The sequence below is a fragment of the Haemaphysalis longicornis genome, unplaced genomic scaffold (genome assembly GCF_048455015.1).
Source record: "Haemaphysalis longicornis isolate Haplotype H1 unplaced genomic scaffold, Haemaphysalis longicornis Haplotype H1 scaffold_19, whole genome shotgun sequence".
NCBI classification, from domain to species: Eukaryota; Metazoa; Arthropoda; class Arachnida; order Ixodida; family Ixodidae; genus Haemaphysalis; species Haemaphysalis longicornis.
The window spans coordinates 6,666,568-6,810,746 of NW_027526288.1; the positions used below are offsets into that span (position 1 = coordinate 6,666,568).

At 48.4% G+C, this 144,179-nt stretch overlaps 4 protein-coding genes across 4 annotated transcripts; 1 reads left to right on the top strand and 3 right to left on the bottom strand.

Moving 5' to 3' along the window:
- Window positions 1-250: 250 nt before the first annotated feature.
- LOC144166754 (uncharacterized) lies at window positions 251-22,966 on the top strand. Its single transcript, XM_077696244.1, has 9 exons — window positions 251-1,532; window positions 1,682-1,822; window positions 3,534-3,634; window positions 6,111-6,201; window positions 7,764-7,922; window positions 15,573-15,732; window positions 17,707-17,912; window positions 20,426-20,679; window positions 21,960-22,966. Exons 6-9 carry the CDS (start codon window positions 15,585-15,587, stop codon window positions 22,366-22,368), a joined length of 1,017 nt encoding a protein of 338 aa, XP_077552370.1. The 5' UTR covers window positions 251-1,532; window positions 1,682-1,822; window positions 3,534-3,634; window positions 6,111-6,201; window positions 7,764-7,922; window positions 15,573-15,584; the 3' UTR covers window positions 22,369-22,966.
- LOC144166816 (YEATS domain-containing protein 4-like) lies at window positions 5,319-8,716 on the bottom strand. The gene is made up of 2 exons (XM_077696306.1): window positions 8,256-8,716; window positions 5,319-5,345 (listed from the first exon to the last, which is right to left on the bottom strand). Exons 1-2 carry the CDS (start codon window positions 8,598-8,600, stop codon window positions 5,319-5,321), a joined length of 372 nt encoding a protein of 123 aa, XP_077552432.1. The 5' UTR covers window positions 8,601-8,716.
- Window positions 22,967-27,810: 4,844 nt separating the features above from the next.
- LOC144166817 (uncharacterized) lies at window positions 27,811-36,435 on the bottom strand. The gene is made up of 4 exons (XM_077696307.1): window positions 36,345-36,435; window positions 31,493-31,988; window positions 30,652-30,977; window positions 27,811-28,479 (listed from the first exon to the last, which is right to left on the bottom strand). Exons 1-4 carry the CDS (start codon window positions 36,433-36,435, stop codon window positions 27,899-27,901), a joined length of 1,494 nt encoding a protein of 497 aa, XP_077552433.1. The 3' UTR covers window positions 27,811-27,898.
- Window positions 36,436-43,922: 7,487 nt separating this feature from the next.
- LOC144166755 (uncharacterized) lies at window positions 43,923-106,389 on the bottom strand. The gene is made up of 8 exons (XM_077696245.1): window positions 106,244-106,389; window positions 105,796-105,902; window positions 96,873-97,020; window positions 89,303-89,482; window positions 81,989-82,108; window positions 76,651-76,855; window positions 72,051-72,159; window positions 43,923-44,154 (listed from the first exon to the last, which is right to left on the bottom strand). Exons 1-8 carry the CDS (start codon window positions 106,307-106,309, stop codon window positions 44,001-44,003), a joined length of 1,089 nt encoding a protein of 362 aa, XP_077552371.1. The 5' UTR covers window positions 106,310-106,389; the 3' UTR covers window positions 43,923-44,000.
- Window positions 106,390-144,179: the final 37,790 nt, after the last annotated feature.

Genomic DNA, 144,179 nt, shown 5'->3' on the forward strand with positions numbered 1-144,179 from the left:
CCATGTCTTGTTAACCATACCGACAAGCTCATAGGGTATATTTGCCACATACGTATTCTTAGTTCGAGGAATACTCTAGTACGTTCGGGAATAAAGTTTTAGGAGAACGATCCTACTATAAAAAATACTGCATTCCATCTGAGATGTGTTGGTCAGAAGATTTTACGTTCGTGCGTAATCATCGTACCAACATGCATCGTTTTGCGTGGCTATTTTCCAAAACCAAGCTTGAATAAAATATCTAATCGTAAAGATCTTTCTGATGGATAAGTCGCCGTTCGGCCAGTTCAAAAATAACCTGTTTGGGGACTACACCGTTCACATCTGTCAGCTCAGAATGCCAAGCCTCTCACTTTTTCACTAAAGAGCGCTACAAAAGATCACCCTTGGAGCGAACAGTTTTCTGACGCTGTCAGCAAAGTTAAAAGCGCAGCATGCTTTCTTCAAATTCATATGGCGGCTGTTGCGTCTTGTTGCGACCGCAGTCTGCTGGTAGCGGGGCCGGTCGCCGTCGTTCCGTCGAGCCAGGACTAGGGGAGAGCTTAGAGCAAACTCAACGGGTTTATTTACATTTTTACAGTGAGTTGTCGAGATGAAGACAGAAGACAGATCCTGGCGGGCCGCAGCACGCCCTTTTTGTTGACCCCCGATCCCTAGTTCCCTAGGTTGGGGATCCCCATACAAAACAATGCGGACCAATGGTGATGTGTAAGTTCCTCGCTGTGAAGCACCGCCCTCGGGTAGGGACACGCCTTTCAGGTATGTCGGCAGATGCACGGCACACACACACACACCCTTGCCACTCGTCAGGAGCATCTAGTCGGTGTTGCTGTAGTAGAGGTGAAGAACGGAAGACGCGCGAGCGCCTCGTATCTTTTTGGTGTCCGCCGCGCGCTGGGTTCCCACGGTGGGGTTCTCACACGTACTTCCCACGGAGCTAACAAGGTTCGTGGAATCACTCCGGGAAGGGTTAATGGCTTGACCATTGCCACTGCCTTCTTCGCTGTGCTGCCGCCGCCACTGGGTCCCATTGTCCGGTCGTCGCCGTCCGGGCTTTCACGCGCACACGCGTTCAGTTGCTTAGGCCGGGGGACGAGCGGCGGCTCCTTAATCCCTTTTGGGCAACAACACTCAACGCCGCTCAAAAGCCGCTGTCAATCAGTGGCCGCCGCAGCGTCGTGTCGGCCTCCTTTCGTTTCCCTCGACAAGCGGTGGGGTGGTCGACCGGCGGGCGACTGACCCGCGCAAACATCGCGCCAGGGAGTCATAACACGGCCTTAACATTGACTACAATATGAACAGGTGGTGAGCATCTGGTGCAAAATTTTCCCATAAAGCCTTCCCTCCTTGTTGAAATCATTCTGTCCCCCCAGAAGAAGCACCTGACGGGATATGGCGCTCGCTGGGTGCTGGTCCTTTCATCCCTCGGCAAGAAGCGGCTTCACGTTCCCGGATTAGACGGCGAACAGTTGGCTTTGCTTCTTCCACCTTCCTCCCCTGTCATAAGCGCCTGCCCTGGGACGCCAAACGAGGTAGTGTCATCTGCAACTCTCTCACAATTAATAAAAGCGTATTGTGCTTGCGCAACTTCTACTCTCTGTCACGCTAGTATTCGCAGCCTTTTCTTATACTTTATGTTATTATGTTTTATTTCTATTATTTTATAAATTTATACTTGCAGACGGCTGGTGCAGTATTGTACTCCCTGTGGTCCTCCGGCAACGGCAGCGTGTGCTGGAGACATGTGGACGACCCGAGCAAGCTGTTTGAGCCGTACCCCTACGACTTCGCACACAGAACCCTCCGAGTGGTATCCCTCGGCGTGAGTTCAGCTCCAGCCCATCTTGTAGTCTGCAGTAATCTACTAATTGTTAGAGGACGAGAACAACTACTCACCTCCCATTCCCTCCCAAATGATGCGCAAGAACACTTACTAAGAGTTCGGAGTGGCACCACCCTACTTGAGGGAATTGTGCGGTTTTCACTACACAGTGGTCTCTATAAGGTTGTCTGATACGTGAACGACGATCCATTCTTCAGTGTGCCCTTTTGAAGAAGGCTGTGTCTAGCGTTCCGTCCAGACGGAGCGGCAACTGTCACTGAAGTTCCGTCCAGAGGAAACACAACTCGCGTTGAGAGCAGTCTTTCTTGATTTTTACCTAACCGGCCGAACCGCTACCGCTCACCGACTAGCCAGAATCACTGATAATTATTAATCATTATTAATAAGTACAGATGATACAGATCCGGACGGATCTCAAAGCCGCCACCCGACGCCCGCTTCACAATATTTCAGCGAGAGCAGTCGGTCTTGATTTTAACCTAACCGGCCAAACCGCTTCTGCTCACTGACTAGCCAGAATCACTGTTAATTATTAATCACCGGTAATAATTACAGGAGATCGGGCGTAACTGGTGATGGCTACGTCGGCCTTGGCTCCAGTGAGCGGGAGCGATTCGGCCGCTTGAGTAAAAAACCAAGACCGACTGGTCTTATCGCGTGAATTGCAAAGCGGGCGTGAAGTATACTATTACAAAACGCTAACCACGACAGCAAAAAAAAAAAAAGAAGTTCCAAGAATAGAACCAGGGACTACAGCGTCCGTAGACAGCGGCGGAACCGCTACACCAAATCCCAGGACGAGAAATGGCGGCTAATCGGCTGGTTTCGATTTGGCGTTCAGTCTGGACGGAACTTTAGCAGTTTTTAGCGTTCCGTCTAGACGGAACGCTAGACACTTTTTTTGAAGAACTCTAACTGTTGTCCAACAAGTTTGTGCACATTCACCGTAGTGCCTTCCAGTGTGTTTTTATTTCCTTTCAAACTCAATCGTCTACGTGAGCGCCGGTTCCTTCTTCAGTGCGTCCTCTGGAAGATCTGCAACTGTTGCCCCGTTTGTGCACATTCACTGTACTGTCCTTCAATATGTTTTTTTTTATCTCAAGAACACTACACAAGAACTGAATACTATCACCTTTCAATAATCTGTAAGCCCTCTCCCCACCCCCACCCCTTATTCCCTTTTCCCCGCCAGGGCTTCTTGCCTCTTTCTCATTAAAGCCTATCAATCAATTAATATTAAAGTGCCATGCTCTTAGCTGTTTGCAAAAATGTGCAAAATACGCAAAGCACTAAGATCTACAGGACCTCCGTGTTATGTATGTAGAAAGAATGCTGCAAGATCTGGAGGTTACTATTCGGTTTTCCCATTTCCCATTTCCCATTTCCTTCGGTTTTCCCATTGCCGGGACCACGCGCTGCCCGTATTTCGTTCTATGAGTTCAATAGTGCAGCAAATTTAAGTTCGCTCAATTTGAATAAACGCCTTTTATCGGTTGCATCAGCTCAAACGGCCGCAGGTGCTGACGATCGCGTTATTAATGGGACTGCCCCTTTCTCTAATGAAGCGCGGGAACATTGGAAGCTCACGTGACTCTAACATCACCAGCTACCACTGAAAAAAACAAAAATCATGTCAGTATCTCTGTATTTCTTGCCTTAATCCTTACTTTGTCATACTGTCCTGCTGTAGGCGACTCCCGTTCGAAAGAAGCCAGCCACAAAAACGGAATGGAGATGGAGCGGCTTCGTTTTCGACGTCCTCAACTACATTGCCGACTCCCTCAACTTCAGGTAATCCTTTTTAACACGAAAGTGTTTTATTCCGGGATCCACCAAGATCTGATTGACGTCATATCCGTCACGGAAATGTCATCGCCCGAAACACGCTGCTGCGCCAGTATTCGAGCACGGTGCTCCGTCGCCACAACGGGAAATGGCAGGCGCTTTACCGACTCCGCTACGAGCTGAAGCGCAGACAGCCATATGAAAGCGCCATACATCTTTCTTATAACCACCTCCATTTCGATGGTGCTGCCGCCTAGGAGAGGTGACGCGAAGTAGTGCATCACCCTGCTAATGAGCGCTTACAGTTGGCGCCAACTGAGCTCGTTGCAACGCAACCGTCAGCCGAACACTCCACGGAGCAGGGACGCAGTGGTCGCACATTTCCGAAAGCGACACGCCAGCAGGCTGTCGCTCACCAAGCACACCCACAAGACAGCCCCGCAAATCATGCTATTTCACTGCAGCGTATCGTGAGTTCACCAAACGATCCCCTGGCAAGCAGTTCGGTTTCGTTCGCATGGTTTGAGAGCGCGTGTGGTTTCTTTCGGGTTTACGCAATGCTCCGGCGCGTGCAATCCAGTGGCTAAAGTTGATGCGCCTAACGATGCCATACCGACGAAATATAAATACCGACGCAGAAGTTCACATCGACGCAGAATAAACATTCCACTGATCCTTTGAACGCATATCTCGCTTTCGTGTTTTACCGATTCCTATGAAAGAGGGATCAACCATTTTTTTTCAGGGGCACCGTAAGCCTCATGTAAATTGCTATTTGCACATACTACTCATAATTATGCAGCCCCCCCTCCCCTTTACACTATGCTAAACTAACTTCCTGTGACTGAGTGAGTGAATCCACAGTCAACTGTACTTACTAACCAAATATAGGGAAACTTGTGATTTGCTTATTGTGGCCGCCCACATCGCTTCCAATGGCCGAATCCTGGCCGAACGGGGTGTCTGAAAATATCATTTGAATTCGGCATTGAGAGTATCGATCATTCCTTGCAGCGCGCATCTTTCGGGTGCTATTAGTTCTTGTAATTTGGTCGCCGAACCGAAACGTACGCTTACATAACTTACTGATTTCCTGTAGGTCTGCCGTCGATGCGGTGACATGTCACGCTTGATAACTTTTGGATTTAAGCCGCCTGACTGATCTGTGCCATTTCAATTCTGGGTGTCGTGCTTGTCCCCTCTAGGCATTTTCAAGGCCGGTCGGCGCCCTCGTGCCTGCGCAAGGGTGGCTGTTTCTGCCTATCGCCGCAGCTTTCTGGGGGCGCTCCGCGCTAACCTTTCGCCAGCGGCTTCCCTGCCGTTGCGATGGCTTGCGCGGGACGCGAACCATAGTTCCGAATATCCGCAATATTTACAGGCTCGAACCGCTCTTACACCGTCGTACGGGAAACTCGAACTGCATTTGGGCATCTTTTAGAACCTGTATTCCAGGACTGTTACCCTTTCATTCGGGAAAACGCGACTAGTTATTTTGCATCATCTGACATAGTCCCTCAAAAGAACATGCTTGCTGCAAGCGGCGGTGGAGCGAGACTTGTCATTAACTACGAGACTTTCCCGGGAATTGTTTATGTCCCACTTCGCGCATACTTCCGCATCGGAAGGAATTCCGCGAAACGCCACGCCAGCAGTCGTCCCTGACCGCGACTTGCAAAAAAGGCACACAAGATTACACCATGTCTGCGCTGTGCGGACGCTGCACCAGAAGCACCAATCACACACGCAGTCACTTTGAAAACGTCGGCAGGCGCAGAAACAACAAATGTGTCGAAGAACTAACTGCGGCCCAAATGCGGTGCGTAGGCAACAGACTACTTCTGCGTCTTTACGCGACCCGTTTTCGTTCAGACTTGTGCGAAACAAAAAAGCTACATTGTCCCAACATGTGCCTGTACTACCTCCATCGCTTCATAAAACAGGGAGAAGCGAATAACAGGAGCGACGCGCAAAATAAGCAATCAATAGGAGTAATGCGTTCGCAGTGCAACGTGCTTTGTAGTGTTGGGGCACCTCGATGCGAGCTTACGTGCACCCTACGAAGGGTTGGCGCGCGACGCCCTTACTGTATAGAAGGAGCTGTTTCGTAATCGTGGCGGGTGCTGAGGCCGTAAAGGCGGCGAGCGCGAGCCCGCAGCCCGCAAGCGCGTCCAGAACGGCCGTTGCATGGGTTAGGGCTCCGTCGTCACAATGAACGACAAAACCAGACTAGGAGAGTGTAGTTTTCTCTTTTATTTCTTCTCGCTGGCTCCCATTATACTGTTTTAATTGTTTTGCTTCTCCAGCCTATACCAAGAAGCTGGTAATCCATCCTATTCACTGCACAATCGCTAGCACAATTGCGTCGTCCATATACGTAATCGCAGTTATTGGCACCTGCCTAACGGAACACCTGATGGCGCGTGCATGGAAACTAATGTTTTTAACCACCAGACAGTATCACTGACCCCACACTCCCTCGCAGGTACCAGAGCAGAGAGCCACAGCATCACTATTACTTCGCGGAGCTGTTCAATGGCACACCTGTCGGCGTCATAGGCGACGTCGCCAGAGAGGTAAGGGATTGCAAAGGAAAGTTTGACAACCACCTGAATGCAGCCGCACTGCTACAAAGGAAGCTATACAGCTTCCTTAGAAACTTCGCATTTCATTTCTTCAAGTTTTCTTCAAATGCGAAGTTCCTGAGGAAGCTGTATGGCTTTCCTTTGTAGCCCTGCGGCGGCATCCAGGTGGATGTCAAACTTTCCTTTGCAGAAATTTTCTCCACCTTGGGGATTTCTCCTAAATCTGGTCGAGCTAAGGGACGCGTACATTCACTGTACGTGAGCCAGTATCTTTGAGGCACCAATAACGTAAGTGGGTCTGAGACAGTAATGACTACTCGCCGCATCCCGATCATTCGAAATGTAAAGCCGTCGAGCAGTTTTTTTTAGCTGTCGGAATTCTTTGCTCTGGCTGTGCTTTTCCCGTGGACACAAAAATGAGGACATTTGTGGACGCCATCTCCGATACATGTTGAAGAACCCCACATCACGTTACCTAAAGCGCATCACTACTACTCAAATCAAGTTTTCAAACATTTCGGAGCTCATTAATACATAAAAACAAATTACCGGCAATACATCAGCATTTAGCTCATCCTTTTTTCCTAACGTTGTAACACTAAGGAACGCGTTACCCGACGACATCTCCACATGCACTGATAATAAAAGTTTTAAAGATAAACTAGAAACAAATATGTCCACTCAAGGTTAACCTTCAAGTTCTATACTGCTGTAACACATATTTTGTGCGAGATGTATTGTTCAACTTAATCATTGTGTGCTGCTTCGACCTATTGTTAACTCTGTAAAATTATGTAACACTTGTTTTCCGATGTTCCTACCTTAGCCAATGTTTCGAAATCTGGTGTTCTGATGCTGTTATTTTTTTGCATGTTTTTTGTGTTTTAACAATATTTAGGTTCATTTGTATCTCTGCAAACACTGTTTCATGGCCCCCCTCCTTATGTAATGCCTTCGGGCTTTTAAGGGTATAATGAATGAAATGAAATAAAATGAAATTGTATGTTATCACAGCGATCACCATACTGCAGTTGTGTGAGCATGCTAATACTCCATGTTGAGTGCCCAGCAAAACAATGGCCACACGCCACATAAGCAGATACTGAAGCTCCCATGTCGACTAAACAATACGTTGTCCAATGAACAGGTTGGTACAGACACATTCTGTCCAAACAGCGCCAAGACAGTGGATGTAGAAACGCTTTGCCGAAAACTTTTGCCGGCAAAAAGAATCAAAGAATGGCAGCATTTGGAGAAAGGTAACCAAATACATGCTGCTGCGGCACAAAGTACAAGACTACCCGCAGGAAGATTGAAATCCGGAAGAGCAGTTTCCCGCAAGAGGCTTGGAAGGAACGTTTCCCCTCCGGGAATGCTTACTCCATTCGACGAAAGACTGTTGCTAGTTTGGCCATAGTTTGAGTGAAGCGCAGGTTTTCCAATGTTATCCAATTTCAACGAGCCTCAGTTGCGATGATGTTTAAATCTTAGTATTCCTACAGTTTGTTCATTGCCAAAGCCTGTCCAACTAATTCCGGGCACGTGGCATGCAGGCGGCCGACGTGGCGGCTGGCGACCTTTCGTGGACGGCAGCCCGTGGTGCACTCGTGGACTTCACCTCGTTCATTCTCGACGATGCTGTGACGTTTGTCTACTGGCGAGGGATCAGCGAGCCGGGGCTGTGGACCGTGCTTAGGCCTTTCCCCTTGTCTGTACGTTTTGCCTGACACATTGTGGGCTTTGTTTCATCGGGCACGTACACTTTGCGTGTATTCGCTGTAATCATTGCGCAAACAAGCATGCCCGCACAAGGCTTGTGAATTGACACATGTGGGCTACAACAAAGTGCACGGCGAAACTTGTTTCTTCCAACGTGCGGCCGACCGGATGCCTCTTGTGTTTTGTCAGTAATACAAATACAACAAGCCTGTTCTGCCAGGCGCCGGGTAAAATACACTTGTGGTTATTTTACGGCTTATTGAATATTGTTACGATAGAAGCAGAAGAAACGAAACTTGGAGAGGAGACGACGAAAACGAACTGACCGGCCTTTCTGTTGTGTCCACAAAGTATATTTTGATGACGATTTCAAATTCACCCCAGCCTGTTTCCGTCACTTCGTATGGAGGCTTCGTCACCACCCGGTTCTGGATTGGGTAGCTTTCGTGCAGCTTGAAGTGCACCTTCTTGACATAGGTCGACATGTCCTCATTCTTGTACGGCTTCACGTAGACGGTCCACTGGTGAGTATGTCCATCTTCCTCGCGCTTCTTGCCGAAATAACGGGCAACGTTGCCGTACACGATGGGCTTCACAATTATTAGCCCCTTCACTCTCCCGCTGGGTTCTTGGACGACTTCTGGTAGTAAGCCCGGCATGACGACGGCCATCACACGCCAGCCGGCTGACCACAAAGAGACCTGGCGCCGTTGCTCAGTCCCAGGGTGAAGATAACGAGAGGGTCACAGGCAGACTGCAATTGCTTACAAATCCATGTTCGGCGCCATTTTACCATCAAGGGTGAGCACCTGGCCCTACCCGAGGGAACCGCGCAAGTTTTTGGGGGCTCCGGATGAGGACGTAGAAGATTGGCTGAAACATTATGAAAGGGTGAGCAAGTACAACCACTGGGACCCGGCGTCACAGCTCGCCAACGTGCCCTTCTCTCTCGATAAAACCGCCCTTGTGTGGAGCGAAAACAACGAGGAAAAGTTGACTACGTGGGATAACTTTGTTACCGAGATTAAGAGGTCTTTCGGGGATTCAGGCGCTAAAAAGAAAAAGGCTGAGCAAACTCTCGCGCAACAAGCCCAGGTTCCTGGAGAAACCTGCACAACCTACATCGAAGAAGTGCTCCAGCTGTGCCGCCTGGTTAACCGTAGCATGTCCGATGAGGACCAGGTGGGTCACCTGCTCAAAGGAATTGCTCAGGACGCGTACAACTTTTTAATAACGAAGGAAGATCTTGTGACTGCACAGGACGTGATTCGCCACTGCAGGGCGTTTGAGGCACTGAAGATGCGGCGAATTGCTCCCAAGTTCGGTCGTCTAGCAAACGTCACCACCGTAGCGACTGTGGACTTCAATTCGAACCCTTCCGAAGATATCGCGTCACTGGTTCGCAGAGTTATCAGAGAAGAGCTTGGCCAGCAAAGCGTCTGCCGCGACTCGCCCTGCCATCATTGTCCCGCTCCAGTCCGCCCCGTCTACCATCAGTGTGCATTGCAAGAGTCACCAGAAGAGCCTCCGATGCCCTGGTGTGAGGACAGTTCGAGGTGTCGGCCAACCACTTTTCGGAATGAACGCTCTGGAGCCCGGGCTAATCGGTCCCCGTTTCGGAGGTTTGCTTCGTCCAATAGTGACCCTCCGCGCCGACCTCCTGATGATCACAGGCGACCCTACCAAGGATATGTTGCGCCCCGACCGCCTCCTGTTTGTTATAACTGCGACCTCCCCGGTCATATATCCCGATTTTGTCCCTATCGCCTACGGCAGCCTCAAGGACACTTCTCGAGACCACCTACGGTAATGCGCAACAACCCGCCTTACGACACGACTATACCGACTTCCACTTTCTACCGGTCCAGCCACTCAAGCAACATGCGCCACGACTCGCCCGCGTCCGACCGCAGCTTCTCTCCTCCACGTACGCACCAAGCCCGATCACCCTCGCCGCGGGGGAGGCGAGGATCGCCGACGCTGGGAAAATAGCTTCTGCGACCCACGGGGGTGAGGTCGCGAGACGGTCGCTTTCACCAATTCCCCCACCTGTGATAATGCCAAAAAACAAAGTGATCGTTAGTGTGAATGGTGTAGAAACGTTAGTTTTAGTGGACACTGGTGCCGCAGTTTCGGTTATGAGTCTTTCTTTCAAGAATCGTCTTGGACATAAAGTTATGTTTGCGTGTGATCGCAACGTTCATTTCCGCGGTGTCGGGGGCGAGCATCTGCGCGCTATCGGCGTTTGTTCCGCGACAGTTACGCATGGTGAAGAGGCATTCCGGACGGAGTTTATTGTGCTGACGCAAGCTACCCATGATGTTATTTTGGGTATAGATTTCCTACGCGACAGCGGAGCTACGCTCGACTGTGGTACTGGAGAGATTTCTTTCCGGAGTGAAATTCTGCCCACACCAATTCACGATCCCAGCGAGACCAGCGCCGGTGTGCTTTCAGTTGCTGAAGACACCCTGTTACCAGCTATGGCAGCTTCGTTTATTCCGGTGAACTCTGCTCGTTTTCGTTCGAAAAGCTGCACTATTTTAATTGAAGGCGATGCGAACAACATGGTCAAGAAAAATATTTTGGTGCCCCGAGCTCTGGTCGAGGCCACAGACGGACGTAGTCATGTGTGGACGGTAAATGCATCCAGTGAGCCAGTAGTCCTTCCTTGTGGATTCAAGATAGCCAGCTTCGACGAACAAGTCAACGTCGCCATTCAAGCGGTGAATCACAACCCCGACCATGCCACGACAGAAAAACCTGACTATACCGCCGCCTTTAAGCGCATGATCAACAACTCCCTTTCGTCCGTCGAACAGTGCGAACTACTGAAAACGCTTGCTCCTTATGCCTCCACTTTCGACTTTGCCCAGGGCGATCATTCCTTTTCCGTTCCTGCCTCCCGGCTACAGCATCGAATCAACACCGGCGATGCGACCCCTATACGCCAGAAGCCATATCGAGTGTCGCCTTCCGAACGAAAAATAGTCAATGACCAGGCGCAAGAGATGCTAAGCAAAGGGGTGATCCGCGAGTCCTCAAGCCCCTGGGCCACACCCGTGATCTTGGTCAAGAAAACAGATAACTCATGGCGATTTTGTGTCGACTATCGTCGTCTCAATGCTGTCACCAAAAAGGACGCATATCCCCTGCCGCGCATCGATGACGCTATCGACTGCCTTCATTCCGCTTCATATTTCTCCTCTCTCGATCTCAGGTCAGGATATTGGCAAATTCCGGTGCACCCATCCGACAAAGAAAAAACAGCCTTCGTGACACCAGATGGCCTATTCGAATTCAACGTCATGCCTTTTGGGCTTTGCAATGCGCCTGCGACGTTTGAAAGGTTTATGGACGCCATTTTGCGCGGCCTTAAATGGGAGATATGTATGTGCTATTTGGACGACATCATAATCTATGGCACGACGTTTAGCGAGCATAACCAACGCCTTGGAATTGTTCTCGACAGGATTCAAAAAGCCGGGTTGGTTTTGAATTCAAAGAAGTGTCATTTCGCAGAACGTCAAGCAATCGTGTTCGGGTTTCTCGTCGACAAGGACGGTATTCGGCCCGACTTGCAAAAGATCTCAGCAGTTCGAGGCTTCGTCAAGAGTCATCGGTTGTTTCCAGGGGGTGTCGATACCCAGCACCTCCACCAATTGACACGGTCGTAGGGAATGAGATGGGCTTTATTAAATGGGGCGACCAGTGCGCAGGGAACTCGTAGGCGGGGAGCGGTGAGCACAGAGCGAGTAGCGCGCTGCACCAACGTCTTCCTCCTCTTTACCACTCGCGGCCGATCAGTTCGTTTTCGTCGTCTCCTCTCCAAGTTTCGTTTCTTCCGCTTCTATCGTAACATTTTCCCCCGGGGCAGACGAAGCTCGCCGAGCGAGTTAAGGGGTGCGAGAGTGACAGCGTTTCAGGCGAGCTACATGCACGACCTGTGTCCTGCTCGAGCGGCGACCATTAGACGTGACTTTGGCGACGACATAGTTGACATCGTTGAAGCGGCAGAGCACCACGAACGGTCCGGAGTAAGTGGAGAGGAATTTTTGGTGCAGTCCTTTCTTGCGCACCGGAGTCCATAACCAAACTTTTTCACCCGGAGTGAAAGCGACGGGAGGATGTCGGTCATCGTAGCGAGCCTTGGTACGAGCTTGCGAGCTCAGAGTACGAATACGGGAGAGCCGGCGCGCCTCTTCAGCACGGCACGAAGTTTGGGCGAGAGAAAGGTGGTGATGTGGTGAGAAGGGCAAGATTCTGTCGAGAAATGTACGTGGAGCACGGACATACAGTAGGAAAAACGGAGCATAGCCAGTAATTTCGTGTTTGGCGGTATTGTAGGCGTACGGAACGAATGGTAGCACAGTGTCCCAATTCTTGTGGTCGGACGTAACATACATTGATAGCATATTGGTCAGCGTGCGGTTTGTGTGCTCCGTCAGACCATTAGTTTGCGGATGGTATGCAGTGCTATGGCGAGAGACAGAGCCACAAAGTCTCAATAGTTCTTCTAAAACGTCTGCCGTAAACTGTCGCCCGCGGTCACTGATGATAACGCGCGGAGCGCCATGACGAAGGATAACGGAATGCAGAAGGAAGGCTGAGACGTCCTCAGCTGTAGCTGCAACGAGAGAGGCCGTCTCGACGTACCGGGTCAAGTAATCGACGCACACGATAATCCACCGGTGACCTGTCGAGGACTTCGGTAGAGGTCCAACAAGATCTATTCCGACTTGTTCAAATGGTGACGTAGGTGGAGTCACGGGATGCAGAGGTCCCGGCGAAGGGCTCCCGGGGCGTTTATGACGCTGGCATTGCAGGCAGCCGGCAACGTATTGCTTCGCAAATCGCCGCATTCCTGGCCAGTAAAAATTCTGTTTGAGCCGATGTAGTGTGCGCACAAAGCCAAGGTGACCCGCTGTGGGGTCGTCGTGCGTAGCATGCAAAATGGCGGCGCGAAGGCTAGCTGGAACAACCAAAAGGAAGCGGGCGCCATCCACCGAATAGTTCCTCTTGAACAACAAGCCGTCGCGCACGACAAACGGGCACGATGGCTGCGCTCGCTGCGCTGCATCAAACATGGTTTTTAAAGAACTATCCTTCAGTTGTTCTTCCTTCAAGTTGGAGGCGGTGGGAATTGCAGTCGACAGAGATGCCAGACAGTCATCAAAGTGATCGTCGTCACACGGAGGCGCCGGGGCAGGAAGGCGTGACAAGCAGTCCGCGTCAGTGTGTCGGCGTCTGCTCTTGTACGACACAGAGAAATCGTACTCTTGTAAGCGCAATGCCCAGCGAGCGAGCCGACCAGATGGGTCCCGCAGGCCAACGAGCCAGCATAGTGAGTGGTGGTCCGTGATGATGGAGAAGTGACGCCCACACAGGTATGGACGAAACTTTTGAACGGCGAAGATCACAGCTAGACACTCAAGTTCAGTAACGGTGTAGTTACGTTCGGCTTTCGTTAACGTTCGGCTGGCATAAGCGATGACGTGCTGCGCGCCGCTATTGAGCTGGACGAGTACGGCACCAACGCCGACTCCACTAGCGTCGGTGTGAAGTTCGGTAGGAGCAGCTGGGTTGAAGTGGCGAAGAACTGGGCTCGAAGTAAGTAAAAACTTTAGTTGCTGAAAGGCGGCTTCACATTCTGGCGTCCACACAAAAGGGGTGTCTTTCTGTAGCAGGCAATTCAGGGGGTGAGAAAGTTGGGCGAAATCCTTAATAAAACGTCGAAAATAGGAACAAAGGCCCAAAAAACTTCTGAGGTCTTTTAACGAACGTGGTACCGAGTAGCGCGCTGCACCAACGTCTTCCTCCTCTTTACCACTCGCGGCCGGTCAGTTCGTTTTCGTCGTCTCCTCTCCAAGTTTCATTTCTTCCGCTTCTATTGTAACAATATTGACTGATTGTGAGGTGTAAAGCACCGACGCTACACTTGGGCTATGAGGCATGCCGTACTGGGGGGCTCCGGATTAATCTTGACCACCTGGGGACGCCTAAAAAGCCCGGAAATTTCGGCACGCGAGTGTTTTCTCTTTTCGCCTGATTAAAAAAGCGGCCGCCGTGGCCGGGATCGCATCCTCATCCCTCGTTCGTTAGTTTTCCTTAAAAAAGTGTGTCCTTAGTAACCTCAAGCGCAGTTTACGAACATGCAAAACCAACTAGCCCAATTTTTTACCTTACGTATCGTTAATAGACTGATGATCATTTTTTTCTTATATGTCAATACAGTAAAAGCTTGTTAATTCGAACTCAGTTAATTAGAAACTACAGTTAATTCGAACTGACACCCTGGTCCCGACACAGCCCTGTATATTTCAAATGGGAAAACTCCCGATAATTCGAACGCGTCGGCATCCAGAACGGTTAATTCGAACTGGGACCGTGTGGTTGCCGTCGCTCCACGCATTAGAAGTCGGTCCAGATTTATTACAATGTGCTGCAAATCCACCCTGTCTCGACCCTGCCATGTAAATAACAATGTTTTCTCGGGCATAAACGGCGTCATTTTTCCGACATTACGGCTCGCTGGTCTTGTTAACGCATGTCGGTGCCTGTTTCTGGCGTACAACTGACTCATAAATTATTTTATTCGCTGTTCGAGAACCATGAACATTATTTACGAAATCACCTGCCACAAACGTGTAAAAAGGGCCAATTCGAGAGGACGAGTCCAGAATTGGCATGTTTGTGTACTGCCCGCGCAGTGTTGAGCGATGTTCATTGATTCTAGCTCCCGCGTGCTAATTCAACCTCCGCTTTATTAGAATAATTTTGTGGTCCCCTTCTAGTTCGATATAACGAGCTTTTACTGCATATACTTTGGTTTTGATAATTCCCTGTTCGGACTTTGGTAAGCCTGTTTTAAATAATTAGCTTTGTCCATCGCGTTTCTTTCTCGTAAATTGTGCACGTTGTGAGGTAATGGTTGAACTTTTGTGCTCGTAGTCCTCATCTGTAGGTAATGTTATCAGTAATCTTGAATTTTTAAGTAGAATGGAAGCCTACTATCACCTGGTACCGCTTATGTTGTGTAATATTTAGAAGGAAAATGTGGCGGTATAATTTTTACGTTTTTACCCACAGATAAGCAGCGGTTTCTCTACCGTATTTTTTGCACATTCCCTTCCATATATCTTTACTTCGCTCCTTTAGTTATGGTGGGGCAGGAATGGTTCGTTTCTAGCGTTATCAATTTGTTAGTTGAAGTTTTTTTTCCTCATTATTCTTCTTGGTGCACTCACCGTTTGTTGAGAGACTGCTTCCAAAGGTGCGGCAACAAATCGTGACACTAAACGCACTTCGCCTTATCTGCACGCCCCGTCGTGTGCAGTTCACGACTACGGGACGCACATGAAAATGCTGTCAGGTTTATGAAATGCATTGCATTTTTACCCATCCTTCAGCAGATCTCCTCACCTCTAAAGTATCCTATGCCTCTAGCTGCTTGTGGAAGGACGAACGTAGCACCTCACGAGCGGCGCGTTATACAGACAAAAGCCGGAAGCCGCAGCGCGTATCCCTTGTTCCAATATTTCCCAGACCACGAACTGCGCGAATGTCGTTAACACTGCGCTTTTGTATGTTGGGCTCATTTACCAAGGCTTTCGCATTAAATAGTCACGTTTTCTGCTGCCCAGGTGTGGTGCCTGATGCTGGCTGCAATGTTGTTGGTGACAACTTTGCTCTTCTCCTTCAACGTAGCCCGTGCCTCGTTGCTTGGTTCACCCGACTCGTCATCAAGCAGCCAGAGTATGCTATCAGCAGGAACACTTGCGCTTCAGTCGCTTCACAGGCAAGGTAAGGGGGATAGTATTGTTACGAGGCGGCGTGAAAAAAGACATAAAGCATGAGATGGCCGAATGATGTATTCGCAGTACTATTTACATGTCGTCCTTGACAGAGGCCACGCTGGCTTCGCCCCGCACACAACTACTTCTACCTCGTGTGCATGGGGATGTGCGCTACTGACCTATGCGCCTTCTTCTAGTGACAATATTGTTCGCCTAATCACCTTAAACTCGAGCAGTTTAAAACTCTAACAAATAACCACATGCTTTCACATTCATTCCACACGAAAAGCCGATGTTTTCCCGTGCCGACACCGTCTCACAGAAAAAAAGGCTCCCTAAACGAAGACAGTTTAACGACAAAACATAGGTGTTACTTCAAAGGTAGGAGTAACGTAAACCGAAAGCAGGGTACGTATTACAACAATTTTTTTGCGCGAGATAAGTTGATGCAGCCATGATTAGGAAGGGAGGATAAACGCAAATAATTCTCAGGGGCTCGCCGTTGACTCGTGTTTTTCTTGTCAACCGTGTAGACATTGGTATCGCACAGCAGATCCATTTTTCAAGTTGCATGTTCAAGTTTCGCGTTTATTTTCCAAAAACCGGTTACATTTTGGGGTGGAACACATCGTCAGCGCCCATGGCACCTCTGCTAGTAGCACGCCCATGGAATACCCGCATCACATCATAACAATTCAGCAATAGCATAATTTATTCAGACCAACAAATGAAGATCTCGTCAGAAGCGAAATATACTCATATATATACATATACCTACGAGCGTATATCGTCTTCAATGTACACATATACACAATATTACATATTTTCATGCGTTTGCTGAAATTAAGCACATTTAAACAAAATAGAAATTGGCAAATGAAGCACTGCAGCTGAATGTACTAGATATTTTGTCCAGGATCAAGCATTCGATAATAAAGAAATACGAAAAACAGCTTTTGCAGGCGGTGCGAATTGGTACCTACAGATCAAGCTAGTGTTAAATTTCTTAGATAGTGGACATATTTTAGTAGAAAGAGTGTGTTGAACCAGAACAAATATGTTGGTCCTGTTAGCGTTAGATATATATATTCTTCATACTAGCAAGCGATTGTGTTTGTACTTTAGTTTCGAAATGCTAACACGAAGATCTTGCAACTTCCCTCTTTCAGTGTCGACACAGTGCCAAAAAGTTGATTGATCGATTGATTGACTGATTGGTCGATTGATTGATGGATTGATTGATTAATTTATTTAATGATTTATCGATCGATCGATCGATCGATTGATTGATTGATCAGTTGATCGATTGATTGATTGATTGACTCAATCACTCCATCATTGAGTGATTGATTGATTGAGTGATTTATTGATTGATTGACTCAATCACTCAATCATTGAGTGATTGATTGATTGAGTGATTTATTGATTCATTGAGTGATTGATTGATTTATTGATTGATTGATTGTAGGGTTTAACGCGCCGACGCAACGCAGGCGATGAGGCGCGCCGTAGTGGAGGGCTCCGGAATAATTTTGACCACCTGGGAATCTTTCACGGGCGCCGAAATCTCGTACAGACGGGCGTTTTTGCTTTTCGCCTCCATCAGAAAAGCGACCGCCGCGGCCGGGTATCGAACCCGTGTCCTCGTGCTCAGAAGCGTAACACCTTAGCCACTGAACCACCGTGGCGGGTACAGTGTCTAAAAGTGCCGCAGACGCTAGTGTGGAACGCAAATAGAAAAAAAAAAAAACACGTTATTACCGCGTGCGTGTTCGACATTCAACTTTCTCAGCGTTCAACATAAATTTTTCCCTCTACCACAGAAAATTTCTGTTTTAGTATTGACGGAAGGGAAGCAAGATCCCTACAAACAAAACGGTGTCAATTGTATAATCGATAATAATTGGCGCCTTATGCCGCATTTTCGCGCAACGGTAAATGTGTTGTGCGGCATTTGACATTTTTTCGGTCTCGCTTCCAGACTGTCCTCCAGAGAGCGGGCCACGGCCGCTGCTGGGTTGCTGGTACGTGGTGTGTCTCGTGATGAGCACAGTGTACTGCGGCCGCCTCACTGCTTTCAGTTTGGCAACACTGGAGGAACCGGTGTACTCCCTGGATGTGCTGGTGCAACGCCGACCCAGCACCATTGTTCTTGTCAAGAATGGCTCTTTGCCCTTCGAAGTGCTTGTGAGTATCGCCAGCTGGGAAACATTCAAAGTGTGCCCACTACGATCGTAATTTTGCGCTTTTCTCCCGCGAAGAACGCCAGAAAACAACTGTTCACAGATACTGTGCGAGCTTCATAACGACTGGAGTTTGGCAGTACCATGCTAGCTTACATTTCTGTTCGTCATAGCACGAGAACAATTGCGGAGGAAAAGAGCCAACTCCAATTTTTGTGGGGTTACTGATCTTATTCAATCTAACACAATTAGGTCTCTTTGCCAGGTACTTCTGGCTGGTTGCGTGAGCCAAACGCTGTAGCGACGACTTCGCGGATGCCCGTTAATACAGACCATGGGGGCAGCCCTTGCATTCTGCTTTTACACGAGGCATCAAAAAGGCAGTCGGTGTTCAACCACCCTTACACAACAGTTTCTCGGGAGATGTGACCCTCCTCGTCCATCCCTTCTGATTAGTATAGCTGTACTTATACTTAACAGCTATAGTTAATAAGGCGTATACGTGGAGCTCAAACTAGCAGGGCCTTTTTGGTGTACTGGTAGCGGCATCTCAATGACGACATCCATCGCTGCAAGACGGACAAAATCCGAGGGACAAAACCCGAGCAGCCTTCAAACACAGCATAAGGAATAATTTGTAAGGGCCCATGAAGGCAAAATACAAGTTTGGTTTATTAAAACCGAGTGCGTTTACCAGATAACAACAATACCAGATTTATCGCAAACCTCGAACAAATTATAAAAACAGCCGTATGAAGCCGTGGCGACACCCCGTCCACTTTCCGGCAATTTCGCAGTGACGTCACAGAACCTTTGTGCGATTTGCAGGCTGTGCAATTGGCCGGCGACCTAAGCCTCCGCCAAGAAACGTGACTGGGCGGTTGTAGTGGGACGTTTAGTTTTCTTTCGTCGTATTACTTCAATGCTAACCTGCTGTTAACAGAATGTTAGCTCTGGTTTTAGTAGTGTTCATATTACCTTAGTGTAGAGCTAAATTTCAGGTTTAACATTTCTTGCGTTTTCTCCGTAAAAAAATGGCTTCCGTGGCAGGAATGGAGCTCAGTGAGCTACCAAAGGCTAGGTCCCTATGAATGGAAAAGTGCCATTATACTATCACGGATAACTGAAGCGTGTCTGCGCCCCGGTAAATGGGTGATCAGGCGCTTAACATTTTTTTCCGTCTCGCCTTCAGAATATCCTCCAGCTCTTTGTTCAGTTGTTTCAAATTAAGGCCCAAGGGGGGACAAAGTAACCATTACAATGCAACTGTCTCAAGTTAAACCGACAGGTCCTATACATACGCACCCACCAGCATGTGGCAAACAATACAAAGCTTCGGAAGGTTTTAAAGACGATACTGTTCCTTGGGCTACTTAAACGCACAAATTTTGGACTGTCTGTATTTATGTCTGTCTGTCTGTCTGTCTGTCTGTCCCTCGATTCAGCCCGACCGAAGTGAAACAGAAACTGCGCAATCGTCTTATATACCCACAGCCAAATCTGAACGTCTAAGTCCGGTGTTACTGTTCATACTTGTCAACATTGTTGAACACGACCAAACATAAGCAAATATAAGGCAGAAAACCAATACATGTGTGATAATTGCAGTGTTTCTTTTTTTTAAAAAATCACGACTTCTTGGTTTTAGCGATAGCAAATGAAATACTACAATAACTGCGGAAAACAGTCGCGTGCTGTTGCCCGCGCTACCTGGCGGAATTTAAACAATCAAACGGCCACAGCAACGAAAGGATCCACTAGATAGGTTCCACGTTCCACTTGGAACACCCGTTGAGTAGGGCAACGTGGTTCCATAAATGTTGTAGCAGGGCGCCTCCATTCACGCGCGTCTCTGCCATAAGGCAGCGCTGGCATCGCAGCAGCCGACTTGTAGCACTGCAACGCGGTAAATATAAATTGACTTGAGGCAAACTCTAGCGTTTTCTCTTGGGATGAACGAGACGGAAGAGGAACAGCGTGAGAGGTGAGCGGGAAAGTGAAGAGAGGCATTTACTTGCCAGGGGCACCAGTCGACTATCGTCTTTCGACGACATTTGCAACGAAAGAACCAGATACGCGGCCATTTTTTTAGAATTCTAAGGTGCATCAAGCACAAGCACCGTGTTCCTTTCATACTGCTTCATGGGGCAGCGTTCTACTGCGCGTAACATGCACGAACGCTTTTGGTGGCCGAAAATGGGAGCACCATTCGCTCTCATGATTCCAGCTACGAGGTTTTGCGGGCATGCTCTCACAGTACTAGCTGTATTGTCGCTGCTCTGTTTTGTAGAGATGATGTTTCGTCACTGCGGTGTTCTGTCGCGCCCTGTATCCCTCTGCGCTGCTTTGTGGCTCGCGTGCTGTCTGTTCGGTCGCTGTGGTGTTTTATCCGTGGCACTGTCCTTGCGTGTAGTGTTTTGTAGGTGCGATTTTGACGCGCGGTTTACTGTGCGTTCAATTGTCGTTGACAAAGTTGCAAAGAAAATTTGCATTATTCTCATCTTCCTCCCCTTGCAGAAACGTCCTGCGTACGATTTTCTCTGGCGCCGTCGTCTCGTGCGCGTGGTGCGAGCCAGCACGTCCGTGGACGACCTCTTAGCCAAAGTACAGCGTCGGAAGTTCGCCTGGATGGCCGAGGCAGCCTTCGGCGGGGCGCGCATTCGCGAGCAACGTCTGCAGGGACTGGCGGTGGCCCGCACCTCGATGGCCGCGTCTCGCTGGTGCCTGGCGCTCGGAAAGGGAAGCCCCCTGCTGCCGCACTTTGACCGCAAGTAAGGCTTCTGGCAGCTGTGTCGCTTGGGCGCAGGTTAGCCGTCGTGGGGCTATATTCCGTTCCAAGATAGGTACAAGCCCGGATCTTCCGTGGTGCGGTGGAGAACGTTCATAAAAACGGGTAGATGTGGCGCGCCAGAGTAAAAAAATCACAGGTCGACGAAAAAATTTGCGTCTCTCGGGCTCGAACCCAGGCCGCCAGCTACAAAACCCGCGATTCTCATTCTAGGCTACTCAGGCTGAACAGAACAGTTCTTCAGCAATTGTTAAAAAGAACAGAAGGAGCGGTACAAGCGAACCAGTATACGGTGATGTGTGCCTACAGGACGTGCCGGGATTGTACTCACCTGCGGACGGTATATCGCTGTCTCGGGAGCAGTGCCTCTGCTGTGTTATCGTTTAATGTCTTAGCACAAGCTTTTCTACGCAAAATATCCACCATTCGTCGTATCCAGGGGACAAAAATGACAATACTGGTAAAGCGGCATAAGCTTTCCCTCGGAGTACGAATAGTTTATTTCTCTGTGTTGCAGCTTCGCTTAGGGCACAAGTAGCAGGCGAAGTGCAAATGGGTCCGCTAGTGCGCAATTTCTATCGTGGTGGTAGATTGGAGCGAAAAATCGCCACCCGTAACGGAAGACTACAAATATTCGCCTCCCCTGCCTTCTTTTTTCCTCGAGGCATCGTATTCAGGGCCACTTTGTAGTTGTTGAAATAACGGCCCTTTTTTTGTCGATAATGTGCGAATAAGCAGGGTGCACAGCTCCTGCTTTTTTGTTTTCATGTGGGGGAAGTTTTCCGTGTGTTCGGTATTTTTGTCGGTGAAGAGATACACGAAGCTCTGCCTATCTCCGTGTTAATGTGAATGACTGAATAAAATCTTTAATCAACAACAGGTGCTGCTGGCAGGGCAGCCGCCCATGGAAAGTATCCTCAGTCCGGCATCCCGTGGCTGTGACAACGGAAGTAGCGACTGCGTTGACTCGCTCGCATGCGCAACGTCTGTGAAAAAAACGGTCGCAATTGAGCACCCTTTAAGTGCAATACCTGCAGATAGAATGATGAGCCCGTAGTTTGCAGATAAAAACAATACGTACGGGTAGAAATAGAGCTCCGTAGGTGATCACAATTGAGAAGCACTAACGGAGTTCGCGTATGACTGACAATCCTATCACGATCGAGCCACTTGGTCAAATAAACGTCCATTTATCGCAAAATATCCAATTGTGTTTCGCTGATGCCTCCCCGTACCATAACGCAAGCTTTCGCCAATTCGCAGGATCCTCCAGCTTTGGTCCCACGGCCTCATCGACCGTCTGAAGAAGGCTTACTTCCACGGAGAACCCATGCCAGCACCGGAGCCAACACGGCCCCTAACCCTGGCCAACTGCAAGGCGTCTTTCTGGATGTGGTTCCTGGGCCTGTTACTCGCCTCCGCTGCGTGCGTCTGCGAAAGGCTGCTGCAAGTGCGACGAATCAAAATGCCGCCCCACAAGGCTAGCCCCCACGGAGAAGAAATGGTGCACCCACGCAGGCGCCGTTCCAAGTCTACCCGGAGGAATCGGTCCAGGTCCACCCAGGCCCAGCCTCAGCCGAAATCCCTTTGGCACGTGCAGCCGCCTGTTTGGCCCAGCGGCCAGTTTCCCTACAGCAATACTAGAAGGCTGATGCGCTCCTGCGACACGTGAACGTTGGTCTCAGTAGATGCGGTAGCTTCGCCTGATTGTCTCGTGGCTGTAGTTTATGTTGTTACTCGTAGTTGACTTGAGGTCGTAGCCGGGAGCCTTTCTTCACTGCTGTCACCCTGTAATATCCACTGGTATGCACAACCGAGCAAAAGCTCACCAGCGTACTCCCACCGCCAGACGACCAATGAGTCACTGCTTCCAACTGTTCGAACTGTGCGTTTATTTTACTGCCTTTGTCTATACAATATTCTTTCCCGCCTCCATATACAAATTATTCCGCTGCCACGAGACCATCTTAATCTGAGTACGTTTCTCGCTTTCTACGTCAGAATCTTTTCTGGCTTCAATTTTCGGTTCTCCTGTCTTTTCCAGAGAAACAAAAACGACGAAATTAACTAGTACATCTCCGATTGCGGCTTCCCGGCGACCCATAAAAACATGCTATTTGCACATTGGTTGCTTCAGGCCAGCGTAAATCGTTTCCTACTCATATAGTTCATTCCTTGAGCTTGGCCGGTTGGTCCATCGCCCAATCACACGACGGCTGCGACACGTGCGACATGTGGGGTGTTTAAGCGGTGGCAAACAACAAGTACTTTTTTTCCACTTCGTCTAAATATTAATGATGATCGTGTATTCCAATATAAATGTCTGTCATCGCCTTCCTGGTGGTTTTAGTCATCTTAAGTGCACATCGGTTTGATTTTCCCTTGTCCCTTGCTCGTCGCACACCTTTTGCATAGCCTAAACAATGCTGATTTCGGTGTACAAAGTGCCTCGCTATGCTGCTACGTTGCCGAAAAAACAGGCGCCTTCATTAATACGAGCCAGCGATACACGAATATAAGTGAGAGGACTCCCACACCTACAGCCAGGGTAGTTTTACTGCTTAACTAGGTCGACATTTTAGTGCGAACACAAGTACAACGTGTCTGACATTTCGGTTACACAAAGGTTCCTTCGGTTCTTGAACGATCTGGCGATTTGAAACGCGCAATGACGTGAGCTCGCACTTCGAAGTTCGGCCGCCGCCAGCGTCTTAGGGCGCAATTACCAAGGACGGACCGGTAAGCAAGGAAGCCGCTAAGCGATTCCCGAAAGCTCCCATTCATGACAGTAAGTCAGTACGACAGTCATGAAGAGAACCAGTCGGAGCAACTAGGCTCCAGCTCCCATTAGGGCACCTATATTAGTTCTCAGAAAAAAATGTCTCTACTCTAATGAATGGCAGGCGGCTGTGCGATTGCCGTATCTGCCGGAAACAGCTCATTGTACGAGCATAATTTTCAAGCGAAGCTTGTGTCGGCTGAATTGTACCGTCGGTGATGGCCTACGCCTAAAGGCCTTGTGAAAAAGCCAAATTTATCCACCTGCTCTAATGGCGATGATGATGATGGCTTTGAAGTGTTTGTCCCGTGCGCACTCGGGGGATCGGCGAGGGGTAAAGCGTTGACTGTGTCCCCGTTGCACCTTACAGACTGAATTATAGATTGAAACCCTCCCAGGGATTCCCCTTCTCGGACGCAACTCTCCATCGCCGTTGGCAGCAGGCGTGGGCGCATGTGCGAAAGTGTCACGTTATATCACGCCACAATCGGAGCCAATGAGCGTCGCCGCTCGAATCACGTCACATCGCCGGTGCGGCTGCTCGCTCTCGTCGGGGAGCCGACTTTTTACCGCGGCATGGGTAGGCCGGCATGGTTCGCTCCGCCGAAGCACGGGGAGCCATTGAAGAACATAAACAGCTTCCGACAGTCGCAGAAGCGTGATAACGTATCCAATAACAATACAATAACGTATACCAAACATTTGCGTTCGGCTACGGCTCAGCGAAATTAAAGGGTTTCGTTTTCGCCGGTCACCGGTCTTGCGTTTTCCGGTTCGGCGATTGCGTTTTGAATTTGGCAGAAGTGATTTTGTTTTCGCATTGCGGTCATTTTGTTTCGATTTTGCTCGTGTTTGTTTTCACTGAGATCAAGCTTCGCTGTTTCCGGAAGGAAGGGATTGAAATCTTTCTGTACAAATAAATAGAAAAACGCTACTTCCAGGTAACCACGTATCTACAAGCAGCATCTTTAGACTACCTGCTGATAACATGCCGCTCCTAATTATTTTTATTCAAAGCCCTATGGTCGTACCGCTGTTTAGGCAGTGAAATCAGGGGTGTAGATGTAGTCGTTGCAATTGATGTGAGTTTGATCCCCGTGCCAGTAGTAAAAGCAAATTTATTTTAACGACAAACGTTGTGACCTTACCCGTTTACTACTTTCGCAGTGAACAGTGAAAATAAACCTTTGCTTTTCTAGGCCGGTTGCGGATCGCGTTTCTTTCGATAGTCAAGTGACAAAGGCTAGGCGCTGTGCTACGGAAGCAGTATCCGTCTGGATGTGTGTATCCGCCATTTGCACAGTGCCAATGGTGACAGAAGTATCGACGCCGAAGTAACCGCTGTCTCTCAACTTTGCAGGTTCGTTTAAATTAGACTGCCCACTTTGTACATTTTCTGTATATTGTCACCACTGACACTTACTGCATTTGCTGTTGCTGGAGCTGTTTCATATATGTAACGCGATAACGAATCACGCTCCACGTTTGGTTTGTAACGAGCCAGTTCCTGACACGGGTTCTAACGCGATATATGTCCAGTGTGACTGCGTCTACAATCTTGGATCATGCCCTCGCCTCTCTAAGAGCAAGAAAAACTGGACATGCCATACGTGATTGTTTCAGCAAATCTTAATACCAATGGTATTCAAGAACACCAGCATATTTCCGGCCTGGAAGCAGTTCTTATAGATATAAATAAAAAGCTTGCAGGTCTACCGCAGATTGGAAGTAAAGTCGAGTCACTAGTCAATATGAAGCAAACGGTGGAACAGTCGCTCCAGATGTTATCCAAAAAGTACGATGACTTGTGAGCAGGATTGAAAGAGCAGGCGACTGAAATAGATATTTTGAATACTGAAGTCGAACGGATGACCGCTGAAAACGCAAGCCGTGATGTGCTGAAATAAAGCAACAGGTTAACAGCCTTGAACAATACAGCAGGAGACAAAACATTGAGATACACGGTCTGCAATTAACTGCAAACGAAGAACTGATGAGCGAAGTAAATTATCTTACCAGATATCTGAAACTTGCTCAGTTACCTGAAGCGGACATTGAAGGGATCCATAGGCTGCAGTCTAGTCTAAGCCAAATAAAATTCCAGCTGTGCTCCTCCGCTTGTCGTTACGCGGCACTCGGAACGCATTAACGGAGCAAAGGAGTCATCTAGAGGATGCTAAGTCTGCAGTGCATTTCCTTGACAATTTGACTGCGCTAGACACAACGCTGCTTTGGATTATGAGAAAAACGTGCGCAGAAAAGCAATAACAGTATTCGTGGCAAGTTGACAGAAAGCTGTTTTCGCGCAAGGAAGATGGTCAGTGTGCCACTCGTATCGAGTCCGAAGATGACCTTGATAAGATATGCTAAGGGCCAGCCTTGAAGTGTCCTGTTGAATTATTCTTTTACTTCATTGGAGATGCCATAACAGAATAAAAAGGCGTGTACCGAACTGATTGATTGATTGTGGGGTTTAACGCGCCGACGCAACGCAGGCGATGAGGCGCGCCGTAGTGGAGGGCTCCGGATTAATTTTGACCACCTGGGGATCTTTAACGTGCGCCGAAATCTCGTACACACGGGCGTTTTTGCTTTTCGCCTCCATCAGAGTGTACCGAACTAATCAAAAAGGCGGTGTAACGCCAAGTTACATCAAAGATATCGTAACATGTGAAGTGCTCCTAGAATTTTTATTGTTTGCATGTACGGCACTACAGCAGATGTTTCCTAGACCTGCCCTGACATCCCCCTGCTTAATGGCTCTCGCAACATCACAAGAACATACGGTCTCACTGATGAAGTCGAACTTTTCGGAATTCTCGGCGCCATTCAGACCATAAAAAGTGCGACCTCATTTATCGCCACTGACAGGTTCCCCGTCATCACTGACTCCCATGTCGCTCTACGGGAACTGAACAAGACCTTCTCACCCAATTCTACGGCAACCAACATTCTTTACAAAATCCGACTCCTCATTCACGAAAAGTTCAAGATACACCGCGTCTGGACTCCTGCTCACACACATGGAGCGGACGGAAACCAGTCGGCGCATAATGCTGCCCGGGAGTGTTTACGCAATCCTCCCATGGTTTCCAGGAGCATTATCAGGAACAAAATCCTCCCAGGAACAAAATTATTCACAACAGGAATACGAACTGTACTGCCAGCAAAAATACCGTCAAAAATACCGTCAGGGGGTGAGGCGTCGGCAAGCCGGCAACGGCTTGCCGACGCCTCACCACCTGGTTTTCTTGCTCCTCTACAGTCCCTGCCAAGAACTGGAGAAATTTTCGCCAATAAAGTCTACACTGACTCGGCCTACCCTCCGGACGACATCTCCGAATGGACAACGCCCAGGCACCCTGCTAGCCCTCGGTGCTCCTACTGCGGCAACAACGATACACCGAACCTTTTCCACCTCATCTGGGCATGTCCAGCTTACTCAACTGACCGTGACAAGTTCTTTACAACGCAAGTACGCCTGACGACTTCTGAAGAACACGTCCAACATGTCAGAAATAACCTACAAATGTTACAGCAAATTACAGAATTCGGTCTAAAAACAGGTCTCTATAAAGTAGTATGATGGGGGATCGTTGACTCCCTGTCTAGATGACCCCCCAAACACACCCTGTGTAGCTTCTGAGCGGCTTCTTTTAGATACCCGGATGATCGTCGTACTAGTGTGTCCTCGCCACTACTCCAACTGTGCACATGGAAGCCCCATTGGCGCAACCAGAGATAACGTGCTAAGTGAACGTTCACAGTGCAGTGAAAAGATTGATATGAACCATTGAACGTCCTAATTTCAACTGCGTGGTTCATTATCTAACCGTTCAACACTCTTGCCGTAAACACGATCTACGCCTTATTCTGACATCAAATATTCTCTGTTGCCAAATCACTTTTCTTTTTTTCCCGCCGCACAATGGCCTCATTTCTCAACCATGAAATGACGTGGCTGGGTTCATAATTATAAACATGACGCACTGGTTTCGAAATTTTACGGCAACTATTATTGGATAACTCCCTTGTGAAGTCCCGTAAGAGAATCGGACTATTTGTAAAGATATTTCTAATTGTGCTTTCAAAGTAGTTTCTCCTCTTTCGGGTTTCATTATATAATTTAATGTAACACCCCGTCGGCACTCACCGCAGCACGCAGCGGGGAACCTAAAACTCCCATTTAGTCGTCCAGCGCCTTCGCTGATACTAGTGTCGCGATGATCCCTCCGAAAATTATGCACGGATTTCATTCTCCAACTCTTTGTAGATGAACACCCGGAAAGTGAATGAACGCCCCCAGTCCAGAAAAAAATGTTTTGTCGTGTCGCATTGTCATTTAGTGAATACTAAAGTATTCGCGTTCCACGGAAACCAATTGCAGGTATATCGAACATATTGTAGGGGTCCGTGGACTACCCTAGCACGAGAACTCAGGGATCTTCGGACATCCGAAGGTGTCGGAGAACGTCTTGGAGGTCAGCAACGCGAACTTCATGCGCTCGATCTTCTTCCTTCCCTCGCCGCAGAAAGAGTGGGCGAAGCGCAATAGCAGAAGTGTCGTGCGAACAGTCTTGTGCCCTGACGATGACACCTTTTGAGAGATCTCCAAGCTCCATTTGGCGCGAAGATAGTCGATCCAATCGTCACCGACGGGCTCCAAGCTTAGCAACTGAGAGGCGTAATTTTTCACGCACTCGGCCGTATTCCCGTGCCACACAGAAATGTTATTCGGGAAGCTCTGGTTGAAAAGCATCCCGGCAACGTGCGTTCCAAGGGTGCCAAAGTTGACGCTCGGCTCGGTGGCTCCGGCGTAGTAGAAGTCGGGCAGGAAGAACGCCGTAGGGATGATGTCGAAGTCCTCCACTGTGACCTTCAAGTGCTCGTCAAAGTCGAGGTCTGCCTTGGTTTGGCGATTGTACAGAATAAGGTTCGCGATGAAGTCCTTCCCGTACTGGGGCAGAAAAACTGTGTCGTTCGTCGCCACCGAGTCGTGGGCGCCTGCAGTGAAAACAACATCCAACCATCGGCTCAGAACACTCAGAAACGTAAGCTGATTTCAGGCATGCAGTACGGAGGTGCTGTTACGTAGGCATTTTAAGCCTTGATATTCTTGAGGAGCTCTAGTGTACCACATTATTGGCTTACGTGGAAAGCACGCCAGGACTAGGAAAGTCCCAAACACCTACCAAGAAGCTAACCGCACCTTTGAAATCAGGCTCAAAAAGAGTTTTAGGGGCGCAGCACCTTAGTACCTCGCTTTGTCCGTGGCTTGCTCCTTGGCGTCCGTGTACACACTGTTGCGCATGCGCGAGGACAATTGAATTGAATTGGATTGGATCTGGGTTAAATTAAATTGTATCGGATTGGATTGGATTGGATTGGATTGGAATTGCAAATACTGAACAGACGCGTTGTCACTCACTTACATACGCGAGTGGGCAATGCCACAGGTGGTTCACGGTAAGAACGATCCCCAGTGCTTCGCCCACTCGTCATGAGTCACTTCGTGGATATGCGGGAATTTTTCTTTACGAGCCACCCTCGCTCCCTCTTTCCGTCTGTCTGTCTGTCTGTCTGTCTGTCTGTCTGTCTGTCTGTCTGTCTGTCTCTCTCTCTCTCTCTCTCTCTCACTCTCTCTCTCTCTCTCTCTCTCTCTCTCTCTCTCTCTCTCTCTCTCTCTCTCTCTCTCTCTCTCTCTCTCTCTCTCTCTCTCTCTCTCTCTCTCTCTGGTTGGTGCTGCAGCACAACTTGGCTCTTAAACCACGCGTTTTAGCACCCTCCCTTTTTGAGGGAGAGTGAATTTGAAAAATGGCAAAAAATACCGCAGTTTGCACGAAGGTTTGTAGAAGTGAATGGCTTAGCAACTTGGAACACGTAACGAGTACACTGCGGACGGGATGTCCTCAGTGCAACGTTTTATACCAAAGCTGCAGTGGTATTTTTTTTACAACTGAAAAAAAATGTCATAAGTACGCTTTTCAACTTTTCTTCATTCTACAGACCTCTAAGTCCCGCTATTTTTAATAGAAACGGCCCACGTTTGCGCAAATATAAAGTTATCTGTCTCTCCCAGCAAACTCCGTCGTCTAAACAATGACAGAATGAGGTGTCGCCCTCAAGATTCAACAATACAGATATAAAAAGGTTGTATAGCACATTTTCATCGATTTGGTTTTTGGTCTCTCTTCATCGCGGAATTAAAAATAATCCTCTGCATTTCATTTCCTTAAATTCTCAATATACTAGGTTCCACAATAACAAGCCTGCTTCAGAATTTCTGTGTGAGCTTCCTCAACATTGGTGCCGACTCCGAGGCCGTTCGGAGAACATCGGTGCTGAATAAAAAGATAAGAGTGTGGCACCCTGTAGCAACGGGCAGGATGCAACCGTGCACTGCCTGTCGCCGACTGGCAGCAGGCGGCGGGTCGTCCCAGGAGTGGAGCACGCCAACGTTGCGCGCCTCCACGAGTCACCTGGACGTCACCCTCCTTGAACCCGCTCCGTCCACTACTCCCGGCGGTCTCCTCAGTTCTCGCCTGACCACCCCAGCTCTTCGCTTGTGGCCACTTCCCATTGGCCCGCGTCAGCCCCTCATGTGGCTTGCCACTACTTTTTCGCGCAACCACACTGGGCAATCAATGCACGAGTACTGCGTTGGTATGTTCCGGTGAGGTTGTCGTCGTTGTCGTAGTCACAACGGGAACCTGATCTCACACACAGTAAGTTTGGTGGTTCTTTGGTACATGAACTGTCCCAACATGAGAATCCCCTTAATACTGCAGCAAGCATAACACATAATGATATTAATGGTCGCACGGTACTTCAGAACAATACTCCAAACGCTGTTACAATGATTTCTTCAGCAACCAATGTTTTCCTCTTTCAGTCTGATAATAAGTGTGGCACGGTACTACAGAACCATAGTTCAAATGCTGTTAGACTCCTTTATTTAACAAGAAATGTTTTCCTCTTTCAATCTGCAATTTGCGCGATGTCTGAAGAGGCCATCCAACGTGACGCATCAAGGCCCCAATTCGTAATTAACAGCCAGAAGCGTGTCTGGACTAAGGCTCAACAGTAGACTACACCTTAGACTTAACTAGTCTTACGGACAGGGCATACCGATAGTGGTACAGCAAGTAACACAGCGTGGACGAAATATGGACGTACCGTATGCCTTCATCTTCGCCGCCTGGAGTTTCGCATTGTCCAGCTGAATGTCCGAAGAAATCCCGGGCGACTTGGAGGCTTCGATCTGGATGTCGGCCCACATGTGTCTGGCCTCGACGACGGCTTTCTCACTCTGGAGGTAGGACATGAACTTCTGGAAAGTTGTTTTGAATAAGAGGTTCACGTTGTTCACGCAGAGGGAGAACTTAGAAACGTTGTCTAGACGCCCTGCGTCGATGCCAAGCTGATAGTTTGCAGATATGAACTTAGCGAGCGGCACTAGCATGGCGTATGCCCTCGCCACATCGAGATCGCCTGATGTAGAGCTGTCAAGACGTACAAAACAGCCGGCGGGTTGCTTGATCTTAGCCGAATCCGCCTCTCATCTTGGACAAACAAGCGGTGTTTTGAGAGTGCTTTTGTCCAGGACAGGCTCATACCAGGTAAAGAAATGTCCGCATCTGTGACGTCCCTAACAGTTCCCTCCTTGCCTTCGGTCCTCTTTAAGGATCCGTCGAGCAACCAGACCGAGTTGACGAAACTGTCAAAGTCGATGCGGGTAGCGTTGACGAAAAAAGACATGGAGGACTTCAAGAGTTCTATGGTGACCTTATTACACGCCAAACACGTTCCGGGACGAATGACGGCGGTGCTTTCATCTTCCCGCCTTGCGTGAAAGACGGTTTTCAGGGTGGAATCAAGATTGGCGCGTACCATCAGGGTAAACAAATCTTGGAACGTCGTGGCTGCCATCCACTCAGATACATTTATGGCCGCCGCCTCCCACAAGTGAGTGACCGTCAAATGTCCTCCGGTGAAGAAGGCCACGCAAGAAGCGTACACGCAGGCCACTTTACCCACGTCTTCGTCCAAGCTGCAAGGGTTCGAAGAGATATTCTGGAGGCGGCCTTGCGCGGCCTGGGCGTATCCCCTTTTGAGCAAACTCTTGTAGGCCACCGGTGCGCCCGTAGCGTTGTCCGTGGCGCCCCAATTTCCGCAGACGTACTCGTACGGGTTGGTGCAGGGTGAGGCGCTGCTATTAATTGAGCTGCTCAAGGCATCCACGGCGTCCCGACAGGAGTCGGTCCCGCACGAGTACCGCAGCGCGGTAATGAGTGCGAGCCCTCCGCCGAGTCCAGACTTCCCCTGTCGTGTTGCCGCACGCGTGATGAAGGAGATCAGGAGGAAGGCAGCACCGACAATGGCGAGGATGACGCACACAGACTGGACCAGGGAGGAGCCAGCAGCACGCATCCGCCTCTTCTCAGCGGCAACGGAGGTGTCTTCCCTTTCTTCGGGCGATTCTAAAGCTCGCCCTTTAGTGACGTCCCAGTCGGCTGCGTGGCGCAAAACACAATCAGCGAGGCCCGTGTTTAAAGGAGCCATGAAGACAAAATACAAGTCGAGTTTATTGGAAAGACTGCTTAGTCCCGATAACAATGATACCAATATCATCGCAATCTTCGATTAAATAACGGAGATATTGAAGAAAACGTGGGAAGCAGTCGCGACCCCCTAGCCAATTTCCCGCAATTTTTCTATGACGTTACGGAACCTTGTTTGTGCGATTGGTGGCCGCCTAACTGACCTGTCTCGATGATACATGACTGGACGTCTGTAATTGGGCCTCTAGTTCAATTTGGCCGAATCACTTGAATGCTAACGTGCAGTTAACGCACTGAAAATTATGTTTTATTGCTGGCCCGTATGACGTCATTCTTGCTCATAACACGTCACTGTGGCGCAAAATTTGAAATTTTTAAATACTTTTAGCTTTCTTTTCGTTAAAAAAACATCTTTTGGGGCTGTAATGGAGCTGAGTGAGATAATGAATCCTAGTTCTTTCAAATTACACGAAGTTGTATTTTCTCTTCATGGCTCCCTTAAGCGTCGGCTAATAGGCCTACTGTGGTTAGCGAACCCTAGAAAGAGGTATAAAAATGCAGAAGCATACCCTGTATTGGTTCTTCAAGGATCGCTTCATTACCCAAAAGAAGATTGGCACAGTTGCCCATTCATAGCTGGACAGCTCGGTGCCGATGGTACAAAAAGAGAAGGGACCATACAAGTGCTCTCCCTTTTCCCTTCCTTCTTCTCTTACCGCCAATGCGTTCTTGCACCGCTTGCACAACTGCACCATTTTCCTGTTCTGCTGACACTCCACATAAAACTTCGAGAGGATGAGAGGAGTAAGCGCCATAATAGCAGTTCAGGTTTGCATTGAGGAAACAGCGGTCTGTTTTTGACGAGATGTGTACACTGAAAATTACACAGGACGCAGCACACAAGCATTGTACGAGGACCTGGCAGTCCACAAGAAATATTATTATCAATTTCACATTGGCCCACACAGTCTGAAAATCAAACCACGCTGTCTACAAAACTCCTGAACTGCTGTCATATTTTCCGCATCGCGTTTGGTGTACTAGAGGCTTTGTTTAGCTTCCATTCCTTTAGGCTCGCTTAACACACAAAAATACTGAGGTTCTCACCTCGGCAATGATAAAATTTTCTTCATATTCACATGTTTTATTTGCGTACACGTATTTCATGATACTGATGTACTAAATGTCTATTATCCAGCATTTGTCATTCCAGTACCAGTTTGCTAAGTATCTTTTGATACAATTGGGGCGCAGTCTAGTGATAGGTTTGGTTATCGCGTGTCCATAAGAGAAGCAGTTGAAATTACTGGCATATGTAAGCCTGTTACAGAGAAATACAGTATTCCTTGCTTTTTAATACTCATTGCGCTAGTGAGAACTATCTAAGCACACAAATTGTAGGGCGATTAACCTTCCCCTTTCCGCGTAGAACGCGGTAGCGTTATCGTTGATAGATTGTAGGGTTTAACGCGCCGACGCAACGCAGGCGACGAGGCGCGCTGTATTGCAGGGTTCCGGCTTAATTTCGACCACCTGGGGATCTTTAACGTGCGCCGAAATCTCGCACACACGGACGTTTTCGCTTTTCGCCTCCATCAAAAAAGCGGCCGCCGCGGCCGGGAACCGAACCATCGACCTCGTGCTCAGCAGCGGTAGCGTTATCGTACTAGCGCTCGACGATGAGGGCGACTCCGCAGTGCGCCGGGGCAGATATGCGGCAGCGCTTTCGTCAACTGTTTATGAAAATAGAGCGAGCGCTATGGTGAGGTACACCCCAACGATGACCTCATCGCAGCCATACGATCCCAGAAGTTTCAGCGGGCGCTGCAAGGTGGCGCCCAGAATATTGTTCGCTGATGGTTGACGCCACACAGTTTTCTTAGTGAGTATACTAGAGAGGAAACTGCACCTCTCTCTCTCTCTCTCTCTCTCTCTCTCTCTCTCTCTCTCTCTCTCTCTCTCTCTCTCTCTCTCTCTCTCTCTCTCTCTCTCTCTACTAGAGAGGAAACAGCACCTGGAGATCCATGTCATCGTGGGGGTTATGGGAAGACCCCAGCTTCTGGCTTGGGTTTGGCATGACAATTGAATGGTTCAGTGTTTTTTTCTAGATTTACTTTCTTCACTATGCAATAACACGTCTACGAGATACGAGGTAGCCGAAATCTTCCATGTTCTGTAGTAGCAGTGAGCCGTGGCAACTGCGTGTTCGGTGAAAGAGCAGGCAGTGCGTTATCGCACCTAACGTTGGTCATGCCAGAGTCGAAGGAACGTATGACTGAACGGGTAATATGCCTCCACGAATGTTTTTATCTGACGAAAAATTAACCAAACGTACTCCGACTAAGATCTACGTATGAAACAGGTTCCTGGGCCAGTTTATATCTTGTCTTCGCCCACGACTGTTTAACGCCACGTTTTCCTTTTTTCTTCAAGAGCGAACCAACTCGCTCAGCAACAATTTCCGTTAAACTGTAGCTGACGGTCGGTGCACCAGTTCGCCTCGAAGGCGACGTTGTCATAAGCACGCTCAAAAGCATTTCCCGCTTTGTCCCTTTGTCCGCTTTGTCCCGTGTACTCACTTGTCCTTGTTTTTTTGTTTTTTTTTTATTGCGGAAGTTTGCTATTCAGCATAAGGGCAAATTAAATATATAGATACACCCCGGATTCCCGAAGGAAGCGGAGCAGGGGGCCATGATGTGGTCCTTGTATCCACGCCATGAAGTCTGGCGGACGTCCGGGGCGCGGGCCGCAGGTGGCGATGTGCACAGCGCGTAGGCTTCGCAGAGCAGGGCAACTCCACACCAGGGGCTCTGCTGTAGCCTGGTCAACTCGTCATAGCTGGCTGCTGTAGCGCTTTTCCCACCATGAACATGTACCAACACGCCCAGCTCGCAGTTCTTCTGAAAGCATTTCCAAGTTCTTGAAACAGCTTACTATTTGAAATAATGGTAAAATTAATAAATAAGAGACTCGAATAAGTTCCCACAAAATATTAACATTGTTATTAACTAGAAGCTTGGTCTCCAGAATAGTAGGCACAACAGTTCTGGAAAAATACGCTTTGCTTCCTTTTTTCCCAGCTTTAAAAAAGCCATTCTTTGCGACGGCAACTAAAATATTTCAATCCAAGCCAATGATAAAACTAAGGCGACGGATGGTATAATGGCGGCCCATGACTACAGAGATGGCCTTGATGGCCAGAGAGCCGCATAGACCCTAGCGCCAGATACCGTGTACATAGTAAGAAACTCTATGGTCGACGCTGCCAACGACGCCGGCTTTCCTGCGTACAGGGCCTTTAACACTCCGCCTTGAAACTTATTATTGCGAAATCATTTTAGAACGCGCTCTCCTCAGGTGTCGTTCGACGAGTTAGCTTTTCGGAGGTTTTGCATTTGTCACCTTTATTTACGTCAGGTTCACGCGTCACTTTTTTTACACGGCTTTGTTTTTAGACATCCGCGCCTCAATGAATAAATATTGCGGGCTAATTTTTGTTCATTTCACTTCCCCCTGCCGAAATACAAGCCTGCTTTCACACTGTACGGTCAGAAAAAAAGCTGGTAAAGTAGGTATACGTCGAGTTCAGGTATAGAAATGTCCTGTTCCTCGTGAAAACCCGTGCTTCCGTGAAATTCTAACTAGCGAAAGGGAACATGCAGCTGCCATTTGCGGGGACATTTGAGGGCTCACGGAGCACTGAATGAGCGCTGTGTTATCTTTTAGCAGCGTGCTTCACCGGTGTGACGTCGCGGGTTGCAGGTAGGTGGCCGACAACCAGTAATTATCTCATCATCATCATGGCAGCGAACTACTGGATCGCAGGACAGTCACGAGTAATGTGCGGGTCACGCCTGGCCTGTGCTGGGGTTTAGGGGTGGCTGACCGGTCATTTGAGTCGCTATTGCTGCACAACCGGTGACACTCCGGTCGCTCATCTCTACTTTGTCGCCGGGAGTCAAACTGGTTGGCTTAAACAGGCCCCAAAAAGAAAATACAACCCGGTTACATCTAAAAACAAGCGCTTGGTCACCAACTCACTTGTATTTCAGCCAAAAAAAACGTTTTCTTGAAAAAGTACTGACACCAAATGCTTGTTACGTTTCTGTTCGCTGCTGTGAGTGCCTAACAGCCCAGTAATCATAGAACGGAGCACGAGACAGTCGATCACAGTGTAAAAAATTATTTACAGCCTCATTTATTCATGTCAGGTTTGGTTTTGACGAAACGAACACCCGAGGCACCCGCAATGAGGGGGTTCATGACGATAGGATGGCGCTCATGACATCACGGTTTCTTTTTCCGCACCAGGGCCGGTCTTGGCGCGCTCGTTTGCGCTTGCGTGCACGTCCAGACCGGCCGTCGTCGCAGCAGGTAGTCGCAGGCGCCCGGGCAACATGATGTCAGTCTAAAAACTTGCGTACGGCACAAGGCGGAGCACCGCGCGCCAACATAAGCCAGCGCCTTGGCTAGTATGTCACTAGAGTTCTGTAGTCATCTGTTTGGGGCGAGGCGCTCAACGCGGCATGCTGATGTCGAAATGGTGTCTGTTCTGAGCTTTCTCGAGCGTGTAATACCCCTGTCACACGGGCACTTTCAACCCGGATTTAAGCGAAGCGCGATTGACTTCTCGAGCGCGCTCGACGCTACGCCGCAGCTACACTGCACGTTTCGATCCCGATTCGCCACTAGGGGGCCGACACGACCTCACACGCCCCGGCTTGGCTCTGGCATCTTGCATCGCCACCAGCGAACCAGCAGTGCCTGCTACCTCTTTTCCACACCAATCGTTCCGGCATGATGTGAGGACTCTCCTGCATCGCTTTCGTCAAGATCGACCCAACAGGCGAGTCAAACTGTCCACTCAAAAAGCCAACCCTAACGCCACAGCGAAGAACAGCATCGACCACGCCTCGCGCCGAAGCTGTGCGCGGCCGCCGGCTGCATTCCACAGCACGTGCCGTCAGCCTTAATTCACTCCGCTGCACGAGCGCGCCGGCCGTGGTCAGCGTCCCGGCAGCAGCATGATGGAGGTTACCGTCGAAGGAGATGACATCGCCCCGGAGGACCTCGCCCACCCCTCTTGGGTGATGATTCGTCGCCGCCAACAATCCCTTCATGAACAACCGCTCCAGGCCAAGTCTGCCATCGCATCTTCTTCTCATAATGCCTCTTCCAGCCGACGCCGCCGTCGAGCGGCGCGCACGATTCCGTCGGTGCTCCCCTTGCCGGAGGACGACATCAAAGTGATCCTTCGACCGAGAGGTGGTCTAGCCCTCACCCAAGTTCCTCTGGCTACTCTGGCTGACACTGTGCAGAAGCAAGCGGGACTACATCCCCATGAAGAGGACCAAATCCGCATTCACGCGAGGGCAAATTTCATCATCGCTAGCACCCCGGATGAAAGCCGAGCACAGAAGTATGCGAAGCTCGAGGCGCTAACTTTGAATGAAAAAGAATACCCGTTGTCCACGCACGTACCTGCCCCATCTAATACAGCTACGGGCGTCATTTTCGATATCCCAGCCGACGAAACCCCAGAACAAATCCTCCACAGCATCTGCCACTTCAACCCTGGACTCGGAGTGCTCGACGCCAGGAGGCTGAGTGACTCTAACATAGTACAAATTCTCTTCGATGGAACTTCCGTCCCTTACTGGGTTCGGTATCGTGCCGCAACATACCGCTGCAAGCCTTTTCGCAAGAAATCAGAAGCCTGCACTTTATGCTGGCGGCCAGGACATCGACGCGATGTCTGCCCAACTGGACAAGCCCTCTCTCGGTGCTCAACCTGCGGAATAGTCAATGCCCCTGAAAATCATCCATGTGTTCCAAAATGCATCGTTTGTGAAGGCCCTCATGCTACTGGGACGGCAGCGTGTCCCAAGCGCTACCAACCACGCCGACCTGCAGTTTCGTACGCAAAGGCTGCAGCTTCTGCGAAGACTCTTCGTGCCACGGACTTTCCTCCACTGCAACCTGGCAAGGCCTCGGAAACTGTTCCCAATGGACGACGAGATCCCCTATGTCACCCCGATGCCTCACAGCTCTCACCATCGGGCACCGTGAAAACAAAGGTGAGCTGCCAGCGCTCGCCTCCCAGTGCTCCATCATCATCATTGCTCTCGCGTGTCTCATTTTCCCCTGATATGCAAACCGAAATTCTTAAAGAATTGCAAGCTATCAGGGCAGAAATCCTCACTTTGAAACAAGAAAATGCAGCCTTGAAGCGCGAAAATAGTCTCTTAAGACAACAACTCCACGCTCGTCCCGATGTTCCCCCCATTCAATCGGGGCAGCCAACTCCGGCCTCCCAGGATATTTCCGCACCACCCCCTGTAAAGCGCAAAGCCACGGCTAACCCCACTTCCTCCGACACATCCTCCACATCAGACGATCGTCTCGCTGGGATCGAGGCTGCATGCCAATCAGCTCTCGCGCAGCAGAAGGAAGAATATCTACAACTCCACCAAATCCTCTTGGCCAACCAGGCAGCCATGCAGGCAACCATTGAATCGCTTCGGGCCGATATACATAGTTGCATTCGGGGAATTGTCGCCCCTGCCAGCGACCGAAATTTGCCGCAAAATACCCCCCTCCCGCCTAGTGAATTTGACAATGAATAAGCCGGATGCCACGTTTTCTGTTTGGCAGTGGAATTGCAGAGGCTTTACCCGCAAGCGCTCTAACCTGCAGTTACTTCTTTCCGCAGAACCAAAAGCTCCTCTTGCGATAGCATTACAAGAACCCGGACAGAACGTCAAGTTGACGGGCTATCAGGTCTTACAATCCAAGGATAACCCATACACTGCGGTATTGGTCCAACGTAACATTCCCGGGGAACGTTTACAATTAGACAGTATTGATATCCCACATGATTTGGTTGTCCTTTACCCTCCCAAACGGAAAGCCTCCCGATTGTATATACTCAACGTATATAGTAGCCCCCGTGCGCACTCACACACATTCAAGCAACTGTTCCACCTTGCTATTCAGGCTTCACAACCTCATCCTCAACTCATATTAGGCGACTTCAATGCCCCACACACGGCCTGGGGTTACACACACACTACTCGCAAAGGTCGTCTCCTATGGGAGCTCACCCAGGCTCAGCGTTTCACGATCGAGTCCGATCCCTCTACCCCTACAAGAGTAGGCAACAGCCGACGTTAAATCACCGACGTTAAATGGCTCTGCACACAACATACCCTAGGAATAGACCATTTCATAGTACAGCTCGATCTACGACTCCAATCTGAAATTGCCCGCCGTCCCCGCCAACGATTTCTTACTGACTGGGATGCCTATAGGAAAACCTGTGCGGTGCACATGTCGGAGCCAACCGAGATTACTTCTGACACGTATCAGTCATGGGTCAATCAAATTATCGATTACAAACGCGCTCACGACAGTCCCGTGGACTCTGAAATACCTGCGGAAACAGTAGACTCCCACCTGCATCATCTTTGGTAGGCCTATCGCAGCATACAGCGTAGGTGGCGCAAGCAGAAACACAATAAACGCCTTAAAGTAAGGTTAGCCACCCTAGCTACATTAATAGAATCTTATACTTCTGAGCTCGCCCGAGCACAGTGGAGCCAAGTGTGTGAAGAGATGAAAGGAAACCTCAGTATGAAGCGTACTTGGGCCCTCCTTAAACACATGCTAGATCCCAGTCACTCGCGCGCAGCTACTAATAATCGGCTTATGAAAATCATTCAACAATTTCCCGGTGATGATACACAACTCCTCGAACAGCTTTGTACACTTTACATAGCCCAAGGGAACACCATAGAGCTCCCGGCATACGCAGGCAATAGTAATCCGCATTTGGACAGGGAAATCTCAGAAACGGAAGTTAGAGCAGCACTCATGAAGATCCGGCCTGGCTCGGCGCCTGGGCAAGATGGTATCACCAATAAACTCCTCCGAAACTTGGACGACAACTCCATCACCATCCTTACACAATTTTACAATCACTTTTGGACTACAGGCATTCTTCCCTCTTCATGGAAACACGCTAAAATAACATTGATACCGAAACCTGGAAAACCATTGAAACTGGAATATCTCAGGCCCATATCTCTAACTTCCAGCGTAGGTAAAGTTCTTGAACACGTAATTCATACCCGCCTAGTTCAACATCTCACCCAGGCCAATGCACTTCCCCACACAATGCTAGGCTTCAGGCAGGGTCTCTCGACCCAGGATCTCCTCCTCCAACTCCACCATGAGATCATCATCCCTCCATCTAAGGTAGATACTGCTGCTATTCTAGCCTTAGACCTCACCAAAGCCTTCGATAGAGTCTCACACAAAGCTATCCTCCAAAATCTGGCAATGACTCACCCCGGGCAGCGAGTTTACACTTACATTAAAGAGTTTCTCACTGATCGTACTGCTGTAATACACGTCGGTGACCTAGTATCCGACACTATTCACATGCCTTCAGTTGGTACCCCTCAAGGAGCAGTCCTCTCTCCCCTTCTTTTTAATCTGGCTCTTCTTAATCTCCCTAAACGCTTAGCTCAAATCCCATACCTTAAACATAGTTTGTATGCCGATGACATCACTCTCTGGTGCACCGGAGGTAGTGATGCACAAATTGAGGAAGCGCTTCAGGCAGGCACAGACGTCGTAGTCGCGGAAGCGGCACTCGCCGGTCTTGAGTGCTCCTCTACTAAGTCGGAGCTCATGACCCTCCCTGCTCCCCACCGTTCATGCTACACTCCGGACATAGCGATCAAAATTCAGAATAATTCCGTGCCAAGTGTCTCTATACTTAAAGTGCTGGGCTTGATCATACAACGCAACAGAGCCAACACCCGATACATCTCCCAGCTGACCTCTCATGTCAATCAAACTATGGGCGTCATCCGTCGCATAACAGCCCGCAACAAGGGAATGACCGAATTTGAGCGTCTCCGACTAATTCATGCCTTCGTGATAAGTCGCATCACATACTCTTTCCCATACCTAAATCCGACTAAAACAGAACTGCATAAAGTAAATTGCCTCATACGAAAAATCTACAAAACGGCGCTTCTAATCCCTCAAAGCACTTCCACTGCCAAACTGGAACGCCTAGGCATGTATAACACAGCTGAAGAGCTCATGGAAGCCCACTCTGTGATTCAACTTCCTCGCCTTTCTACCACCCCTGCAGGCAGATCCATCTTAGATTCGCTCGGGCTTCATGCACCGACCTTTACTGACGAGAGAGTACGCATTCCTCCTGACTTACACAATCTCCTACTCGTTCGCCCAATTCCCCGTAATATGCACCCGGAGCACAATGCTAAACGCCGTGAACATCGTGCATGCGTGCTTGCCCGTAAATACCCCATGGACCCGACCACCGCATATGTGGACGCCGCAAGTTATCGCCACCACAATGCTTATGCAGTCACCGCACTGTTGGACCCTAAAGCACCCCCTTACCAATCACTAACTATCGTAACGCTCTCCCCTGCCACTGCGGAAGAGGCGGCCATTGCACTTGCGCTCACTCACCGGCCTACACCAACAATTGTTGTTTCTGATTCGAAAATGGCCATTCGAAATTTTGCCCGTGGTAACATTTCCCCGCAGGCTTTCAAAATTATTCTTCAAAATCCTCCCACCTCCCACGCGGAGCTGATTTGGACTCCAGCCCATGCGGGGCTGGAAGGTAATGAAGCGGCTAACCTTGCAGCTCGAGAGCTAACCGTCCGAGCTGGGCCAAGTCGCATCCCTTCTCATGGAGCCCAATCAGCCCGTGACAGCCTGTTAACTTTCCAGGAAATTACCTGCCATTACCGCCTCTCTCGCCGGCGCTACCCTCCACCCCACTGGTCGCTTTCTATCGCAGAGGAACGATACTGGCGCCTTATACAAACCAATACCCTCCCTTGTCGCGCCAGACTGCATGCAATTTATCCCTCAATATTTCCTTCTCCCCAATGCCCCGACTGTGGAGCCACCGAAACAGTCTCTCATATCGTTTGGCAATGCCCCCACAACTCATTCCCTCTCATCTCTTCTGAAGAGCACTGGGAGGCGGCGTTACGCAGCTCGGACCCTCAAGTCCAGCAAGGACTTGCTGAACGAGCAGCTCAGGTCACCGGCACCCTCCAAGCGCTGGTCACCACTCGTCGTTAGCCCAACTAGTGCTCAAATAAAGTGTTTTCTCTCTCTCTCTCTCTCCCGATCGAGAAGTTGCACCGGTTGCACTCACGTGCGCCAGATGGCGCTAAAAATAAATTTCGTGGCCGGCGTATGGTAACTTTGGTAACTTTGCGCGGTCGTAGTTTTACGGAATTATATAAATATTACTGCAAGCTCATTTGGAAAAGTTATTTGATACAATTTGTGGCATTAGGTTAAGTCTGCGGGATCGAGAGCATCACCGTTTTCGTCCGATCGCGCTTGGAGGCCTTGATCGCGCTTGAGGAACCAGGATTCAGTTCCAGCGGGAGCGGGCGCTATCGCGATTGAAACTGCCGTGTAGCAGCCCCCGATCCAGATTAAGCTCGATCCGGATCGACTCAATCGCGATTGAAAGAATAAATCTGGTTTAGAATATGTTGTACTGGATGGTTACGCTTGAAAGCTCTTGGGAGATACTTCCATATGCGAAGGAAGCTCTTTACATAGTTATCTCAACTTCGAAGTATCGTGGCAGTGCTCCTTTAAGGAATAAACATGAAATAAACTTCGACATTCCGCGCACACGACGCCACTGGTGACGCAATAGAGCGTCCCACAAAAAATGTAGTTGTGAGCGTGCTAAACGCACGTTAGAATTAAATTTATCCGATCAAACGGAACTACAGGCCCCCACTACAATTGCGCGGTCACATGTCATGGCGGTGGCTTTGGTCGGTGGGGGTTTAATAGCACGAACAAGATCCTGTGACGTCACGGAAACGTCGGCTGAAAGTGGCTGGAGAGTGGCCACTGCTTCATCGGTATTCTATTATATGTAAATAACTTGTTTGGTGGTTGCCATAAAATTGGTATAATTGTTATCGTGGCAAGGAAAGGAACCTCATTACGTAGCTTTTCGAAGGTAAAACCGCAGTAAAATTAAAGTGTAGGAGTGCCTCATTATTGTCCCTAAATATTACTTTTTTTTTCAACACATCTGACGACACTCTCATGTATGACGTTATACACATGTTTTTTGGCCTTTTGTTGTTTCACTGTGGTGCGATTCTTTTTTTTGTTGTTGTTGTTGTTGTTATTGGTTGACTCCCTTCCAGTTCGGGTTCGATTCCCGGCCGCGGCGGCCGCTTTTCTGATGGAGGCGAAAAGCAAAAACGCGCGTGTGTACGAGATTTCGGCGCACGTTAAAGATCCCGAGGTGGACAAAATTAATCCGGAGCCCTCCACTACGGTGCGCCTGGTCGTCTGCGTTGCGTCGGCGCGTTAAACCCTACATCAATCAATCCCTTTCAATTTAAAACCTCCCTACAATATTACAACGTCTGTGCTGAACGCATTCTTAATAAATGAAGCAGTTTTTGTAAAACTAAACCCGTGTTTTGACTTCATGGCTTTTTAAACAGTTACCTAAAACTGCTAGTATGGCAGCCAGCCACCTTTTACTGGTGTCTTTTTTTCTCTGTCTCATTCCGGTGAAAGACAGATCAAAGTTACACTAACCTATTTTAAAGAAGTATATATATCGTCTTCAAGAACACCGAACCCCGTCTCATGCAAAGGTAACCCGATGCATCACCTGTTATGTTTTTTAGGAGAGGGCGAAACATCACCGCTCCAGAGGTGATGCGACATCTTTCTGTGATTCTGCAGCTCTTCCCTTTCCCTCACTGGATTTATGAATAAACAACAAAGAGACACCAGAGCAAACGCAGTAGAAGTGGGTTGAGTACTAGCCGGTCGTTTTCTTGTCGTTACGCGCTGCTGCCAAGGACCCCGGACTCGCATCTCTCTGCTTCTTTCTCGCTCCGGGATCCCCCGTCACGGCGTCAGGTGCGCCTGTGGCCTTCTCCATCGAAGGCTTCGGCCCCACGTCCTTCTGGGCTTGGTGACCACGGCCAGGGGTGTTGGACCTCGGGCTTGACCTGCTGCTGACCTTTCCGGGAGCTTTGCTACTGCCACGCTTCTGATGTCCCTGCAGTTTTAGACAAGCAATGGCTCTAGAAGACAAAAGTCATTGGAGCGATCACAACCCTCATGTTTACATCTGGTGACCGGCGTTCAAGAAGCGCAATAAGATGAAAATACCAACCTTTTCAAATTTCTGCTTACGAATCTTAAAGTCATTTTTAAAAATTGCATTTGTGACGATAACCAACCGTTATGTTTAACGACTAGAGGATTTGCTTCTGCCCGTGACCCGCCCCGGTGGTTCAATGGCTGAGGCGTTGCGCTGCTGAGCATGAGGTCGCGGGTTCGATGCCCGGCCGCGGAGGCCGCTTTTCTGATGGAGGCGAAAAGCAAAAACGTCCGTGTGTACGAGATTTCGGCGTATGCCCCAGGTGGCCGAAATTAATCCGGAGCCTTCCACTACGGTGCGCCTCGTCGTCTGCGTTGCGTCAGCGCGTTAAACCCTCGTTTAATCATCGATTCTGCCCGTTAAATTTAATAAGTCTCTTATGAAAACCATTTTAGGAGGACCTGTGGTAGACTCGTTAGAGGTGCTTACGCGTGGACCTGCATGTTTTTTGAGTGTTCATGAAGCAGTTTGTGTTGGTTATGATGCTTTGTCGTGTTCTGCCAAGACACCGCCAGCCTTAGAGAAATAAAGCTCCCCATTCCAACGTACCTGCTACTGCCACTAGTTAAGGTTTCAGAGCATCGGCGCTCTTTTCTCTTGTTGTATGCCGCCGATAGCGGCCATGGGTGGAACCGCGTCACGTGAGAATTGTTTTCCCCGGAAGACCCATGGGCGCTGAAATTTTGGTGCCGTTGTGTTGCCGCTTGTACGCGTTCCTCGACGTATCATGAATTTCGGAGCGCAGTACGGCTTTATGATACTTAGACATAAAACTCCGCATGTGGCCGGGACAAGGGAAAGAAAAAGGGCCCATCTCCCCGCGAGGGGGACTCGAGTAAATACGTCGCATAGGGGGTGGGTGTATTGCGTTAACGTTTAGTGTTTGGGGAGTTGGTGGTAGTGAATGCGTTGTATCAGCAGCTTCTTGACGTAGTTTGAATCAGTCAAGGATATAAGGCGCGTTCGTAGCATTTCATTCTGTGTCGGTTTTGTGGCGCAGTGGGAAGAGCACCATGTACCTCGCGTTCCACCCACAGGTAGTGAATGCGTTGTATCAGCAGCTTCTTGACGTAGTTTGAATGAGTCAAGGATATAAGGCGCGTTCGTAGCCTTCCATTCTGTGTCGGCTTTGTGGCGCAGTGGGTAGAGCGCCATGTACCTTGCGTTCCGCCCGCAGGGTCGTGGGATCAAAACCAGGCGCCGGTAAGTATTATTTTTTATATTGTGTAGGGGGAGGGGTGCGGACCTGTTGTTGAGAGCGAGGAGGGTAGCGTGATGCGGGAGAGGAGGAGTGGGGGAGAGGGCGCGCCTGCGCGCTGAGCTGCTGCGGACGCACGGCGGACGCTACATGTGAGTTAAAGAAATGCTCTGCATTTAAAATTACGCCCACCTCCCCTCGCGGGAACCATGGTGTGATGCGACGCTGAAGGGGGTTCCATTGGCGTTTCCGTTGGGTAGATTAGTCGAATTGCGTGAAACGCGTAGTGAACGTCCATTGCGTTTCCATCACATCGTTGGGTTCCCGCGAGGAGAGGTTGCCTTTAGCATGGGAACAGGTTAAGCGCCAGGCACAACTGGAGGAAGTAAAACAGACACATGGTGTCACATGGTGTTTTTTCGTGCCTTTATAATCGCTTTCAAAACGAATAAAGCTCAGTTGTTAGAAGCGCCCCTTTCCTGTCTGTTTTACTTCCTCCAGTTGTGCCTGGCGCTTAACCTGTTCCCATGATGAAGTACCAACTAGCTCGCATCGACACATTAATTCAGTTCATTGTCTTTAGCGTTTGGCATGTTGCTGGTATTGGGCTACGGCATGCCACTCACTCAAGGAACCGTCGCATCAAGCAATCGTCGGGTACTGCGAGAGAGCAAGTGCAAGCGCAAGCACAAGCACAAGCGCGGACGGCCGTCGACTGAGAGACCGGCCGGAGCGCGGTACTTCGCTTATATGCGCAGCGCGCCCGAAGGAGAGGAGACTGCGACGAGAGAGGGCACTGCACATGCGCAGCGCCGCGCTTGCGCCGCGCGTAGCGCCGCCCGCAGTTGTTGGGAGAGAGTGTTCGCTATCGGCGCTATCGGAGAGAGCAGAGGAGGCGAACGGAGGAGAGACGCAGCTGTGCGGACGCGGACGACGACGACGCAGGAAGGACAGGGCCGCCGGCAAGAGATGCTCCTCTCAGCGTCGCATCTAAAAGAAGACACAGGACGAGCGTAAACTCGACTAGCTTGTAGAAAAATTGAACATGCTTATATACCCACACTAACACATGCGCTCAATCTTTATCACATGAAAGAACGGTTGAGAAATTCGTACTCGTTTCCATACAAAGATATGGATGGTTCACTCACACTCTGTTCGCCATGCTTTCGAATGAAGAAATCCTTTATTATTCCCCTTGCCATCTGTTCTCGGCCTTTGATCAGAACCTTCGACTTATTGAGAACCGGCTCGCATGGCTTTCTTTCACAAGCTGCGCAGTGGTGCGTAAGGTGGGGGCTCGTTTTGTTATGCATATTCAGCTGGTGTTCCCTTAAAGGGGCCATGAAGACAAAACAGAAGTTTGGTTCATTCGAAAGGTTGCTTCATTAGAATCATACTGACACCACTTTTAACGTAAACTTCGGTCAAATAAGTTACATAATCAGGCAAAAAAAGGGAATGGCCATGCGACACTCTAGCGCATTTCCCGCAACAGAGCCAATGATGTCATACTAGCCAGCTCTGCGATTGGCGGAAGCCGGAAAAAGCAAACTCAAATTAGGCAGAGCTGACAAGCTTGCCAAACGAGATATTTGCACTTAAATTTAGGGCACATTTTTTTTATATCAGTAAGAATGGTGGGACAAACAGTGGAAGTTACGAAAGCACACGTAGACAGAGAAGTAACGATGCGTACTGTTATTGGTACAGAGCGCACTATGCTAGCTTTAGCTGCACAGCAGTCCGCCGCTTTCGGGCTCTTACACGCACTCGCCGATTGGCGTAAGCGACGTTGTCGTACGTGACCCTGTTTGTCGAGGATATTCTATGGTTCACAAAACGATTACTTTCACTAACAAAAACAAGCCAGGGGCTAATACGGGAAAAAAACAACGAAACGGTAGACAACGGTCCGTACGTGAGTACGGCAGCGCCATCTGGGAAGACTGACGGCAAGCAGCGCTGCAGCCGAATCACGGAGTGCAAGTTTGTTTGTATACGCGCGCTTATGACCTCATTACTGACGTCCCGAAAACGCACGATTTGGCAGGATAACCAGAGCTTGAAATGGGGCTAGTTGGTTTCTTACTCGGAACATTGCTGGCGCTAGGCGGGACAAGGACGACGAATAACACACAACTGGAGCGCACTAGTTGTGTGTTATTCGTCGTCCTTGTCCCGCCTAGCGCCAGCAATGTTCCGACTTGGCAGGATAATCAAAATTTTTACCTAGATTGGTTAATTTTGCAGTGAATACGGCATCATTTGCTGCCGGACAAGCGCTAGGAGCTCTATAAAACACGAAATCTTTTGAATGAACCAAACTTGTATTTTGTCCTCGTGGCCCCTTTAAGCGGTCGTTTAGGCAGCTGCCCGTTTGACCGATGTACACCCGCCCGCATGTGAGCGGGACCATGTACACCTCCCCGGATGCACACTTCGTGGGGCGTTGTATGTCGTTTTAGGTAAACTGGTGTCTTGTTCATTCCTTTCAGGAGCTTGGGCCACAGGCTAGCCAAGTTGTAAGGGGCAGAAAAAATTACACCATCTTCCCGTGGGGAACCCTGATGAGGATTCGAACCATCGTGGCGGTTCCGTGTGGTTCCATTGTGTTGCCGTTACGTTGAGTGATCTGGTTTTTACTAGCGCCAGAGGGAATCCCGCGTCCGGGTCCACACCGGTGGCAAAGGCACGCAAGTACTATTGTGTTACGGTGAGTAAGCGGTGGCTCGCGAGGTGCCGAAACTCGTCCATCACGTTCTTGTCGATGTTGTCTCTGTGGTAGAATCGGTAGTCTCCGTCAGCGTTGGTGAGGTAAAGGTTGTTGACATTGGTGCACCAGCTGAGAGCAATGTACACGCCCTCCTCTTCGCAGCTTTGTCTTCTTCTTCTTCTTCTTCGGCGGTTCCCCTACGGGAAGATGACGACGGTGGTTGAACGCGAACCTATCTCGTGATGGATTCTTTGGTTGACCAATCCCTAGGAACATCCTGCCACAATCAGCATCAGAGGCGCTGCGGAAGGGGCTGGTTGAGCTGCAAGGCGCGTGGCGCTTCCCGCCACAGCTTTCCCACCGGAAATTCAACATCCTCCTCTAAAGTTTTCAGTTCGTCGTTTCCGTTGAAGTTCAGCTTCGCGTGCCTTCGTTGTATCAGTAGCTTCTTGACGTAGTTTGAATGAGTCAAGGACATAAGGCGCGTTCGTAGCTCTTGCTACGAACGCGCTACGAACGTCCCGGATTTGTAGCGTAGTGAATAAAAAAAAAGGATTTGTAGCGTAGTGGGAAGAGCACCGCGCTCCTCCCGTTGCGGCCAGACAGTCGTGGGATCGAAACCAGGCGCCGCTAACTATTTCTCTTTTTATATAGTGTGGTATCGCGCAGCTGTTGATGTAAGGAGGAGAGTTGCGCATGCGCAGTGTGAGTGCGGACGCCGACGCGGGACATGCCGATACCATAAGATGCTTTCGCATCTAAAAACGACTGGTCCTTTATGCCCGTTAGCTACATTTTTCAGGTTGCTTGCCACTCGATGGACTAAAGAACAATCACCGGTTTCTTTCGCCTAAGGCCGTCTGTTCTTTGGGGTGTGTTTTTATTCATCTTCTGTAGTAAGGACTCGGCCACCGCTGTCACAACCATTAAGGGAAACCCAGCCGCAAGCAATCGGCCAACCTGAGCATCAAAACCTTCCTCAATGCTGTGATGGCATGACTTTGTTAGTGCTCCTTGGAGACAAGAAAAATCAACTGCCATTTTTACTGTCTTCGAGTGCGCCAACGAATAAGGAACAACGATTTACGCACCGTAGGTTTGTAAAGCCAACGCACGCGGTCTGATAAAACCGTGATGTTAATTTCGAAAAAGTGCGAGCAGGCATTGTTAGGCAACTCATGGGTGAAAGACAGGCTTTTCCCCAATCGTCGAAAAATCTGGTTAACAGCACCATGATAAGTCAAAACGGGTAAAACGTTTTAAAAATTCCGATATAATCAAAATAGCCGCCCTTCGTCCAGGTCAAGCACCAAATTCCGATCAATGCTGGCTAAAAAAGAAAAACCAGGGCCACGCATGAACCAATGCACACACACTTACGTTGTACGAGCAGCTCTGAAAAGCAATGAACATAGACTGCTGATAAAATAAATTAAACTGATAAAATTATCTACTGTCATGCCACAAGAATTCTGAAAGGCAACAACGTTGCGGTCTCCAAAGCAATGTCTGACAGCCACAAACAGATCATTGTGTGGAATGGAATAAAACAGATCAGTCACATCAACTGAAAACGCGTAACCAGTGAGCATGCCTTCTTATAAAAAGGGAACAACCTTGTCAGTTGCGAAGGGATCCAGCAATTTGGTTCTTTGTGAAATCTTTTTATCCAGGATTGATCGTAATTAGGTTGTATGCAGGCGAGTTTCCTGCTGAGCTCAATGATATCCCCAGTACCCATCCTATCTTATAGGTGCGGAGTACCTTAGGACCGCACCATGTCCGTCCGCGTCCGTACGCGTAGCGTTCACAATCGCAAAAAATCACACAGGCACCGGCAGGACTCGAGCCTGTGTCTGGTAGACCAGGCAGAGTTAGTGTCAGTCGTCTTACCCATTGGGCTACGACAGTTTTTGTTTTTTATATTATCTTTTTCGCACACAATACACGTCACGGATAGATTAAAAACCATTGGCCGAACTTCGGCTGACGGAAAAACTTAAAATAAACATCAAACGTACACAGTTCTTCTAGTAGTACAGGTAGCCATTCCATATCCGGAGTCTGCAACTTGTGCACTTCATAGAGCAAGTATTTGCTCACAGTGAGGGCGTGCGGGTCAGCGTGGCGCACCGCCATCCTCGACCTCCAAATGGCATGCAATCCTAGAGCCATGATGAGGTCATACGGCACACTGTTGTCACTAGCTACGCAAAGAAATCTTATGCCTTGGGGTGAAACGGGCAGGTCTATCTTTAAGGTCCTTTGCAACACATTCTAGAAAAAGATGGCTTCCCAGCACTCCGTGAAGACGTGCTCAACAGTTTCTGGCTTGTTGCACAAAGTGCACGTTGTAGGACCAGCGACAAACCAGCCTTTCTCCTGCATCCACGTCTTAACGGGAAGTGTACCGGTGTGTAGTTTAAAGAAAAAGTTTTCACGGCTGCTGAAACGGCCATCTTTTTAACACGAGATAACACGTCCTGGCCAGGAACAGATCTATACACTAATCGGTAAAGCGGCACAGGTAACAACACATCCTTTAAGTCTTTAGTAAGCGCCTTTCTTGACACAGCTGCTAAGTACTCCAGTGAAAACCGTACTGCTAGAAGCCTGAAAGAGTCTTCAACCTCCTTCATATAGCCTTTAGGGCTGCTACAGGTTTTGTCTGCGGATGAGACAATATATGTTGGCAACGCTTTTGCCAGCTTACTTTGTAAAAATGTAGCAGAAAAGGGTCATTCGTATCCCGTAAGAACAAAAAACGATTAACAAGCTGGCGAATGTAAACGTGACACAAATCAACCCCGCCCTCCTTAACTCGCCGGAAAAGATTGGTTTTGCTTGAACGCTCCCAAACTGAAGACCAAAGGAACACGGCAAACACGCGATGTATTTTCTGAACTTGAACTCTCGAACAATGAATGACTTGCATCATGTACCGCAGCATTGCTAAAAGAAAAAGGTTGCAAGCTGTGGCACGTGCGAAAACAGACAAAGCTCGACCTCCCCACTTGGTTGTCTTTTCGCGCAGCCTCACCGTTTCGGATTCCCAGTAATCGCGGCTATCCTGATAGCTGTCCAGGAGAACTCCGAGATAACGCACTGGTGTGCGTAACCATGACACATTATCAAAAACTGATGATGCTGCCGCCCACTCCCCATGAAAAACACCCACACACTTTGCCCAATTAACAGATCTCTTTGTAACGCGACAAGATTCTTTTGTTATCATTATTGCTTTGCTAATGCTCTCCTTGTCCTCACAAAATACAGCCACGTCATCCGCATATGTTAATAGCCTGACCTCACTCGAGTGGAGACGAAACCCGCGCAAACCATCATCATTGATTATGCGCAAGCAAAAAGGTTCCAAAAAAATGCAAAACAACAAAGGAGAGGCAGGGCATCCCTGTCTCACCGAAGATAAAACTGGAATACTTTTGGATACATGCTTGTTTACAATCAATTTTGTGAAACATTCACGATACGCCATACGTACACTCTCCTTCACAACATCGCCAACATTAACATAGTCCAGATTGCAGAACAAGATTTCGTGACACACTTTACCCAAGGCCTTCTCATAATCAATCTGAAGCATTCCTACTCTTCTACAGAATACGTCACAACACTGTAAAACACTGCGTGCGACATGAACATTCGGGCTACGACAATGAGTTAGTACCCGAGAGTCAAACGGCTTACTCCTTCGCCTATAACCGTGCGGAGTACCTTAGGACCTGCCAGTGTCCGTCCGCGTCCATCCGTGCGCACACCACCATCAAGCGAAAGTCAAGCGAAACTCGATTTGAGCCGTGAGTTGCAGTTTCATTTAGGGAATAATCAAGGTGCAACTTACGGCTCAAATCGAATGACGGTCGGGGCGCAAATCGGATGTCACTCGGGGCGTAACTTGGATGTCATTTCGAGTCCCCATACTCCGCTACTTCGCCGTCATTCACGGAGTGGAGATCCTGCCATTTTCCCCTTTCCCTTAATCAACAACAACAACAACGCAAAGCACAACGTAGGGCTGCCGCACTACCGCGACCATGTCGACTTCTCCATCTGTTGTGCATCAACATCCGATCAACCCCGTTAAAAACTGGAGAATGCAGGATAGGCTTAACGGAAGACGCATCATGAAGGAGGCTCCAGAAAATCGGCATCTCGAATTTCTTGCTGAACTTAAGAGGCAGCCTAATAACGCCTCCGCACTAAAATGCGGATTCTGCTGCAGCCGAAAAAAAATACCTATAGCCCGAATTCTGCGAACCCGCCTTTCATTGGTTTATAGAACCACATGACATTACCTTAAAAAGACGCGTTTTGTTACTTCCAGGATACATCGCCTGCAGTAACCTATTTAAACTGGACTTACTACACATAAACTCGTAACCCAGCCCCGCGTAACCGTACAAAGTTCAGCCCAACAACAAAGAACACACTCTATTTTAAACCCAACCCAACCCAAACATTCATAAGTACTGCGTCGATCTCTATATAATTGCAAGAATAACAGAACTGCAGAAAAATTCGCAAACCAAAGCCAGATACACAATAACTCGTCAAGTTCTTGGAACATCAAGAACGAATTGCCCAATATGGGATTAAAACATCAGCCTTCTTGTTTTAGAACGGGTGCTACACCACAATGCCACTGGAGCAGTCGGTATAAGTCGGCTTTTTGCGGCGTATCTGACACCAGGATGCCCCAGGTGACTTGCTTAGCCAATCACAGGAGACTGCCGCGGGCTAAATTCCCTGCGGTGTTTCAACCGGCTGCAGACACTTCTAAGATGCGAGGTCAGCCCTTTTAGTAGGTTTCAGTATGCTACGGCGCTCCGGTTCCGAACTGTGCGGCTGATTTAGACATACCAAGTGCACTTTCGAGCCTTCCTGCATTGGCGCAACGTCGCAACGAGGTCTGCAGACAAACTAGGTGCTGAAGCCTCCTTGGTGTATACAAACGCCAAAATGGGCAAAGGACGCGAGAAGATGGCGTGCGTTCCACTAGAACATGGAGGAAAGAAACTCAGGAGAGGCCCCTAGCATCCCAATGCATTGCGAAAAGTGTGAAGGAAGTGGCGTCATTTTTCTTGAGCCCATGGACAATGTTGCTTACTTGTTTACAACTGCGGCGGCCAAATTTGGGCAACTAGAACGGACAAATTTTTAAGGCGCTTGGTATGTGGCTGCCTCGCAACACTTGCAAACCAGCACAGTCGCTACGACAAACGTTTTTAGATTAGGCCAGTTTGAAAACTCCGCCGTCGGAGGCGGCCTTAAATCGTATGCGTTCGCCATCCCGCGAGCCTGTTGCTATGACGACGACAAACGCTACTTTCTCAGGCTTAAGAGCTGAAAAATCGTCCTTCTATCTCAAAAACGAAGGCCGTTTTTCGATTGAAACTTTAGGTGAGGGTTAGAATGGGCAAATTGAAGGCGAAATCAACAGCTCATAACATGACATCGCACCGAGGAATTAGCGACGAAGCTGTTTTCGCTGCGAAGCGGGAGGGCAGAGCGACGCCATCTTAGTCAAATCAAACCGGGGGCAGCAAACGATGATATGATAGAGTGCTGGGCTCAGTGGGCTCAAGTCATGGCGGGACTCGGCTTCACAAATGTGACGTCAGGGCCTCTCCTAACCTTTTCTTTCCTCCATGCACTAGAACGACTCGGGCACGTTCCGTCGCACTGACGCAAAGCACAACATGCGTACATAAAAGACAGTAACAATGGTGCGAAAGGTGTGTTTCGCTGAAGGGAACTCACGCGCTCTGTACCGGTTTAAGCTGGCACTGGCGTATGCGAAAATTGGCTGCCTCTTGCATTTAATTACGAGCAAACGCTGCGGACAGCTCAAACAATGTGAGGCCACCGATTTCCGCTCACCGTCTCGGCGACGCCGGGTTTCTTCGCCTTGATTCGTGGGGAACCGGGAGTGGGAGAGGCTTTGGCCGAATGGTGTCTGTCACTCTTGGTGGCACCCTTGGCGCCACCCAACTGCTTGTTTGAAGACGGCTTTTTTGTGCCCTTCAGGTCTCTTGGGGAAGACATCGCGAAAAGCGAGATAGAATCGGTACGGCGATTGATGAAGGGCTCGAGGACGGAGCGTGGATCCTGCTGCTGCTAACTTTTTCACATCGGCCTGATGATGCTGATGATGATGATGGCAATTACGGTGGTGGTGATGATCACTGCTAGTAGAGCGATTGTCGTTGTGCTGACAAAAATCCGATGCTGTAAAGAAATCTCTATTGGGTTATGAGAAGGAAATGAACCAAGCTTCCCGATTAGAGGAGAAGGTCAACGGCGTCATGGAGAAGTTGTCAAAAAACAGCCGAAGTTTCATAGGTGTCATTGCATTCTACGAAGAGAAGCAATAAACTTATTTGTAAAGGAGTCAGTTCTCGGAAAGAGTCCTCATTTCTGGACCCCTTAAAGCCGTCCGGCGTCTTGGACTCTCTTCAGCAGCCAAAGCTAGTCGTCAGGGTCCCAGCTGGACAGTGCTCTAAATGACCAGATTCCATCATGAGGGCAGCACCCTCACAGGGACACTGGCGGCTGAATAACCATCTGTCACGATGGAAAGATCTGACGTTTCTTAGCTGTTGTTCGACGATCGTTTGATGAGGAATCAAAAAATCGAAGTCAACTTGCACAACGCTGAGAGCTTGGTGTCACAGCAGAACTGCGTTCGTCTCAGTAAGTAAACTCTACGAGTGCCATTTAAGTCACTTAGAACCATTTGCCCTCCGAATATATATATATATATATATATATATATATATATATATATATATATTACAAGATTGCAGTCGTCATTGCCAGTGCTATTCGGCTGTTCCCGAAATATTTAATAGTGCCGAATGACGTGTGTTCGTCATGTTTCTTTGATACAGTGATAAATAAGCGAAAATATAAGTCGAGAAAAATCCGTCGTTTTTTCCGGGAGCGGGCATCGAACCCACATCTCCGCATAACGCGTGCGGTGCACTGACCAATGATGCTATCCCGCAGCGGCTTCTCTCTCGACTTTAGAGCGGGGGTTTATATTTACAAGTGCTCTGAGGACGGTCAACTAGCGCCGCCCCTCGACCACCGCGGGAGACGTAGAACGTCTTTTTTCCCAGCGGCCGCCACGTAAGACGTGGTCCGAGGTCAGGGTTAGCAATTGGCATATCCGAACTGCTCGAGCCAGAGCCCTCGTAATGCCCCGTATCTTTCTGTTCTGCTACATGCATTACGAGGGCTCTGGCTGTACCGCTGTACGTGTACCACAGCTTCGCCATACAAGTCATGCGCGTGAGTGCAAGCTTCCTTTTTTTTTTTTGCATCTTTTCCATCTCTTTTTTATTACGGCTTAGAGACTCAATCAATTCGCTTTCCTCCTCTTCTCCTTCAGTGTATTGCGAGTACCCGCGAAAGGGGATTGCTTAGTGGTTCTTTAGTGTTTCCTCCAACTTCGCCTTTGCAAGCCTTACACATTCCCAGTTAGCGTAAACGTGCGGCGGCTTTTGCAAGTTAGCATGCGCCAATTGCTGTTGTAGTCTTCGATACATGCCTCTATCCTGCATTTCTAAGTCGAAGGCCACAACGAATTTACCAGGTCCACCTTTCGTTTGCTAAAGCCAAGTTCCGTGGATTGTGCACGCCGGGGGGCACGCGGGACTCGCATTTCAAGGACCCTAGCTGGTTCCAACAATGTCACCTCATTTTCTTTTGTTCGCTTTTACTCTGTTGGTTCAAGCACGTCGGAACGGAACAGTGCGTGGATTTTAAAACCTAAAACAAACGGTGCTTTGGGCGGAACAAAAACGTAACCGAAAGGAGGAGGAATTAACATTTAGACAACTGTATGAGTTCCGTTGTGAGAGGCCTCCTGAGTCCAGGAAGCCTTGGTCCTTGGCTGCCGGGCGGGCCCTGTGAACCAGTCGTTGCTGGTCTTGAGGGCGTGAGCTGGTCAGCTGATCCTGCTGTTTTGGGTCATTGGTCGGGTCCCAGTCAGGCTGCACGTGCAATCAAAGCCCTTTTGGAGTTTCTTCGCAAGGAAGGAATGAAGGAATACGTTTTTTTTTTCGTCCATCGGGATCAAGTTTGGGGGTGGAGGAGGCCCACAGGGCCGCCGCGACCACCAGGGCCCGGGTGGTGGTCAGGACTTGGCCTGACTCCCCCGGGTCACGCAACCTCTGCTCGCAGTGGTGAGGGGAGGGAACGGGGGGGTACGGGTCTGCGGGGCATTCGCAGAGGGAATGGTAGTGAGTGTCGAGTGCCCCGCAGGCTGGAGAGGTAGGGTCAGTAAAGAGGTGTGGATGACTGTGTATGAATTGTGTTTTGTGTGGGAAGGTGTGTGTTTGTAGGATGCGCAGCATGTGGCCCGCCTCCGGAGGGAGGTGTGCGTGCGGGGGTGGGTATCGGCGGCGGAGAAGGCGGTAGTGCAGGGCAATATCCCTGTATTGCAGGAGGGAGGTTGGCTTGCCTGCAGGGGCATCGCGTGTAGGCGTAGTGAAGAGCACAGAACTGAACAGAGTTTTGGGATTGAAAATTTTGGGCGCATCAAATGACATCTTTTCGTTTTCACATTCTTTATCTCTTTTCTTGTTTTTCTTCTCTCATCTAGCGTAGCAAGCCAGCCCCCGGCTCGGCTAACATGACTGGTGTTCATTTATTCTCTCTCTCTCTCTCTCTCTCTCTCTCTCTCTCTCTCTCTCTCTCTCTCTCTCTCTCTCTCTCTCTCTCTCTCTCTCTCTCTCTCTCTCTCTCTCTCTCTCTCATTGCTCCAGGGCGGGGTTTGGTAAGGGGGTTAATCATGGGAATTGTCGGCACTCCCAGCAGACCATATGGTAGAGAGTGTTGGGTGTGGGGCACTGTTGGCAACGTTATACCGTAGCTAAACCGAAAAATTACGTTTCGAATTGGAGTTCGATTACAAAGGTCAGGTAATTCAGCATTCATTCCAACTTCCTTGCAGCGAGGTGGGACACTGCCACCCATTCCCTGGCATATAAAATCGCCTTTAGTTTTGCTGGCGCCATCTTTCCTTTGGTAGGCTCGCTGCCTGATTCCCTACTTTTTTATGAGCGTTTACTTTGCCACAGGGCATATATGTGGGGGTATGAGTTGATGACGAAAGGTGATTAGATGAACATGAAAGTGTACGCTTCGCGCCTGAAGTCAAGGAGGGAACGATGATGGCGCCCATGTATCCATGCGGCGTATGCGGAGGCGTCGTCTACGCGGAGGCCCGTCGCCACAAGGTGCCGCAGTCTGGTCGGCCTCAAGGCGAGGCAGGGCCACAGCAAGTGGTGGAGGTCGGTGATCGTGTCGCTGCGGTGGAAAACTGGGCAACCAGGGTTTGTAACTTCGGAAGAGAGGCCCTTGGCAGGTCACGGCGGGAGTTAAGGTCACCCCCACCCGAATCCTCCTGAGCGCAACCCTGTCCGTCTGTTACCGTGTTCTGGAACTCTCTAGAAAACTATTAGTCTGCCTCGATGATAACGGCTTTGGTCTCCGTGTGGTCGCCGCCCCCAGTTGGCAGCGAAGCAGACGTCGCGGCCGTGATACTTATTATTTATTTACAAAGTTTATACATTCCCTCTCTCATTTATTAATTTATTTACTGACATACCTACATTGTCCTAAGACATTGCTGTAAGGAGGTGCTATACATGAATAAACACAAAAATTCAGAAACACGACACAATAATAAAGAAAAAAATTCCGGGCCATCTCCACTAACGTGAGACCTAGAGAGGGGCGAAGCATGCAGTGTACACGTGTATTCTTGGAGCCTTGGCGTTTTTGCCAACGCAGATGGAACCGTTGGGGGGTAGAGGTATACAGCTTTGCTGTAAAAGTCTCTTGTCTTTTAAGCGTGAAGCTGTCTAACGCGAGGCGTGAACGAGTGTCCCGGTGTTTTTTTAGTACGTGTTACAAAGCGCCCCAGCGCGAGGTGTAAACGAATGTCCAGGAAAAGTTTATTCTACTAACGTTGTGTCCAGGTGTTTTTGATGCGTAGCATTCTTTATGGTGGGAAAAGCGCTACACCAACAAGAACAAGTGAGTACACGGGACAAAGCGCTACTAGCTACTGAAGAATTTATTACTGGAAAAACATACATATATACAAGGAATAAACGCAACAGTCATCACTTCAAATTTCTTTGACGAGTACCCCCACAGCCAGGACCGTGTAACGCACTGCATTTCCTCGAAAATGCAGATATCGCGAAAGTTACGCCTGTAATCGCTGTAATGGCGTAAATGGAGATAACTTGTCGCACGAAATTTTGAAAAACTAAATAATATAAATATAAAATAATTACGGAAATTGGCGAAACGTCTAACGCCCTGCATTTCCACAATAATTCAGATTTCGCGAAAGTTCCACCTGTAATCGTTATAATAGGAAAATGAAGATAATTGGTGGAACAAAATTTTGAAAAACTAAAAAATCAGAAAAATATTCAAAACTTACTGAAATTGGCAAAACGCATAACGCATAACATTTCCACAATAATGCAGATTTCGCGAAAGTTTCACCTGTAATCGTTAACGTAGCGTAAATGGAGATAATTGGTCGAACGAAATTTTTTAGTACGCGTTACGTTCTAGCGCGAGCCGTAAACGAGTTTTCAGGTGTTTTGGTACCGTGACTGCATGAGGCGAACCACGATTACAACCACGACGACGACGACGACAAGAGACACCAACAGTGAAGGAACAACAACAACAACAACAACAACAACAACAACAACAGCCCCAGCCACTAAGATGCTTCGCCCCTCAAAGAAAATGCAATGATTGCCGTGAGTACAGCAGCATACACAGATTGCAGCGAAAATAGTAGAATACAGCAGCGCAGTCAGTGAAAACACCTACCAGACACGCTGTATTTGTACGCAGGTGCTACCAGAGCGCAGCGGAAACTCAATTCTGAATTTTTCGTGCCGGCTACCACGGACCGTTACAGACACTCATTGTTTTCGCTACGGAGTTCAACGGGAATATAATTTTTATTTATGTGAGTGCCATCCTTTCTATAAAAAAATTATTCATTCATTTACTTGTGTATCCAGACTGAAATCGTTCACGCCTCGCAGTTAATGAACTACTACTCCAAGGCGGTCACTTCCGCGGATGGGGGTAAAAGTGCGAGCATCAATGTGGACGCTGCGATTGTGCTCGCTGCAAGGATACAGGGAAGCGACCTGTATCTTCTGTGTCCAATCCACCTTGCACTACGTGTGCTTCCCACGACCGTTATCATCATCACGTCGTACCTCATCTGTTTCGCATACCCATCCACATCACCATTCCTGTGGAGTTCTCGGCTGTAGCTCGGAATAAACCCGCTGTGTCGACTCTCTCCGGCGTTCTTCCTATGTGACGGCTGTCCTTTGACGCGTCTCAATGTTTCCTCTACAAACTTACAATCCCAGAGCAAGTGCTCGTGAAAAATGCTTTCCTCAATCGCTTTTCTATAGACCATTCCATTGAGGGCGCCGCCATCTTGCGTGCGCAGCGCCATCTCGTAGCTGGCTGATTCGCTGGCTTGGGCGTTTGCTCCGCGGCGCATGCGCGCCAGCGACGGGTCGGTGAATTTTTCATTGTAGCGCGTTGTACGTTCTTTTCCGTAATATACTTCAACTTGAAAAGTTGTTGCATAGGACCAGTTTAAACAATATGGCTTAAATTGGCGGTTTTTTGGGCCGCGGTGGAGCTGAAATTCGCCTCGAGGTAGCGTGGTCCGTGGTGGGTAAACGATGCCGTGTCGAACATTTGTTCTCAATACTTCGTCACAATTTTTTTGTTTGCGTGTCTGTGTCACGGATCGCGTAAAGCCGGTATTTTTATCACTTTACTGCAAAAACTGATGTTTATTAAAACGATCTAACCGTGATACGCCCAGCGCCCATGGGCAACAAGCAGAAGCGCGTGTCGACGTCAGTGTAACATACTTTTGGCTTCATATCCCTGCAGGGTTTAATACAGGTAGTTTTGGGTAGACTTAGTAAGTATTTGGCGTATTACATAGTTTGTATTAAATATCATCGATATATCAACACCTCACCCTCAGCCACCACTATCGCCAACTATAAACAAAACTTCCTCTCTCTAGAATTTCAAGCTGCTCTGCAGTACTAAAGTATGACATAAATAAAATGAACAACACAGCTCCTGGAGAGCGTCCGCCGTTGGGCAACTTATTAAGCGTCTTATTAAGCGCCCGCCGTTGGACAACCAGACAAGCTTTCGCTTTTGCGTTGCTTTTATCTAGGTTTGATGTTGCCGACAAAGAGACATCATATTTGGGTACTAGATTGAACTCTTGGCTGAAGTGAGCAAGTGAACAACTTTATTTTGCCCGAGTCGGGGATGGGGGAAGAAGGGAGGTGGAATCCCCTTCAATAGCCCCATCCGCCCTTCCGCTCAGATTGGCTGGGGAAAGGGACAACCTAGGGAGGTACTAGTAGTCACTGTGAAAATCGCCAACGCCAGCCCACGTTTGGAGCCGGGTACGCCGCAATGTGACCGCAGCAGCAGTGGAGATGGAACTAATACCATCTGCGGCACAGGCAAGTTTCAGTTACCCATTTTAGTTTTGGTGGAAAAAAAGGTAGAAGCATTTTCTGCCACTACTCCAAGGTTGGAGTGTACAGAAAGAGCTCAGAAGAACAAAATTGCCAAAATTTTGTGTGCTATTAAGTGCGCAACTCACAATCTGCTAGTTTGGCTCATTTATTAGCAAAATTTCCTTTAAATAATACGTAAACGAGTGGTTAAACCCGCCCGCGCGATGCCTACAAAGCGTAGCCATGGCAAAGGAGCAGCCGCGCCAGGCCCGCCGTGATCGGCGCGCGCACTCCAGAGAGGGGGAAAGGCGGTCCGCGCGGTGCGGCCGCTGAATGCGAGAGTACGTTTCCCCCTCTCCCGATGGAACGGTCTATAGGTGGCTTTCAGTGTTGTCATAGGCATATCTTCACATATGCAGCACATATGTGCAATCATTGTGGACACGAAATTAATTAGGTTAATAAATTCTAGTGAGCTTTTAGAGATCAGCTAAGTATTCTAGCGTAGTTGGTAACCTCACAGCCACCTTAGCCTGCAATATTACGCTTCTTATAAGGCTAACTGAGCGAGATTCTCGGGGGATTGAAGCCATCAGCCGGAAATTGACATGACTATTGACGTAGAAGAGCGGAAATAACTACGAACCTGAACATGGCACTTCAAGCTTTTAATTGGCGGCACCGGATTAATTGCTGAGTTCGTACGTTTAATATCGCTTCTTCTTAACGGTCTGGCGATGGCACCGAACCCTTTGAGACGAGGCTTCGTATCCGAAATTTCTAAAATATGCTTTTGTAGTTGTTTCTTGCGCAATTTTTATATTATCGATCTCACTTTTGACTTACGATCTTTCCGCGAAACATGGTGCTGGTATATAAGGCGTCGAACGCAGAGGAAGCACATCCTAAAATCGAAAACCCTTGCTTGAATGCAACACAGGAATTGGTATCCTTTAATCATCCTATGTACCATCACAGGATAAACGTTCTGGAGGAAATATCTTAACATGGCTTTGAAGCCATCTACAGAAACTGTACCTAAAATTTTCTTGGGAATGCAAAATTGTGCGAGCATCATTTCATGCGCAGTTGCGGCGCTAGATATTGCGTTGCTGATCCTGAGTTTATGATGTCGCGAGATATTTCATGCACAGTTGTGTTGCCGAGTACTGCGTTGCTGTTTTGAGTTTATGATGTCGCGAGACACACACGACAACAAACCATCCTGGTGTCGCCCTTTTACCTGAGCTCGTCAGCACTGACCATTTGCGGACTTCCATGTTTCAGATGCCCACTTGAAGGAATGTACGCAGACGACGATGTGGACACATCCTTCACTGCTGTTGCATAGCGAGTTACGGGCTTATGAGAACACTGTTTTACTGGACAAATATTTTACCATTCAAAGCAATGAGTTTTAGGTGAATGGAAGCGGCGCCCTATTCCCGAATACAATATGCATAATACCAAGTGAGCAAACTTAAACATTATCGGGTTGATAACGGTTAAGGTGAGCAATCCCCTGTGTGATGTGGCGTCGTGCTCTGTACAGCCTCCCGGTGGGAGATACGTTCCGTCTTTCATGGCCAGCCAGGAGTTCGAAGACGACGGCGTAAATGCGCGTACCCCGCGCTCTCGTGCCAGGGTCAGTCAGCCATCTTCTATGAGACCTGCCCTCCGGATAGCCTTTCTGCCTGCCTCTTCCGCCAAGTGCACCACACTTAAAGTGCATCACCACCCTCCTGTTTACACCTTCATCTACCAGGACGCCACAATACTTCCTGAAGTATGAAAAAACTTGCTAAACACGCCCCCACGCATTCGTTTGAAGGATTCGTTGAATTTCATAGTACACCATACAGGTGATAACAGGCTGCACTATTGTCTGCACTAAACGTAAACGCGGGGATACCAGATATCACCTTGGTCTTTGCTCCGACATCAACGTCAGGCGACCTCATACTCGTTGGCTGACGTTGAAGTCAAAACTAGCCGACGTCTCACTCCCCAACCTTAGTAAAGCTTTAACAGCACCTCAACTTCACCTTTTCGTTAAGGGTGAGGCCAATTTGGGGTTGAGGTAGACCTTATGACGTCGAATCCCCATAACGTTCCCATAGAAAATGCTGCCTCAGATGTACTCTAGCCTTTCGTGCCTAAAGTTTCTAAACACTAGGCTAGTAAAAACTTCCCTCACACAATTCTTAGCCGAAATTTACAGACAGAACCAAACGTTCGAACAAGGAATTCTAATGCGTTAGAGCTAAAATTTAAGCGACCGCTAAACCATACTCTTTCTGCAATGCTTGCGTTCTCGTCGGGAGAATTCACTACAAGGACTGGATAGATTAACTTTGTCTTTGATCCCGTTCTGCCTTTCAGATATTATGTGGTTGGAACTTTTTCCTAGCCGTTTCGTACGTCGAGTTCAGCATTTTATTATGCCAAGTTTCGAGCTCCTAGCTCGCACGCTGTTTCTCCACACGCTGTTCCGTCGTCTACGGAGACGGTAGTCACGTGCTGCCTTCCCTCTTGCTGTGATCATACGTCATCGTCAGTCCGGTAACATCCGGCTACTGCTCGGTTGCAAGTCGGCCCTGCATGGTCAAATGATAGGGAACCGGTGAGAAGGCAACACTGCATTTGGCGCAGTAACATCGAATCCACCCTTCCATCTCTTCTGGAAGCTGAAAAGATGGGCGCGAGATGATAAATGTAAAAATTGTAAATTCTTTCTATTTATTTTAATAGTAGCGATGAGAAACCATAACATTTTGTAAGACGGACGCAGTAACTGTCCATTAACCTCAGTCACTAGGTTGTACACTTCAGCCGCTACTAGCTCCATGCAGACACAGAAAATGTGTGCGTGTTCTGAGCAAATTCCAGCAGAGGGGCGCACTAGCTTGCTAGGTAATGTCCTGGGAAATACCTTACTACGCGGAAATACCGCTCCAGCTGAATCTCAAAAAACGACCCATAAAGAACAGTGAGATTGTGTAAGATGGTTTGAGTGAGTAATCTACTCATACTGGTCAGAAAGCAAATGAATGCTCTTATGACGATCCTTCTACACTACTAAGCACAGCAAAGTGTGCGAAAACGTCGTTGCTTTTTCGGTTGCTTTTCCTCCAAGCTGTTCGTCTCCTCGTGAGCTGCTCCGCACAGGGGCGGCCATTTCCACGCGGAGAGCTCTTAAGTCGTTATGGGTGCTCGAATGACGGCATTTCGCTAATAATTCCGCACGCCCCGGGATTCTGAAGGAAGGAGACCTAACAGGGCGGTATGTTAGCGGTTTATGGTAAGCTGTACCGAAAATACACACAGTGAGATCTGTAACTGCCACACTTTCAGTGAGGTGCTGCAAAGCATATCCACCATATCCCTGAGGAAGTCTCCACAGAATTTTATGGTCGCGCAGGGGCAGGAATTTAGCTGTCTACTGCGTCAGGCTGGCAACTAGCACGTTTTAAGTCGTTTAGCAGCGCTAGGCCATAGAGCTTCTCAATATTACGTAGCGTGGATTCTGTCTCTGCAATCGCGTGCCGCCATGGGAATTGTGGTTACCATGACAACCGGATTAGCAGCAGCAAGTGGCTAGTGCAAAGTGCTATGGATTAGACTTGTCGGCTCTGTAGTGTTTGTTAGTTCTGTTTTCGGCGTGCTTCGGTGTTCGGCATGCCACTTTCTCTCATTCTGGGGCTAATACAGGTATGTTTAAATAACAGCGTGATTAGGAGTTAACGCATGTGCTTGCGTTAACGGGCAGTTTCTCAAGATGAAGTTGTGACCACACGCAGCGACGGCTACAAGCGACGCGGAAAACGTAACTGAGTAGGCACAACAAATAGATATTGTGGACGACAGCAACAAGCGAAAAAATTGGCCACGCATCTGCTCCTTTCATTGCAAATGTCGTCAAAAGACGATAGTCTTTGTAGAGACTTGCCAAGGAAATTCCCCTCTTTGCTTTCCCGCTCAACTCTCATGCTGTTCCTGTTCTGTCGCGCTCATCCCAAGGTAAACACACTAAAGGTTTGCTCAAGGCGGTTTCAATGAACCGCGTTCCACTGCTACATGCCGGGTTCCTCGATGCCAGCGCTGCAGTACGGCGGAGACGCGCATGAATCGAGGCGGCCGACTTCAAGATTTATAGAACCGCGTTGTCGTGCTCCACGTGCGTTACAAGCAGAACGTGGAACCGAGGTAGTGGAACCTTTCGTTGCTGTTGCCGCGTGATTTTTCATATGACGCCTGGAGGTAACGCGGGCAACAGCAGGCGGCGGTTTTCTGCAGTAGATGTAGATTATCATTTGCTATCGAAAAACCATGCATCCATGATTTTTTTTAAATAAAGGAATACTGTAAATATCCCTTGTGTATTAGTTTTCGGTCCTATATTTGCGTAATGTATTGTTCATGTTCAGCAAAGTTGACAAGTATGAACATATAAACCGGGCTTAGACGCTCACATTTGGCTGTGAGTTTATAAGACTATTGCGCAGTATGCATTTTACTTTGGCCGGGTGGCTGAATCGAGTAACAGACAGACATACGGACAGACAGACAGACAGACAGACAGACCAAAATTTCTGGGTTTAAATTGCTCAAGAGAGACTATCGTCTATAAAAAAATTCACAGCATATCCACGGGGTGAAAGATGATGAGTGGGCGAAGCTCCTGAGGGGAAATCATCGGTAAAACCGTGACTCTTCAGTAAAAGTTCGCCCACTACATCTGTGTCCGAACGTAACGTCTAGAAAGTCTCGCTTAAACCGCGCGTCGGCACCTTGGGGCTGAGCTCGCCTGATGCGTTTTGCAGACGCCTCACGAGCTCTCACTGCATCGGGGTCTGCCTGCCGATACGCGCGCTTTCTCGCCGCTTCCCGTTCTCTGACGTTTTGGAGATCCTCTTCGCGCCGCAGCCGTGCCGCTTCGCGTACGGCAGGGTCCTCGCGCCGTTGCCGTGACGCTTGGGCCTCTCGTTCTCGAACGCTGGGATCTTGACGGCGTCGTCGCGCAGCCAGACGACACGCTTCGGCCTCTCGCTCTCGTACGGCAGGATCTTGGCGGCGGCGTCGCGCAGCTTCACGGAGCGCTTCTGCCTCGCGGGCTCGCACATCTGCAGCCTTATCCATCGGGCGACTCCGAGCGCGCGCCAACAGCGAACGGATTTTATTACAACGCTCCCCGCCATCTAGTAAACAATCCAAGAACTAAACTAGAGGTAGCCACGCCATCTAGTAAACAATCCAAGCGCATCTTTTCATCATATACAAGTACCGCCATCTAGTAAGCAATCCAAGAACTAAACTAGAGGTAGCCACGCCATATAGTAAACAATCCAAGAACTAAACTAGAGGTGGCTACATACATACGTCGAGGATGGACAGACCCACGCCCTAAGGAGCTTCGCCCCTAAAATTATTGCACTGCCGCCAATGTCCTCCGTCGTCGTCACTCTCCGCTCGCTTGTGGGCTGCTTCTAGACGGCAAAAAGCGAGCGAGGCCCTCAACGGCCTGTGTATAAGTCTATACCTCTTGCCGCAGTTGCCACCCCTTTCCGTTTGCTGTACCCATTGAGTTCACATTTTCGCGTCGCTCATCGCCGTCTCTGTGTGCGGTTCCCTTTGAAGCACGCACTGCATTAGGCGCAATGAGGCAACATTAATGGCGACTCGACAAGTCGGTATTTATTTGCCATTTAAAGCATTAATGCAATTTCATAATGCGTTGTGCGTGTGCTTAAAGGAGCCATGAAGAGAAAACACAAGTTTGGTTCATTCTAAAGATTGTCTCGTTAGAATCATACTGACACCACTTTTAACGTAAACTTCGCTCAAATAAGCTACATAATTAGGAAAAACGGGAATGGTCATGCGACCCACCAGCTCATTTCCGGCAACAGAACCTATGTCGTCACATGGGCTAAGCTCTGCGATTGGCGGAGGCTGGCAGAAGCAGACGCAAATTAGGTAGAACTTACAAACTAGACGAAGGAGCGATTTGCGCTTAAATTTAGGGCACATTCTTTACAAAGCAATAAGAATGATGGGACAAACCGTGGAAGTTATGAAAGCACATGTAAACATAGAAGTACTGATGCGTTCTGCTGTTCGTACTGCGCACAGCATGCCTGGTTTCGCTGCACAGCACTACGGGGCTTGGGGTTGTCTCAGACGACACTGGCCGATTGACGCAAGCAACGGTGTCTTACGTGACCCCATTTGTCGAGCGAGCACTGTTTCAGGGAACGAATATTTTCTCCCAGAACAAAAACAAGCCAGGTTTAAATGCGGGCAAAAACAAACCAAACGCTTGCCACAGTATGGTGGCGCCATCTAGGCTACAGAACGTAAAGAAACGCGGGAACAAACCACCACCGCTGTACAGGGTGGAGACAACCTTCGAACGGTCCCGTGCCGCCGCAATTGGGCCAACGGGCTCAGCGCGTTATTCTTTTCGTTTCCCACGAGACCTAGCAACGCGAAACAGACAATATGATTCAAACTTCTTCAGTAAACCGCGTTGCGGCGATAATTTTAGCGCGGTTTTGACACAATGACTTGCTTCCGCGGCGAGCGAGCAACCAAAAATGGCGGCGCCAGCGTATACGTGTCTCTACCCTGTACGGCGGATGCGTGAATGAAGGTACTCTAGGCTGCAGAGCGGTCGGTTTCAGTGATGTCACTTGGGACCACGAAAACGCACGATTGAGCGGGAAAATGAAAATTTTAACCTAAATTGTTTAATTTCTCAGTGAATAAAGCACCGTTTGTATCCGGACAAGCGCTGGGGGCACTATAAAACACGAAATCTTTCGAATAAAACCAACTTGCATTTTCTCTTCATGGCTCCTTTAAAGACTTACTTGGGGTAATAGGCTTTGCCTCTAGGTTTATTTGTATCTTCTTGGACAAAACAAATATATACAACGCGACGACATCACTTTTCCATTTTGAGCTGTTGCCTCTGCTTCGCTTGCCAAAGCGAATAGCATACAATAATATTACAGTGCTGCGAGGAAACAAGGTCACAGTTCAAAACAATCTAAATTATTTATTTTCAGTTAATATAGAGAAAAGCACAGAAAAAACCATCTGTTTTAGAGTATGTAATGATTTGAAATTATATCCTGGACGGACCGACGTATCTGAGGACGTGAGCCAAATGCAGGACTCCTGCTTTTTTTTTCTTTCGAACTCCCAAATTCATTTCTCAACCCAAGCATTCGAACACAAAATTTAATACAACGTAAACCTTGTTAACGCCGGTACTTTCGGCAGTGATTTAAAAAAAAAATCGGTAGCCACAAAGTTGTTGCGGCCATGCCCCGCCGAACCTCCGGCCCAACTACACAGTATGGCGGCACCCATGGAGGCATGGAGGGCTTTCGCAGAATCACGTTGACACAAGCGCCAGATTCCACTCCAGGAAAGCTAATAAAAACCTCTATGCTCCCAGGTATGGGCTTGAGATTTAAGGACTGTGGCGGCATTTCTCATCCGTTCAAACTGCGACGGCGGGTGTTGACGCTTCTCTTTGCAATGTTCGAAAATTGGTGACGATTGAACGAATCATGGAGCGCCGTCCGCACTTTAGCTTTGGCGGGCGAGAATATTGTCGTGAATTTTGGCGCCTGAAAAAAAATTGATTACGGGCGCGGAGCGCTATAGCTATCTTTCAGAGATTCAGGGTAAAAAGGCAACAGCGCATTGATTGATCGATTGTAGGGTTTGACGCGCCGACGCAACGCAGGCGATGAGGCGCGCCGTAGTGGAGAACAGCGCATTCTTGTGAAGGTTGGCCGCAATCGTGCTAGTCGAAGTAATGACTGCCATACCTAAATCCGTCTAGCGTGCACTGAATCCATACAATGGATACATAACGATGGTCATGTTTCGTTCCGGAATAACGATAGTAAGGAGTTCTCGTTGAGAGATGAAGATAACCACGTGCCATTGGGAGGATTAGAATTGAGTGAATGCTCATACAAGTTCCCAGCCCCCTCTCCAGCTGAACCACTGTTCACACCGCAATTTAGGCAGACGTAACATGCTGTATAATGAAATTCAGGTGAGAGGAGACATGCACGATTCCAAATCCGCAGCCATCGGTTAAGTCTGCTTAAGTATGTGGACCAATAAAACGAGAGGGAAATTTTCTTATATGCCCGGGAAGGGTAGACCACTAGAGAGCAAAGCCTGATCTCCCGGTTGAAATACAAAGTGACTAAACCTGCCCTGAAAAGGGCAGGTTTAGTCACTTTGTCCCCAACATTGAACCGCACTGTCTGGACTGCGACGAGGCGTATTGGTCGTCAGATCACATGCTCTAGCAAAGCCCGGCATTACGCGACGCTTTGTTTAATAAAAAAGACGATTGGGAGGAACCTCTCAAAGGCGGTGACCTTTCCGTCCAGCTCATGGCTGTCGAGAGGTCCTACAAAAGGGCAGAGGGCCACGGCCTTCCTCTCCCTGCGTGGGAGCAGCCCGCAACTACAATCCCAACGTATTTTCGCAAGGCCTAAATAAAAGGTATTTGTCTGTCTGCATGGCAAAATACTATTTTCTTACGGGCGACTGTCAATGTTGTGTCAGGCGAGAATAAAAACTGGTTAGGAAAGGATGCTCCAGGCGTGGCAAGTACAAAAAAAAAGAAATGGAGACCAAATGCCGGCGTAAAGCCGGAAAGAAAGAAAGTGACAAACGGGAGAGTACATTGTACCAAATGATATTTCCGGTATGAAATGTCTCGAAAATGAAGTTTGGAATTCACAGCCGAATCGGTAAGTTCGTCCATTCGTCTGAGAATGATAACTAGGAGCCAAGTGTAAACTGTCGTATCACCACGGATTGCTCTTAGTACTGTTGATTAAAACGTTCTCCCCGTCCTCGACACGCAGCCGACGTGACTTGTTGCAAGAATGCAGTCGTCGGAAGACAGGCAGATACCTCAAAATTACCGCCAGTACAGAGAGGTTCGTTTTCCGCATGATGTGTCAAGGGATCAACTACCCTTGCAATATACCGATGGCTTGCTGGGCCACCTGACAGGCAAAGGTCAAAGTGAATGACAACGGCATCAAATGAACTTCAGGAGCATGGGAAGGATTTCTGTGGTCCTGGAGAGAGAGATGTTGATTGCTTCTAGTGATGGCAGGGAGTACAACAAGCGACTTCTTTGGCGCCGGTTTTCTCCATTTTGCTGTCTATTTACCGATGTCTGTTCTCCGATCACCGAGGGATCGGAGAGAGAGAGAGAGAGAGAAAACGTTTATTGAAACAACAGAGAAGGGGTAGGGGAAAAAAGAGTTAGGAGCTGTGGATGGCCATCCTAGTCCGGTAGGCGGCGTGCCGCGGCTGCCCTCCTCGCCCGAGAGATCAGCATGGAGGATGAAAAAAAAAACTTTTTCTGAGCAGGGCCTCCGGATCTTCGAGCCGACTGCTCTGCAACGCGCACTCCCACTGCTCAAGGGTAGGGGATCTGGGTGGTGGAGGGTTGGTGGCGCACGTCCAGACGAGATGATCTGTGGTGTTAGGCTTATTGCATTGGGGGAGTTAAGTGGGTAGTTAGCAAGAGAGATGTGGTGGAGATGGAGGTGATTGTAAAACGTATTGGTTTGAAGTCGGCGCCAAACGCGGGCGTCTGCGGTAGAAAGGGAAGGATCAGGAGGGATATAGGTACGTCGCGCTTATGGTCACTAGATCAAACGGGTCATTAGATCCAACGAGTAAGGAGATTCACTAGATCACGTGATGCCTGAGTCAGAAGATCCAACGAGTCAAGAGATCCATCCGAGTCCCTCGTTGGGTCTACTGACGCGTTGGGTCTAGTGACTCGGAATCGGTGTGTCGGGTTGCTCTATAGTGGTCGAGGGTGTCGGTGTATGTTTGGGAGAGGGGCGTAAGGGAGTTGGCAATGTTGGCTGCGTTGTAGGCCTCTTCTGGGAATGCCCGGTGAAGGAGAGCTCGGGCGGTGGCGTGCGCCACCTCGTTACCAAGGAGGGCAGTGTGGCTGGGTGTCCACACTATGCGGGAATGAGGGAGGCTGGGGCATCGAGAAAGGATGGCCAGGGTAATAGCCGAGACTCGTCCGAGTGCAAAACGACGGCAGGCAGCTTGTGAGTCCGACAGAATTGTTACGCTGGCACTTGTGGCTTCTGTCATTGCGAGGACAACGGCTGCTTCTTCGGCCGTGGTAGTAGGGGTTGTGCAGACATTTGCCGAGGTGAGGAAGTCATTATCGAAGCAGGCAACAGTAGCGACGTGAGCGAGTTATTTTGGGTAGGAAGAGGCGTCCATATAGAGGGTGATCGGGTCGCTGTGGTATTTTCTGATGAGGAGGCGTGTACGATGCTGACGACGGCCGGCGTTGTATGTAGGGTGCATTAGGCGCGGAATGAGGAGGACATGGATGTTGCGTCGCAGTGATGGAGGTATGCAGGGACCAAATTTTTAGAAGACAAATGCAAATTTGTTTAGTTTGGAAAAACTACCATTTGGTAAAACAGCGTCATTGCATCCACAAAAAACGTTTTTTTAAACGATAACGCGGGCGAAATTTGTGAAAATTCAAATTTGAAACTGCAGTGATGTAATGTGAGCAGGAGTGACGTATTTATGGGCCAACACTACAAACATTCTTAACGGCACGCTGGCATCAAAGTGACACAATCAAACGGAAGTACAGGCCCCACCACAATCGTCCAGTCATTTCTCATAGCAGCAGCCACCAGTTGCACAAACGAGATTCCGTGACGTCACCAAGACATCGCGGGAAAGCGGCTGGCGAGACTCGGCTGCTTCATTTGTATTTTATAATATGTAGGTTTGAAGCTAGCTATGAACTGGGTACCATTGTTCCCGGAACACAGTAATGTTTTTTATGAATCCAACTTTTGCTTTGCTCTCGCGGCTGCTTCAATGGCATATGACCAATGGTACCAATGAGGACCAACTCTGCGAAATTCAAAGGCACGCCTAGCTAGGTCGCCTTTGTATCCGGCTGAGAAGAGCCAAGTTTCCAGTTTCGAAGCCTTCAAGATGGTGTTCTCGCAGTTGCGGATTTAAGTTCATGTAGCAAGTTTAGGTGTCGCAAAAATGTGACTAATGAAGCATCTGTTTTGTCGCCTCAATGCATACTCTCTAGAGACTTAATAATAATGAGCAGGCATTGTGAACATCATCGTTCGACAAACCATTCCACGGAGGCATTGCAATGTATAATTGCTGCGTTTTACACTAATAATTATAGCAGTGGGCGCAGGCGTCGAACAGAGCTGCTTCTTACCTTCGTAGCGATCTCATCGGCCGGTGTCGATTGCTTGTGCCTCCACCGTCGCCTGTCTGCCCGTCAGTCCCGCTCCTTGCGCTGACTGCTTTCCACTCCGCCTTCTCGCCTAATGGAACATGAGAAGCAAAGGTGCCGTTCAACTGCAGCGTAGTTAACCGACGTGTCGAATAACACAAACTGCGACTACTTACAAATGGCGAACATACTTTGAGTGGCCGCTCATGACTCATACTTCATACCCTGGGTTTGTATTTTTTGCTTCACTTCGGTAACTTCGCGCAGCACAATACACGCTGTGAGGCACGAGCAGGCGCTACAAAACAGCTCAGAAAAACAAAAGGTCCGAAGGTGCGTCGCCTCCCCCTGTCTCAAGGAGGTAGAGCCCCGTATTCCGCAAAGAGATATTGTGTTTGAATGCATGTGCTGCCCTCATGAGCTGAAGCCGCTTTCTCTACTCGCTCTATCGGCTGATAGTAACCGCTGTAAATCTCCGAGTTCTGCCAGGAGTACGCATAAACAGAGTAAAATAAAGCATTGCTGAAATTTGTGCGTTTTCTATTTTGAACGTTTAGTTTCGGACGGCCCTCCTAGCTTCTTGCTCATAAATAGCATTCGAAACGCCAGACAGTTACCGGCCTCTTTCCCCCTCCCCCCCCTCCCCCCCTCCCTCCCCAACAACCACTTCCTCCTCCTCCTCCTACACTCCCGGACAATGATGTGGTTCCGATTCATCACAATGCACTCGATGAAAAAATTCATGCAGAGCAACACACTTTAGGCGAATGACGACGTCGAGCTCACAATCTGACTGAAATATTTGGTATGCGCTCTGAGATCACGCAGTGCAAGCATGACCTTCGGCACTGCGCAGTGTTACAGTGCACTGCAGATCCTGTTTCAGAGTCACATGATATGCACGTTACTGTGATTTTTCAAATTTGCTCGTTGGCGGCACGGATGGGTCACCGAAATGAATACTGCTTAAAATAAACCGAGTAATGTCGTTAGTTTGCAGGTTGACTGTGGTCTTCCCACTGCATTCTCATCCCTTTTCCCATAACCCATCCCGATGCCCAAGTTCCCGTTCCCAGCAACCCACCCCATCCGGCTTCTTCCTAGGGGGGACAAGGGGGGTCCCCCCGGGCCCGCTCCCCTGGCGGTGGGTCGCAAGATGGCTTTTCCCGTTAATTTCTCTCCACCTATGGGTGGACAAAATTCTCTTTGCCGGTTGGCCTGTTTTTTATACTGTGGCAATTGGGTATAACCGGTCATACTACGGTGGTGCCGGGGAGCTATTGAAAGCTCCGTTTACTCGATGCAAGGACAAAGGAGCATTCCATGGTAAAGAATTTTTTTATATACGAAAATTTTTCTCATTGCAAAAACATAGGATTTAAGTTAAAGGTCCCAGGTTACACTTTATTTTTACATAATGCGCGTTTGCTCGGCACTCTTACACAATGGACCAGATACCCGCTATGTTTGAATTCGCAGGGGCTACTTTGAGGCATCTTGCTAATTAATGTAACGCTTTTTAGAGCGCAGCGCAGACGACGGAAGAATAATGAACACAAATCAAACGTGCACCAACTACTGATTTTTTTATATATATAAAAAAGTCGTCCACTTAAGTACTGAATCGTACGCTGTAAGCCACTAAAGCACTACAAAAGGCTCGAAGCCCAAACGCTAAAAGAAATAGACTACAAATTTATTCATATCCGGCCCGCTCCCGGGCTTAATACACCAAAAAATACAATGCAGGGTTTTTAAACGACAATAATAAGAATTGGGCGCTTGATAATGATTTTCATACAAGCGGTCAGCTGGTGTTGACGCGGATGGGCTGATCCATGGCAGTACCTGCATTCTCCGGAAAGATAATTATTCTCCGGAAACTGCGACAACAGCATTATAAGCTGTGCAGAAAATAACATGGTTTCGGGCTTCACTTAGGCACGAAAGGATGATTTTAAGGCGCCCACACTTTAGCCTCCAATTTTCCTACGAAACGTTTGCCGCGTGCATCTGGTAGTAGTTTGCCGGTTTGCAAGAATCGTGTTTTCTTGGTTTTATGATATTTTCGAATTTATGAAAAATGCTTTTTTCTCTGTACAATTCGTTAAGTCGGACTTCAGCTCTACACGTTTATGCTATTTCAGTCCAGCACACGAACAGTATCTTTTCATCCATTTTCGCATGTTGCCCGACAGCTTCATTTTACAAGAAACTACGAATACCGGAAATGAAAATGGCAGGGGAGCGCAAGTTACCCGGTAATAATACGTGCGGCGGGGGTTCTGGAGCAAACACCGTCAAGATTGATTCATCTAACAAATGTTTATTGTAATGCGAAGTACTTTTCCGCCGCAAATCGAGACGAATCGAAGTCCAAACACGTCAGGAATTCGTCGTTGTCTGAGTTTAAAATGCAATGATGATGATGCCCTTGATGTGTTTGCAACATACACACTCGGGGGGATTAGCCAGGGACAAAGTGTTGCCTGGACACTGCAGTGCATGATGTGCCTTTGTGGAAACCCTTTGCGTAAAGCGGCTTTCTCGCGGTGCGTTTTGGGCTTATTCACTTGCATTTTGGACTTGCATTTTGCGCTTTGAAGAAGTGTGCTTTATACGAGGGAAAGCTCCGCGTTTGATTCATATTTCCCTTCCCCCACGACCATCATCGTGGTCAGAGAAAACTGGCTTTCTTGCAGCACGCTGTCACGTACGATCGCCAGCATTGAGGTAAAGAAAGCTGCGCTTGAAAAGAAGATGTTCGAAAGCGCGGGAACGAGATAGAGCAAGGTGGCATGCCCAGTATTTTGCCACCTCTCGGAGTTCTCTCATTCGGAGGACCGTCGTTTCCAACTATGGGTATGTGTTGCATACAAGTGTGAAAACATGCATTTCGGACAGTCAGAATATGTTTTAAGCGGTGCTCCATTAAACTGCGACTAAATCAATACGTCTCGGAGAATTCGGCTCCTCCGTCGGGACTTTGTAACCGGACCCACAATTCGTGTCCAAAATCGCAAGTTATACCACCAAACAATTCTGAGGGAGTGGTTATGTTTCTCGGTGCGGAAGCCGTGGGACGCTGATTGTATACACCAACTTTTACGGTCCGGTAAATACGGTGGTGCTTCCAACTTTCTCCCAAAAGTGTCGATGTACAAAGCGTACGGAATTTAAAAGATTGGTTAAGCCTTTCGGAAAGAACTTGATGCCGGATATTGCAGTTTCAAGAAATTCGGTGCTCAATGTGCGATAATTATAAAATTTACCGCGTATCTGCTCCTTTCGTTTGCCAAGTAAATGCCGCCCTTCGCTTTCCCGCTCACCTCTCATACTGTTCTTCTCCCTCCAGTCTCCCCCTAAGGTAAACACGCTAAAGGTTTGCTCAAGTCAATTTAAACTTACCGCGTTCCACTGCTCCAGACCCGGTGCCTCGATGCCAGCGCTGCCGTACGGCGGAGACGCGCATGAATCGAGGCGCCATACTTAAACGTTTATAGAACCGCGTAGCCCTAGTTATCGTGTGTTCCAAGCAGTACGTGGAATCTGTCTAGTGGAACCTTTCGTAACCGTTGCCGGTTGATTTGTTAAAATACCGCCAGAAGCTACAGTGGCGCGGCCCAGAGCAGGCGACGGAGTGGCATTTTTTCTGCAGTAGATGTAGTTATTTCATTTCGCAAAAATCAAGCATCTATGAATTTTTTTAAAGGTACACTGTTAACATCCCTTGTTTATTAATTTTCTGTCCTATATTTGCGTAATGTCTTCTTATTGTTTAACAATGTTGACAAGTATGAACATGTAAACCGGACTTGGACGTTTAAATTTGACTGTGAGTGTATAAGACTATTGCGCAGACCTCGCATCACTTTGGTCGGGTACCTGAATCCAGTCACAGACAGACAGACAGACAGACAGACAGACAGACAAACAGACAGACAGACAGACAGACAGACAGACAGACAGACAGACAGACCGAAATTTCTGGGTTTAAGTAGCACAACAAAGACTATCGTCTTTAAGAACGGCATGAAGGAATAGGATAGGTTACAGATTATTGTGACTAATCTTTAAACACTTATTTTATTCTCCCGTGCCATTAAAAGTATGTTGCGGCCAAGCTCACTGTCATGGTTTCCAGCTTTCCTTTTGGCGGGACACGTATGGCTGGTAGATCTCAAACTTGCGATTTCAAAATTTCTGGAGCAAAATCATTTCCGGTTAAGGTATTTGAAGTGATGTCTTTTTTAGGGAATAAAGAAAATATACTCGACAATAATCGGCTGTCTGTCCTCTTAACTTTATAAACCACCCCAAGCCAGTGTTGGCAGTGTACTGTAACCACTTGTGCTTTTTTCACTGGCATACTGGTTGCGCTTCATCACTGAAGAGAAACAAAAACCGTAGAAACTGCAGCAAGAACTGGGCTGAATGAAGAATAGCGAGGACGTGGCGCTGTTTCGTAGCGCTCTATTCGTTCTGCCTTTCCCCTGTTTGCGTGGGCTTTGCAGTGAACCATCTAGCTGCAGTAACTGCTTCGTTCACGGATGACCATATTCCATCCGGGCAACTAGCTCACCGAAGAGCTTGAGGCAGCTCTCCATGTCCCGGGAGGCGTAGAACTTGTCGGCCATGTCTCGCACCAGTCCGAGTGTCTGCACACGACCGAACGGTGAGCTTGTCAGCTGAAACTTGGGGCACGTGTACAGCCCCTGGTCGTAGATGACGTCGTAGGCGGCGATTTCGAACCGCACCTGAGGGTGGGCTGTCACTGCTGCGCACAGCTAGATTGCGCCATGGGAAAGAAGAGGAAACATGGGTTTGCGAAGCGTAGACACGGTGCTGCGTGCCTTAATTAACATAAATGAGGTGCAGCAGCAAGTGAAGAAGAAAGCAGAATAGAGAATAGGAAGGAGAAAAAGAAAGAAGGAAAGAGAAAAAATATTAAATAAAAGAGCACAAATAAGGGTTTCAGTGCGGGGTTTATTGCGCTGAAGTGGCGACGTTATACCTGGGCAATGTGGCCCGTCATAGTGGAGAGCCTTGGATTAGTTTTCACCACCTGGTGATCTTTAACGTGCACAAAAATCTCTACACAAGGGGATTTTCGCTTTCGGGGTTCATCTGAGAATGAGTCACCGCAGCCGTAATCGAACCAGCGTTCTTGGCCTCAGCAGAACAACCCCTACCCAGTGCGCCATCACGGCAGGGGGAAGGGGGTGCTGAATACAATGCATTCGTGTTTTTGTTCATGCATATTCTTAGGATGAATGGGGAGATGCATGAAACAAAAAAAAGACTTGAGTGAATAAAAAAGAACACCACTATGATGATCACTGCGATACCAGCGTGGTTGTCTTACATGGCTTGTAGATCTGATTGTATGTGTCGCAGCATCCAAAAATCTTAAATTATAGACCTCTTTGCAAGTCGGTCAAACTGTCGTTCCGACGAGTTATTTTTCATAATATTTTAAAAACCAATAAAAGTACTGATTTTTTGTCGTTGTACAAAAATAAACGGGCATGTACTCTTGGAAACAAATTGGTTACTCTTAAAATGCGATACTTATATAAAAATCGCATTTTAGAGGCCGTACATACTGGAGTCATAAGAGGTAACCATAGCAAACTTGGGCCGCGTCAAGAAACAGCAGCAGTCTTCTCTGCTTCTACGCCATAACAAGTACGTCGGGTGGAAGGATTTCGTGGTACACGTGTGTACGGAGAAATTTTAACAGCTATGCTGTTTAAGCACATGGTTGGGCCGGGGAACGTCCGCAGGAAGGCCTCGCCGAGCGACGGGACTCGTATCTCCATCTGCCGGAGGAGCGGTACAACTGGTACGAGCGCGGCTTTGGAAAGGCGTCGCGGGGTGGCTCGCTTTCGGGCTTGTTGCGACGAGTGGGAAAGTTTGGACGGTGCAAAGAAATAATGCCGAAATGAGTGAAGCCAAAAGGTCGACAAGCGAAACGTTAATCAACTTACCCGCCGCGGTGGCTCAGTAGCTAAGGCGTTGCGCTGCTGAGCACGAGGTCGCGGGTTCGATTCCCGGCCGCGGCGGCCGCTTTTCTGATGGGGGCCAAAAGCAAAATTGCCCGTGTGTACGAGATTTCGGCGCACGTTAAAGAACCCTAAGGTGGTCAAAATGAATCCGGAGCCCTCCACTACGGCGCGCCTCACCGCCTGCGTTGCGTCGGCGCGTTAACCCTACAATCATCATCATCATCATTAATCAACTTCTTAATTAGCATCCCAAAAGCAAACCACACAAGCCAAATAGGGACCATTGAACGAGTTAAAAGCTTTATTTATTTATTTGTTTATTTATTTATCTATTTATTTGTTTATTTATTTATTTATTTATTTATTTATTTATTTTTTTTGTTTATTTGTTTATTTGTTTATTTGTTTGTTTGTTTGTTTGTTTGTTTGTTTATTTGTTTGTTTGTTTGTTTGTTTGTTTGTTTGTTTGTTTGTTTGTTTGTTTGTTTGTTTGTTTGTTTGTTTGTTTGTTTGTTTGTTTGTTTGTTTGTTTGTTTGTTTGTTTGTTTGTTTGTTTGTTTGTTTGTTTGTTTGTTTGTTTGTTTGTTTGTTTGTTTGTTTGTTTGTTTGTTTGTTTGTTTGTCCTTCAGGGCCCGTTTGGGGCCATTCCATGAGGGGTGGGTCGAAAAAATGGCAGGCAACATACAGTGCAAAGGCGTAAACGCTAAGGGTATCAGATCACGACACCATTCTATCATACACCTAAAACGACTGAAATTGGTAAAAACGGCAATGCTGGCAGGAAGATTGTTCCAATCTCAATGGTAAATGCTCGTCCCGATGCGCCCTCTGCTTTTCTAGCACCTACACCGCCCAGCCGGTGGGCACGCGTACATTGTACATGCTTTAATGACCGAGTGCTCATTGCTCTTCGGGGGGCTAACGACGACACCACGCAGGAAACTTGGCCGAGCCTCTGCCCATAACCACGCATGAACTCAGCTAACCAAGAATAATATAGGTGGGACCACCACATTCGCTGCTTGCCCTGTCTTCACGCCACTAGTGGGAAGCTGCCCCGCTGTTTTTTTCTTGAGTGAAGCTTTGATCACATCCTGCTATAGAAAGCTTTAACGCTACAAAATCCTCATCATTTGATTTTTATTTCTTGGCAAAACCAAGGGGAGGCTGAGACTAAAGGCGGGCGTGGCCTGACAGGGGCCTCGGCCACCCGATTTACAACGTACATAATAACACGTCCGTTCACAAATTTAAGCATAATAGCACAATCGTAATAGAGAAATAGTACAAAGCAAAGTCATTACTACATTTCCTGTGTATTATACAAAGCATAGGTCTAAAATTCACAGAAGCTACCCATCCGTAGTCCGAAGTGGCAATTTGGCCCTCTTTCAACTGAAAGCTTTTATCATTGCAACCACATCCATCTCCTCATTAAATTAAAACAATCGTTCAAGTGGGGGTGTACTTGGCACTGTAGGTGACTTCTTAGCGGCTCCAGAAGGCAGACTGATATTCACGCCGTTGCTGCTGCTGCTTCGCGCTTAGTTTGCTTCGAGGCTTCGCTTTTTTTTTAGGTGCGGAGTACCTTGGGACCGCACAATGTCCGTCCACGTCCGTGCGCGTAGCATTTACAATCGCAAGAAGTCACACAGGCACCGGCAGCATTCAAGCCTGTGTCTGGTAGACCAGACAGAATTATTTCAGTCGTCTTACCCATTGGGCTACGACCGTGTGTTAGTAGCCGAGAGTCAAACGGCTTACTGCCTCGCCTGTAATGGTGCGGAGTACCTTAGGATCTCTCAATGTCCGTCCGCGTCCATCCGTGCGCACACAACCATCGAGCGGAAATGAAGCGAAATTCGATTTTAGCCGTGAGTTGCAGTTTCATTTGAGGAATAATCAAGGTGATATTCACGGCTCAAATCAAATGAAGGTCGGGTCACAAATCTTATGTCGCTCGGGGCGCAAATTGGATGTCATTTCGAGTCCCCGTACTCCGCACCCTCGCCATCATCCACGGAGTGGAGATGCTGCCAATATTTTTTTGCCTTCCCCCTTCACTGACTCTTTCATCACCCCTTTTTCTCCTCTCTAGTCTTTCATCCCCTCGTCCCGCTCATCCCCGCACCCGGTTGTATGCAGGTGGGCCCCAGATGGGCTCAATAATATAACCAGTGCACTTTTTCCTTTTCCATACCGAATCACTTAGTAGTAGTAGTAGTAGTAGTAGTAATAGGTGACCTCTTGAATGTGTGATTATAAGCGGCAAGCTGGCGATAGCTAACTGCTTTGTTATAGAGAACTTAAACAAGACACGAAGACAAAACACAAGTTTGGTTCATTCGAAAGATTGCCTGGTTAGAATCATACTGACACCACTTTTAACACACACTTCGCTCAAATCAGTTACATAAATGGGGAAAAAGGGAATGGCCATGCGACCCACTAGCTCATTTCCAGCAACAGAACCTATGATGTTATACCAGCCAGCTCTGCGATTGGCGGCGGCCGGCAAAAGTAAACGCAAATTAGGCAGGGCTTATAGGCTTGCCGAACGAGCTATGTGCGCTTAAATTTAGGGCATATTCTTTTTGTAGCAGTAAGAATCGGGGGATAAACAGTGTAAGTTACGAAAGCACACGTAAACATAGAAGTGCCGATGCGTACTGTTGTTGGTACTGCGCGCACTATGCTTATTTTAGCTGCACAGCATGTGCAGTCCGCCGCTTTCGAGTTGTCTTACACGCACTGGCCGATTGGCGTAAGCGACGTTGTCTTACGTGACCCCCTTTGTCGAGGATATTCCATGTTTCACGAAACGATTACTTTCTACAGTAACAAACACAAGCCAGGTGCAAATACGGTCAAAAAACAAAGCAACTGCAGACAACGTTCCGTGCATGAGTATGGTAGCGCCATCTGAGAAGACTGACGGCAAGCGGCGCTGCATGCAGCCGAATCACGCAGTGCAAGTTCGTTTGTATACGCGCGCTTATGACTTCATTGCTGACGTATGCAAAACGCATGATTTAGCGGGAGAATCAAAATTTTAACCTACACTGATTAATTTCTCAGTGAATACGGCATCACTTGCTACCGGACAAGCGCTAGGATAATTAAAAGACATACAATCTTTCGAATAAAACAAACTCGTATTTTGTCCACATGGCCCCTTTAAAATCAATGGCGCGGTGCTTCCGATGTTGGGGCCTCAGCTTGGGCATCAGTGTAAGCGGAACCTATATGAAATGATGCGTTATACAGACGTGGATCGGTGGCCGAAACGATGCACGTTTCAGGAGCTAGAAATGAGAGATTGGGAGGCACTTTGTATTCAGACTACACAGTTGGGAGGAGTAAATTATCACATCCCTTCATCTCTTGTTTCAAAAATACCCGCATTTAGGGCGCGAAATGCTGCATATTACTACTAAGCCCGGTGTGTCAGCTTTCATCGGCTCGAAATTATAGCTCATATCACAAGCTAGCTGCAGCACTGTGGAGGCTACATTGTTGTCAATAGTGCGCCCACTGAGGGCGCCTAATCCGCTGTGAAGGGGGTCCTGAAAGGACATTCCCTTCTCCCCTCTCGGCAACTGGCACCGCAAGGAACCGGCGCCTTTTGTCGCTTCCTTCGCGGTGAGTTAGGCGCCCTGAGGGGGACAACAATGTAGCCTCCACAGTGCTGCAGCTGGCTTGTGATATGAACTATAGGTACTCCTGAAGCCAGGTCTGCCTTAGGCCTGTCGACGTCCTCCTAATTGTACCAGCCTGCAACTTTCTCACAACACCGAATACGGGTAGAAGGGCGTATTCGGTTTCTGTTACGCAAACATGAATTTCCATTCCAGCCACAGAAGGAAGACAACAGGGTAACACCAAAAATACCGTTATAAATGCCCACATTACCTTTCCCGTCAGGGAATAGTCATTCTCAAACATCATCATTTTCTTCGTGGTCTGGTTGAAGGCAAACACGTTTCGCTTGTCCATCTCATAACCGAAGCTTGAATTGTAGTCCACGCAAAGCTGTTAGGGATGGAGTAAAGCGTTGCACGGATTATCAACACTTTTGGCAGAGCGTGACCTGCACTTTTTACTCAACACAGAATATTAACCAAGGCGGCAAGTGACCGGGAGCCAAGCTTCTTTATCATACTGGCAGGAAGCCTGAGCTCGGTGAAGGCATCAGTCTAATCTAGGCAACCCACCATCTACGAGGAGAAAACGTGGCAGTGTGTTTGCGCAGAGTCAGGGTGGTTGACGCACATGTTAGATACGTCTCCATTTGTCTGAGGCGTGTTCAAGTACAAAATAAGCGTGAGTGACAGCTGCTCACCAAACACCACTAATTCCAGTACTGTAGCTCAATAAACATCCTATAAGTAGAATACGTTTTACAGCGAAACGATATACAGCTACCTCCGTCGGAATCGACGTCCGTCTGCCTATTTTCCGCGTCAACGCGAAACAATTTGCGTCTCCAGGTTCTCGCAAATGCTTGCTAGGTCTCCATCCAATTAGGTAACTTTAAAAACATTATCGATTTATTAACATACCTACATTCGCCAAGAGGCATTGTTATACAGGAAAATAAACGCAAAGAATCACAGGCAGGGCATCATGGTAGCAAGGAGAGAAAATGAAAAGAAAAAAAACAGCGGTAACAACCGACGACATCGACACGGACACTAAAAAAAGAAAAAAAACACGTTTCAGATCATGTGACCATGCTCAAGTGCTGCCAGAGCTTCGAATACAAAGATTACAGCGGAAACAGCAGATAAATGCAGATAACAGCTGATCACTAAACAAACAAACAAACAAACAAAAAACAAACAAAAACAATTCAAGTCATGTTGTGTTCATGCGCAAGTGCGTCAGAATAAAGCTGTCACTAAACAAACAAACAAAAACAAACAAAAACAATTGAAGTCATGTTGTGCTCATGCGCAAGTGCGTCAGACTAAAGCTGGCGCCTAAGACGACTCACCGGAACTGTTGTAGCTAGCCGTAATGATTGGCGCTAACGCAAAGACCTCGACGAGCGGCTTGCGTCACTAGCAAACTAGCAACTAACAACGCCACAGCTGGCGCAACGCATGCTCCGCGGAACCTCGACGCGACTCCAGAACCGCCGCGCATGCGTCCTGACCGTACGCGCCGCCACTGCGCCCCAGCTGACAACAACCGCTACTGCGCATGCGCTCCTTTTCGCAGAAAAGCCCGCGCGCTGGCGGCGGCCCGCCACTTCTAGACATGGGGCGGCCGCAGGAAGTACGCACGCCCGAGGAAAAAATTACAGCCGTTCCACTCAATGTGAAAGCTGTCGGAAGTGCAAGTGCTCCTTGGTTCTATAAACGTTGGGAAGTGCAGAGCTGTGAATCGCCGTAATGGGGTGTACCGCCGTTATCCGCTTGCTGCTACTACCCCATTCAATTCAAATTTCCCGCCTTCACAGTGCTCGCGCGCCCCCTGCCTGAAAGTGCGCCAGCGGGAGCTTTGTTCTATTTGTGCTTTTCTCCCCGCACGTGCCGGCGTTGCACTGCCACATTTTGAGTTTAAAAAAACAAACCAACGGACGTCCTTCACTAAAGGAAAGCGGGCGCTGCCGGTTAATTACGTATATTTTTCCACAAATGTAGCAGTAGTTTTCTTTGCGCTAGACAGCGGGAAGATGTATCACAAGCGCCAGCGTTTCACGAGTTCCGAACGCCTATGACTATATAAACCTCAGAGGTTTTCTAAGCCTCTGGGGTACGCCGCGAACAACAGTGTTACTTGGATTCAGCTCTGACCGAGTAAGCAGAGTTTACGACGCAGGAAGCCAGCGACAACCTTACACGCATTATCACGGAGTGTGCAGTGGAAGTCGGGGGCACGATGGCTAGACAGGATACTGGTAAACTTTCCAAGGAGACGAAAGATGTAATTAGGAAATGGAAAACCATGACAATCTCCACCCCAGCTGACAGAATAGAACTAGCTGAGCTTTCGAAGTTAATAAATAAGCGTAAGACAGCTGACATACGGAAGTATAATATGGAGAAGATCGAATACGCAGTAAAGAACGGAGGTAGCCTGAAAGCAGTGAAGAGGCGTCTTGGCGTGGGGAAAAATCAGATGCATGCACTTTAAGTCAAGCAAGGCAATGCCGTCACAAATAGGGATGAAATAGTCACAGTAGCCGAGGAGTTCTATAGGGATCTGTACAGTAGCAGTGACATCCAGACAAGACAAGGCCCATACGGAGGGATGATTATGTTTATAGAAAACAGCTGTAACTGTTTCGTTAATACAAGAAGCCCCAAAAAACATCATGTTACAATTAGCCACTCAGATAACTCAAATATTGTGCAAATTTTTACTCTCTTTTCCTAATTACGTTGCCCATAAAGCGGTCGATTTTGTGGTATTCCCGTCTGCTGTCAAAGCATGGGCTTCTACGAAGGGAAACAGGCGGTCTCACATTTGTCTTATAGAATACACCTCTAGTACTTCCAAGTTTAACTCAGCCAACTAAGTAGAAAGTGTGCTCAACAGGAAATTGCAAACAAACGTGTTTTGTTTCGTGCATAGATGCATAGATGGAGGTGCCACCATGGCTTCGCTGCTAATAGTACTTCTTCACTGAGTGGAAGGCCTGATGAGTGTTGTGTAGCATGACCACAAATTTCCAACAAATTCGCGATTTAGTCGCATTGCAATTATCTATTTCCCTCATAGTGAGGGAAATAAGCGTTAAGGGCCGGAGTGACGTCACATGCGCGATCAATAAATGGGTAATGACCAGTAAATGTAAGTTTCATTCATTCGAAAGATTGACTCGTTAGAACCACACTAACACCACTTTTCATCACCATCATCATAATCATCATCATCATCATCGTCATCATCACCAGCTTATCTACGCCCACTGCAGGGCAAAGACCTCTCCCATTATTCTCCAATTACCCCGGTCCTGTGCCAACTGCGACCACTTTATCCCCGCAAACTTCTTGATCTCATCTGCCCATCTAACTTTCTGCCGCCCCCTGGAGCGCTTGCCTTCTCTAGGGATCCACTCTGTTATCCTTAATGACCAACGGTTATCTTGCCTTCGCATTACATGCCCTGCCCACGTCCATTTCTTCTTCTTAATCTCTACTAATATGTCCTTAACACGCGTTTGTTCCCTGACCCAGTCCGCTCTCTTCTTGTCCCTTAATGTTACACCTATCATTTTCCGCTCCATTGCCCGCTGAGTCGTTCTCAATTTAAGTTGAACCCTCTTAGTGAGCCTCCAAGTTTCTGCCCCGTAGGTGAGTACCGGTAAGATGCCTCTGTCATACACTTTCCTCTTCAGCGACAATGGTAGGCTGCTATTCATTATCTGAGAATGTCTGCCGTATGCACTCCACCCCATTCTGATCCTTTTAATTATCTCTGCCTCATGGTTGGGATCTGGGGTAACAACTTGGCCTAAGTAGATATATTGGCCTACCACTTCCACTGCCTCGCCCCCTATCCCAAAGTGCTGTGCTGTCCCGAGGTTATTGATCATTACTTTGGTTCTCTGCATATTAATTTTCAGGCCCACGGTTCTACTCTGTTCGTCCAGTGCAGAAAGCATGCTTTGCAATTCGTCCCCCGAGTTACTTAGCAAGGCAACGTCATCAGCAAATCTGAGGTTACTGAGGTATTCTCCATTAACCCTTACTCCCACCTGTTCCCAATCCAACGTTCTGAATACTTCTTGTAAACATGCTGTGAATAACATTGGATAGATTGTGTCTCCTTGTCTGACGCCCTTCCTTATAGGTATTTTACTGCTCTCCTTATGGAGGATGATGGTAGCTGTGGACCCATTGTAGATATTCTCTAGTACTTTTACATAATGCTCCTCTGCCCCATGAATACACCTCCCATGAATACACCACTTTTAACGCGAGACAAATTCAAGTTTGATTCAATTGCAAGATTGACTCGATAGAACCGCACTGATACCACTTTTAAATACGACACTGTGGCGAAAAAATCAAAAGTATTATCTGCTTCGCGAGTGTTTTTCTTACCTAAAATAGCGTCTTTTGTGGCTGGAATAGATCCGAGTGAGTTACCAAAAGCTGGTTCTTTCAAATTAAACGAATTTGTATTACTGCGAAACAGCACACGTCTAACCCCCGCCCTTTTCAATCCTGTGAAGCCGCTTGACTCGGTGCCGCTCCGGCGTTACTTTTTGGCACCGCCAACCCCTCTTTCAAACCTGTTATCTGCCGGTGTCTTTCACATTGAAGCACGCACATGCACATAAGCGGTTGCCTATTGATGCGTGCACGTGCGTGGAGTGGAGAGAGGAAAGGGAGGAGGGGAGGGGGGGCGTGCACGCGAAGCTCTATACTCGGGAACAAGTTAAGAACGGCAACAGCTCATGTGCGGTATCACTCCACCTAAGCGACGGACCCGGATGTCAACGGGCGCGCGCGTTTTGAAGGGAGATTGTTATGAATGCGTAATATCGCCGCCTGCCTTTTCTCACGTAGTTTGTATGTCGTCGCTGCAGTAGTTTATAGGCATATTAAGTCCAAAAAATTGCGAAAACGGTTCGTGCCATGTTCAAAATATTCCCAGTAACGCACTACTACTTGCGGCGCGCTCAGTAACATCCGGCTGCGGTGATGAGGCACAGCGGCAACTTCCGAGGGAGACTAGAAGGTTAACGATGAAATACGGAAATAACAGTGGAGAATCGAAAACAGCCAAGGTAACCAAAAAACAGGCAAGGCAGATTGAAACGAATAAATGGAGGGAAAAAATGGAAGCTAAAACGTGGTTAGAGATGTACAGGGCTGAGAAATTGAACATCAGAAAAGAAAATTTCTACGATAATTCCCAGGGCAGTGCTTTGCTTTTTGAGTCTATAGCAGGTTGCCTGCGAACTAAGAGTTTTGTGGGGAAGTATTCACAAAATGATGGGGTATGCGTGTTCTGCGGAAAAGAAACAGAAACTATGCGGCACATAGTGTTAGAATGTGAGGGTATCCATCCAAATCTACATGAAGGGAATATTGGGCTTCCAGAAGCCCTAGGATTTAAGGGTATCACAGGGGAAGTTAACTTCAAAGCTGTCGAGGGGACGAAAAGAAGATTAGAATGCTGGTGGACGAAAAGCAGAGAGGGGAATATTGTCTAGGACAGTTACCACCTGTAACAGGGGAAAAAAAGTATTTCGTGCCTAATAAGCTTTAGTGCCTGCCCTAAGCGGCGCTAGTATTAAACCAAGAGTATAAAACATGGTTATATCAGTCTTTTTTGGTAAGATGACATGTCATCCCCCCGCTTCAAAGGGGAAACCAATAGCAATCATCATCATCATCATCGTTGCCGTTCTTAAGTTGTACCCGAGTACAGGTTTCATTCCTTCACTGATGACGTCCGGTGTGCTGGCGGGAGGCTTTCACGTGGACGTCAAACAGCCGAATGCCACCTGTCTGGTGTCTTCATTGGTCGAGGCGATCGGCCTCTTTGTTACAGACAGTAAGATGCGTCCGACGCAGGAGGGAAACAGAGAGCCTCATTTTTGTTCGCTAGAATATATCTCGAGTCCTTCCAAGTTTCATTCAACTTATAATAGCTAGGAAGTATGCGCAATCGCAATTAACCAACCGGGGTGGCTCAGTGGCTGAGGCGTTGCGCTGCTTAGCACGAGGTCAACGGTTCGATTCCCGGCCGCGGCGGCCGCTTTTCTGATGGAGGCTAAAAGCAAAAACACCCGTGTGTACGAGATTTCGGCGCACGTTAAAGATCCCCAGGGGGTCAAAATTAATCAGGCGCCCTCCACTACGATGCCCCTCATCGCCTGCGTTGCGTCGACGCTTTAAACCCTACAATCAATCAATCAATCAATCGCAATTGCAAACAAACGTGGTTTCTTTCGTGCGCTTCATCGTCTGCGCGGTGACAACTTAAGAACGGCACCGAAAGTTGCCGCTGTGCCTTGTCACCGTAGCCGGATGTTTCTCCGCGCGGCGCAAGTAGGGCGTTACTGGGAATATTTTGAACATGGCGTGAGCCGTTCCCGTGATTTTTTGGACTTAATACGCTTATAAACGACTCCAGTGACGACAAACAAACTGCGTGAGACAAGGCAGACGATATCACGCATTCATAGCAAATCCCTTTCAAAACGCGCGCGTACGGACGTCACGGGTCCGGCGTTTTGGCGGAGTGATACTCTACATGAGGTGGTGCCGTTCTTGAGTTGTAACCGAGTATAGCTTCGTAGGTCATCCATCTTCACAGAATGGAAGGGCGCTGATTTTTTTGTCTCTTCAACGCGATATATTGAGATAACGTCGTATTTTGTAGTTATTTCCCATGTAAGAGGCCGACTTACGCGTGCGCTTCCTGTCAAGACCCTAAACCGTCGCTATACCGCGTAACGTCGTCTTGCCCCATTCGTGTGCTGGTAGGCCTCAATGGCGAGCCGGCTACGATCGCGCGCTAGTCTCTCCAGAGCCGCTGGTGAGATTATCGGCTAGGTTTGCATAGTTTTGATGCAGCTGGCGCACACACTCCCTCTAGTGCTCACTGCTCGGTCCGGTGATAAAGAGGGCACACCTAAATTTGCTGTTAGCTGTGTATACAAACTGTACGGAGAGTTTACACAAAACATACAATATAGAAACAATATAACAAAATGTATTGCTGGGCGATTTGGTAGTTAATTTAAAAAAAATTGCATCAGCGTGAATAGAAACAAGGACACAAAAATACCACAGCGTTAGTCCTGTCTTCTTCTTGTGTCATTGTTTCTATCCGCGCTGTAGCATTTTATTTAAATATATAACAACCCTTATATGACAATACTATACAAAAAACGTACAATCTCTCTGACACTGAAAGTTGTATATAGACTCTTAAAGTACAGCTGAATGCAACCTTCCTGCCTTCCTGCAACCTTCCTGCCTTCCTGCCTTCCTGCAACCTTCGTGGTTTTGACAATTATTTTCATTTTGCAAGTAAATTTAGCGATGTCACTACCTCATCGCCCAGTTCTCACGTTTGGTGGCAAGGCGGAACTCAGGCGTCACCGTAATGCGCTAAAAAGAATCTCCCGTGAATGCGATTTTTCAAGAAAATTCTACTCGGCATTGATGTTCTATTGCGTTGCGAATTATTGTTATACAAAACCCACTGTTCTGAAACTTACGCTAGGCTAATCAGGTAAACTCTCTCTCTTACCAGATGTGGCTCGGCGTCGGCAATGCCAAAGAAGTCTTCACAAGGTGAGAACGGCGCAAACAATGAGGCGCTGGGTTTAGGGGTGGCTTTGGGCTTGTAAAAGTGACCCCTCATAGTGAATGATATGGCCGCCGTCATGCCTTGGTCCTGCATGCCGCTTAAGTAAGACGTCACTTGTAACTGCAAAGTTTCAAGATACGGAAGAAAAACATGTTCAGTACTTGGTTGCAAACTGAAGGGATTCCGGCAGGGGTCTCTTGTGGATTTTAGAGCACGTTTATTTCTAACAGATGCATATTCGGGCATGGTTGGTTGCAGATATGCTTCAAGGTATTCAAATTTTGTTCCCTCGGTTGGATTTCCGAGGACCAAGCCTCAAATAGGGAAACCACCTAAACAAGCACGGAAGCAACGGACAAGCCGGACCAGGTGAGAAACAAGGACTTGACACGTGGAATCCCGAAAAGGGAAGTACGTTTTCTCCAGACTGGCCGTAATACGTAACGAAAGAGCACTGTGCAAATAAGAGACCAAGTGAACTTTCACGTGCCGATAAAAATAAGCGGGAACTGATCCAAACTCAACCCTGCAAAAGCACACAGATCGTTTGTTTTCTTACGACCTCTTACGCACGCTGTGGTGCTTTCTTTAAAATATTGCAGATAACAAGCTCAATTCGCGTGTGCTTTGAAATAGTAAACTCGAACGTCTCGAAAAAGTTGGCTCACATTGCTACTCCATGTTTTATTATTGGCATAAAGTACACAGGTAACTTTAGGCTTGCATGGCACAACTCTTGGATTTCAGAGTACATTGGCCCGAATGACCCGTGTGCCCCAAAGGCTTAATTCGCAGCCGCAACAGTGCGACACGCTGGCATTTTATTCAGCGTTGTCTGTGCCTATATCGCTTCAAACACACTGCTGAATACCAGGAAAACAATATTCGCGCAAGGCCGCTTCCACTCATCCGGACAGAAGACGTTATTGCGCACCATCCGGCATAAGGAAACAAAAAAATCATGCCAAGGTACCTCGCCCTTTGGACATTCCGGACTTTATTGGGGAAGGACGTCATGCGCCTTTGACGTCACCATGGCTTTCTCAACATTACTGACGCCTACGGCCTGGTTTACAGACATTGAGTCTCACGGAAGCAACCATATGCAAACGTACTATATTAACATCGAAGCTGTTGTAGCTGGCCGTAATGTGTGGCGTGTAAAGTGTAATGCGTTAAATACCAAAAAAATACCGTGCGCCCGTGAGTGCGTGCCTCGAGGCCACCACCCAGCGGCCCCGGATCGCCCAGTGGTGATGTGTCCCTCACTGCTCACGTACAAAGAAGACCTGCACCGTCGGCAGTTCTCGACATGGGCAGGCCGCAGAAAGTGAGCACCCCCGAGGAAAAAGCCGAGTACCGAAAGGCGCACTGTGCTGCTAATCGAGGACACCGTCAACAGTGATCCTACCCAGTGCGGGTAGCGGCGGACAATGTAGCGAAGAGACGACTAGCAGAAGACATCTATACTCGGTTACAACTCAAGAATGGCACCACCTCATGTAGTGTATCACTCCGCCAAAGTACCGGACCCGCGAAGTCAGTGCGCGCGCGTTTTGAAAGGGGTTTGCTATGAATGTGTGATATCGTCTGCCTTGCCTCACGCAGTTTGTTTGTCGTCACTAGAGTCGTTTATCAGCATATTAAGTCCAAAAAATCACGGGAACGGCTCACGCCATGTTCAAAATATTCCCGATAACGCCCTACTTGCGCCGCGCGGAGAAACATCCGGCTACGGTGATAAGGCAAAGCGGCAACTCCCGGTGCCGTTCTTAAGTTGTCACCGAGTGTAGTATCACCAGCGACGTAGAGACAGGAATCGCATGTGTCCTTCACCGCTCACGTAGAAAGAAATCGTGCATCTTCGCTGCGGTTCAAGCCTTGCGCGAATTACTGCAAGCTTCTCCAGTTTTTTCTGGGACGTTTTTCCTGTCGGTCGTCCGTTCAGTTCAGTTTGTTTGTTAACTAGAACGGTTTCATCGCCGTGTTCGAAGAGTGCGCTCGCACATTCTCGTCCTTTGATGACGCTATCAATAGCATCACGAAAGCACGGAGGTTGTGAAGAAAAAGAGAAAATAGACTTTATTAAACTGAGCTTGTCTTTAGCGTAAGAAGCTGGTGCTCGTTGTTATCAGCCCAACGACAACCGAGGCGGCCGTTGCGTTCAGTGACATCCGTACCTCCCTATCGTAGGATGCCAGTGCTTCTCTCCACTGCTCAGCTGTGGTGATTCGGGGATAGGGGTTTTGCAGGCAGGCCCACAGAATGTGGGGTAGGGTGGCTGGGGCTGTGCAGAAGGTGCGCTTCGGGGATGGGACTTGTGCTGGGTGGATTAGGTGCAGGTGGGTTGGGTGTGGGTATGTGTTTGTATGAGTCTTCACCCTTGCTCTTGGGCTGTTGTGAGTCCCGAGTGTGCGGTGCTAGCATTCGGCGCCAGAAGCGATAATGCTCTGTAACATCGGTACAGTTAAGGATACTGTCTCTGGATGACCTTGCCCCGTGGGATGGGTCGGGCGCCACTCCAGCTCGCAGGGTAAGATCTCGAGCCTGAGAGTGTGCGGTTTTGTTCCTTTCCTGTCCCGCGTGGGCTGGTGTCCAAGTATGTCTACTGGGGTGAGGGGGGGGGATTCTTCTGAAGAATTTTCAGTGCCAGGGATGAAATGTTGCCCGGGACAACATTTCCAATAACGGTTTTGTCATCTGAGATTATTGTGGGGGGCATGGGGCGTTGAGTCAGTTCTGCGGCTGTAGCTTCCTCTTCCCCCTCGGCTGGATTTTTCGTGCGGGTGGTCATTGCATGCAATGGTGGTTCGTCTGTGCCTTTCGTTACAATGCCGAATGCTGTTTTATGTCAGTATTCGGCGGCATCGACGAGGAGGGTGTTTTGGCTTGGGGGTATCTTTTTTGAAGGTATTGTGCCCAAAGTTCTCTTCTGTATTGGTGACTTGCTGGGTGCATTTGCTTCGGTGGTGGTTTTATTGTTAGATCGTATCTTATTTCTAGTGGAATGGGCTCTTTCAGCTATTGTTGCCGGGGGGTTGATTCTGAGCGGTTTTAGTATATGTGAACCTGAGGGAGTTTTGGTGCTACGGACTGTGATTGGATAAGTGTGCCTCAATTAATTCCTCGCCATTATATATGCCTACCTGATCGAGTCTGGCGTTAGATTTTCCTAATGGTATTGGTTATGCGGCTTTGTATGCTATTCTAATTAGTGTATTTAATGCTTTCATTTCACAGGTGTTTAGATGGAGGTAGGGGATGGAGTATGTAATTCGGCTGACTACACATGCTTTAATCAGGCGAATTCGGTCTCGCTCCATAAGTCCTGCTCTTCGATGGGGGATTTTTTTTCATGAGGCATATTGTTTGGTTTAAATGCGTTGAGAGATTGTTGAGGCGTATTGTGTTTGAGTGATTCGCTCGTATGTGCAATCCTAGTATTCTGATTGTGTTAACTATGGGTATCTGATGTTGTTGAATGTGGAGAGAAATCTGTGGAGCTGTGTTCTCTTTCTTTCTTTTGGCCGGAGGCATGATTAGTTCTGACTTGCAAGGTAAACAGGTAGTTTTGCTTCGTTTGCAGCTTTTGATACTGCCTTTACTCCGTTTTTCAAGTGCCAGTTCTATGTGAGCATCGCTGCCTCCATGTATCCACAACGTTATATCATCAGTGTATAGCGTGTATTTTAATGTGGGCATTTTGATTTGTTTCTTGGGGTGTTCAGTATTGCTAAGTTGAAGAGGAGTTGAGACAGCACGACCCCTTGTGGAATACCCTTAGCTGGTAGTGTTACGGTGTCTGACTTGACATCTCCTACACAGGTGCTTAGATGGAAGTAGGGGATGGAGTACGTAATTCGGCTGACTACACATGCTTGAATCTGGCGAATCCGGTCGTCATCCTTAAGTCGTGCTTTTCGATTGGTGATTCTTTTCATGAGGCATATTGTTTGGTTTGCACATGTTGAGAAATTCTCGCCACGTATTGTGTTTTAAGCGATTCGCTCGTATGTGCAATCCTAGTATTCTGAATGTTTTAACTATGGGTATCTGATGTTGCTGAATGTGGAGGGAAATCTGGGGAGGTGTGTTCTCTTTGTTTCTTTTGAGCAGAAGCCTGAGTAATTCTGACTTGCAAGGTGAGACGTTTTGCATGTATCTAAGTTCTTTCTCTGGTATTTGTTTCTTGTAAGTCCTTTAGAATAGCTGTGTGTTTGACGTTAAACGCTTTGTGGAGGTCTAGATAGCATAGCTGTTGTGTCAAAGTGATTTGCTGGGGGGAATATTTTTTTGTTTAAGTTGCCGTAGTATATCTTGTGCGAAGAGCCCCGCTTGAAAACCTATGATGAGTAGTGGTACGATTTCGAGTCTGCATAAGTGCTGTGTCAATTTCGCACATATTATGTGCTCTAGTAGCTTGCCCAGGAATGACGTTAGTGATATTGGTTTTAGTCTCTCGATTTTGAGGGATTTTCCTAGTTTCGGTATCGACGTGTCATTTGCGTGTTTCCATTCTTTGGGTAGTGTTTCTGTGGTCCAGTATCCGTTAAAAAGTGCTGCAAGGGTTGTTATTGAAGTGTCTTCTAGGTTTCTGAGGATTTCGTTAGTGATTTCGTCTGGTCCTGGTGCTTACTGTGCACGCAGTTTGTGCAAGGCTCCTCTTCCGATTCAGTTATTTCTTTGTCTAACTCGTGGTTTACTTCTCCTCTGTAAGGGTGGTTTGGGTCCGGTGATGCTTCTTGGAAGTACCTTTAATTTGGCTGATGACATCTTCCTGTACTTGTTTATCGCTTCCGGAGGTTGGGGAGTAAAGCAGGGAAACTGCCAAAGAAACACACTGTGGCTGACGCCGTATGTGAGAATTTTCTGGCGATTCGAAGAAGGGCGGAAAGAGGCGTGCAAAAACCTCACCTGCCGATAGGTGATGGGTGACCTGTCGACTTTAAAGCTATAGACGCCGTCTGTGAAGGCCTCCTCCCAACAATGACTCCACTCTCCAAAGGGAACTTTAGAGGGCTAAAGGGGCTGTAAGCGAATACACTGCCAATCTGTCTTTGCGTTCCGAGGACCACGCCTACTGTGGAACCCCAAAGTAGGTGTCTGCCGCCTCCTGGTCTGCAAGCACTAGGCCTCTGTCGCGCGCACGTGCGTGTTGTAACGTGGCAGCGTGGACATTAACTAGCTAACGACTTATCACAAGACGTTAACGACGGCTACCGAGCTCGCTGTGCTGCGGTATGCTTTTAATTCTACCCTAAAGCAATCACCCAATACATTGGCTTTTGCTCCGATTGCCGCTTCGAACTCGTTCACTTAGCATCACTGGGGAAACAACAGGTGACAGGAATACATTTCCTGCACCTCCAAGCTACACAAAAGCGGCAGAGGGCGAAACTTCGATGGCTTTCTTCTCGCTACGGAGTCGCCCGTAGTGTTGCAGCTGATAATACAGTCCCATCGATCGGCCCACAGCCGCTCTGTTCCACTGCTACCAATTCCTTTTGCAAGAAAGGATGCGGCAACCCTCACACACTGGGTTGCCTGCAGAACGCAGCTGCGCATCTGGACTGATGCTGATATGCGCCTCTGGATCTAACCCCAAATACAGCTTCAAGATGCCTTTTGGGCCCAGCAAGTGTAAGGACGCTGTACTACTTGGACTGCGTCTGAACGTGACATACACACGGCATTTTGTACTCAAGATCCAGCAGGACTCTTCACCACTTTTTTTCAAATGAGACGTAAGATCAGATATTGAGCACGTCATCTGCATATGCTCAAAAATCACAGTTAAAAGGCAGGCTATTCAATTTTCTTTGTGTATACCGCACTACGTAGGCCTTTAACTGGAGGCATCTTTGGGTGCATGGTTGAAACCACGCCAAGAGGTGCGGACTAGCAAATCTCTTCTAGTACAATATTTGGAGAGCACCCGCTTGGACGAATGTTGTAACAAACTTCACCGCCAAGTTCTGACAATGCGTTTGAAAATTTGTGGGCATGACCTCACGTTTTTTTAATGCATAGATTTCGTTTTGTTTCTCATGTGGCATAGCAAGCTAAAATAAAATGGGTACGCCAAGCTCACCTTTACCATTAAACGCATTCTCTGTCTCTGTCTTCCAATGTCGTTCCGTGTTCCACCTGCTTGAAAACTCCGTCGCATACTTTCACCTGCTTTTAAGCCCGTGCAACCATTACGCGAATTTTATTTTTTGCGAGGAAAATTTACCAACCGGAGTACGAACATAAACCGCCTTCACAGGTGCTCTGCTGCCCAACGGAAGCTCCCATGGAGGGCGTCACACATATGTGCACAGAACGACAACTTTGTGCAGCCGTCCCACCCCCCTCCCCCGCTGAAACCCAGCTCCGCAGCCTTAAAGGAGCCATGAAGACAAAATACAAGTTGGGTTTATACAAGTTGGGTTATCGGGACTGCTTAGTCCCGATAACAGTGATACCAATATCATCGCAATCTTCGAACAAATAGCGGAGATATTAAAGAAAACGTGTGAAGCAGTCGCGACCCCCTAGCCGATTTCCCGCAACTTTTCTATGACGTCACGGAACCTTGTTTGTGCGATTGGCGGCCGCCTAACTGACCTGTCGCGACGACACATGACTGGACGTCTGTAATGGGGCCTGTAGTTCCATTTGACCACATCACTTGAATGCTAACGTGCAGTTAACGCACTGAAAATTATGTTTTATTGCTGGCCCATATGACGTCACTCTTGCTCATAACACGTCACTGGGGCACAAAATTTGAAAGTTTTTAAATACTTGTGGTTTTTTTTGTTTAAAAAAACATCTTTTGTGGCTCTAATGGAGCTGAGTGAGATACTGAATCCTAGTTCTTTTAACTTAAACGAAGTTGTATTTTCTCTTCATGGCTCCTTTAAGGAACCTGCAGGACATGTGCCGGACCAGTCTCGGGCAGCAAATAAACGCGAGCTGAAAGGCGTCATTATCAGCACATGTATTTAGCCCCGAACACCTTAAGCCAATAGGCGACCGGTAAAAAGCGCAAAGGCTCATGGGTACATTGTCTGCACCCGCGGAGTTCAGCCACTTCCGGTTCGAGAGCTCACCAGGCCTCCCGTAGGCCGGCGGCTTTCATGCGCGCGTTTGCTCGATGTTTATCTGTTTCCACCGAAGAAAAAAACGCTCATGCATCGCACATTCAATGAATAGCAACGATGAATCCTACTAGGGACTCCTCTGAAAGGTAAGCACCCTGTGACAAATAAACAACACGCACACACGCGCGTGAAAGCCTCCGGCGTACGGGAGGCCAGGCGAGATCTTGAACCGGAAGTGGCTGGAGCAGACGACCTACCCATGAGCCTTTGCGCTTTTTACCGGTCACCTATTGGCCCTTCGTCGGCTGATCTCTATGCGCCTTCGTTGGAGCGCGTTCACGCCTCCGAGTAAAAATTGCCGAACATCAGTGCGAACGTTTCACGTGTCCAAACATGCAGCAAATAATTATAAAAACCCCTACAATTGAAACTCCGTATCCAAGGCTTGAGCGAGGACGGTTGTCCGGGAACTTGAGCACGGACGCTGGTAACATGCGGCAGTTGTCGTGGTGCCGGTCCTCGAACGAGACGTGGGTCAGGAAGATGACGAGCGACGGAGGGGTTTGGCGCCTGCGTAACGCAAAACAGACACAGGAAGCATTCGGATCTAGCAAGCACATTAATGAGGTCTCGAAAATAAAATACGTTTGGTTCGCTAAAATACTGCCTTCTCCCCGTGCACAACAATGACACCAATATTATCGCAAGCTTCAAACAAATATTCGCAAGTTTCTCGCAATTTTTCGACGACGTCACAGAACCCTGTTTGCGTGATTGGCACCCATTGATTTAATCCACAGCCTAGAAAAACATTTGGGCGATTGTAGAGGCTTCTAGTTTCGTCTAATCGCATCACTTGAAGGCCAACGTTCAGTTACCACACTTATAAACGTGTTTTTTTATCCCGGCAGATACTTCGTCCCTCCTCGCCTTATTACGTCAATGTGGAAAGAAATTTGAAAAAAAAAAATTATGTTCTTAGCGTTTCTTTCTGTTACAAAAGCGTGTATCGTTAGTAGAGTTGAGCTGAGTGAGCTACCAAAGGCTAGTTCTCTCAAATTCAACAAAGTTGTTATTTGCCGCCATGCCCCTCTTAAACGCAAAAAAAAAAAGACATGCATGGCGATTACTTTTTTACACGACATTCTGGGGAACAAACGATATGAAGACCGGTGATTTGTACGCGAGGAATGCTCACAAACACTGATCCGCCCCCTGTAGTAAGGCGAAGAACGGATTACACGCGAATCTTCCTCGGGTTACTCTATATGCATAACGGATGTATGACAACTTTCATGCGTAGACAAATCATGAAGTCCGTGCTCTTCACTATGGATAACTGCTCCGTAATACTACTGTATCAATGTACCATGTTCTACTCTACACTCCAGATTCTACTCTGCTGTTCAATAACCTTTTATAGGGAAGGTATTCGTTTAGCGTCCAATGACCTTGACTGGAGAGGTTGAGAGATAGCACAAACGAACTGGATGACACAGCAATCACGGTAATCTTTGAGTCACCAGCGGCTGCTGGAGCAAGATACTTAGAAAGGAAACTGGTAAATCATCCCAAAAAACGAACTACTTTATTCGGGCAAAGTCGCATGGGAGCTGTGCAAAACAGCGGGCCTTGTTTCGTTGGGCGTTTTCGAAGACCGCGTATTGATATGCGGGCTAAAGGACTCTCACGGAGGATGTAGTCTAATCCGCCCATAACCATTTTTGTAACCTTTTTAAACCTATCCTATTCGTCGTCTGAAATGTAATCATTAGAATAATATTGTGTTCGCACTTATAAATATACGATAGCCCGGAAAACCGTTTGACTGAAAAGGTTAGAGCTAATATCCACATATGAAAGAACAGCGCCCGTCCGTCACGCGTCCAAATTTTCCAACTTATACGTAAAACTGCGCATACGGACGGGACAAAGAGACGAAGATACAGGACGAACGCAGGCTCACAACCAGTTTATTGAAAAACTGAACCTGCTTATCCCACACCAGCACATGCGCACACATGTCACCATCCTTATCACATGATCTAATGATTTAAAATTCATACTCATTTCCATACAAAGATATAGATGGTTCACTCACACACTGTTCACCATGCTTTCCAATGAAGAAGGCCTCGATAAATTCCCTTGCCACCTGTTCTCGGCTTTTTCTCAGCACCTTCGTATGAGCAAAACCGGCTCGCATAGCTTGCTTTCACAAGCCACGCGGTGGTGCGGAAGGTGGGAGCCCGTTTTGTTACGCATATGCAGCTAGTGTTAAACGGTTGTTTAGACAGCGGCCCGTTTGACCGATGTACACCCGCCCACATCTGAGCGGGATCATTGTACAGTGTTCACGGATTAAAACGCGACACTGCGAGCGCGTGGCCTGCGGTACATGCAGCGCCGCCCGTGGATGCCCGTGGGAGCTAGGTGTTGCATTGTGGTATACCACGAGGATGATAGCGGGTTGACCGTAGGCTTACTGCTTCCGGTTGCGAATGAGCGAGACTGTGGTTCGCCGCAGCGACAGCGGGGCGCTGCGAGCCTGGAGCGCTGGAACGCGTTTGTGCGCCGAATGTATCCCGGCTGCGCGCATCCAATTTCGCGACATCATGTGCGCGCGCTCTTGTTACGCGTGCCCTTCCAATGCAGCACAGTAATGTTCATCTAATGCACAGTCACGCTCATCAGAACAAAAGAAACTCCTGTACGAAGTAACAGCAAACTTTATGCCATTATGTAAACTAAAAATAGAGTGAAGACCCATTTGCAGGCACGTTCGCGTGTGGTGCGGTGCATTAGTACTTCATCGGCTCTCCTCTTTTTTTAGTTTATATCATCGGATAAAGTTGGCTGTTCCTTCGTGCAGACGCTCGTTTTATTCAGATAAGCGTGACCGTGCCTTCATGCACATTAGAGAGTTTTAGCTAACCGTTTTTGACGCTCCACTGTGCTCCCGACGGCCCGCTTAGCACAACCGGAGCGTCAGCGGCAGAAAGAATTTTAGCTAAGCGTTAACCGTATCTCCCGCCACGGGGAATGATTCGCGTCACTAGTCGTGCCCTGTGCACGTGCAAACCAAAACGTCATCGCAAACTTAAAGATACGAATTGGAATTTCGTCGCTCAAGTATAATGTCATCATCATCATCATCATCATCACCAGCCTATCTACGCCCACTGCAGGGCAAAGGCCTCTCCCATTATTCTCCAATTACCTCGGTCCTCTGCCAATTGTGACCAATTTATCCCCGCAAATTTCTTGATCTCATCCGCCCATCTAACTTTCTGCCGCCCCCTGCAACGCTTGCCTTCTCTAGGGATCCACTCTGTTACCCTTAATGACCAGCGGTTATCTTGCCTTCGCATTACATGCCCTGCCCACGTCCATTTCTTCTTCTTAATTTCTACTAATATGTCTTTAACACCAGTTTGCTCCCTGACCCACTCCGCTCTCTTCTTGTCCCTTAATGTTACACCTATCATTTTCCGCTCCATTGCCCGCTGAGTCGTTCTCAATTTAAGTTGAACCCTCTTAGTGAGCCTCCAAGTTTCTGCCCCGTAGGTGAGTACCGGTAAGATGCAGCTGTCATACACTTTCTTCTTCAGCGACAATAGTAGGCTGCTATTCATTATCTGAGAATGCCTGCCATATGCACCCCACCCCATTCTGATCCTTCTAATTATCTCTGCCTCATGGTTGGGATCTGGGGTCACAACTTGGCCTAAGTAGATATATTCGCTTACCACTTCCACTGCCTCGCCGCCTATCTCAAACTGCTGTGCTGTCCCGAGGTTATTGATCATTACTTTAGTTTTCTGCATATTAATTTTCAGGCCCACGGTTCTACTTTGTTCGCCCAGTGCGGAAAGCATGCTTTGCAATTCGTCCCCCGAGTTACTTAGCAAGGCAACGTCATCAGCAAATCTGAGGTTACTGAGGTATTCTCCATTAACCCTTACTCCCACCTGTTCCAAATCCAACGTTCTGAATACTTCTTGTAAGCATGCTGTGAATAACATTGGAGAGATTGTGTCTCCTTGTCTGACACCCTTCCTTATAGGTATTTTACTGCTCTCCCTATGGAGGATGATGGTAGCTGTAGACCCATTGTAGATATCCTCTAGTATTCTTACATAATGCTCATCTACCCCCTGGTTCCGTAATGCCTGAATGAATGCTAGAGTTTCGACCGAGTCAAATGCTTTCTCAAAATCTATGAAGGCTATATATAGGGGTTCAGTATACTCAGCGCACTTCTCTATTACCTGATTGATCGTGTGAATATGGTCCATTGTTGAATAACCTTTACGGAACCCTGCTTGTTCTTTAGGTTGACTGAAATCTAAGCTTGCAGAAATTCGGTCGGCGATTACCTTGGTAAATACCTTGTAGACGACTGACAGTAAGCTGATCGGCCTGTAATTTTTCAAATCCTTCATGTCGCCTTTCTTATGGATTAGGATGATGTTCGCGTTCTTCCAAGATTCCGGTACCATTGCGGTCATTAGGCATTGCGTAAGTATAATGTAAACTGCCGTTTTTAGTGCCTTAGTTTACCTTTTTAATACAATGTAGTTGCTTACATGGTATAATGGTTTTATCTGTGTCGCATTGGAAGGGCACGCGTAAGAAGAGCGCGCGAGCAGACGATGTCGCGAAATTGGCAGCGCGGACCGCCGGACGCCTACCACCGGGCAATAAACGCGCTCCTGCGCTCCAGGCTCGCCGCGCACCTCTATCGCTGCGGGGAACCACATCCCCGCTTATTGATTGATTGATTGTAGGGTTTAACGCGCCGACGCAACGCAGGCGATGAGGCGAGCCGTAGTGGAGGGCTACGGATTAATTTTGACCACCTGGGGATCTTTAACGTGCGCCGAAATCTCGCAGACACTGGCGTTTTTGCTTCTCGTCTCCATCAGAAAAGCGGCCGCCGCGGGCGGGAATCGAACCCGCGACCTCGTGCTCAGCAGCGCAACGCCTTAGCCACTGAGCCACCGCGGTGGGCCCCGCTTATTGGCAACTGGAAGCAGCAAACCTACGGTTAAAACGCTCTCATCCTCGTTGTATACCACGATGCAACATCTAGCTTCCACGGGCATCCATGGGCGGCGCTGCATGTACGGCAAGCCACACGCTCGCAGTGTCGCGGTTCAATCCGTGAGCACTGTACATGATCGCGCTCCCACGCGGGCGAGTGCACATCGGTCAAACGGGCCGCTGTCTAAACGACCGTTTAACACCAGCTGGGTATGCGTAACAAACGGACTCCCACCTTCCGCACCACTGCGTAGCTTGCGAAACCAAGCCATGCGAGCCGGTGTTGACTCAGACGAAGTTACTGAGAAAAAGCCGAGAACAGGTAGCAAGGAAATTTATCGAGGCCTTCTTCCTTCGAAAGCATCGTGAACAGTGTGTGAGTGAACCATCCGCATCTTTGTATGGAAATAAGTATGAATTTTAAATGCAGAGCATTTCAGTAACTCACGATGTCACCCGCGTTGACGTCCGTAGTCGTAGTCCGCACCCCTCCCCCTACACTATATAAAAAAAATACTATCCTAAATACTATACTAAAATACTAAAAAAATGTACATGGTGCTCTACCCACTGCGCCACAAAGCCGACACAGAATGGGAGGCTACGAACGAGCCTTATATCCTTGACTCATTCAAATTACGTCAAGAAGCTGCTGATACAACGCATTCACTACCACCAACTCCCCAAACACTAAACGTTAACGCAATACACCCACCCCCTATGCGACGCATTTACTCGAGTCCCCCTCGTGGGGAGATGGGCCCAATTTTACTGCTGACGAGCGCTCTCTCGTCAGCAGTTGCCACAAGTGCAACGACATTAACGTAACGCAAACTACTTAACGTCGTGCGCCCCCGGAAATGCTCTGCATTTGATCGTGCCCCTCGCGAGGGGGATGTTTCACTGTGTCGCCATGCGAACAGTTTGCCACGCTTTAGTTTCAGTTCTTCCTAGGAAAGCTATCTGCTACCTTTTTCTCGATGTGACTGTATTATGTACCGTAAACTTTTTTTTAAACCGTTATATCATGTGATAAGGATGGTGACATGCGTGCGCATGTGCTGGTGTGGTTATATTAGCAGGTTCAGTTTTCCAATAAATTAGTTTTGAGTCTGAGCTCGTCCTGCCTCTACTATTCCTTTTCCCGTCCGTATGCGCAATTTTAGGTACAGTAAAAGCGCGTTAATTCGACTCTCGTTAATTCGGAAAATTGGTTAATTCGGACACGTCATCTGGTCCCTGTAAATATAAGCATCACTCTATGAGACAGGACGCTCGTTATTTCGGACAGATTTGACCGCAAATCGGATAATTCGGCGACTTTCAGGCCGCTGGCGAGGCTCAAAAACGAAAAAAAGAAAAATTCGGAACAAAAGTGAAGTTCAAACGCAGCATCGCCATGGACATCAATTATCGACTTGGCTTGACTTGAGTCTGGTTGAACGTCTTTTCTTCGCGTGTAGGTTTGGCGGTGCCATCGGTGCCATTTTGTGGCTTTGTTCCCGTTGCTGAGCACCTTGAAGGGCTCAGAAAAATTGTGTCCGCGCGAATTTCTGCTCGAAAGCAGACAAGCATACGCGATTACTTCGTAAAATAAAGGTATGTAGAAAAAAAACTTGCATTTATTGTGTTTATTTCGACCATTCGATAATACGGACATTCGGTTAATTCGGACATTTTTTCCGGTCCTTAGAAATCCGAATTAACGAGCTTTTAAGTACGATGAACCAACTAGCTCAACAACATGCTTTACTGGAGAATTTTTCAAGCTACTGCCGCCACTTCACAGTACTTAGGGTCATGAGAGTGTTTATATAAATGCATGTCGACATATAAAAATACCCTGGAATGAGCATAAGCAGACATCAAAACTACAAAATAAATTTCTTCCTTAAAGGGGCAATGCAGACAAAACAAAAGTTTAGTTCATTCGAATGATTGCCACGTTAGAATCGTACTGACACTACTTTTAACGCACACTTCGCTCAGATAAACTATGTAATCTAGGAAAAAAGCAAATGGATATGCGACCTCTAGCTCGTTTCCCGCAACAGAACCTTTGATCACATATGCCCAGCTGTGCGATTGGATGAGGCCAGCAAACGGAACTTAGGCAGGAGTTACAAGCTTGCCGAAGGATCTATTTGAGCCTAAATGTAATGCATATTCATTTTACAGCCGTGGGATGGTGGGACGAACAATAAAAGTTACGAAAATACACGTAAACATAGAAGTACCAATGCGCACTGCTGTTGGTACTTGGCGCGCTACGCTTGTTTTAGCTGCACAGCAGTACGCCGCATTGAAGTTGCTTTACATGACACTGGCAGATTGACGTACGCGACGTTCGTCGTACATACCGCGTGTATCACGAAACGATGGCTTTCTGCCCTAAGAAAAACAAGCCAGATGCAAATACGGCCAAAAAATTGGGCCCATCTCCCCGCGAGGGGGACTCGAGTAAATGCGTCGCATAGGGGTTGGGTGTATTGCGTTAACGTTTAGTGTTTGGGGAGTGGTGGTAGTGAATGCGTTGTATCAGCAGCTTCTTGACGTAGTTTGAATGAGTCAAGAATATAAGGCGCGTTCGTAGCCTCCCAGTCTGTGTCGGCTTTGTGGCGCAGTGGGTAGAGCACCATGTACATTGCGTTCCGCCCGCAGGGTCGAGGCATCGAAACCAGGCGCCGGATAGCATTTTTTTTTATATATAGTGTAGGGGGAGAGGTGCGGACTACGACTACGGACGTCAACGCGGGTGACATCGTGAGTTACTGAAATGCTCTGCATTTAAAATACAGTAACCGCGGACAACGGTCCGTGGCTCCGTATGGTAGCGCCATTTAAGGGAGCTGACGGTTAGCAAGGCTGCAGAGCATAATGACGCACTGGAAGTTCGTTTGAATACCCGCCCCTGTGACTTCATGACAGACGTCACGAAACGCACGATTTAGCGGGAGAATCAAAATTTTAACCTAACCTGGTTAATTTCTTAGTGTATACGGCATCGTTTGCTGCCGGACAAGCGCTGCAGGGCACATAAAACACGAAATCTTTCAAATAGAATAAAACAAACTTGTTTTTTGCCTGCATAGCCGCTTTAAATGTTCAAATATAGTGGTTCTTTTAATAAGACCTATTATTTTATTATAAGCTTTTCCTAATTGGTTTCAAAGAACCCACGTTTATAAGTTTATCCTATTATACTACCCCTCCTACTTCTGATGCAGTATGCACGGGCTGTTATAGGCAATATCGTGCTTCACAACACATGCATGGCTAGTGTAATACAGTGCTTCTTATCACATTGCGTGAAACGTGATTCGAAGCCGCCCCATTCGGGAAATGATCTAGCCGATTGCCACTTTCATCGCCATCGTTATCGCAATGTAATTTGTACACTAGGACACTCCCTGTCCACCTGGGCTCAAACACCAGCATGCGCACCCAAGTCACCCCGTGAAAGAACCACAATTTTTTGAAAGGTAGAAAATGCTGACAAGGACATTGTAATTCCAAGAACCTCCGCAAAACTAGACAATCCCGACACCCGCTGCAATATCTTTTAGGTTGATTCAAGTTACAACAAGTCCCGTTATAACTAAATCCTTGAAAAAACACTGACTTCATTATAAGCAGTATTTTGTTAAAAAGGAAGATAATTTGTTCTGTACGCGTAGCAGTAGCCATCCTAAACCACCTCCAACGAATCAAGATTTTAACCCGCCGCGGTGGCTCAGTGGCTAAGGCGTTGCGCTGCTGAGCACGAGGTCGCGGGCTCGATTCCCGGCCGCGGCGGCCGCTTTTCTGATGGAGGCGAAAAGCAAAAACGCCCGTGTGTACGAGATTTCGGCGCACGTTAAAGATCCCCAGGTGTTCAAAATTAATCCGGAGCCCTCCACTACGGCGCGCCTCACCGCCTGCGTTGCGTCGCCGCGTTAAACAATAAAATCATCATCATCAAAATCACGAATCAAGATTTCGAATAAGGAGACTTGGTTTATAACGAGGGGGTATTGTATGCTGAATAAACACGTTTATCGCGAAGGAGGCAAACGACAACGACGTGGGGCTCAGATTGTGGTGCCATAAATGAAACTCCAGTTGTGCAAAACTATTAGGGAGCACTTCACTATGGAGTGCCTCACACCCCACTGCAGCTTCGGCGCCTTAAACTCCCATTCAGTTCCCTCTGCCTTGTGCAAGCTTGCAGGCAGAATGAGGCTGCGGATGCAGCTCATGCTGATACGCAGTGGGCGGAAATGACGTCATTGATGCTGGAGAGGAGGAACGTATACTTACAAAGCATCGGTGATATGGCTGTGCAGGGGGAATTCGGGTGCCATGCCAAGTACAGTGTAAATTGTACGGCGGTTGCGGAAATATTTTCTGGTGGCCTTGTAGATGACCTGCAAATAAATACACAGTGTCAGTCGTCCATGACATGTATACCCGGAAAGCCAGACCCAGAACACGCCTGATACAGACGGCTAAGAGCTTAAACCAAACAACAGTTGGGATGACGGTAAAGAGGAATAATTTAGCGCTGGTAGCCATAATGGGCTGCGTGGAGTTATTTCCGCCAAAATTGGAAAGACGCAAGGCCGTCGACTGAACAAGGTGAAGGGGGAGCGCTGCAAGATGAGACGAAGCACGTGCTGGATTAATAATTTTAGTTCGCCTTTTGCGAACGCTACAGCACTTAATTGTCGCAGATATGTGTCTAAGGCGCCGCTTTATTGCCTCTTACCATAAGGCTTGCGAGGCAACGCTTTATATTGTCCGAGTTCGCATGTGAGTCGTGAAGATTCAGCATGCCGAAGTGGTACACTTTTTCTCTCCACAGAGCCCGGAAGTTGTCCTGGATAAACTGGGATGTTAAAGACGTGTGTAACGTCTCGTCCCTGCAGTTGTGGGGGATGAGAACTGTTAGCAAAGCCGTGCAAGTACTATATCACGGTAGCGCGCGCACACACACAGACACAGAACACATACACCAACATACCGTGTTTTTGCGGTTCTAAGCACCCCCTCCCCCGCCCCCCGCTCTATTCTACACACCCTTCCGTAGTTTCGGAAATAAATATTGGAAGAAATTTTGCGTGCGAGTATAAGCACCCTCTTTTTTAAGCAGCCATTACAAGGTGGATTTCAGACGCGCAGAAGTGGGCCCTAGTGAAGTCCGTGGGCAAATAATTTATGAAGTTTTCAATTACAAAACCACTTCAACAAAACAAAGAACGACCTGCTGGTGTATACTCAAAGCTGCGTCCCAAGCGGCACGACAAACTCGAATGGTAGTGAGGGTGAAACAGTATCAGATGCAAGTGGTGGGTTCACTGAAAGTATACTATTTTTCTTTTGAATATTCGCGAAATAAAACATTGCCCCTTGCGTCCGTTTTGTCAAGATAAGGCCGTGAAACAGAGTGGAAGAAAGGGGGGAGGGGGGGGGGGGAGTAAGTTAATTGTTTTCGAATCTAAGCACCCCCCCCCCATAATTTGGTCATCGCGAGCGTGGAAAAAGGGGGGGGGGCTTAGAATCAAGTATATATATATATATATATATATATATATATATATATATATATATATATATATATATATATATATATTGAAGAGGTGTTTATTGGCAGGGAATGGTAGCGTTCCAGGTGACGGTGTTCAGGTAGGCACTGAGACTAGCCGGAGCGATGATCACGTTGCAGCGAGCTATCAGATATCGTGGCGCGTTCTCTCCGAGGCCGGTGCTACCTCCTCGTCGTCTTCACAGTCCCCATTCACTACGTACCCATTATGGCCCATGGCCACCGTATCAGAGCATACCCACACGGGGCATAGTGCGTCCTTCGCAGTGCCTGATAGCATACTCTAAGTGGGCAAATCTTTGGCACTACAATTACCCCCCGCGGACATAAGAAGCCATCCTGGCGACCTAAGGACAAGATAAAACCATCGGTTCGTGGTAAGCCTTGAGACGGTCAACGTGCACAGTTTCGCGACCGCGACAACGAAGGTCCGGAGACAACGTGAGCGGCTCAACTACGTAGTTCACTGGGGATGCGCGCTCGATTACACGGTAAGGACCATGATATTTGGACAGCAACTTCTGAGCAAGACCAGGAACAGTCGAGGGTATCCACAGCCACACAAGAGAACCGGCAGCGAACCCAGCGAACCTAAAAGAGAAGTGATCCAGGGATCCTTGCGCTGCTCGCGAGGCATGTCGTCAAGTGACAGAGAGGACAGAATTCCGTCTATGGATGACAAAAAGGCACTGTCGGCGGTGCAACGTGATCGCTCGCTGCTCGCTGCAACGTGATCATCGCTCCGGCTAGTCTCAGTGCCTACCTGAACACCGTCACCTGGAACGCTACCATTCCCTGCCAATAAACACCTCTTCAATTGGTGGAGTGTGCGGGTTCCCGTCCTCACCGCAGCCTGGAGTTACGAAGCAGAAGTCTCCGTCGTGTCCTGTCCACTGACGACCTTCGGGAAATGACGTCTCCCTCGCAACCCCCGATCGTCTGTTCCGGTGCAATCCGCGAGCGAGACCCACCCATGTTTTATGGCGATGACGACCAGGACGTCGAGGATTGGCTGTCATCGTATGAAAGGGTGAGCGCACATAACAGATGGGATGACCGGATGAAGCTCAACAATGTCCCATTCTCCCTCAAGCGACTCGCTGAGACGTGGTACCTGAACCACGGAGCCGACTTGCAGTCTTGGTCAGCTTTCAAGACCGATTTTCTGAAAGTGTTTGGCCGCCCAGCCGTGCGGAAACTTCTCGCCGAACAACTTTTGCGAGAGCGGGCGCAGAACAAAGGCGAAACATTCACGAGTTACATAGAAGACGTTATCGGCCTGTGCAAGCGGGCCGACCCTTCTATGAGCGAGGCTGACAAGATCAAGCATCTCCTTAAGGGGATAGACGACGACGCTTTTCAGATGTTGCTGAGTAAGGATCCACAGACTGTCGGGGACGTCATCAACTGGTGTCAGAGCTTCGACGAGCTCCGCAAGCAGCGGCTTCTCACGCGGCGCTCAGCGTCACGGCCGGCAGAGCCCCTTTCGGGATTGGTCGTCGGCAGCGAGGAGTCTTCCCTGATGCCCCGCATTCAAGATTTTATTCGCCAAGAAATCGCGCGTCAACTATCTCTTCTATCGTGTGCACCCGCTACGGTGTCAGCGCCCCCATTGTCTTCAACACTTCAGCAAGCGATACGGGAACAAGTCGCCGATGCTCTCCCTTCGGCCTGCCCATCCGGGCCTGTGGCTGCTCCCATATCGTCGCCGCTAACCTACACAGCAGCATTGTTACGACCTCGCCAGCAGGCACCGCTTTGCGCCCCACGATCGCCGCAGCTTCCGTCAGTGTCGCCGCCCCGACCAGCACCTCATGCGCCCAACGTGTGGCGAACGCCTGATAACCGCCCTATCTGCTTCGTGTGTCGTGTCGCCGGCCATGTCGCCCGTTACTGTCGCCGCCAAGCCGTCTCATACGATCAGTCGTTTCATTCGCCGCCCTACGTCATGTATGAGCCGCCACTTCATCAGCAGTCCCCCTTGCCGCCGTCGAACTCGCCTCCTGCCGCCCGACCGACATTCAACAGCCGCAGGTCGTCCTCGCCGCGTCGCCGATCTATCTCGCCAATGCGTCCCCGCATTGAGCCAACACAGAAGGAAAACTACTCGCCGCAGTTCCTGAGGCAAGAGCTGCGTCCACGTCGAAAACCTTAAGTCCTCGATTTTCACCCCATAATGCCATTAATGTTATTGTTGAAGGACTCGCCGTAATCGCCCTTGTCGATACTGGTGCTGCCGTGTCAGTAATCAGCGAAACGATCTGCCGCAAATTACGCAAAGTGACGACGCCAGTGTCCGACCTCACACTCCGCACCGCCAGCGCACAACACATCCGGCCTGTTGCTGCGTGCACAGCACGGGTCACCATTGAACACATCACTTACCCCATTGAGTTTATCGTGCTCACTTCGTGCTCCCACGACGTCATTCTCGGTTGGGATTTTCTGTCGACCCACCACGCCGTCATCGATTGCGCCCGTGCTCAGCTGGAGTTACTTTCAGTTCAAGACGCCTCATCGGACGAACACCCTGCCTCTTTTCGCCTAGTTGTCGCCGAAGACACCGACGTTCCTCCTAGCTCTGCCGTACTTGTACCCGTTCTGTGCGACTCAGTTCCGGACGCCACAGTGCTGCTCAGCCCTTCCGAGCTGTTTTGCCTCCGACAATGCTTCCCGCTGCCGTTCGCAGTTTTAGAAATGCAGCATGGGTTCAGCTCCATGTTTATTTGCAACCCCTATTCCTCTCCAGCTACACTGTTTCGTGGTGAGTGCCTGGGTCGTATAGAAGAGATTGACACCCTCCTCGTCACCGACGTTCCCGATAACTCATCGGACGCTTCACTTGCTCTCCTCGACCCCTCCGCTTCAGCCCCGGATACCTCGGTTTTCCTTCGCTCAATCGACGAGAGTCTTCCTGCGCCGGAACGAAACCGACTTCTCGCCATGCTTCAAGAGTTCCTCTCGTCTTTCGACTGCCAGACATCCTCCTTGGGACGCTCATCTACAGTTACTCACCACATCGACACAGGAACTCACCCGCCATTACGACAACGGCCGTATCGTGTGTCAGCCAAAGAACGTGGCGTTATTGACAGTCATGTGGACGACATGCTTGAACGTGGCGTCATACAGCCTTCGAACAGCCCGTGGGCGTCACCGGTTGTTCTCGTCACAAAGAAGGACGGATCCATTCGCTTCTGTGTTGATTATCGCCGACTCAACAAAATAACACGCAAGGATGTCTACCCTCTCCCCAGAATCGACGACGCCCTCGACACTTTGCAAGGAGCCGAGTTCTTTTCTTCCCTTGATTTAAGGTCTGGCTACTGGCAGGTCCCCATGGCGGATGCTGATCGGGAGAAAACGGCCTTTGTAACACCAAATGGCTTGTACGAGTTTACCGTCATGCCTTTTGGCCTTTGCAACGCGCCTGCAACGTTTGAACGCATGATGGACAATATTTTGCGCGGCCTTAAGTGGAAAACCTGCCTCTGTTACCTTGATGATATTGTCGTCTTTTCTATATATATATATATATATATATATATATATATATATATATATATATATAGAGAGAGAGAGAGAGAGAGAGAGAGAGAACAAAAGCAAAGGGGAGAATGTGGTAGGTCTTTGAAACAGATAAAGAATTTGGAAAGACAGAAAGAAAGTGGAGCAAAAATGCCCGCCGGGTGGGATCCGAACCCATGACCTCCAGAATGCTTGTCTGGTGCGATGACCGCCACGCTACCTGCGGGGCTATTTTCCCTTTCAATTTCTGGGGTATTTATGTTAAGGTATTTTTGTTTCCTGCGCTTGGGTCTGGTAGCCAGCGCCACTCGGTCTACTCGGGGTGAAGGGGCCCTTCTTTTTAACCCCCGGGCCGTGACTCGAGTGTCTACGACATGTCGATAGTGGTCGACCAGTGTTAAACCCTCTTAAGCTTCCTATGGCCCTAAGACTGCCAGAACAGAGGCCCTCGCTATGCATGTAGCGAATAAGAATAGGAAATGAGGGGCTCGTTGAAATAGGACAGAACTAAGGGCTGGCAGCCAAGAAAACCTCTGAAAGTAAAGGGGAGAATGTGGTAGGCCATTGAAACAGATAAAAAATTTGGAAAGACAGAAAGAACGTGGAGAAAAAATGCCCGCCGGGTGGGATCTAGTTCGATGCATATAGCGAATTAGAATGGGAAATGAGGGGCTCGGTGAAGGAAGACAGAAATAAGAGTAAGCAGTCAGAAAAGCCAAGGAAACCAAAGGGGACAATATGGTAGGTCAGATATTTTTTTTAAAGAAAGAAAGAAAGAAAGAAAGGTGAGAAAAAATGCCCGCCGGGTGAGATCCGAACCCACGACATCCAGAATACGCGTCTGTTGCGACGGCCACTACGCTACCGGCGGGGCTATTTTTCCCTCCACTTACTTGGCTATTTATCTCAAGGTAATTTTTTTCCTGTGCGTGGGGGAGCTAGCCAGCGCCACTCCGACTGCTCGGGGTGAAGGAGAACTTTTTTAACCCCCGGGCCGTGACTCGAGTGTCTGCGACACGTCGGGAGCGGTCGGCCAGCGTTAAAACCTCTGAGGCTACCTATGGCACCAAGACTGCCAGGCGACCCTACACTGGCAGACAACCAAGACGGCGCGGGTGTTAAATTCTCCTCCACCCCTAGCATTTGGAATGGCGCTGGTTTCCGAAGCCTCTGCGGGATGCCGCGACGATGGCCGCTACGACGTTACGCCGTGGTGCTCTACTTGGGTCCAGCGAGTGAACTGCGACGACAAGGGTAGCCCCTAAAGTGCACTTCACTTGAAAAAATTAAAGCCTTTCCACTCGATGAGCTGTTGGAAGTGCAGAGCAGTGATTCGCCATAATGGGCTGTAGCGCCGTTAACCCCTCACTGCTACCACCCAATGCCATTCAAAATTTCCCGCCTCCGCAGTGCTCGCACGCCCCCTACCTGAAACTGCGCAAGCAGGAGTTCTGTTCTTTTAGGGGCGAAGCTCCTTAGGGCGTGGGTCTGTCCATCCTCGACGTATGTATGTAGTCACCTCTAGTTTAGTTCTTGGATTGTTTACTAGATGGCGTGGCTACCTCTAGTGTAGTTCTTGGATTGTTTACTAGATGGCGGTACTTGTATATGATGAAAAGATGCGCTTGGATTGTTTACTAGATGGCGTGGCTACCTCTAGTTTAGTTCTTGGATAGTTTACTAGATGGCGGGGGGCGTTGTAATAAAATCCGTTTGCTGTTGGCGCGCGCTCGGAGTCGCCCGATGGATAAGGCTGCAGATGTGCGAGCCCGCGAGGCAGAAGCGCTCCGTGAAGCTGCGCGACGCCGCCGCCAAGATCCTGCCGTACGAGAGCGGGAGGCCGAAGCGTGTCGTCTGGCTGCGCTACGACGCCGCCAAGATCCCAGCGTTCGAGAACGAGAGGCCCAAGCGTCACGGCAACGGCGCGAGGACCCTGCCGTACGCGAAGCGGCACGGCTGCGGCGCGAAGAGGATCTCCAAAACGTCAGAGAACGGGAAGCGGCGAGAAAGCGCGCGTATCGGCAGGCAGACCCCGATGCAGTGAGAGCTCGTGAGGCGTCTGCAAAACGCATCAGGTGAGCTCAGCCGCAAGGTGCCGACGCGCGGTTTAAGCGAGACTTTCTAGACGTTACGTTCGGACACAGATGTAGTGGGCGAACTTTCACTGAAGAGTCATGGTTTTACCGATGATTTCCCCTCAGGAGCTTCGCCCACTCATCATCATTCACCCCGTGGATATGCTGTGAATTTTTTGTTCTTTCTTTTCCTCCCCGACGTGCCGGCATTGCACCACCTTTTTTTTTTTTTTTTTTTAACTAACCCAATGGGCTTTCCTAACCAAATGAACGCGGCCGCTGCCGGTTAGTTATACTTTACCTCAAATGTACCTGCAGTTTTCTTCGTGCTAAACAATGGTGAGATGTATGACAAGCGCCAGCGGTTCACGAGTTCCGAGCGCTTAAACCGCTTGGCTTTCGAAGCCTGTGTGGGACGCCGCGTCGACAGCCGCTACGACGGAACGCCGTGGCCTCTACTCGGGTCCAGCGAGCGAGCTACAACGACAAGGCGAGCCCACAACGTGCTTTGCACTGAAAACCCCTGCCACAACGTCGCTCCAGGAGACCATCAAGAAGAAACCGCCAGACGCTCGCTCTTGGGTGCGAAAAAGTTCCGTTCTTCGTCAATTTCTCCACGCAGACGATGCATGTAAATCAATGCATACCCAGGTGAAAATAATATATTTTCTCGCTGGAGTATTGAACCAGACATTTCTTCAAGCTAGAAATATTTCTAGCTAGAAATAGAGCTAGAAATAGGCAAAAGTTCGAGCTAGAAATTGTTTCTAGCTTATTTCTAGCTGGATTGAGATTTTTCCGGCTGGCAGCGTTACTTTCGGCTAGCATTTGTCAGTCCGGCTGGAAGAAAAAATACCTGCAAGCTGGAAATAATCGTCTCTACCTAGACTAAGAATTTTTCTAGTCAGAAGCTGTAGATTCCTGGCATAATCTACAAATCTACTCCGAAATTCAGCTGTTAATGATTTCTTTCTAGAAATGCTCTTTCCATTTTCATGGGGGTATACACTTTCGCTGTAAAAGGAGGGGCACGGCCCAATCGGCACAAGTGTTGCTTCATAGGCCGCGTGCTATAAGGTCGGGTCATAGCAGGGGAACATTCTTCATAGGCCGGTTTGACAAATGTAAAAGGTTGTCCCAGGTGAGACCAATGAAATCCACACGTCTTTTTTTTTTTTTTTTTTTTTTGAAGCACATATGGGCCTCAGCGACATAGACAGAGTTTTAACAACTGAAAAAAGCGAGGCGAAGCAGGCAGGAAGCACAACACAGGAGACGTCCTGGAATGCAGGGCCATGAAGAACCTACACCTCCCTCTTAATTGTTGTGACAGCTTTGTGTGACCTTTATCCCCATACGAGGAAGGAAAATATAGTATACTACCCTTTTGACAACTACACACTACTCATTAAAGATTGTGAGAACCACGTGGTTTCAGCCTAACAGGTTTTTTGTCTCATTTCGGCTGCACATCCGGGGCACTTCAGCAACGAATGCCCATTGGAGTTTACAATTAGGATAATGTTGTTCAAACCTTTAATAAAGATACTAGGATAATGAGTCGACAGAAAAGTCAGGCTGGCATGTAGCAGAATGACGAAAACATCCTGTAAGATTGGCCACGAGATACCCGCGCCCACGGTTTCGAAGTTACGACTGTTTTGTGCGTCTTTGAACGTTTCCTTGAACGCAACACTAGGACGGAAATACATATGTGAAACTTTCTAGCACTCACTGCTTCTCAGAAAGGTTTCAGAAATGAGAGTGACGCGATTACAGACAAATGTTCTCTTCATTTTCATTACAGTCAGTTATGCAAGCGCATAATTTTTTTTCTCCATTTCGACGGGCAAGTAATGGGCACCGGACATAAGCTGCGATGCTTCTGTTCGATGGATATTCCTGTACTCTGGTGAAAGGCAATGAAAGAGGTCTTTCTATGAAAAGAGTTACGAATGATCTGCTTGCTTAGGCAGCAACGATTGAGCAGCATATACAAGGCCTACTGCCTCTCTTCACTTCTCATACGCTTCTAAAAAGCACAGCAACTTTCGTTTTTCCGCCCCTGTGACTAACTTTCCTCACTGACAAGCTGGCCTATGACGAGTAATCCTATCTGACCCAACGGCCTATTACTAACCGGCCCACGACGAAACACCATGTGACGAAGGGGCCACCACCCGTAACCGGAACAACAGCATTTTGACATCGGTGCGGAATTAGGCTAGATTCCCACGTATTTTCAAGAAAGCATTGCGACAGAGCCAACTCTGTCCACTTTTCCTGGTGCGCGAGGCATTCCACAAACCGGGGCGCCTACATGTGTGCCCTTGTTTGGTTGTCTGATTGCCTTCGTTAAAGTCGGCTAAAACTCCCGATTCTTCAGGTGTCTTGGAAGCTCAAGGGGTTCCACAACACGCGTTTTAACCCGGCCGAAGCGTAAGGGAACGGGTCGCGGCAAGTCGCGTATACGGGACAGATTGAAGGCATTACAAATCGTAAGGTGGAAGCACATCGCGAAGCAAATCGTCTAAAGCGGCAAGAGGGCGAAGCCTCCGGGAACGCCGTCCAGAAGCGAAGCCTGCCGAACAATATTGCTTTCGCATTAAAACCGTTACGAAGTGCCTAGGCTTTCTCCTACTGTCCTCAGGCCGTGGTTAACGCTGCGATCACGGTCGGTGATGTCAATGCGGACGTGCCGGGACCGAAAAGGGAGTGGTTTACGCATTTTGTGATGAATGCGTTTGGCTTGCGATGCCACACCGACCAGGCCCAACCGAAAAATCAACGGGCGTATTGATTCCGCGCCATCTGAGATAGTGTTTGCAGTTGCGAGTTTGCCGGGTAGCGCATATCAGTGTGACAACAGAGCCATTCTGACCGTTAGTTCTCAGTGAAAACGACTTTACAGTTCCCCTGATCATCCACTTTCGCAAGGCGAACTTTATTTCCTTGAATTTTTTAAGTGCGAATGCACTTTATAAGCGACCCCAAACCATCCACCGCCGGCGGCGGCGGCGGCGTCCGCAGTCCTCCTCTCTATATAAAAAAAAACAGCATCCGGCGCCAGGTTTCGATCCGAGGACTTTGCGGCCGCAGCGCGACGCTCTACCGACTAAGCCACGGACGCGACGCTGATATCAGTGTTAGTAACGCGCCTTATATCTTTAACGCATTCAAACTACGTCGTCAGCGGCGTGCGTTGGCGACTCAGCGGCGTTATAGCGGCTTGATAACTGCGTGGTGTACACGTGATACTACAAACCCGATGGAAGAGATGGAAGAGAAGGCGGCGAGGCGGTGGGCTGCGGGGGTCGAGCGCAAGCGCCGCAAGCGGGCCGACAACCGTGCATTCGCACTTTCACATTCTCCCCCTCGGGGAAATGCGGGGGAATTTTCTCGGTACTTTCCTTTAGCCTTGTTCTTATTCCGGCGTGACAGCCCTAGAAAGTTGTATGTTGTATTTATCGTTACCTTAAAATGGGGCACGCCTTAAATGCTTAACTGTGGGCATAATTTGGTACGTAGGTAAAGCAGTTGAAATTTTGGAGCGCACGACAACACAGCAGCGTAAAATAGGCTACTTACTCTCCCGTTAAGGACAAGCCGACCTCCGTGACCTGAGCATCTTTGGCGTAGTCTATAATGGGTTGGAGTTTTTCCGTCAGAATTTGCTGCAAGCCGAGTGTGTCGTCCTTCGAGAGCGAATCGTAGAAGAGAAAGTCGCATACTCCGTCATCGGGGAGTCCCGTGAGCTTCTCAGTCTTGTTGTTTACCGTGCATAGCAGTCTGCCCCCAGGCATGGCAGGCGCATCTGCACGGGGTTAAAACAGAACGGAGGAAAAATTCCCGCGACGGTTGTTGTGCTGCGCACCGACCTGTGGTCCACTGCATGACGTCGATTGCGTAGGAAAGAAGCTGCAAGACCTAAAATTTGCGACATTCCTATGCTAGATGCATGAATGTGATGTCGAATATACCTAAAGCAAGTGCCAACCCCTAAGAGAGAGAGATAGTAAACTTTATTCAGCAGCTTAAGTCAGAGCCACGGAGTTATGCGTCCTCGGAGGAAGTAGATGTTCCACGGTCCTCCGACGGTGTTGGGCTTGGCAGAGGTGCACAAAGAGTTTCAATGTGGGCAGCCAACAGGGTTCACAAGGTGGCCTAAGATTGTCAAAGGCAGCGGCCCAGCTAGACCACGAGTAGGCAATATTAAGACGCAAAAGGTTGTTGGAAAGAAATGTGGGAGACGAGGTGGCCCGTACACAGCGCCAATATGTGTGTTCATTGGGCGGATAGCCACTGCACACGTGACAGTGCGGACGTCAGTCCTGGAGACTTCTGTACGTAGTGGGGAATGGAGACCTTTGATGTGCACCTTTGTTGAAAGAGAATTCACGGAATCTGTGCCCGTAAAAACGGATGGCAAACAGCCTCTTGGCAAGGTGAGGGTGCACAACGGTGACGACCTTCTGCGCAGATCAAGGTTATCGATGGTATTTAAAAGGGCACTGTTGTCAGATCGCAAGCTTTAGGCAAGTCCATTTCCACAACGGTGGGCAGTGGGTGAAATTGGGGGAGTACTGCAAAATATCCCTGGAAATTCAGTTATGCTATCTTTGGTGCCTTCCAAGAGCCAATTTGTTATCATATTATTGTCCTCTGCCACGCAATAACTAGTTGCGGCCAAGCATCGCTTCCGAGATTACACATCGTCGGGGTGAAAGACGTTGGTCTAGTGACCTTCAAGAATCCGGCAGGTTTTCAACTGTATTGATTGCTGTACAGAAGCCCCGCAATTCTCCCTCATATCTACCTTTGAGCAAATGAAACTGCTTGACAGGCCTGCTCACAGCGCCCACAGTATCTCCTGCTCACTGGAAATTTCCGTAGTGGCCTTCCCGGCTGTGGCTGCACCCTTGCGTAGGCACCAAAGATTTACTGCTCCAACGGAACTGCTCCGGAGTATTTCACGGTGAGGCTCAAAGCCGGATGCCCGAGACTCTCAAACGTTATATTAAAGTCTACACAACTGCGCTTTGTTATCCACATTATTCACGTCGATACTTAGCATAGTTATCTACGTTAATGAAAGATATAATCAATATAATGTTCACCCTAAGTAGCTCCGCCTTAGCTAACTAGCCTATTATTTCGCCGTATTTTGCTTTAACTCGCTGGATGTGACCAGTGTCTTCACGTCTGTTGGAAGCGGGAGGCACTCCGCAGCACGACGAGCTCCATTGTACATGATTTCGTTTACTATACAACCGTTGTCGACGCCAGGGACGTTCAAGTAAGCGAGGTTGCCAGTTCCGTTTATTATAAGCACATTTGAGCAACTTTTTTCACCGAGTATCTTTCAGATTTCTTTCAGCCAGCTTGTCGCGCTCTTGGGGGAGGGGGGGGGGGGGGGGGCTCATTTACCTTTTTTGTGAAATCGTGTTATTACAGTGCTCGAGACAATCACTACCAGGCTGGTCCTCAAAAACACGAAAAATAATCCGGGCAGAAGTGTCAGATTTCACGGACGCAATTATTGAAAGCAGTGTCAACGAAACGGCCCAGTTCGCTCTGCCATTGTCAGTCATGCCTATCCCCAACGCCGACGTCCAGCGATGAAGGCCGTGACGCCGCGATACCAAAACAGAACACAGATAACGCGATGTTGAGCCTCATTCTGCCTGTTCGTTATGTCGTCAGTTTAGGAGCTAGCTTTCCTTGCCGCGGGGCTTTCAAGTGACCGCAAGGATATTGCAGCTTTTCAACTCGAAAAAACATTCTCGGTTCTGTCTGAGTGGAAGTTGATGATTTTCCAAAGCAGTGGAACACATGCGACAGTGACTGTATTTAGTTACAGTGTGAAACAAAACCTACGTTGGGAATCAACAAGCAAGACAATCACGCAAGATCAGGATCACATATTGCTGAGAATCACGCATTCAACAGTGCGAAGACTAGAAGACTATCAAGAGACTACCATATAAATTGAAAAGGTTCGTTCGTTCTTGGATTTAGATGTTTCGTGATACAAAGTATTTATAGTTAGGTCCGTACTTTGGAATGAAATTGGAGTTAGCGTTTTGTAGCATTATATTAATTTTCATAACTGTGACCATTTACGAAACTCCCTCTTGTTTTGGGCTTCCTCACAAAGGTCGCGCCGCGTTTTTAGGCTTCATTTGAACTGCAGAAGTATCGGGTTAAGATGAACTCGGTTAAGGCGAACTCCGCGGTTAAGGCGTACACACCTTTCTCTCTGTAACAAAACCGCCGCTTAATACGAATTCCTTAAAGGGGCCATGAACACAAAACACAAGTTTGGTTCATTCGAAAGATTGCCTCGTTAGATTCATAGTGACACCACTTTTAACGTAAATTTCGCTCAAATAAGCTGTATAATTAGGAAAAAAGGGAATGGCCGTGTGACCCACAAGCTCATTTCCCCCAACAGAACCTATGATGTCATACCAGCCAGCTCTGCGATTGGCGGAAGCTGGGAAAAGCAAGCGCAAAATAGGCAGAACTTGCCGAATAGCTTGCCGAACGAGATGTTTGTGCTTAAATTTAAGGCACCTTCTTTTTAAAGCAGTAAGAATTGTGGGACAAACAGTGGAAGTTACGAAAGCATACGAAAACGTAGAAGGTTTCGATACACGGGCTCGCCGGCCAGCTTTTCCTCTGGAGTCAGTAGTATTAACTCCATGGTACCGATGCGTAGTGCTGTTGCTACTGCCCGCACTATGCTCCGTTTAGATGCACAGCACTGGGGGGCTATGGGATTGTCTCGGATGACACTGGCCGATTGACGCAAGCGACGGTGTCTTACGTGACCATATTTGTCGAGCGAGCACCATGTTTCACGAAACGATTATTTTCTCTAGGAACAAAAACAAGCCAGGTTTAAATACGGTCACAAACAAACTCTAGAGCGGCATCATCATCATCATCACCACAGCAGCGCCCATCACCATCGCCTACGCTCCATCACCATCATCATCATCATCTACCGCGGGTGCTTGTGTGAGCAGTCCGAGCCACGCGCAGAGAATAAAAATCAGGTTCCGGTTGCGGCAAGATGTCTGCTGCCCTCTCTCTCGCCTGATCGGCGCTCTACAGAACAGAAAACGGCTTGGCGTGGTGGGGTGGCGTTTCTAGGTTTACTAACAGTACACAAGTCTCTACTGCACACGAAGTTTAGCTGAGAGACCTTTTCTTGTGATGTCATTGCAAACGTCGTTCAAACACACGTTTTGGCGCGGGAATCAAAATTTTAGCTTAAGTTGATTAATTTCGCAATGAATAAAGCCCCGTTTGCTTCCGAACATGCGCGGGGGGCACTATAGAACACGAAACCTTTCGAATAAAACAAACTTTTATTTTGTCTTTTTGGCCCCTTCAATGCGAATTGCTTAATGCATTGCCTTACACAAATTTGCTTAATACAAATGGCTTAAAGGAGCCATGAAGAGAAAACACAAGTTTGGTTCATTCGAAAGATTGCCTCGTTAGAACCATAACGACACCACTTATAACGCAAACTTCGCTCAAATAAGCTACATAATTAGGAAAAACGGGAATGGTCATGCGACCCACCAGCTCATTTCCCGCAACAGAACCTATGCCGTCACATGGGCTAAGCTCTGCGATTGGCGGAGGCCGGCAAAAGCAAACGCATGTTAGGCAGGGCTTACAGTTTGCATAGCGAGCTAAATGCCCGTGAAACATACTGCACATTCTTTTTATGACAAAGAACGGTGGAGTAAACGGTTGAAGTTCCGAACGAACACGCAAGCGTGTGCGCCAATGCGTACGAAACAACCGCCTGGCCGAGCTCGACATCTCGCCGTCGCGCAGACGAATTTTCGGGTTCGAGGCGCTCTGACCTTGGAGGAAAAATGCCGTAAACACCGCGCATTGACGCTCGTATCTTTCTGGTCGAAGCAGAGAGCTCGCGCGAACGGCTTTCCATACACGACACCGGCCAACTGGCATAAGCGATACTGCTACTGAAGTTGAACTATTATTAACCGTAATAAAAATACGGCACATACGTACCAGTCTGTATTGGCCCGTGGCGACGACGCTGACGAGGCAGCGGTGCCGACGGCAGGGCGTTCGTCTGTTGTGGCTATCGCGGAATGGTCGCTTTTCCGTCCACCGCGTATCCCACAACTCTTGCCGCTCGTGCACTTAGAAGCGTTGAGCGTTCAAGTGGTGTGAGGTTGTTAAATGCAAGCCCGAGCTCCTCGGCGAGAGTTTTGTTCTCCGGATCAGGCGATTCCATGACTAGGGCTGCGGGTGCACTAGGTTTTACTAGCATTTTTAAAATGGCCGCCGTCTCGGTCGACTCCCGCGTGTGGGTGCTATATGGAGTCGACATACTAAGTATCTGTTTCATGGACCGGCCCGTGTGACACCATTGCTCACGTCACCAAATGTGCAATTTTAGCGGGAGATTTAAAATTTTGGCTTAAATTGCCTTATTTCTCAGTGAATAAAGCATCATTTGCTTCCGGGAAAGCGCTTGGGGTACTATGAAACACCTAATCTTTCGAATAAAACAAACTTTTGTTTTCTCTTCATGGCTCCTTTAATGCAAATCATCATGGTCCTTTCGTGTTCGCCTTAGCGGGATTCTGCTGTGTTATTTTTTGCCTGCTCGGTTAACTCAACGACGAGGCATATTAGCCTTTTGTCCGAATAACTGGAACCGCCCACACTGGCGCAGTATTGAGTTTGATCGCGAATGCGTTCGTCATGTGGATGCCCTAAAAAGACGGGTCATCCCCTTATTGCACGCACGAATGATGCCATTGGTTCGGCCCACTGGAGAGCTCGAAGACCGATAACTTCATTTAAAACGATTTGGGGTACTAAAATTACGGCGCCTCTCCACAAAATGGACGCGTTTATCTGCGCTTACCATCCGGTGACCGCGTTGACTGGTTCGGCAACACCGTTGTAGACGCCGGGGTCCGCCTGGTGATTTTTGGTTTTGGCGGTTTAGTTTTCGTAGTTGAACCTGAAAAATAACGTACACAAACGCCCATCCAGCGAGGCATGAAATTCGGAACCTACTCTAAGTGTGGTAAAGTTAAGGCACGTGAAATTACGGCTGAACACCCATTATAACTCTTTCAACCCTAAATTTTTTATCGCGAGGAAAAATCGTTTTTCTGCTTGTTTTTTTACAGTTGTGGACATCAGAATAGTACAAACGAGAAATTGAGCGTCTGGTGCAAGTATTTATTAATTGACAGGCATGACGATTAATTAGGTAAATAGAAAATTAAAAGTCATTTTTCGAGTAGAAATGATTTCTTATTTTAAAGTCCTACACCACCCACAGCGTACAGACAAGAATTTAAGCTGGTAGTGCAGGTATTTATAGATTTATTCCAGGATTTCAGTTCCCTTATCCGCTCCGCCGTCATACCCAGGTTCGCTGGAACCGCTGCTTCTTCATAGCGTCCAACTCCGCGAAGACGCAACAATGGTGATGTCTATCGTAAGAGGCACCCTTGAAGCACTCTGGCCCAGAAAACTCAGTTTTGGTTTGGCTCTCAAGGCGCTCGGGCATATTTTGTGTGGTGTCGTGAAATGACGACACCCCAGAAGAAAGGGTTAAAGCGAACTTTATCCGACATCTGGCGGGCTTTCGAGGGGCGTTGGACATGAATTTGCCCCTCCAAGTGCTGCTCCGCTGACTACCCTGCGGCTTCCCCTCACCAGCCGCTACGGTGGCGAGAAGGAGCATCTTGGCTTGCTCACAAGACTGCCGGATGCGAGAAAAATTGCGAGGTGGGGAGTTAGGAGATACCAAGTGAAAAAAACCGATGAGGTGTGTTTGGGGTTGGACAAATAATTTGCACAAGACAGGCAATTCGGTTCTCACAACCGACGTCCTGATACAAAGGGACATCCCCTAACATCATTATCATATCTGCCGTCACAACCGCCGCGGTAGTTCACTGTAGCCGTGGGGCGCCAGAGCTTTTCCCGGTCTTCATTGCCGTGCCTTTAATTGGAGCTGGCGTTTGAAAAGCGTGCTGGCAAAGTATGCATTAGGGGCGCGAAAACACGTTTTAACAAAGTTGCTGAAAAAATTCCCGCAGCAAGCGGGCCTTCCAGGAGGATAGGGGATCCGAAGGGAGAGAGGGGAAGGAGCCGGTCGAATCGCCATCGTTGTTCCGCCTTACTTATCGCAAATTACGCCGACACCTTACAGCGTGCGAGAAGTTAAACGTACGGCGGGTAAGTGAGTGGGTTCATTCGTTTGAAACCACTAGAACAGAACCGATAGCGCGAAGAAGCTCCTTTTTACACATTTGGGCGGTTTTGGCCTTTGCAATGGCAGCGTTGTATGTTGAGGTCTCTAAGTGCAGAGCTCCCTCGTTGTCGCCACGATACGTTTTACAGCAGTGCGTGCCGTAGCCCCCCAAACGCTTAGCGACACAAAACCTGTTTAAAAACATTCTACCGATGAATTGCCTAGTCTTCGTCCTGGGCTACTTAAACCCGAAAACGTTGGTCTGCCTGCATGTCTGTATGTCCCTATAGATTCAAACATCGAACCGAAAGTTAAAACTTTTTTCTGAAAGAAATGTTTGTATAGCCGAAAAAAATTTCGCACAAGTAAGGCTGGAAGCATACAGGTGGTCACAAAATGAAACGGGCGAAGTGAGCGGTGCGCAAGAAGTATCGGCGCGACCCCTCCCGGCGTGCTGCGCTTGCTGACGAGATAGCTGGTGCGCATGCGCGTCCTTCGTGTGTCAACGCATATCAATTTTCTGCATTACAGCCGCAGCACGTCGTCTTTCTCTAAGGTAGCACACGGCGATGCCCTACCTGGTACGATTGCTGGCAGTATGCGTGCAGCACGCTAGCCCGTGCAACGCTCCTGTTCAGCACCGAGATATGTTTATCAAGAGCTTTTTTTTTTTTACGTAATCACTCTTTGATGAGTACCCTACAGCAAAAACACGGTTACGCCCTGAATCTGCACAAAATGCATAATTGCTCCCTTAAAAAAAAATGGTTTCTGAATGTCTGTTGACATTATGTTGAGTTCTTTTTGATTAAACGGAAAGTCAACAGAAATTCAATGCTGACTGAGTTTACGTATACTCAACGGAATTTTCGTTGAGGTCTGCACAATGATTTTTTCTAGTGTGCAAGTTGTTGAATTTGATGTTCTCAGTGACCCAGGGTGATTATTTGTAGGCAAGTCGTCAGCAAATAAGGTCATATACTATCTACTTGCCTGTTCGACAAGGACATCCAGGTGCATTAAAACTTTAATACCCACTGTCCTGGATGTATCAGCCTAATGAGGCAGAAGAAGCATGTTTTGCTGGCTACACTCTCCCGCGCACCGCGGTCCCACCGAAGGCGCGCCTCTCCAGGAATCGCTCTTTCTTTGCTTTCGGTCGCCCCGTCCGCAATTAACTCTTCAAGTCGCGCATATCACGGACACCCCACACATGCCTCCCTTTCTTCCATTGTAAGAGGGGAAATTTTTTAATTGGCTGGTTTGGCGAGAGCCGCGGCAGTCGTATTCAAGTTTTCGATGTCCAGTTCACACTTTGGAGAAGCACAAGTGACACCCCCTCTTTCTCTACCAAGGGGGCTGGTAGCCCGTAGTGCTTAGCCCCCCCCCCTCCCCCCACCTTTAGTAACGCCACTGTAAGTGCGATCATTGGTTAGTTTTTAAGTAGAACCGACATATAATGCAACGAATACGAGATTGATAGATACAATAATTTAAAGGAATTGCACACGCACTGAAGCTACCTCGTTTCCTTTCTTTTTTTTTTTTTTTTCGCAGTGGTTTGGCGAGAGGGGAGGGTGGGGGGGGGGGCGGAGACGGGGACGGAGAGATAGGAGTGGACTAAAAGCAGCAGCGTCTTGCAGGGTTGGGTGAAGGTAAATCAAAGCGCTTCGGAAACACTTAAAGCATTAGGGTTATTCACATTAATGTTAAAATAAAAAAAAGGTCCAACGGAAGTAAATTAACAACGTTAATTTTTAACACCTACTACCGAAACTGCGTTTTACGCGCTGATGCTCCGCCTCAGTTTAGCGTTCGTTTCCGCGCAATGCGGCCCAAACACAACTCTCAAACATTAAAATCCGTTTGGTTAACCAGTTTGCCGGCGTCATGGACGAAAAAATTTCCCCGCATTTCCCCGAGGGGAAGAATGTGAAAGTGCGAATGCACGAGTTGAATTTGCGCGGTTCGGTAATGTTCGCGAAAGAGAGATCACACACACACACACAACTACAAAGAAAGAAAGATGCATTTATTCACAGACACCTATTTGTGCTGTCGTTGTACTTGATTGCTAGAGCGGATCTCAGCTTTGAAATTTCGTGTCAGTACTCCTTTAAGCGGGTGCATTAGCCCTTCTCACGCCCGATTCCTGGCCAATCCCCCACGTGGGTATGTGCCATGCACAGACACCTATTTGTGTTGTCGTTGTACTTGATTGCTAGAGCGGATCTCAGCTTTGAAATTTCGTGTCAGTACTCCTTTAAGCGGGTGCATTAGCCCTTCTCACGCCCGATTCTTGGCCAATCCCCCACGTGGGTATGTGCCATGTCAGCGGCCAGGCAGCGCGCGCTCATCTCCCCCCGTTGCCAAGGAAGACGAGGAGATTCCTGGCCAATCCCCCACGTGGGTATGTGCCATGTCAGCGGCCAGGCAGCGCGCGCCCATCTCCCCCCGTTGCCAAGGAAGACGAGGAGCGCCCGCACCCGCAGCTGTTGCTATGTGGACGGACGGCGGTCGCCGGAATTCAGGGTCGCTTATAAAGTGCATTCGCACTTAAAACTTTTCTTCCTCCATAGCCGGCGTGAGCGAGCAGGTGCGTAAGAGTTGGTGCGTGCTGCTCCTTTGGTATACTCAACGCCTTTGGTACACTGCGCCCGTGCTATGTAAGTGCGCTTCGAATACCGCTAGTGCTGCCCAGCTTTGAGCTCCAGAGGAGTTTACAAGACAGTGCATGCCGTCAGAACTGCATCGCTAACAAAATTCACTTCCCTTCTGAGCGACGCAGAATTGGGCGGCATAGTTCACGCGTCGGTCTAAGTTTCCAGTCAAAGCGTTCGCTTGTGTTCACAAACAAACGAGGCGTGGGGAAGGAGGCGCCATACGCCTGCACGCTCTGTGATCGTGCTTCAGCGCACTCAACCATGGCGCTCATGCGAATGAATGAACGGTATCAAATGCGTATCTCCCACGCCGGCACTGAAACCAGTTTATCGGGAGTGGACTACTTTGGCGCTGTAGCGCAAGGCGGGCCAGAAGAGACTCCACCGACTCCATGGCCACTTAACCCCCTCGCCGCATAGTTTTCCCACCATTGCCACCGAAAGTTGTCGCCGAGTGTAGGAACTCTTATTTTACTGCAAAGCAGTATAACCAGCCAAGGATATTTCCGTGTCCGCCCCAGCAGAAAACTCCCAGACTACTATTGGCTACTGTATATCGAGGATATAAACTGGCGCCGCCGGGGATCGAACCTACGCCCACCCGTGGAGATGACGAGGTATAAGCGGGTGGTTTTGTACTCAGCGTCTGAGAGGGGGAGGGTGTTAATTGGAGGCGACACGTGAGGCAATTCGGTGAGGGGAGGTAGTGAGAGAAGTGACGCCATAGTCACGCTTGCCAACCTCCTCCTCAACCTTCGAAAGACGCTCTTCTCCGTTTCGTTTCTGCCGACACACGGCCGGGCTAGAGCGGCGACCACGGTGGCGTCCGGTGGCGTCCGGTGGCGTCCGCCGCTCTCGCTGTGGCGTTCGTGACGCCGCCTCGGCAAATCAAAGGTAACTTCACTCTTAGAAGAGTCACGTGTGTGAATTCATGTGGCGCCGCATGGGTAATCGTTGTGGGTGTCGTTTACAGCTGCACAGTCCCACCACCTACACAGGTGTGAATCGGAGCCATTTTTTGTTTACTTTACTAGGTGAAATGCCGGCTTCGTGTTCTCGGCGTCGCTAGTACGAATCTCTCCGGGGGGGGGGGGGGGGGGGGGGGGGGCGTTTGTTTTCTGCTTTTGATTCTATTGCCTTTAAAGGTTTGGAGATGTGAAAACGAATATTTCTTCACAAGAAACGCCCCCTACCGACGCAGGATCGTCAAACGACGTACAAACCAAGCGGGAAGCGCCTTCACGGGGCCTGTTTACTGAACGCCGCCTTTGATTCTGAACATTGAGGTTCAGATAGCCACGCTCAGAGTAACCCAGCCGTGTCTTCGCTCCACCGACTCCATTTAGTTGAGCCCGACGAACACACGGCGTCCTGCCGCGGCAGACGTTTCCGCCACGCCAACTTCGCCGTGAAATTTCGCTCCGTATATTCTGGCCTTTACGCCGCCGCGAAGCGCAGGTACCGGGCGCCGAAGGGCTGCGCCCCAAAATTGTCCCCGCATCTGCTCGCATCGCTGCAGAAACGACAAAAAACGGCGGTGCCCTGCTGCCGCTGCCACTTGACCACCTCCTGTGTCGTATCTGCCCACCTCTCACGATGTCCACCGCGTGTCTCGCTCCCCACAATGGATCTTTGCCAAGGTCAGATTTGCTCCATTCGGAATACGACGCCATATGTTACGACCGTTGAGACTTGCCGCTCGAGCCACAAGCGCGACTCTCGGGGCCAGCCTTGTTTAAAACGGTTTCTTTCATACTTGCTCTCGCAAAAATCGAGCACACACCTACTTTTAAATAAAATAACACTGGAAACGCCAGTTGAATAAGGATGTTCTTCCTCAAAGAAGCCCAATATTACCAATTTTCTGCAGAATGACGAAACATGCTAAAGCATATTTCTAATTTATTAGCTAGAAAATGATTTGCCTACATAACCCTCTCACTAAACTGTTACTTCTCACTTCCGGCCTGGCGGCCGAGTTAAGGGATTGACAGACCAACGTTTTCGGGTTCCAATGATACAAGCAAGACTTCAAAAACGAGTAGCATTTACTCTTCTATCAGTGCTACATGGCGCCGCCAGATGTAGGGTAAGATATTTATTTTCTCCCCAAGAAACAGGAAGGTCGTCGTGGCTAAAAGCCGCTCACGACAGCTTGACAATGAACCGGAAACCCTCACGTAGCAGGGTTCATGAACAAATATATATATATATATATATATATATATATATATATATATATATATACATATATCGCTCATAACAAATGAAAATGAAAGAGTACATCCTTCTTGTGTAACTGTACAAGAAACGCTTGTTAGCCTAGCCAAACTAAAGGTCAACCAGCGTAATCTCTGTATCTGACATCGACTAGATTGTGCACAAGTACGACGAGGACAAGTGCACTCTTCTCGGCAGTTGCTCACCCCATGGACGGATCGACACGAGCTCGATCCCAGCAGCGACGGCTGCTTTTTAGGTAAAGGTGAAAAACAAAAACAACCGTGTGTCGAGGTTTTGGCCCACGTTAATAATCCCCAAGTGATCTAAATTCATCCGGAGGGCGCCACCACAGCGCGTCCTGGCCCAAGTGTATCTTCGGCGCGTTAAGCCCAATAATTTAAATTTCTCTCAACGCTCAGTTTTCAGCGTATCGGATAGCCATGTGAGCGAGCCCCGTAACAGCTTAAGTGTGCTGACACCTGATCATTAGGCTAATTCCAGTTTCTCCCCTCACTCAATCTTAGGCATTGGGGCCCGGCTGCAGTCTCCGGTGTATGACGAGGTCATAATGACCGGGTCATCTCAGGAATCGCTATAAAAAACAGACGCCGTGCAGCGCGCTTACGAATCGTGGTCTGGACGCTTGACTCAGTGGAATTGGTGACGTCTCCTCCGCCGCCGGCTTTAGAAGGGGACCCGGGCTCCTCCTGAACTTCGTCTGAAGAAGAAACGTATAATGACACTGTTCATTAGCCAGGCCTAACGTTCGAAGCTTATCTCACATGCCGTGAACTCGAAGAATGCGAAATTCCGCTTAACGCTATTAATCCTGCCTCCCCGTATCAGGGCGGTCTTCATATGAGTGACTAGAAAGAAACCTAGCTTTCCCGTTCATGATGTAAGTTGTGCCTCTGGGCTCTCTTTAGCGCTTGTACGAAAAACTGTTTAGTGGGTGCCTGTCCTTAAAGGGCCATGAAAGGAAAATGAAAGTTTAGTTTATAAAAAAGATTGCTCTGTCCTAGTAAAAACTGTACCACTTTTATCGCGAAACTTAAATGAATAACGGAGATTATAGAAAAACAGTTCGAGCAGTGGGGGCTCCTCAGTCACTTTTTAACGATTTCTATGTGACGTAACAGAATCTTGTTTGTGCGGTTGACCACCCCCGACATAAGCCACCGCCACAAAGCACGACTGAGCGATTGTAGTGGCCCGGGCCACTAGTTACGCTTGATTGTATCACTTAGTTTACACACCAGCAATGCTTCAGTGCTGGCCCATAAAGCGTCACTCCTGTCTCTAATACATCGCTGTAGGGTTAAAAGTGAATTTTTCCACGTTTATTGCGTTCTTTCGATTAATAATACAGTTCCCTCCCACTCTGTAAGGGAAGATGACATCCAAAGTTGTGGTGCCCCTCAACCTCAACGTGAGTGAGAATGTGCGTCGACCGGGTCGTAGCCCAAGGGGTGCACGAAGCCGAACAGGGGCGGTATTCTCGAGTTTTGTCCCTTTTGCGTCCCTTTCAAAAGTGTCCCTTTTGGCGAGCCCTGATTGGCTAAAAGCAAACAACCGGAAGTTACGTAACGCAAGCGCGGCAAACCTACTGCCAACGCCCACTGCTTAACCAAAAGTACGTCACGATGAAAGGGACTCAAAAGGGACGTTTTCAAGAGGGACACTTACGAGAATACCGCCCCAGTGTCCCTTTTGGCGGGCCCTAATTGGCTAAAAGTAATCAACCGGAAGTTACGTAACGCAAGCGCGGCAAACCTACTGCCAACGCCCACTGCTTAACCAGGGGCGATATTCAAGTTGTCAAGCGCAAGTTCTTGCAAGCCGTTTAGGGTTGTATTCTGTCTCCATGTGGGCCCCTCTAATGCATCTTGTTTGTAAATTATGTCGTTTGGCATTTTCTTATGTAGCCATTTACCCTACAGTAAATCATTCTTTACAATTAGGGAGTTCTGCCTTGTAAGCGTTACCGGATTCAAAGCGAAAATTAAACAGTTTATTAATGCTAAAGTGAGCTGGGAAAATCTGAAGAAAATCCGGCCGAAACAACTTGCGACACTGTGTACGAAACACTGTTGGTGTGTTCCGCAACCGGAACACACCTGCCGGGGACGCCAACATTAAAGGGACACTGCAGTGATTTGTAAACATTGCCGGATTACTTCCGCAAGTGGTAGTCTGGAATCGCTAGGCCACTTTGTAGCGTAAGCTACACTGGCCGAGGTTGAGCGGTTTCGCTTGTGCCGTGAAGGGCCGTTCTGCGCCATCGCGAGAAGCATTGGATTGGTTAGGATCGGAACGGATCGGATTGGCTTGGCTTGGATTGCATTTGATTTGGATTTGATTGGATTGAATTGGATTGGATTGGATTGAATTGGATTAAATTGGATTGTGTTGGATTGAAATCCAATTCCAATTGGAGTACGGGCGCTGAACCTTAGATCACGCTACGAATATCCTGGCATAGCCGAGCTAAGCCACGGCTAATTTTTTTTACCAGTTTCCCGGCGTTTACGCGACTTTATTTAGTAGAGAAATCGATTTGGTACTCTGGTCCTCCTCTCTGCATTCTCCTTGCCGATTTCCTATGACGCTTCGTATGACGCTCAATCGAGGTGGCTTGGCTTGACCGTGCCACTACACGGCTCGCCGACCCTCCGACAGAATCAGCCGGCGCAGCGTTTGGTCGGCCGGCCGCAGGCGGGTGGTCGCAATTCGTTCACTCCGTGCCTGTAATAATGTGCCTTTATTTTTTATCTTAGTTTGTAGACTCTACCACCCTCTCAGCACAAGACGCTACACACAAGCGCACAGTAGGAAAATATAAGGTCAATTAAAGGCGGGAGAAGAGTGAGCGAGGTGACATAGGTACTAAAGAATTAAAACCAACCGAAACTTTTATCGTACAGCGTAAACCCAAGTTGCAGGAGGCACTTTTTGCGCTGGGTGAACTAGCCGAGTAGTCGGATGAACGACCACACATTTGCGATCGCTTTTCTGCGGAAAAAATGCAGTGGCTAGACACGAGAAGTTTTGGGAAGTTTGGGGTTGCTTACTCGGTGAGCGTTATTCAAACAATAGTCATTTAAGCTGTTTGGGGAGTTAAAACTATACCAAAATGCAAACAGGCTGTATAATGTATACTTTATATTTCCGTTCCTGACAGCGCTGGTCTGGAGCATTAAGCACGTTGTTTTGAAAAGCGCAAGTTCTGATCCCCGATGGCGCAAGTTTTTTAAGCTAATTTATTGCTCTACGGTAATGTTTTCTATGCTGAATTTACCATTTTTGCTCTGTAACGTTCATAGCTCCACGAGCGAGTTCGCGGGACGCGTGCGCACTGACACTGACGCGCTGGCGAGTTCTCGTTGGCGTGGTGTTGCCATAAACGCCGACTGCTTGCGCTCGCGGAGCCGAAACAGCCGACCGGTGTCCTGGTGCGAACACCCATCTTACGAAACAGGCACAAGCCAGGCAAGCCCCAACCTTGGGGGCAAATCGCGTCGCATTTGAGCTTCTGCGGTAACGCGAAGAGCATGCATCCACTACGTATACGCCTCGGGCTGTGCATGATCGCTATACGGTTCCAAGCCGTGCTGTCAGGCTTATCTGACGCATTTTACAGCCGACAACATGGCAGAAGCGCGGCATGCCGATTACTGAGATATCCAGCATCCCAACCAACGATAACGTCGAATGTCAAGCATGTTGTTTCACAGAATCGAAACCGAAACTGGTTTGAACTCTAACCGTGGACAACGTCCTATCACATCGCATCTCGTATGCGCCTCACTTCTGTTAGTTGTGGCCGCCGCAAAAGTCAGATGTCATTCTTTCTTCTTTGAGGCTTTATAAATTAAATAGCGCTTTGTCTACCGGATAAACAAGGAAAAGTGTGTTCATTTGAGCGAGTCTGTGCAATGCAAACAAAAACAGAATCTTGGTAAAGTCATTTCAGTGTTCTCTTAAGCTAAGCACTGGTATTCCGGTTGCCTTGTACATCTGTTACAGCACAGTTCTGGGTTCACAAGAGCTCTGTCTTGCCAAATAGTTTACGACTTAGAAGAGAGAAAGAGGATAGTTGTGCACTCTCAACTGTCCTTCAGTAAATGGCTCCAAAAAAGGTTTGTGGATCGCAAGTTTTCAGATGGTGTAGGGAAAACTGTTACTCTGTGGATTGACCAACTTTGGCAGAAATTAACTGGATTACTGCAGATTAGCAAAAATTAAAGAAAATACTCGGGAAAAAGCCCTTTGCTTTACTTGCTGCTCTTATATTTGTACAGCAAGTGAATTTTCGAAATGGAGCGATCGAGGGCTTTCTCACAATCGCTTACTATATTATTAATTTCTTTAGCCTCAGCAAGGCAGAAACTATTGATGTTTCGGTCCTCTCTTACAACAGGCGATTCGTGCAAGTGACACGCAATTAATGGCCACGCAGCCCTGCATTTATAGGCGCCAAGGGACGGTTGTTATGAGTGAGGTGGCACATTCTTGGGCTCCAGCCACCGCCATAAATCTCTTTAAGGGTTTTTACATTGAGGGCATTGCCACTTAAGCGGATGTTTTGTTCATGCTGGGAAACACCGGAAGGAGCAAAGGGTGTAGCTATTGGGACTACGGCAATTATAAATGGTGCCCCGTATTGTGTAAGTCCGATGTCGCTGGCGATACGGAGTAAACCCAGCTGTCCCAGAAAACATCTAAACGTCATGTAAACGCTTAACCCTAAACCATAAAAAGCTTGCCTGGTTTCGAGTGCAAAACTGTTGTTCCAGCCTTCCCTCGTGGGTGGGTGGAACTGCGAATTGTTGCGCGCGTGCGTGTTAAGCTGTTATCGCTTATTGCGGTATAACAGTCCACATCCACAGTCGAAAGTCTTAAGCGCGGAGGTTTCGCGGCTTCGCAAGCAACTTGTTTCGTGTGCATTTTCCAGGCGCTTCCATCTGTTCCCGTATTCGTGTAGGTCCTTGTCTAACGTGTTGAGGGCACAGACTCGTGCCCAGATGCGCGTGCGAGTGCGCAAAAATGCCAAAAAGCGTACCACAAGCTGCTTCCCAGAGGATAAATACATAAATAAATAAATGAATAAATAAATAAATAAATGACCAAGTGAGCAAACAAATGAATAAATATTTGAACCAACGCAGCACACTGGGACAGCCAAGCTGTGCCAGCGACGAGAACAACGAGAAACCGTCGTACCCGTCTGAAGCAGGACGATAGACGCCCCGATGGTCAGGAGTGCTACGATGACAATGGCGAGCGCGACCATGAGTTTCCACGACCAGTTCTGCTCGCCCTCCCTGCGAACAAGAGTAGATGGCCTTGTCACTATCCGGCCAACTCGTTTGCTTGCCTGTGTGCCGTCGGTATCAGTTAATTGTGTCTTATCTCTTCATTCCAACAATCTCTTCATCCCAGCGTCTGTGCGTGAGTGCTTGCGTGCTTTTGTGTGTGGGGGGTGCGTGCGTGCGTGTGTGTATGTGTATGTGAGTGTGCATGCGTGTGCGCGTGTGTGTGTATGTGAGTGTGCATGCGTGTGCGCGTGCGTGTGTGTATGTGAGTGTGCATGCGTGTGCGCGTGCGTGTGTTTGTGCGTCTGTGTATGTGTGTATGTGTGTGCGTACGTTCGTGTGGGCGCACGTAAGCGCGCCCGCGTGCACAGTGGCTTAATAAGAATTATAAACTTTAGCTCGTCCTTAGCTGGGTAAATATTAGTTTATCGAATACTCGCACTGCTGCTTAAACAGGCGCCCAAATTCTTGAAGGCCGTTGTTATGACTTACGTTCTACAGTCATTAAACTATTGCTCCGGAAGAGGTAGTCCAAATAAAAAGGAGTAGACTGCCTATTATTTCCCTAGAGTTGCGCGTCGGTATATTTCAGCCCTTCATTTTCGGTGCTATTTTTAATTAGCATTGTCACTTTCTTACATACAGCAAACTAAAGGAACAGGAACAAAAGGTGCCAAACTTCACCTGTCTGGGTTCCTGACTCCAAGCATTCTGCATAGCAGGGAAACAGAAACAAGCTCAACTACAATAGAAACACAGAAAAAGTACACGCAGTATGAATAGGTACTAGGGATTATATATAGAAAAAAAAACGTATATGATATACAAAACCGCGGTTACATTGCAAAACAAAAACGTAAGCAGACAGCATCACACGGAAAATACAAACGAAGTCAATGATTTCTTGAAGCAACTAAGAGATGGGCACTGATCAATTATGTCCATTAAGTCCTTGTTTTTATTCAAGAGGCTAGGAATTAGGTGGTGTAAACATTGAAAGCCGTAATTGGTTCGGACCTTCGGCGTTTTGTACTTACTAGTTCTAAATTCGAAAAACTGATTTCTGGTTAGATATGCATGTTCAAACTCCTCCCGACTTTCCTTTATGTGTGAATACATGTACATCGCAAGCTTGCGCTTGTGAAGCTGGAACATATCGATCATACCATATTTGGCGCAAACATCTCCAGCACATTCCGTATATCTTAAGTTTTCTAATGCTGTAATAGATCTTTTTTGAAGTTGAAACAGTGCACGCAAATTGGAATCTGTTGTAGTGCTCCAAATTAGTAGACAATACTGCAAATGTGACTGAATCATGGCAGAATATATACTGGTTCTAAACCTCGCAGGAATTTGGTTCCTTACCTTCCACAATGCGCCTATTATGCGTGACAATTTTATTTTTATATGATCGATATGTTGATTCCAGGATAAATATTCGTTAAAAACACTCCTAAAAATTTATTAGTGTTAGTGGATTGAATTACGTTATTGCGGAAGCAAAGTTGAAAATTTTCTGTCAGGGGTGTATTTCGGGCTCTGAACATAACGTACTTTGTTTTGTTTATATTTAACTGCAATTCATTAGCGTAAAGCCCATAAAAGAGTTCCCCTAGCCAACAATTCGCATCTATTTGTAGTTTCATTAGGTCACTTCCAGAAAAGAAAACATTTGTGTCATCTGCGTACAAAACTATTTCTTGCGTGTGAGGAATATTGGGAATATCATTAATATAAAGCAAGAAAAGGAGAGGACCGAGTATCGATCCTTGGGGTACTCCCACTTGTATCGAACGAAAATCGGACGACGTGGCACCTAGCAATACAAACTGCTTACGATCTGTCAAATAGCTTTTGATTAGTTTTTGTGCAACTCCTCTAAGGCCGTATGGACCTATCTTGTCCAATAAGATGTCGTGTTTTACGGAGTCGAACGCCTTCCGTATATGAAGGAAAAGTCCCACCGCATACAGTTTATTCTCAATGTTTTCTATCAGCTTTTCCTTAACTCCTAATAACGCTAACTTAGTCGACTTTTTCTTTCGGAAACCGAATTGTTGAGGAGCTATGACTTGCAAACTTTCTAAGTATTCATTTATTCGGGTAAAAATTACTCGTTCTATAATTTTGGAAAAAAACGTTAAGACTCGAAATTGGACGATAATTATTTAAATCATCTTTTGGACCACCTTTGTGAAGAACCGTCACACGGGCAACCTTGAGTTCATCTGGAAACACTCCGTCGCGAAGTATACAATTGCATACATGGCTAAATGGTGCTGCAATAAGAGAAGCTACGGCTTTTATTGGTCCAGCCTTGATTTCGTCAGGGCCTGCTGCGCTATTATTATTAGGGTCGTAAACTTCAGAACTAATAAAAAAACCTCTTAAACCGAACTGCCACCAGTTTACAAAATATGCCAACTACTTCGTTAGAATAATGGAAGTAAATTAACTGCCAATCAATGTAAGGATAGGGGACACGTTCATGAAATTTCAGTCTGTGCTCATGCGTCTTTAAACTGCCGTTACTTATTTATATATTCTTTAAAATGGGCGAAATATAGTTAGGTCAAACAGCGCCATGTCAGAGTGAATGGTCTTTCAGTCAGCAACACAATTTGAAAGGACGTGAGAGGGCCAAAAAATAAATCATTGATATGGGGGTGTAAAAGGCCCCCCGTGTAAAACGTTGTCAAAAAACGTAAATATTCTGACGTATACCATCTTGAAATTGCGCGCAGTAGGTAATAAGTTTTAAAAATCCAATATCTTGAACGTAAGTTAAAACGCGATTCGTTGGACACAAATTTACCTGCTAAAAACAGCGAAAAGTGTAGGGGTGTGGCATATCTATAAATCTCGGTAAGTGACGCCGTCTAGCGTCCTCAAATCCTCAACATTCAATTAAGATATGGCGAGAGCCGTCCTCCACATATGTTGCATATTGGATATTGTGTTTGATTTGATTTTGATTGTAGGGTTTAACGCGCCGACGCAGCGCAGGCGATGAGGCGCGCCGTAGTGGAGGGCTCCGAATTAATTTTGACCACCTGGGGATCTTTAACGTGCGCCGAAATCTCGTACACACGGGCGTTTTTGCTTTTCGCCTCCATCAGAAAAGCGGCCGCCGCGGCCGGGAATCGAACCCGCGACCTCGTGCTCAGCAGCTTGGATATTGTGTGCTTTTTAATAGGCAAGAATGAGTACCATACGTGTGGCCAATTCTCAGTTTGTACATAGATATTTCAGTAAATATGTTTCGTTTTTCTGTGGTATATTGACCCAACTGTGGCTTTATTAAATGTAATTTGTTAAGGATTTGTTCGTCCCATTCCTGTTGCCACCGTTGCCGGAGTTTACTTTGTAGAAATGGCTTCGTGTCCTGGTCTGGAACCTGCGATTTTTCTATGCCACTTCGGAGTGCGGCCTTACTAGCCAATCTATCAGCAATTTCATTTCCCAGAATTTCACTGTGCCCAGGCACCGAGCAAACTATTACTTGGATGTTGTCAGAATAGGCCAACACCGTCGATTTGATGAAATTATTTAGAACCATGATTATACCACCTCTTCCTGCCTTCAACGCTGTGACAACGCTCCGATAGTCGGTAAAAACAATTGATTGCTGTGCTTTAGTTTTCATCAAGTGGGTTATTGCAAGCAAAATTCCATGCGCTTCCCCCGTGAAAATTCTGGTGTTAATGTTCATTGTTTTTGCGCGGTTAAAGTTTGGCACGTTAGCGGTGCATGACACAGCGGAAGTAGAATTTGAGGCATCTGTGTAGAAGTAATTGTGCGGGTACTTGTCCTGTAAATACAGTAAACGTAAAATCACTTCTCTGAGAGCATTATTTTTGCTGCAATCTTTAAATGACACATCACAAGCAATTGAGGCCAAGTCACAGAGAGCAACAATATCTCCAATACGGTTTTCTAAGTTTCTTGGAATGAGATCCCTAATTCTTCAGCTTGCAGGCTGACTTGAAATGAAAAAGGTCTGGGAATTGACGGACGGCTTAAGAACAAGTTTTTAGCAGACATGTCATTTAAAATATTACCACATGGGTGATTTTTAATGGAGGGGACTTTGAAAGACTTTGAGCTGTTCACCACACAATAGTCTAAACAAGATCTTACTAGACTATTAAAAATCCTCAAAAAGCATGCTTTGCCCGCTCCATACTTGTGTAGGCAAATTATTTATAGCAAATTCCTTATTAAAGCCAAGCTTTACTACTTTCGCCAAGCTTACTACTTTGAGGGGATGCGCAAGTTAACCTTTTGATCGGAGACACACCCCCGGTGACACACCCCTCGAAGCACATCCCGTCATTCGCCGGGCCTGCTGTCGGCGCTGCGCCCAAGGCCCCGTTTTCGGTTCGCTCTGCGCACGTAGCTGCGGCGGCCGCGACCGGAGCGGCCGCTGAGCTGATCGGCAGCCGACCAAACCTGCAGCCTCCCACGCATGCGCCGCTGGCTCGTCTAGGGCTATGTGACTCATCTTGCGCCGCGTTCGCCGTAAAAGAGGAACGTCACGTTCACCGAGAATAAAAGCGAAGCCGGGCCTCCTCGTGTGGGCGTTGCGCTGGAACGAACGGCTTTCTTCCATGGTCGGTAATACAGCTACATCAAAGGTTAACCAAGTGAAAAAAAGGCTGATTAAGATTAAGCCAGGCTTTTGCGTTGTTTATTCAAGGTTAGCTAAGCTAAAACCATTTTTCTCATACATTTCATTTTCAGTTCTTGTATGTGTGCATAACACTCATGGCATATCTCCAAGTAGCTGCATTACACACGCGAATAACGACTAATAGCCAGGAGTTAAGCAGACGTAAGACGGTCTTGAAGGTAGCGTCAACTTTTGCAGAATGTTACAACGCCAGCAAGCGGCGAACCTTCGTGTGTTATTGCTCTGACTCCTCGGTAATCCACCCTATCAAAACACAAGATTACGGCTTTTTTACACTGCGCATCAGGCTGAAAGTTCTATTCCCGGCCGCGGCGGCCGCTTTTTTGATGGAGGCTAAAATCGAATCATCTCTGCGTTTGAGATTTCGGCGCACGTCAAAAATTCCCAGGTGGTCAATATTAATACCGCGCCCTCCACTACGGCGTGCCTCATCCCATGTTTATCGTCGGCGCGTTAAACCCCACAATCATTCAAATTAGGTCATCTTGCACCCAGTAAGATCTCTTGTTCAAGGACTCCTGCGCATAATATTGTCCTGCGAGGTGACTTCATTTACTTCTCGTATATCACGACGAGCGTCAATATCTTACCGTCAATTATACATTTTAGTGTATTGTTGGCTAATGTTGTTTGGTAATGTTTAGGTTTCTTTTGAACTTGAAAAATAAAGCGTTTTTGCAGCCGCCCCTTTCCATAGGGGCGATTTCCCGTGCAAGCCGGGTGAACTTCCCAAGTGTTGTAGTCCCACACAAGGGCCGAGTGCCAGGCCGGGGAGTTGCTTGTACCTATTTTATCGGTAGGTGTCCGGTGCCACCAAGGCACCCGAATGCACATGGTGCCTTCCAAAGCCACGGTGGACGCTCAACTCACAACCACCGCCTGTGGCAGGACATGCCGCCAGACTTTCACCCCCGGCAATGGCGCAACGCGGCATGGTGGCCGGGGGCCCCGCCAGATGGACAAGAGTCAGGAGTCTCAGGGGTCCCCCCGCAAGGGTAAAGGCAGCTTTCCAGGCGTGGATTCCCCTTTCAAGGGTCTTCACTCGACCAGGGACGCCTGTAACCATTAAAGAAGGCGGTGGGTGCCCGGCGGTACCAGGACTCGAACCCAGTGCCTCCCGCATACGAGGCGAGCCGCTTGCGCCTATTTTACCGGTAGGTGCCCGAATGCACATGGTACCTTCCACCGCCACGGTGTACGCTCAACTCACAACCACCGCCTGTGGCAGGACATGCCGCCACTCTTTCAACCCCGGCAAAGGCGCAACGCGGCATGATGGCTGGGGGCCCCGCCAGAGGGACACGAGTCAGTAGTCTCAGGGGTCCCCCCCGCAAGGGTAAGGCAGCTTTCCAGGCGTGGATTCCCCTTTCAAGGGTCTTCACTCGACCAGGGACTCCTGTACCCATTAAAGAAGGCGGTGGGTGCCCGGCGGTACCAGAACTCGAACCCAGTGCCTCCCGCGTACGAGGCGAGTGCTGTACCTCTGAGTCATCGCTGTCTAACGGGTACAGGCGTCCTTTGTATAGTGCGGACCATTGAAAGGGGAATCCACGCCTGGAAAGCTGCCCTTACCCTGGCGAGGGGCCCCTGACCCTTGTCCATCTGGCGCGGCCCCCGGCCATCATGCCGCGTTGCCGCATTGCCGGGGTTGAAAGAGTCTGGCGGCATGTCCTGCCACAGGCGGTTGCGAGTTGAGCGTCCACCGTGGCTGTGGAAGGCACCATGTGCATTCGTGTGTATTGGTGGCGCCGGGCACCTACCGGTAAAATAGGTACAAGCAACTCCGCGGCCTGGCGCTCGGCTCTTGAGTGGGACTACAACGCTTGGGAAGTTCACCCGGCTTGCACGGGAAATCGCCCCTCTGGAAAGGGGCGGCTGCAAAAACGTAGGAACTTTTTTTTACAGCGTCGGGCAAATCATTCTTTTCTGACGGTTCGATGCTTGTATCATTACCTCGTTACCCCTGGCGCCAATGCCGATTTCGACGTATTAATATGACCTTTGAGTGATGCAACCAAACGACACACAGGTAGAGTTAGTAACAGAAAGATCGAGTGGTGCGTAGCCCTGTCAGCTTTTGTTCTACAGCCAACGGTTGCTTGCTGGTTGAGAAAGAAACAGTTAGCTGTCATTTCTTTTTGCCGTTCCCTCTCCCTTTCTTCGTGGCGTTTCAAGAACGTCGCCAGCGCTGGCCACAGCGAGCCCAGTCTGGTATTACTCGATCGTTGCCATTTTCCTGCTAGCCTGTTATCATGGACTTCCAATTTCCTCGCAGCCAATCAGGAAGGGCGTATTCGAAACCACCTTGGTGTGGCGGTGTAGAATTAATTGGGTAACCCAAACCTCGTGCTTTCTTCGCGAGGAAGCATGACGTCATTGAAGCTTCCTGGGAAGGTGCCCAGGTCGTGCCTTCAACTTGTAGCAGGTGTTGAAAATACGTTTGCAGTTGAATAAATAATTTCACGGCCGTCTCGTTTCTGCTGGATCGGACTAACGCTTTCAGCTTTTGCCGCTAGCTGTTTCATTTATGCATGCCTTAGGGGTGAGTAAGCGCAGCAGCCTTTCGGGTTCGCCGAAATTCATGCATATTTAGCTGCTTTTGCACGTAAAGCAAAGCATTTCAATGAAACCGCAAGTGAAACAGAGCTTAGCACCTTGAATATGGCATGAGTTTACTGTGCGTGCTTGCTGTGGTTTATGTCTTTTCAAGAGCACGTCACCACGAAAAATTCCCACATACGTCTATTTTACATTGGGGCGTTTCTGTTACCTCCGTGTTTGTTTCAGAAAAATTAAAGCCGTTCCACTGAATGTGAAAGCTGTTGGTAGTGCAGAGCAGTCATTCGCCATAATGAGATGTAGCGCCGTTATCCGCTCACTACTACCACCCAATGCAATTCAAATTCCCCACCTTCCCAGTGCTCGCGCGCCCCCTGCCTGAGACTGCGCCACCGGGAGTTGTTCTTTATGTGCTTGCGTTTCCTCCCGCACGTACCGACGTTGCACTGCCACGTTTTTTTTTTTTTTTTTGCTTAATATCGCAAAAAACAACCTAACGAGCGTTCCTAGCTATATGAACGCGGGCCCTGCCGGTTAATTATGTATATTTTTCCTCAAATGTACGTACAGTTTTCTTTGCGCTAACAACGGGCAGATGTATGACAAGCGCCAGCGGTTCACGAGTTTCAAACGCTTGTTCCTAATAAATCGCTTGCCTTTCGAAGCCTCTCGGTTACGCCGCGACGACAGCCGCTACGACGGAACGCCGTGGGGCTCTACTTGGGTCCAGCGAGCGAGCTACGACGACGAGGCGAGCCTTTAAAGTGCTCTGCGCTTAAAAACGCTTAGGCAAGTTCCACTAACGCCGTTTTACTTTACATGGGTGGTTTGAAAGGCCACAAGGTGCAATAGTTGACCACTTTTAACGTTTTAAATGCAGAGCATTTCAGTAACTCACGATGTCACCCGCATTGACCTCCGTAGTCGTAGTCCGCACCCCTCTCCCTACACTATATAAAAAAAATACTATCCGGCGCCTGGTTTCGATCCCTCGACCCTGCGGGCGGAACGCAATGTACATGGTGCTCTACCCACTGCGCCACAAAGCCGACACAGAATGGGACGCTACGAATGCGCCTTATACCCTTGACTCATTCCAACTACGTCAAGAAGCTGCTGATACAACGCTTTCACTACCACCAACTCCCCAAACACTAAACGTTAACGCAATACACCCACCCCCTATGCGACGCATCTACTCGAGTCCCCCTCGCGGGGAGATGGGCCCAATTTTGAAATTTCCTGTGTGAGTTATCAATTTCTGCTCCTGTTCGTGGTATATTTATGTTTACAACACTCTCATCTGCCGATACATCAAGTTGCTTTTGCACTTTGGTGTCCCTTCAAAGAAAAAAGACGCGGACGCGGGGACGTAGAAGGACACGAATGGGCAATTCGCACTTGAACTGATCCTGCCGTGTCCTTGTCCACTCTCGTCAATTTAGCACCTCATATATCTTAATTCATGATGATTGCATTGCGTCTGACCGCTGGGCGATATTAATACTACTTACCCTGGGGGGGACAGATCTGAAAAAATAACACGAAACCGTTGACATGCGATAAAACCATCCTATTGTATTTAGGTGCGCTCCCACAAAGGGGAAAGTGAGGAAAATACATTGATCTGTTTATCGATAAGCTTCCACCTCCAACAGCACAGTGAACTTTTTGAAGCAATGAGACACGTTAGTGCGGTGTAGACAATCTATGTATATGCCCATTTATACACATATACACTCGTGCGGACATACATGCATCCGTACATACGTATATAGATGACGCAAGCGCACGCACACACGCACACGCATACATACATACATACATACATACATACATACATACATACATACATACATACATACATACATACATACATACATACATACATACATACATACATACATACATACATACATGCATGCATGCATGCATGCATACATGCATACATACATACATACATACATACATACATACATACATGTAAGCCAGGAGATTATGATTATCATTTACAGATGATAATGGCGAAGGGGCACGGATATGACAAACAGCGGCAAACGCACCCCTTGGTGTTCACACTGCAAGTGATGATAGTGATAATGCGAACGAGCATAATGTCTGGCAATAACGCCCCTATGCTCACAGTGCGTATGTGTGTATGTATGTATGTATGCATATATGTAGGCAGAAATAAGAATTGGCAGTCAAGAAAACCTCGGAAAGCAAAGGGGAGAAGTTGGTAGGTCATTGAAACAGATAAAGAATTTGGAAAGAAAGAAAGTGGAGAAGAAATGCCCGCGGGGTGCGATCCGAACCCACGCCGTAGGCAGCTTAAGAGGGTTCAACGCTGGTCGACTACTCACGACATGTCGTAGGCACTCCAGTCATGGCCCGGGGGTTAAAAAGTAGGTCCCCTTCACCCCGAGTAGTCCGGAAACAAAAATGCTTTAACATAAATGCCTTAACATAAACAAAAATGCCTTAACATAAACAAAAATGCCTTAACATAAATACCCCAGAAAGTGGAGGGGAAAAATGGCCCTGCCGGTTGTGCAGTGGTCATCGCACCAGACGCGTATTCTGGAGGTCGTGGGTTCGGATCCCCCCGGCGGGCATTTTTTAAATGCGAATGCATTTCTTAGTCGGGGGTTGTCGTGCGTTGGCCGGCGTGCGCCTAGCAACAGCTGTGGCGCGCCTAGCAACCGGATCCCGTGGTAGCTCGGGCGGGAGTAGCGGAGGGCAAGGGGAGAGGAGGAGCGCGCTCGGCGTGTGAGGGCGCTCGCATCGTGGAGCTCGGGCGGAGTAGCGGAGAGTGAGTGGAGAGGATGATCGCGCTCGGGCGTTTGAGGGCGCTCGCATCGCGGAGCTCGGCGGAGAGAGCTCGCGCGCGGGGCGGGCGTGTTGCGCGGGTCTCTCTCTCCTCTCCGCGTACCCTCTCTCCGCTCGCTGCGCTCGGAAAAATATATATAAATGCAGTGGAGCGTGCGCCTCTCTCCGTGACTGCTTGCCGCAGCGCACTCATCGGTGCCCCCGCAGGGGGCACCTTGTGTACTCAAGGTGTTTTGGTGAGTAGCGCCACCACGGTCCCGAGCTCCGCAGGGGTGCCTACTGCCATAGGCACTTGGTGACTTGCAACACCACGGACCCGAGCACATGTGGGTTGGACCCACCCACGCCCCGGCTGTGCGTGGCTGAGCCGTGTTCGGGGAAAAGGGAATCCTGGTGGCTGAGCCAAAGCCGGGGTTGTTTTGGACCTTCATGGCCCCCCGGTAGAGGCAACACACCACTTTGGCCCCTGCTTCTCGCAGACGGTGCCCCCGGTCTGACCCGCCCGGGGGGAACCAGCCAGTCGCCTTTTCCTGCCTCCCTCTCAGCTCTTTCACCTTCCTGTCTTCTTTTCTACCCCTATCCTGTCATCTCTTCTTTTCCTCATTTCCACACATTTCCAGGCGGCGAGGGTTAACCCTGGATAAGGAATCAACCTTGAGGACTTAAACAGGGTTATAGCAGCTATGTATGGCTAACGCGCATCTAGCGCGTTCCCAGGTTGGGCTCGGTGGTGGGCGGCCAGCATAGCTGCTGAATTGATTTCACTTGTTATGGCAACAAGATTTTCTGCATCCCATGATCGTCCTCCAAAACGGGGACGCAACGAAGCAGTCCAGCAGTTTTTCACTCCTAAAAAGTCAGAAAATTTCCTAAAGTTTCACGTCATGCACTGTGAAAAAGAAGGCTTGTCAATGAGACGTCTGTCACCATTCTTGGTA

Excerpts from the sequence above, each read along its gene's own strand:
- LOC144166816 (XM_077696306.1), bottom strand. The coding sequence starts at position 8,600 with ATGGCCGTCGTCATGCCGGGCTTACTACCAGAAGTCGTCCAAGAACCC. Across the intron at positions 5,346-8,255 it reads TGGACACAACAGAAAGGCCG|CGTCCGCACAGCGCAGACAT; the intron begins GTCAGTTCGTTT and ends CTTCTGGTGCAG.
- LOC144166755 (XM_077696245.1), bottom strand. The coding sequence starts at position 106,309 with ATGCTGAATCTTCACGACTCACATGCGAACTCGGACAATATAAAGCGT. Across the intron at positions 89,483-96,872 it reads TTGGATACGGAGTTTCAATT|TTACAAGTGACGTCTTACTT; the intron begins GTAGGGGTTTTT and ends GAAACTTTGCAG. Across the intron at positions 44,155-72,050 it reads CCGATGAGATCGCTACGAAG|GGACATCAGAAGCGTGGCAG; the intron begins GTAAGAAGCAGC and ends CTAAAACTGCAG.
- LOC144166817 (XM_077696307.1), bottom strand. The coding sequence starts at position 36,435 with ATGTTGCCCGGGCGCCTGCGACTACCTGCTGCGACGACGGCCGGTCTG. Across the intron at positions 31,989-36,344 it reads GCGCGCCAAGACCGGCCCTG|CCGACTGGGACGTCACTAAA; the intron begins GTGCGGAAAAAG and ends TGCGCCACGCAG. Across the intron at positions 30,978-31,492 it reads GTGGGTAAAGTGGCCTGCGT|CTCTACATCAGGCGATCTCG; the intron begins GTACGCTTCTTG and ends ACGTCTTGACAG.
- LOC144166754 (XM_077696244.1), top strand. The coding sequence starts at position 15,585 with ATGCTGGCTGCAATGTTGTTGGTGACAACTTTGCTCTTCTCCTTCAAC. Across the intron at positions 17,913-20,425 it reads CTTTGCCCTTCGAAGTGCTT|AAACGTCCTGCGTACGATTT; the intron begins GTGAGTATCGCC and ends CTCCCCTTGCAG. Across the intron at positions 20,680-21,959 it reads CTGCCGCACTTTGACCGCAA|GATCCTCCAGCTTTGGTCCC; the intron begins GTAAGGCTTCTG and ends GCCAATTCGCAG.